Source organism: Zosterops lateralis, assembly GCF_965231275.1.
Source record: "Zosterops lateralis genome assembly, chromosome: 17".
Classification (NCBI taxonomy): domain Eukaryota; kingdom Metazoa; phylum Chordata; class Aves; order Passeriformes; family Zosteropidae; genus Zosterops; species Zosterops lateralis.
Window position 1 is genome coordinate 10,588,768 of NC_139777.1, and position 103,547 is coordinate 10,692,314.

General features: G+C 54.6%; 3 protein-coding genes across 7 annotated transcripts; all 3 read left to right on the forward strand.

Annotated features, from left to right (window-relative positions):
- Window positions 1–21,643: 21,643 nt before the first annotated feature.
- NOS1 (nitric oxide synthase 1) lies at window positions 21,644–63,982 on the forward strand (the record flags this gene model as incomplete). 5 transcript variants are annotated; one of them, XM_083874262.1, is made up of 28 exons in its annotated part: window positions 21,644–22,571; window positions 31,398–31,530; window positions 36,889–37,026; window positions 37,465–37,610; window positions 38,460–38,622; window positions 39,972–40,063; window positions 41,327–41,468; window positions 42,731–42,870; window positions 43,271–43,445; window positions 44,213–44,314; window positions 44,944–45,138; window positions 46,236–46,321; window positions 49,435–49,579; window positions 49,913–50,017; window positions 50,378–50,436; window positions 53,121–53,237; window positions 54,031–54,205; window positions 55,025–55,163; window positions 55,810–55,888; window positions 56,348–56,541; window positions 57,040–57,209; window positions 57,966–58,176; window positions 59,312–59,399; window positions 59,677–59,798; window positions 60,275–60,423; window positions 61,008–61,202; window positions 62,911–63,029; window positions 63,863–63,982. In XM_083874262.1, the coding sequence occupies exons 1-28, from the start codon at window positions 21,865–21,867 to the stop codon at window positions 63,876–63,878; spliced, it is 4,302 nt and encodes a 1,433-aa protein (XP_083730388.1). In that variant the 5' UTR covers window positions 21,644–21,864. The 5 variants fall into 5 exon arrangements, with proteins under 5 accessions (XP_083730388.1, XP_083730389.1, XP_083730392.1 ...); XM_083874263.1 differs by having other exon boundaries at window positions 31,404–31,530; XM_083874266.1 differs by having other exon boundaries at window positions 61,008–61,211; window positions 62,919–63,029; window positions 63,863–63,978.
- Window positions 63,983–73,195: 9,213 nt separating this feature from the next.
- On the forward strand, window positions 73,196–95,663 carry FBXO21 (F-box protein 21; the record flags this gene model as incomplete). The annotated part of the gene is made up of 13 exons (XM_083874267.1): window positions 73,196–73,410; window positions 75,863–75,998; window positions 78,114–78,208; window positions 79,891–80,012; window positions 81,667–81,813; window positions 82,308–82,441; window positions 82,709–82,845; window positions 83,609–83,785; window positions 84,490–84,622; window positions 86,957–87,147; window positions 88,063–88,220; window positions 91,274–94,002; window positions 94,086–95,663. The coding sequence occupies 12 exons, from the start codon at window positions 73,196–73,198 to the stop codon at window positions 91,450–91,452; spliced, it is 1,824 nt and encodes a 607-aa protein (XP_083730393.1). The 3' UTR covers window positions 91,453–94,002; window positions 94,086–95,663.
- Window positions 95,664–96,304: 641 nt separating this feature from the next.
- On the forward strand, window positions 96,305–102,935 carry TESC (tescalcin). The gene is made up of 8 exons (XM_083874169.1): window positions 96,305–96,389; window positions 100,394–100,463; window positions 101,451–101,531; window positions 101,754–101,893; window positions 101,976–102,037; window positions 102,107–102,214; window positions 102,605–102,652; window positions 102,749–102,935. Exons 1-8 carry the CDS (start codon window positions 96,332–96,334, stop codon window positions 102,824–102,826), a joined length of 645 nt encoding a protein of 214 aa, XP_083730295.1. The 5' UTR covers window positions 96,305–96,331; the 3' UTR covers window positions 102,827–102,935.
- Window positions 102,936–103,547: the final 612 nt, after the last annotated feature.

The window sequence follows — 103,547 nt, forward strand, 5'->3', positions numbered from 1 at the left end:
CCATGGGCAGAGTCCTCAGGGAGCTCCAGGGGGCCTGGCTGGGGTGGGCTCTGCCTGGGAAAATGAGGGAAAACCGGGCAATAAATTGACATTTTAGCAGAAGTTTTAATGGTACAGTAATTCCAGGGGGGATGGAGTTGCTGCTGCCTGGATGGAATGGGGCTGGCATCCCCAAATCCTATTCCATGCTGATTCCCTACACACACAACCTGCAGCCTGGAACACTCTGAGGAGGAGCAGAGGGGGGACACCAGGCCAGGCTCTGAAATCCCTGCAGGGAGGGGAATTTGCTGGGACCTTGGAGCTGAGAAACCTCAGAGCAGCTCTCACATGAGGGGTGAACTCTCCAGCGATGAATTTGGGTCAATTTGAACCTAATTATAATTAACACCATCCCAGAGTTACCCACCCTGAAAGTATGACCACCCTTTGCTGAGCACACACTTTATATCTTATTTATTATTATTATTAATTATTATCATTGCTGATCACACTCTGAAGGATTATCCCGAGGCAGATCTGGGGGATCAGATCCTGTTCAAAAATCACTTTGGATGCATTTTTTGCAGTCGCTGGCAATCCTTGAACACAGCCACAGTTTTTTCAAGTGATGTGTGTGTTAATGATGTTATTTGCATTAATGCATTAATGATGTTATTTCCTACCCTGAAATAGTGGGTATTATAGTGGTAGAAAACTGGTGGGTCCCTGCAGTGGGGAGAGCTTTGGGATCAGATGTGGATATTTGGGAAGGGTCTCTGTGTCCCTAAATGTGTCCCCTCCAGGGCAGAGGCTGCTCCATGGAGGGTCCCCACACAGGGAACTCCCAGAGCCGGTGACCCCACAGAGTTTGGCTTTCCTGGGGCACTGACAGACAGAGGGGGTGAGGAAATAATTCCTCATTTTCCAGGAGAACTGGTGTAGTCAGCAGAGGAGGATGAGGAGGGTTGTGATGAGAGGAAGGCAGTGATGAGAGCCCAGTCTTGGCCAACTTGGTCAAAAATTTTTCTTAATAAATAAATATATAAATAGAAAATAATTTTAAAAAATTTAAATTTCTTATTAATCAATTTTTAATAGGACTATTCCCATTCCTTCTGAGCCTTAAAACCTCTCCCTGCTCTGAGGGGAGTTAAATCCTGCTCCTGTTCTGAGCCCCTCCTTTCCCAGGGAGCACCTGGAGGCTGCTGCTGCTCAGACACTTCCAGCAGCTGTTGGAGGCAGAATATTTTCCCTGTTCCTGCTGCTGCCTCCCTGCCCAGAGCTGAGCACGGAGCCAGCTCCAGGCTGAGCTGGATGTGCCCCCTCAGCCTGCTGTCCCTGTGTCCCCTCCAGGTGTGCACATGGACCCCTGGGCATCCCCTGGGTTGGGCCCCACCAGCCTGGAGTGAAAACTGAGGGAAGAGAGGAGGGAGGGATGGTGCAGAGAGCAGGAAAATCCAGACATGGGGTGGTTTCATGCATTCTGCACCCAATCTATTGCTTTTAAATCTCCTTTTCCTGGTTCTAAGTGGAGACAGGGATGGGAAGAGCAGAGACATTTCAATCTGCTCTGGGATGTTCTGCTGACCCCACATAAATTTGGCTTTTTTCTTCACCTTCTCCTCTGGATTATATTTCCCCACCCTCTTAACAAGAGCAGATCCCGGGAATTGTGTTGGTGTTTCCAACCAAAAACCATGGAGGCTCCAAGGCTGATGCCAGGAGAAACTCCAGCAGCTTCCAGGAGCAGCTGGACCCTGGTTTGGGAATGCCAAGCAGGACTTGTGTAATCTGGGGCATTCCTGGTGTTTCCAACATTAATATCTCCAGTTCCCACCACTGGGGGAGAGTGGACAGGTTGGGAGAGGCCAAGACAGCAAAGAAAAGTGGGATTTGCAGCTGGAGAAGCTGGGATAACTCTTGGATAACTGTGGGATAATTAACCCTGGGATAACCAACCTTGGAATAACTCTGGGATAACCAGCCCTGTTCAAGCCTCTGCTGGCAGTGCCCACCTTCGCACCAACAAATTCTCCACCTGCAGCTCCCCTCAATCTTCCCTTCCCTTCCTCCACCTGAATCACAATTTTCTGTGGCTGTTTTGGGGTTTTTTTGGTTTTTCTGGGTTTTTTTGGGTTTTTTTGGGCAGGGAGATGCCTGCAGGGAGAGCGGGAGGTTCAGACACTGGCTAATCCTGTTAGGAAGGCAGTGGTTATTGCAGGGCTTCCAGTGGGACCTGCTAAATGAACCATAATTCTGTAATGAGATTTCCTTTTCCCGGCCAGACTAAATGTTCTTGGCCACTGGGAATAAGAGGTCGGGGAGAGGAGGGGTGGGGGGAAGAAGGAAAAATAAAGAGAGAAAGAAAGAGAGGAGGGGGAGCCGGGTCAGACTCTCCTCTCTCTCCCTCTCTCTGGGTTGCAGGGAAGGTTTGAAGAGCTCTGGTTCTCTGGTTCTCGTGGCTCATCCCAGCCCGGGGCCAGAGGCTGCCCCGGCCTCCCTGCAGGGCCTTGACAGGACCCTGAGAGCAAGAAAAACACCTCCGAGGTTGTGTTATCGCTCCGAACTCCGGAGGAGGCGGGACAGACTCCTTTAGGGAGCAGCGGGGTGCCGGGGAGGGAAAGGGAAGAGGGAAATGGGCTGTGCGGGGAAAACAGGCTCTGGAGAGGAGAGATTTCTGTGTGGGAGAGCGGAATTACACCGGGAGGGTCCGGAGTGAGGGTGGTTCTGGCCTGGGGCTGCAGCAGGGGGGGCGTGAGGAGAATCCTGGTGTGTGAGCATCACCCTGGGCTGGGCAGCTCCGGTCCTGTCCTGGCTCAGCCTGGGACACCTTTGGCACCAGAGGAGAGTGGGAACCCTGGCCTGGGCAAACTGTGGGGTTCTGTTGCTATAAGACATGAAATGAAGGACACACATGCAGTCAGTCGTCAGGGCAATAAAGAGGAGAGTTTATTTTTCAACCTCGATTTATATAGATTTTGGACAATGACCATGGATTGGACAAAGGAGGTTGATACTTCTCCAACTGCCCTGGTCCAATGGAAGTTAATCAATTGTCTCTCCTCAAGAGAGGAATGATAAGCAAGAATTGTTTAGAATAATATTACTTTTGTTTACATGAAAATCTGTAAGAAACTCTACTACAAAAGTTCAAACATCAGAAGGCTGAAAAAGATAAAGGTGAGGGGGTTCAGGTGAAAACTCCTGGCAGGGATTGGGGTCAGCTCAAAGATCATCAGGCCCCAAAATCCCACCCCTGTCCTGGCAGGGACACCTTCCCCTGTCCCAGGATGCTCCAAGCCCCAGTGTCCAGCCTGGCCTTGGGCACTGCCAGGGATCCAGGGGCAGCCACAGCTGCTCTGGGAATTCCATCCCAGCCCCTCCCCACCCTCCCAGGGAACAATTCCTGCCCAATATCCCATCCAGCCCTGCCCTCTGGCAGTGGGAAGCCATTCCCTGTGTCCTGTCCCTCCAGCCCTTGTCCCCAGTCCCTCTCCAGCTCTCCTGGAGCCCCTTTAGGCCCTGGAAGGGGCTCTGAGCTCTCCCTGGAGCCTTCTGTTCTCCAGGTGAGCACCCCCAGCTCTCCCAGCCTGGCTCCAGAGCAGAGGAGTCCAGCCCTGGGAGCACCTCTGTGGCCTCCTCTGGACTCTCTCCAGGTCCCTGTGCTGGGCTCCCAGTGGGTGCAGCTCTCCCACACTCCCAGTACAATCCCAGCACTGCACCAGTGCAATCCCAGTCTCTGCCATTCTCACATCCCTCCCTTCCTCCCCGTTCAGCCTTCAGCTGTCCCCACATTTCCCAAATTTTTCTCTTTCCACCCCAGATGAGAAGCCTCCCTGGGGAGCAGAGTGGGGTTGGGAATGCTCCAGGCAGCCCAAGCAGCAGGGAGAAATCCGGGGTTTTGTCACAGCTCTTTTCTTGCTTGATCCTGGTCCTGTTCAGGGTTTGTTTCTTTTCTTCCTGGTCTTTCTCACTCTGTTTTTTTCTGTCTCGGTGGCAAACAGGAGCCTTTGATTTGCCAGGCCCCAGGTGGGTCCCTCTGCCTGTGGCTGCTCCATTTGGGTGAGTTTTCCAGCTTTCCCCTGCTCCAGGAATTCCTGGAGGTCCTGTGAAACCCCTGGGCTCTGGCTCTCATTCTGCAGGCAGGTGAGGAAAAAAAAACCCAAAAGATAAAAGTACTTGGATATTTTTATTTTTCCCTTTGAAGTTTGGCCCCAGGGGTGCTGCAAACCTTGAGACTCACCCTGATCCTTTCTGTGCCTTTGTTTCCCATTTTTTTAGATGGGAACTGGGGAGGAATTGGTTATTTTCCAGCCTTTCATGGGGCAGTGCTTTGCTGGTCCAAGGCGGCCTGGTTCTCTGTGAGGTTGTTTTTCCTGTTTGCTGTGCTTTGAGCCTCCAATCCCTCCCCTGGGCTGCACGGATGGGCACCTCCCGCTCCCAACTCCCAGGTTTTTTCCAGCCCATCAGCTGCTCCTGCTGCAAAACATCCTGGGACGAGGAGGGGGAAAATAACATTGCTAAAAATAAAATAAAATAAAAAATAGTGTTTTGGATGCTGGCTCTCCTTGGTATCCTGAGCTCCTCCAGTTCCTGATTATCCCATAGTGGTGCAGAAAAGATTGTGGGGCTGGGTCTGTCCAGCCTGTGGGGCTCCATCCTCCTGCCCAGGCTCTTCCCCAGGATCCAGCCTGGAATGAGCCATTCCAAAGAGCTGGAGGGTGCTGAGGTGCAAGGAAAGCCTGGAAATCAAAACAGGTGCGGCCCCTGGCAGGTTTTCCTGGCATGGAGAGACAGGATATCCCAGGATTTCCCCTCCTGCTGCAAACTGGACAGGATCCAGCTGGGATCTGAGTGTGCCCAGTGTGGAATTGTGGAATGGTTTGGGGTGGGAGGGAGCTTGAAGCTCATCCCATCCCACCCTCCACCATCCCTGCTTGCTCCGCTCCCTGTCCAGGCTGGCCTTGGACACCTGCAGAGATCAGGAATCCTCTCCCGGTCTGGGATTTATCTGTGCCTGGAGGAAAATATCTTTTAGTTCCCCCCAAAAGCAGCTGAGATTTCTGGGCAGCAATTCCACCCTTGGTGCAGTTCCCATCACCCTATGGATGGATCCAGAGGGAGAAATCCTTTAGATTTTAAACACAAGGACAATTTCCCTTCTCCAGCAGCACCACAACTCTGGAAGGTCTAGGGGGTTGTTTTCCTTTTTGGGGATCCCTTTGGCCTCCCTTTCCTAAGGGATGATCCAGCTGGGCTTTATCCCTGTGCCTCATCCTGACCAATCCAGCAAAATTCACTGGGAGACCTCAGAAATGGGATGGGTTTGGGAGCTGTGGGAAAAGGGTGCCTGGAATGGCTGGGATAAAACAAGGGAGCTGAGGATTTGGGCTGAAACCCACCTGTGGGGCCTCACAAGGGGATGTCAGGAGCGTTTTTGGCTCCAGGCAAAAATCTCCATCAGCCTCCTGGGAGAGGGGTGGGCACTGGTGACCCCAGGGAGTGCTGAGCCCCAGTTCCCTCCCCTGACTGGGACCAGTCCTGCTCCCAGGAGCCTGAACTCGCAGGGGCTCCCATTTGGCTGTGGGAAACTTCTCCCAGGTGAATCCCTGTGCTGTGTCTGGAGGGAGCCAAAAAGCTCAATATTCACTTTTATATTTTATTTAGGGCCTGGCATGTCTAAATCTGCTTCTGGGGCTTCGTGCTCAGCTCTCCTGGCCAGGCTGGGGTTTGTTGGCTCAAAGCAAAGTGATTTTGGGGGCTGAGAAGGAGCTGTTAAATGCCTTCAAATTCCAGAAGTTTCAATATCCCATTAAAGCCGTGCCAGGAATAAATCCAAATTCCTGGCACAGCATCTGCAAACTTCTCCTCAGTCGGTGGGAAGGCTGAGCAGAGGCTTTTTGTGGGATTTGGGGGAGAAAAGGGGGGAAATCTGACAGATCTGTCCCTTGAGTTCTAGTTTGTCCCTCTTCTTTTTTGGGACTTGGGCTGGGGGAGATCCATGGCAGCTGTTTGGGATCAGCCAGACGGGGCTGAGTTAGAGGTGGACATCACTCAAGGCTTTTTTGTTGTTGTTGTTGTTGTTAATTAGTGTTTGGCTGGGCTGTGATTAATTTGGGAGCTGGGATTTGCCTTCCACATGGTCACCTTTCCTTGCTCCATGCAGGCTGGAAGGAGCCGGGATATGGAATAATGGAATGGTTTGGGTGGGAAGGGACATTAAAGTTCATCTCATTCCCATGGGCAGGGACACCTCCCACTGTCCCAGGCTGCTCCAAGTCCCATCCAGCCTGGCCTTGGGCACTGCCAGGGATCCAGGGGCAGCCACAGCCGCTCTGGAAATTCCATCCCAGCCCCTCCTCACCCTCCCAGGGAACAATTCCTCCCCAAAATCCCATCTAACCCTACTCTCCCTGCTCTCTCCTCCTCGTGGGAGGCCCCAATCCCCTGTCCATTGCAGTGTGTCTGGGGGCAGCAGGGATTGGAGCCTCCTCCCCGCAGGGCAGCACAGAGGGACTTTGCTGCTTCGCCCTGGATTATTTTTATCGTATTATTTTTTCCTCCTTGCTCCTCTTTAGAAATGAAGGACTCGGCAGCAGCTGTTTCTGTGCTCTTGGGTTTGCTTTGTGCCGGTTTTTTTGCAGTGAATGCTGTGCAGATTTGGCTTATCAGGCTCCTCAGGCTGCTCCAGCCCTGCCTCTCCTCCCCGGCCCTATTTACCCACGGCCCCGGTGACGCAGGGACCTTTCCTGTGTTTGTCACCACCCACCCCAAGGTGCTCCAGCGATAACTTTTCACTTCAGATTAAGGATTTGGGGCTTTTCAAAAAGAGCCTTTAACCTACAGCCCTCAGAAATGTGTCACTCCGTTGAAAAAAAAAAAAAATAAAACAAACCAATTTAAACCTCGAAATTTCCTGCTTAAGGTTGACACGAAGGTGATTTTCCTGGTTTGCAATTATTCCAAGAATTGATCTGAAGGTTCAAAGGTGCCGTTTGGGGAGGCGGGGGGCTGATCCCACTGGAAAGGAATGGGCTGGAAATAGGGACTCAGATGGCACGAAATCCTGGGAAGTGGCTGGTTTTAGCTGGCTTTAATGATCTCCATTCCGCTGATTCCACTGGAGTCGTGGAGCTCTGCTGCTGCTGCTGCTGCTGCGAAGCATCTGCCCCCAACCTCCAGCTGCTGGGGATGGCTCAGCTCAGACACTTGTGCTTCAAAACAGGGTTTGCATCTGAATAACCCAGGAGCGACTCGAGCCCCTTTGCAGGCTGCCGAGCGAGGGTTTAAAGCAGGGCTTTTTTCCCATCTAAATTACACCCCGGATTTGCAAGAAGTCCTTGAACTTTGAACGCGCCCTTAAAATGATAATGAGAGCAGTTTGGATTTTGACGGGAAGGTGGCAGGGCTCGGGGCTGGAGGAAATGTGACTTTTGAAGGGAGGGGGGTTCATATTTTGAAGCAGAATTTTAAAAGAAATGCAAGGGAAGACAGACAGGTCCTTCCATCCCCTGTAACAGCGATGAAACATGAATTCATCCCCCTGGAATTTCTTGTTTGTGTGTGCTCCCATAATCTCATTTCTTTGGTGTCTGTATGAAGCTCGAGATAGTTGAATGCCAGGAGCCAAATTCTCTCGGACTAATATCTTTTTATTAGATTTGCTGCGTGCGTGTGTGGCCACGTGTGAGAGAGAGAGATCACCCTTCATCACCCACCTGTGCCCCGGGAGGAGCAGGAGAGGAGCTCCCAGGGAACCTTTCCCAGGGAACCTTTCCCAGGGAGCCTTTCCAGCCGCCTTTCCCAGCTCTGACCCCCAGGGCGGTGCCATAAAAGCCACTTTTATGTCCCAGCTCAGAGGTTTGGGGCATAAATGGTGGGATTTCCAGGTGTCTTGTTGGATACTGGGGTTTGTGCTGGGATATTTCTCAGCCTGGACACTGAGGGCTGTGACAGCCTCTGGAAGTGCTGAGGGGCAAAGAGTTTTCCCCTAAAAGCCGTGGGGAGTGACGAGCCGGGGATGTTTTAAAAGCGAACTGCCCTGGCCGTGAACTCCCAGGTCTGAAGGATTTGATCAAAGCCCGGGTTTGAACGCCCAACCTTCGCCCCGTGCAGAGGGGACGGTGCCAGAGAACCCCCCAGCCCGCCAAGGTCCCGGAGGGGACAGCGGTGCCACCTGTGCCTGTGACGGTCACAGCCACCCTTCCCGAGCTCCGGGACTCCCCGGCCCGTGCCGGGGGCTGGGGAAAGGCAAGAGCGAAGGCTCACTGCCACCTCTAGGCAAAGCCCAGCATCGGCGCTCGCTCTAAACTGGAGCACGGGCAGAGACAATCCTGGGATTTGTCCCAAATCGCCGCAGTGGCAGTGGCAGAGCCCGCTCTCAGCTGGTGCGCCGTGTGTGTGTGCTGTGTGCGCGCCGTTCCGCGGCCCCCAAAGCTCCGGTATAAATATGTGCAGCCCTTCCTTTAGCCCGGCGGGCTCTAATCCCCCGCACGCCTGGAAATAGAGCAGCCCGGTAACTCCCGAGCCGCGGGGGATTGTGATCCCTGCCGAGGCCACGCGTTCCTGAGCACCGTGGGGACAGGCGAGCATCCTGAGCGGCACATTCCCGGCGGATCCCCGCGGGCAGGCAGCTCCGCCTGAGCCACCCGGCGCCAAGGCACGGTCCTCACGCAGAGGTGGGTGAGGGAGAGGGGCAGCAGCGGGATGGGCGGGATGGGAAGGAAATTGGCCGGGTTTATATCTGGTTTCTATCCCTAACCTCTGGCAGCATATGGCCGGGAGCGAGCGGCGCTGAGCCGCTTCCAGAGGAGCGGGGGAAGCGCTGCGAGGGGCGGGGAGGCGGCTCTGCCCTCCCCAGAGCAGTTCTGGGGGAGAACTTCCCGGGCAGCACCGCCTGGATCTGCTCCCGGCTGTGGGAAAAGGGGGAAACAACTTCCATGGACGAGGCTGGCTGGGAATGGGGATTCTCCAGAGCTGGGGCTGCCCGGGGAGGAGGAGGAGGCAGGACGACAGGGACACCTTCCCTGGGGACAAATCCTGTCCCCAGACGCTTTTTGGTGGAGGGAGGGAGGCGCGGCCCTTTGCTGGCACAGCCGGGAAGGGGCTCGGTGTGCTGGGGAGGGTCCCGCCCCACCTTCCCCATGCACAGCCCAACCTCTGCCTCCTCAGTTGTTTGTGAGCTCCGAGCCTTCCCTCCCTCCCCGGCTGACTCACGGCTCCCAGCCGGAGGGAAAGGCTACCTGGGGCTCCTCCCTGGCTCGGGGGGAGCACAGGACACGCTCAGGCCCGCGGGGACACTTTGCTGTTTGCTCACAGAGATTTCCGGGCAGCAGCAAAGCTCCAGGTGATCCCAAAATGAGCCTTGTCCCACCCAGTTTCCCGTGGGGGAAGGAAATGATCCTCACAGGGGCTGCCGTGCCCTGTCAGGATGTGTTTAACAAAAAAAAGATTGGTCGTGGCACTCGGTGCCTTGGTCTGGGTGAGGTGTTGGGGTTGGGTTGGACTCGATGGTCTTGAAGAGCTCTTCCAACTTGGTGATTCTGTGACTCTAAGCGTGATTCTGGGTGTGATTCTGTGATTCTCTGTGTGATTTTGTGTGTGATTCTAGGTGTGATTCTCTGTGTGATCCTGTGTGATTCTGTGATTCTGAGTGTGATTCTGGGTGAAATCTGTGTATGATTCTGTGTGTGATTCTCTGTGATTCTGGGTGTGATTCTGTGTGTGATTGTGTGTGATTATGCATGATCCTGTGATTCTCTGGGTCTCTGGTTGTGTGTGTGATTGTGTGTGTGATCCGGCCCATGGATGAGCAGAGCTCTGTTCCCTGAGGGATCCTGGCTCGGTTCCTGGGCTGGGATGTGCCGAGGGAGGTGGGTGCAGAGCTGGACTCCCCAAGCCGTGTCCTGGAGTGGCACAGGGAGCTCTGCTCCCCTGGGTCAGGGCTTTGCTCCCCCGATGGGTCTGCCTGCTGGCAGGAGGGGCAGGAGGTGCTGGTGCCGTGTGCTGGGCTGGCTTTGGCAATGTCACCCCTCAAACAGGTGACAGCAGAGCCACCGGCCCTGCCTGCACCCCTATCCAAGGAACCCTGCTGCAGCTTCCCTGGGGCCACCAGCCCTCAGAGCCCTGCAAGCCGTGAGCCCTGGAAGGAGAAGGGTTTGGGCTTTCCCCAGGCCGGGCTGAGCTGCCCATGGCCAGCCTGTGCCCGGGTCACTTGTCCTTTGTCACCGGGGTGTGCCCACTCCTCCCTGCGCTCCCTGCCCGGTGGATCAGAGCAGATGTCCTCGCCCTTAGATGAGTCCTGCTGGCTCTAAACGGGCAGAATCACGTTTTCATTAGCCCCAGACAGTGTCACAGCCTGATCTCTGCCAGGCGGGGCGGGACGGGGGAGGCAGCCCCGCTCCTGCTGCCGCATTTGCCCGTCCTCTCCACCTCTGCACGTCTCCCGGAGTGCGGGGCAGGAACAGGGCTGCTCCGCTCCCCCTGCGCCGTGGGAAGTTCTGTAATTGAATCTCCTGCTGCGCCCTGTGTTGTTCTGTTCGCCCGTCTCTGGTGAGGCGGTGGGGCAGGGCTGGGGCCGCCCGGGCACCCGCGGGCCGGGCACCTTCACCGGGCTCGGGACACTCTGTGTGCCCCGGTGGGAGCCGGGGAGCAGGGGAAGCTCCCAGCCCTGCCCGAGAGCCCGCTGGGTTTATATAATATTATATATCTATAATTGTGTGTTTGTTGTTGCCATGGGAATGAGCACAATCGCACAGGCTGGAGGCTGATGTCAAGCCTGGGGCTGCTCTGGGCCGCGCTGGGGGCACAGAAAGAGTCAGGAGGGGCACTGGGGTGAGGAGACCCTTGTTCCCTGCCCCTCGTGCAGCCGGGGGCAGCTCCGGCCGCTCAGGAGGCGCGGGGCCGTCCCAGCAGCGCCGGGATCGGGATCCGGGCTGGGAGCGCTGGAAGATCCCGAGGGAACGCTGGGCACCGAGCAGGCACGGGGGGCTTCCCCGGCAGGGAAACAGGGGGATGTGCAGCAGCACAACCAGCCTGGGAGCTGCGGCAGCGCCGGGAAGGGACCTGGGGAGCCCCTCGGTGTCCCCCCGGGGCGCACAGAGCCCCCCGCCCGCCCGGGCCAGGCTGAGTCAGGCCCGCGGGGGGCCAAGCGGCGCTTCCGAGCAACAAGTGGGGGCCGGGGGTGTCTCTGAGCTCTTTAATTGGTGGGGGAGTTCGGGGGGGTGTGCGACGGTCCCCGGCGAGGGGAGGGAGGGGGGAAGAAAAGGCGCGCTGGAAATGAGGTTATATAAAAGATGTATGATTTGGAGAGCGGAGTGTCTCCTAATGAGGGCTGCACCGGCTCGCTCCACACCCATAAAAACCCTGGTTGGACGTCAAAGCGGATTCGATTCGGTGATGCTGGGATAAAGGGGCGCAGCGAGCACTGCCTCCCCCCGCCAGCCCAGCCCAGCCCAGCCCAGCCGAGCCCAGCGCCGCGCCGGGCTCCGTCCCTGCCCAGCCGCGGGAGGGATGCGGGCCGGGCCGCGGGGCCGGGGCCGGGCACGGCTCCCCTCGGCCGCACGGTAGGTGCCCCCGGCCCCGCTCCGGGCGCCGCTTCTCCGGGAAACTTCGCCGGGGCCGCGGACCGTGCGCCCCGTCGGAAGCGCCGCCGCCGCCTCCGGGCACCGGGGCCGCGCCGCTGTCGCCGTGCCCGCGGCCGGGGGACGGGGAGGCGGCGGCGGGACCCCGGCGGGGCTGGCAGCGCCCGCTCCCGGGGCGGGGGACGCTCCGTGCCCGGGGAAAGCCGCCCCGCTGCTCCGGGAGGCCCCGCCGGACGCGGCTCCCACCGGCCCCGCAGCCCCAGGACACGCTGTGGGTGTCCCCCCTCCCCGTCCCTCCGCGCCCCGCAAAGTTCCCGCAGCGCCTCCGAGCCCCGGGAGCCCCGGGAGTCCCGCCGGGGCGGCTGCGGGAGCCGGAGTCTTCCTGCCCCGCGAGTGGGAGCAGCGAGTCGGGATGGGGCGGGGGGCGGCGCGGCGGGAGGACACACGGAGTGCCCGGGGCAGGGCACGGAGCGCGGGGGTGGCAGCGGGCACACAGCCCGGGACGGGCAGCGAGCGCGGCCGGGGCCGGGTCGGGCCGGAGAGCGGCCCTTCTCCCCGGCGGGGCAGCAGGGGCGGTGTGTGGGGAGGGCGCTTTGTGCAGAATGCCCCCGGCTGTCCCTGGGGCGCCGTTCCCGGGGAAGGCGGTGTCGGGGGCGGGGGGCGCTGTCCCGGGGCAGCGCCGTGTCCCGGGGGTGAGGCTGAGCCGCCCGCCCGCCGGAGCTGTCCCGGGTGCTGAACTCTGCCCAGCCCCCGGATCCCAACAGGACACTCGGGATTGCGGCAGAGCCGCCGAGCCCCGCGCTGGGGCGGGGAGGGCACAGCCAGGTCCTGCCCTCGCTCTTTGCCCTGTCCCTGGGGGGCCGGCGTGTCCCGGCTGTCCCCAGAGTGTCCTCGCTGTCACTGGGGTGGAAGCAGGACCCCCATTCTCCCCACGGAGGAGATCCCCAGTGCGGCTCCAGCCCTCGGGATGGGATGTCCTGCTGACGGCAGGCTGCTGTCCTGCGGGGAGAACGGGGGCTCAGCCCGGACCGTTCCCCTTCCCTCTGCCCACGCAGGAGCTCGCAGGTGCCCTGGACCAGCCGGGGGTGCCGGCGGGAGTTGTTCCCGCAGGGACGGGAGGGGATGGACCCCGCTTGCCCCGCTGCTGCCTCGGCTGGGCGTGCAGCCGAAAGATTGTGGTTCTTACTGGCAAAGCAGAGGGGAAGAAAGAGCTCTTTGTGCGGGCACATCTGGCACATCTGGCGGCGGGGTGGGTGGGCGGGTGTGTGTGCGCTGCCCCGTCCAGCCCCGCTCCCCGCTCAGCACCCACGGCCCAGGTGCAGACATTTTCTCCCGGCGCTTCCAAGTTATGACTGCCGGGAGGAAATCCTGGCAGGCGACTTGACAGTGATGTGCCGAGTCCCCGAGGAGCGGATCCGCCTCTCACTGAGATGGAGGGGAAGCGTCTCCTTCCTTCCTTCCTTCCCTCCTTCCCTCCCGGGGGAGCAGGGGCTGTCTGGCACGGGGGAGATCGCAGGGGCAGCTGCAGCAGCAGGGGGCTTGGCTGCTTTGAGCACCAGCTCCTCATCCTCACCCACATCCTCGAGTGCCGGCGGCTCTGGCAGACGGGAATCCACAGGGATGATCACACAGAAGCTGCAGGGAGGCTTTGGGAGCAGGGGGGAAATCACTCTCCCAGGAAATTCTACCTGCACCTTTTGTTGGTTATCATTTTCTTGTTCAAGGTCTCAGTGGGGAAGCCTCCTTTAAAGGGTTTAGGTTTGCATCAGCAATTTCCTCCTCCCTCTCTTTTCTCCCAGCTCGTATTTCCCAGAATATTTCCTTGAAGATGCCACCAACTCAGGCACAGACTCGGCAGTTTCAAATGTTTGCAAACAAACTCCGGGTGCGGAGTCTCTTCCCGCGCAGCCGGGGGCTGGAGGGGTAATTCCCTGCTCAGGTACCCGCTCTGGGAGAGGCATCACAGCCCTCTGGAGCCCGGGAAAGGGACAATTCCTCGTGCCCTTTGGATTGTGTTCATTCCCCCCTGCCAGCGCCACAATTGCGTGAGTGAGAGGCCATCTTTGGCAGAGGGGTTTGGGCTGAATCCTCCTTGGAATCCTCACTCGGAATTAGCGTTGTGTGGCTGCTCAGGGGGAGGGCTTGGTCCTCCCTCGCCCTCAGGGCCATTTTGGCCCTGTCAGATTTTTTTTTCTCCCCACGCTCCCTGCTTTGCTTGTGTATTTTGTCTTTTCCATTTCAGTGGTGTGTCTGTACAAAGGCTTAGGAAATCTGCCAGATTCCCTAAATCAGAGCCTGAAAACAACTATTTTTAGTAACCCATAAGTCACATGAGCTCGGCTCGCATAGATTAGCATTTACCTTTCCCGAGTAACAAGGATATTGTTTGATACTTGTTGATACCATCAATTTTCCCCTAAAGAAACCCAAGCCCGATAACGAGGGCCCGGGTTGGAGGGGCGGCTCCGAGCGCAGCTCAGATGCCTTTGTTCTGCTCCCGCTGCTCTGATCGTATCTGTGCGTTAAATCAAATCTATAGATGCAATCTGATCCCTCCAAAAATAAATGCATTGTGTCCCGAAGAGGCCTGTGAGCCGCAGTCTGGCTGAGGCTGGATAAATCATGCTCGTTGCAAATGAGCCCTGATGGGCTGTGTGTGATAAGGGACCCGGGGTTGTCACCATCCCTGCGGGATCTGGCTCGGGATGTGGCTGTGGGAATGTCACCCAGGTGTCACCAGGGTGGTGGCTCTGTATGTGGAGCGTGGAAACCTGGAGGTTCTGTGTGTATCCCTAGAAAAATGGGGTCAGTGATGCCAAGGAAACGCTTTCTGTGGCTTCTCCTCTCCGTAACAATCCCAAAATGCTTAACGAGATCTAGCAATGCCCTTCTAGGGGAGGCTTTTCTTAATCCCATTTTCCAGAGTTTCAGGCTTATGTTCCCAGACGTGCTGGAAACGTGCAGCTCCTCCTGGTTTTCAAAGGCCGGGGAGCTCAGTGTTCTCCCAGCAGGGATTATCCTTCATCCCAAAAGGCAGCAAAATGGAGCAGCATCACTGCCACATCTGGGACGAGGGCTCCGAGCTGGCCCTGGGGTGACAGCCTGCCCCAAATGCCAGCAGTGAGGAGCAGGGGCTTGGGGAGCCAAAATCCTCTCCTCTGGCACAGGGAAAATCTGTTTCAGGGCAGGGGCTGGGGCTGCCTCAGCTTCCATAGGGAAGGGAAAACCCCTGGAGTGGATGGGGTCCATTTCCATCCTCTCCCACACACACTCCTGGGTTTCCTGCCACATCCACAGTCAGGGATGCTGCAGGGGTGAGGATGATGAGGCTGCTGCTGCTTCCAAGGAACAGCCTCTCTCCCACCGGCAGCACCTTTAGCAAATCCAGGAGGCAGGAAATTCCACATCATCTCCCCAGCCGAATCCTGCCGGGATTAGAGTCAGAGCCCTTGTAGGACAAGGAATGGGTCCCAGGAGGCCCCTGGAGAAGTTTGCTGCTGTTGTTGGTACTATGGCAACAAGTGCTAATGGAGAGCATGGACAGAAACTCGGGGGAACAAATTATCCTCGATTTTCCCCTGGGATGTCCCTGAGGATGCCGAGGCAAAGAGGGCGAGAGCTCTGCTTCAGTTCTGTGTGTCAAATTCATCCGTGGGGAGGTGAGGAATCCTAACCCTGCACATTCCCGTGGTGGTGACAACACTCGGGAGATCCGAGAGGTGTCTCAGGGGCAGAATTTCACTGCGGTCTGGCTGGGGGCTCGGGGCTTGTGCCTCCAGGAGCCTGATCTTCTCCCCAGGGTTTTATACAGGGATATGAGTCACTCCTTAAAAAACCAGGGCCAGCAGGATTTATTGGAAAACTTAATGCTGCACAGGATTTTGGGGTGTCAGCAGCAAAGGAAGGAACGTGAGTGGCTGAGAAGGACCAGGAGTTTATTCCTGGATGGACTCAGAGCTGGGAGCTCCATCCCTGGCTTTATTGATGCTGGCTGGCAGCTCCGGGGCTATTACAGCTCCAGCCAACCTGCTGTGATTTTTGAATTTTCTTTTTCTTTTGTTTTTTTTCCCTAAATGGAGCCCCAGTTCCCCTCTCGTGCTGCGATTGGGTTGCCAGACCATCCATCAAGTGGCATTTTCTCATTTATTTCCTCCCTCCCTATTTTGTCTTCCAGGACAAAGTGGCGGTGTGTTAACACCGCTCCAATTTGTCACGCTGGAGTCACTGGTGTAATTCCAAGCCTCTCAGAAAATTGATGGTGGTGGAATTGAGGTTTTACGGATGGGCCAAGCCCTAATAAGAACATCAGTTTGAGATGGGGCGAGTGGCAGAATTGACGCTTTTATCTAAATTCTGTTGGAGCCACACACCGCAGGCACCCGGGAAAATATTGTAGGAAACAGCAAAAGAGGAATGGCAGGCGTGGTGCAGAAATCTGCTCAGTCCTGAACTCCAAATTACAACAAAACCCGGGTTCTGGCAGCCAAAGAAAAAGGGGGATTTTGTCAACACAGTTGTCTTGGCAACACTAAAATGCGTTTGGCGCGGTCTGCTTGGGTTGTGTTGGGTGGGAGGGAACGGGAGGGGCTCCCATAAATTGCAGGAAAGTTTTGGGGTGTCTCTGCCTCCTCCAGCACTGTTGTCCCATGATCAGGAGTGTGCAGGACCCTGGTCTGAATGGGATGGGATGGGATCAGATCAGAAAGATATTTATGATGGAAGAGATCTACGATGATAATTTTAGCTGCCTAGACACTCCCGTGGCTGCTGTGCCAGCAGGACCAGGCTTCCCATGGCTGTTTCATTCCCTGGAGAGGGGATGGACACCAAACCCAGTGCCAGGAGCTGGATAAATGTGCAGGTCCTGGGGCTTTGGGGCAGATCTATCCCAACATGAGCAAACAGTTGTGGTTTGTTTTCCAGGAAACAACCCCTGATTAGAGGCAGATGAACCCTCTTGGAGTCTGGCCATGGATTTATTTCTATCAGAAGCAAGGATTTATCTGCTTAGCTGCTCTTCCTGCAGGAACAGGAATGTTTTGGGTGCAGACAGGCACAGGGAGGTGAGGGGGTCTCCAGGGTGGAGCCCTTGGCATCCCATCCCTTTGGCAGTGTCCTTCCAGAGCCTGCTGGTGTCCAGCTCGGGTCAACAGGCACTGGCACCAAGGCATTGCACAGATGGCAAAGTGCCTCATTCCAGCCGCTCCTGGTGGAAATCAGCTTCACTGGGGGCAAAGGCAAAGTGCCAGCCCAGCTGGAATAATGATTTCCAAGCAGACGTGCTGGGAATGGGAAGGGAGAAGCAGAGCCATCATTTGGCTTTGAAGGGAAAAGGCCTCTCCCTTCCTGGGTGGATTTTGGGAAGGCTGAGGTGAGGTGTGTGATTGGAGCTGCAGGTGATGCCTTGGGAGGCAACATAGAACTGAGGCTAGATAGAGTTAAAAGAATTAAGAAGGAATTTATTAAAGGCTTCAAAGGATGCACCCTGGGCAATGCAAAGTTTCATAGAGGTTACACCCAAGGTGGTCTATGGTCCCGAGTTTCTCAGACAGAAATAAGTTTGGTCTCTCTGCAAATCAGAGGTTAATTGTCCAATTACAGCTTCAGGTAATGAAGTCATATTCACCCGGTTTCCTCCACCCCGATTCACTTTTGTCTGTACTTTATGGACCTGAGGGTGTGTTGATGACCTTGGTTCCCAGGCCTGGAAGGATTGTTTGGTCTGACCAAAATGTGAAGGGAGCTAACCAGCATTCTATACAGAGCTCAGAGTTTTATCTGAAAAATATAAAAGCTAAAACTTAAGGCATCAGAGGAACATTGTCTGGGTATTCCCAGGATTAAGAGGCCGTGGACAAGGAGACACTGGTCAGGGAATGGAGTGGGGAACTGCTGGCACTGGTGAGCTGCCTGCCAGGGAATCACTGGAACGCTCCATTCTCGGAGGCACAGGATGCAGGTTTACAGGAACTGTGCATATGTTGCATCCCAGCGCTCCTCATCCCATCCACCGATGCTCCGTGGGTCGTAAAAATTAAACGGGCAGAAATCCATCAGCGCCGGGGCTCTTCCTCGAGCGCTATAAATCCCACGAAAGCTAATTAAGGAGGACAATGGTGCCCATTTAAAGCTGGCACGGGCGTGCAGGAGCCATTATCGCCGGGAAAACAGGGCTCCAAATGGATTTGTGAGGCCGAGGGCAGCGCGGGGTGACCGCGCCGAGGGGCACCGCCGGCAGCTCCTGCCTGGCACAGTGAGGAGATTGTGTTAAAGCCCCCAAAGATTGATTTCTCCTCCGCTTTGCCTTGGAAATCAAATCATCCCATTTAACGTTTGTGCTGGGGTTTGTTCTTGGAATGTTATCTGGCAGCTCAAGGAGCTCCTCGCGGGGTTTGTTGTTGAGGGGAACTGGCTCTGCTGCTCTTCCCTCCAGAGGAGGGATGTTCCCAGGGATTGCTGTGGGATCGGCGTTAAGGCTTGCCCGGGGTGCTGCTCCTCTGCTTTGCTGCTCTCCTGTAGCTTGAGTTGGGTTTATGCTTTGGGAAGGGCGGGGAAACTGAGGCAGGAGTGGGATGGCACCATCCGTGGTTTATTCCAGCAGGGTGGCCCAACAGGGAGCTGAGCCCAGCTTTGCTGATGGATTTGCCACCTCCTGGCTCTCTTTTGGGGTGAAATAATTGTTCCCACCTTGGTGAAACCCCGTTCTGCTCTCGCTGTTTTAAGGAGGTAGATGTGACACCTCCAGTAACTTGTGAATGTCTGACCCGGCTCTGGGGTCCATAAATCAGAGTCCTCATGGTGCTGGGAGGGGAACACTGAGAATCTGTGGGCTCACAGAGCTCAGCACAGCTCAGCCACCCACAGGGCTGTTCCATGTGAAGCGTGTCCCCTCTGGAATCAGAGCTGGGACACCCTGGAGCTGGGACAGGAGAGGCCTCACCCTCCTGGGGGAGTTTTCTGAGCACCCCTGGTGTCTCCTGCCTCCCTGAACTTCTCTCTCTCCCTCCCCTCTCCAGTCTGAGTTCGTGCAAGGCTTTCCAGCTGGAAAATAATTGGGCTCAATGATCTTTAAGATTATTTTCCAACGTAAATGATTGCCACGATTCTGTGAAAATCCTTATCCAGCCATTCCCTAAAGGAGCAGGAGGCTGAGGGGCTTAGAGCCTCTCTGTCCTCCCTCTCCTTGCCTTCCCCTCTCCTTTCTGGCTCTTTTCTGATCTTCCTGACTCTGAGGAGCAGCAGAGAAAAAGGAGAAATCCCTGGATGGGTGTTGAGGTATCACTTAAAATCCACTTTTTTCCCTTCTCATCCCTTTTGTAAGGAATGCTGAGGTGTCAGCGGGTTTGGGGTCAGGGAACAATGAGCACCTCGATTTGCTGGTGGGATTGCAGGCTGGGGAATGAACACACACACAAGAAAATGACAAGCTTTTCCATGGAAATAGCTGGAAATTATCCTGGTGGGAGCAGAGCGAGGCATTAACCACTGGGGTTTCTTTCCAGCGAGCTCAGCAAGTCCCGCCGTAAGGTCGAGCGGGGCTGAAGGACGCGCACGGCGCCCTCCAGCTGTGCAACATCTGCCCGTGCCAGCGGCTGGGGACGGCCGGCAGTGACAGGGAGCCGTGCCAGGCCGTGCCCGGGGTGGCTTTGCCCTCTGAGACGGGCACGGTGCGGGCACAGAGCCCGCCCAGGGTGAGGGTGGGTGAGCCCCGGGCACACAGCGGGGCTGAGCCCGGCCTGGGAGCCGCTGCTCCTCCTCCCCCGGCACCCCGGCTGCTCCCAAAGCCTCCCCTGTCCCCTTTGGGATGGGTTTGGTGTGGCTCAGAGCCGTGCCGGGCACTGAGTGACGGTCACCTTGTGCGGGGTCAGGAGAATCACAGCCTGGCAGGGAGGGGGAAACTGCTCCTGTGGATCCCAAAGAGCCGCGGAAAGAGGGGAAAACCCCACTGCGAGAGCGGGGTGGGGCTGGGATGGTGGGAGGGAAGGAAAGGGACAGAACTGTCTGGTAGAAGCGAATTCCTGCTTTTCTCCGTCCTCCCCAAAACTGGAACCTCCCCAGCCCTGCTCCGCTGCCCGAGCCCCGCGAGGTGGCACAGCCCAGCCCGGGGTCCTGCTCCAGTGTCACTCGGCAATTAGGGCGTTAATTAGCCCTTGAGGGTGTGACCCGGTGGCATTTAACCCTTTGCAAGCTGCTGCTCTGCAGGGCCGGGGCACAGCAGGGGAAGGGCCACAGGGGTTAAACCCATCGCCTCGGGTTATGGTTCTCTGATTGTTTTATTCCTAATTCTCTGCTCAAGAGCCCAGCCTGGGCTCAGCAGCATTCCTGGCGTGAAGATTGCCGTGCCCGAGGGGCGCTGGTGGCACTGCCCCGCTCCTCAGATCCCTGTTGGTCCCATCTGGGACCCTCAGCCCGGGCAGAGCGGGGTGAGGGTGCAAATGCCGCCCCCGATATGGGGAGAGAGAAGATTGTTTTCCTTGGCATGTCAGTGCCTCCAGCAGAACGAGCTCCTTCTGTTCTCTGCCCAAAACTCAGCTTTTAAAAATGAAAAGAAGGTGCTGGCTCGATGCGAAGCGTCAGGGCACAGTCCTGGAGAGGAACGTTCTCCAGAGGATCTGAGGAAGGCGAGGGGGGCGCGGGGAGGCGGCGGGAGCAGGAGTGACGGCAGCCGAGCGGGGCGTGTGGGAGAGAGCAAGGGGCCCATCAGGACTCGATGGGATGTGACTCCCCGAGCCCCGCGGGGGCTGTTCGCAGCCGGGCCCGGCCCCAGGAGGTTCCCCGAGGGCACGACGAGCTCCGGGCGCGTTCTCCGGGCGGTGGTTTCCCTCCCGGAGCTGCTGCGGGAGAGGCTGGGAGCCGGGTGGCGGGGCTGGGCTGGGCCGGGCTGGGCTGGGCTGGGCCGGGCCGGGCTGGGCTGGGCTGGGCCGGGCTGGGCTGGGCTGGGCTGGGCTGGGCCGGGCCGGGCTGGGCTGGGCTGGGCTGGGCTGGGCTGGGCCGGGCCGGGCTGGGCTGGACTGGGCCGGGCTGGGCTGGGCTGGGCTGGGCTGGGCCGGGCCGGGCTGGGCTGGGCTGGGCTGGGCCGGGCTGGGCTGGGCTGGGCTGGGCCGGGCCGGGCCGGGCCGGGCTGGGCTGGGCTGGGCTGGGCTGGGCTGGGCTGGGCTGGGCCGGGCTGGGCTGGGCCGGGCTGGGCTGGGCTGGGCTGGGCTGGGCCGGGCTGGGCTGGGCCGGGCTGGGCTGGGCCGGGCCGGGCTGGGCTGGGCTGGGCTGGGCCGGGGGAGGGCGAGCGGCGCCTCCTTCTCCCCGTGCCAGGCTGGGAATGTGGGGAGAGGAGGAGCTGAGCCGTGCTCCCTGCAGCCAGCCTTAGGAGCAGCTGCCTTTGGAAGTGTTTTCCCAACTCGGGGGAAGGGGAGCCGGGCGGCCTCGTCTGTTCCCTCCTTGTGCCCGTGGCTGCTGCTCCCGAAGGCTCCTCGGAGTGACAGCACCTGCGGACACAGGTGTCCTCCCGGGCAGGGATGCCCGTCCCCCGGCTGGTTCCCACCCATCAGCTTGTTGGATGCTCTGGAAAGCCCATGGAGACGGGATGCCGAGCTGCAGGGATCCGTCCCCTGTGCGAGCGGTGTCCGAGCCCCCTGCCCGCACCGCCCGTGCCCGCCGGGCCCTGCCAGGGCTCCCCGCTCCCCCCGCGCCTCCGCGGCCCCCGCCGAACAGATGGTGCCGATTTTCGCAGGGGGAGGTGGAGGAAACAAAGCCCGGAGCGCTGCGAGGCTGCAGCCTGGCTCCCAAACGCAGCCCGGGGGGGAGTGACATCTGTGGGGACGGGGCGCCTGTGGCGTGCCCAGCCCCGTGCTGAGCAGGCACTTGCGCCTGCCCTGCCTCACTTATCTCCCTCCTTTGTTGGTTTTTCCCTCCTTTCCAGATAAAGAAGCCCGCGCACCGTCGGCGGGGATGCCGGTGAAGCGGGCGGGCCGCCTCCCCCTCCCTGCCCGGCGCAGGACCAGCGGCTGACTGGAGCTGGAATGTTTCCCACCGCACGCCATGCCCAGCCCTGCCCGCCCTGCCCCTAGCCTGCCTTCCCGGGGGTGACATTCCCGGCTTCCTCCCGGCCGGAGAGCAGCGCCACCGAGCATGCCGCACAACGCCCCTCTGCAGCCGAAGCCCAGGGGAGTTTTCCAGTGAGCGCAGCTCCTCAAAAGCCAGAGTTGCCCCTTCCCGCCCCGGCGTTGGGAAGCGCCTGGGACAGTGAGTTTCCCCGCGCCCAGCGGGTGTTGAGGTCCCGGAGGGTGGGCTGCAGGAGGGGGCTGCCATGGAAGAGAATGTGTTCAGCGTGCAGCAGATCCAGCCCAACGTCATCTCGGTGAGGCTCTTCAAGCGCAAGGTGGGCGGCCTCGGCTTCCTGGTGAAGGAGCGCGTCAGCAAACCGCCCGTCATCATCTCCGACCTGATCCGGGGCGGGGCTGCCGAGCAGAGTGGCCTCATCCAGGCTGGGGACATCATTCTGGCCGTCAATGGCAGGCCCCTGGTGGACATGAGCTATGAGACGGCGCTGGAGATCCTGAGGAGCATTGCCTCCGAGACCTACGTGGTCCTCATCCTGCGCGGCCCCGAGGGCTTCACCACCCACCTGGAGACCACCTTCACGGGCGACGGGACGCCCAAGACCGTCCGCGTCACCAGACCCCTGTGCCCGCCTGCCAAGGCCGTTGACTTGTCCAACCCAAGCGTTCCCAGCAAAGAGCAGCCAGCAGCCATGGGATCCCCGTGGAGCAGGGAGACGGGGAAGGAGCCCGTGGTCCACGTCAACGGCGTCGTTCCCGGCAGCAAAGGGCCGGACGCCGGGAAGGGCAGGGACGGGGCTGGCGCTCACTCCTGTCTCAACGGCGGCCTGGAGGACAATGAGCTGCTCAAAGAAATCGAGCCCGTCCTGGACCTGCTGAAGAGCAGCAGTAAGGACAGCGATGGAGATGCGCCCTCCAAGGTAGAGACACGGGATATAGAAGTCCAGGTGGACTGGTAGGTCCCTAAATACATTTTTTACCTTTGGTGGAACGTGCTGGTTTTGGCTCCCCGAGGTGTCGGTGAGCGTCTCTCCACAGCTGGCGCCTGCCTGGCACAGCAGGGTGGAGATGGAGAGGAAGGGATGGAAGAAAGGGGGAAATGGGCAGTGAGGGGAAGAGGAAAAACTAGGAGAAGGTTGTGGAAGAAAGACCTAAGTGTGGGAAATTGGGGAGATCGGGGATAACGTCTCATGGAAAGCTGAGCTCTGTGATGTGGTGGATCATGGGTTGGGCTGGGATAAACTTGTGCTCCGTGTTCTCAATTCCATTTGTTTTAAGTTGAAGCAAAATCCCGTGCCTCAGTTTCCCCACCTGCCAGATAAGGTCCGTGGTTCTCCTGTCCTTGTGGTCCTGCTTTAGAGCTGTCCGGCTGAAATCAGCTTTAACTGTGGGAGAGGAGGCAGGAAGGTGGGACCAGCAGGGCACGGTGCTTCCCAGGAGAAATGAGTTTCCAGATCTTTTGGGAGAGGGGAGGAGAGCCCCAGTTCAGCTCCATCTGAAGCCAAGACAGGGCAAGGGCAGTGGGACCAGCCTGGTGGGAAGGGGGAGATGTTTCCTATCGAGAGCTGGGAATGGCCAGTCCTTGTGGAAACGCCAGCGTGGATCTGCCCCTGCTCCTTCTGGAGCCAGATCACTATTTCAGGGCTTGTGTGCATGGGTGGGGGATGTGGTAAACGCTTGTCCCAGGTCCTGTTGAGGAGGGGGAAGTGGGGCAGCTCCCGATTTTCCTCAGCGTTTCCCTGAGCTGCAGCGCATCGCTCGGGAGCCGGAGCCGCTCCCCGGGGCCATTCCTGCTTTACAAAGCTGTTGTCTGTAGCCGGGTCTTTCCAGCGCCAACTCCCTCTCCTCCTGACCGTTCATTAACACTGATAGGTTGCCTTTTCCTGTTGCTTTTCCCCAAGTCCCCAAACACATTTTAGCAGTGTCAAATGCTGCAGCAGGTTGTGGCTGCCCTCACTTATTGACTGGCTGGAAAAGCCCCGAGGGTTTGCTGGAGCTGCAGGTCTGTGGCTCAGCCACGCAAAGATCTGTAATTTCAAGTTCTCTGTAATTTCAGGTTCTCTCGCTGCAGACGCTTCTTAGGAAAAAGGAAAACATTGTGTTGGTTTTTCTTTATCAGAAACAAGAGGGGAGAGCCACAGCGGGGTCCCCCCCGTGGGCTCCCAGCCAAGGCTGAGCTCCCGCTCGCTCCCATCCCAATCCCACCCACACCCCCTGTGTTTTCCACCTTCCTTGTTTTATTTTCAGTTGTTTTCATGCCGTTCCTGCTCTCCCAATTTATTCCTGTTTCCCGTGGAGGACACGGTGCTCTAAGCTTGTTAGGGTGCTCACACTGAGTCAGAGGGTAAAAAATATCAGCTGGGCTCGGTGCCGGTGTCTGTGTGTCCCTCCTGCCATCCCCTCCCCACCACAGGTACTCTCCAGGTCTTGTTCATTCGGGAATTGTTGGGATGTGGAAAATTTGGAAATCTGCTGTGCAATGGGAAGTGATTTAACCCCCCTGAGCTCGGGACACTCTCCCAGAACCTGTCTGGATGGTGCAGGCTTTAATCCAGCACCAGCCCATCCTGGGAGGGCCTGGTTTAAGAACTGAGACATGGAAAGGGTCACGACAGGATGTACAAAATGTGCAGGGAGGCTTCAAAATCCCCTCTGGGACCTGGTCGCAGCCCAGCAAAGCCCCCAGAGGACACAATCCCAAACATTGGGATCGTACAAGGCACAGCCTCACCTTTCAAACCCTGTCCCCAGTGGGCTGGCTGCAGGATCTCCAAGGAAATTCTGCTCCAGCCGTGAGGAGGGATGAAAAACGTGGTTTTGCTTCGTGGAGTCTCTTCTATTCAGAGATGAGACAGACCTGCTTTGATTTCACTTTGATTTATTGAAGGATTTTGAAGCAGCAAAGCGAGGATTTCACCAAAATATCTATTTTATTTTTTCAATATCCTAATAAAAAAAATAAATCTTTATAATCTCTATACCTTGGGGATGAAAATCCACAAATTCTCCTGCTTGATGAAAAGCTGCAGCCTGGCTCTTGTGGAAGGACTCGGTGTGAGGGAGAATACCCAGGCTGGAGCAGAGATGAGGGAAGGAGATTTACTGCAGGGAGAAGCTGTCAGGAGCTGCTGTTTGGGGCAAAGGGCATTTCTGTGGGATCAGGATGTGGATGATTCATCTCCTCGCCTCGGGCTCACACAGAGCCGGGGCATCCTGAAGGTCTCCTGCACTCCAAGTTTTCTTGGATGGCAGGAGAAGTGCAGAAAGGTCAGGGAATAATGGGGAGTGGATGACTGAGGAGAGTGTTGGTCCATGCCAAGGAAATGCCAAAAAAGCCCCAGCGAGCCTCATCAGATGGATGCAGCTCCCAGGCATCGGCTGTGACTTCTCCAGGCAGGAATAGCGCAGGAATTGAGCTCTACCCACACCCAGGAGGGAGCAAAACCTGCCTCAAGGTTGAGCTGGACACCTCCAGCCTGGACTGTTTGGCTGTTGATCCAGCTGGAGATGGTGGCGTTGGGATGAATCCTGCTCTGTCTCCTCTCTGCCTGGCGCTGCCCTTCCCAGCCTGTGGCGCTTTGCCGGAGCTGATCCAGCTCACGGAGCTGTGACGGTGTTCCCAGGGCAGGTGGGAATGGCACAAGGCTGAGCTTGTCCACAGGGAGCCAAAAACTTCTGGCTCAAGATGGGCTTTGGCAAAAACAATTCAAACTACACCTGATGCTTTGGGCTTCCAGCTCCTCTCTCCAGTGTCGCTTCCAAAGAAAACTGGAAGGGAGCCTACAAGAAAGATGGAGAGGGACATTATAGGAGCATGGAAGGACAGGATAAGGAGAATGGATTCAAACTGGCAGAGGGCAGGGTTAGATGGGAAATTGGGAAGGAATTGTTCCCTGGGAGGGTGGAGAGGGGCTGGGATGGAATTCCCAGAGCAGCTGTGGCTGCCCCTGGATCCCTGGCAGTGCCCAAGGCCAGGTGGGACAGGGCTTGGAGCAGCCTGGGATGGTGGAAGGTGTCCCTGCCCGTGGGACTGGATGTTCTTTAAGGTCCCTTCCAATCCATCCTGTGATTGATTGATCCCAAGTTTGCTTTGGGGACACAATGAGCTCCTCTCCATCCCCACACCCACGGTCTGCACTCCCCCAGGGAATTCTCTTTGCTGGCTTTCCCTCCCAGTGTGTGACCCCAGAGTGTGTCCATGGAGTGGCTGTGCTGCTCCTGGGCTCAGGCCATCTGCAATGGGAAAAGGGAGCACAGACATGGGGCTCAAGGTATGATGAGAGCTGGCATTTCTGCCATGAGGCTCACCGTGGGCTAGGAAGCAAAAATAGAGTTTGATTCACTCCCTGCCAGCCAACCCAGGTCTGTTTTTCCCTCAGAGCTCTGGGGAGATTGTCAGGTCCCATCTTCCCTCCTTTTCCCCACCCCCCTCCCCACTGGGTTGCCAGGGTTTATTTTCCTTCCCAGGTCTCTTCCATGACATGAGCAGCATGATGGAAACATGGCAGTTTCAGTCCAAACAGCAGCCCCAAGAGGGAGAAGAGTGCTGAGAGCAGGAATTCAGCTCAGGAAAGGTTTCAAGGTTTCAGGCTCCAGCTTGCCTTGGAACAAACCCCATAATTTTGCAGTTCAGAGAAAGTTCTCTTCCTCCCACCTTCCTCAGGACAGCCAAAATCTCTTTGTGTTGCTCAAAACATTTCATTTGCATTTCTGATCTGTCTTCATTCTTCTGCACTTGGACACAAAACTTTCAAACTTCAGAGAGGAGAAGGTTCCCTGGAATTGCCACACTTGTGCCATTCTGGAAATGGATGCAGGGAGCTCTGGCAGGGAACAACCTTCCCCTTCACCCTTGTCTGGGGCTTCTTCCTCACCACTCTACTCCATCACTGATCCAGAGAGGCATTTGGTGCCTGGAAAACACATTCCATCCAAATACATCCCATAGTCCATCCAGATATATCCAATATTCCCCTCAAACGGATCCCATATTCTGCCCAAATATATCCCATATTTCCCCCAAATACATCAGACCAGTCCCCAAATCACCCTTTTCCCACCCAGCCCTCTGTGCTGTCCCTTGCACTCCATGGGCCAGCCCTTCTCCTTGTGTGTGATCCCAGCAGACAATCCCATGGCCCAGGTGTGATCCCAAAGGAGATCCAGGTGTGATTCCCAGCACACCTGAGCTGCCCTTTCCCTCTAGAGGGGCTGGAATCCTCCAGGTGCTCATTGGGAGTGGCTGGGAAGGGGCAGCAGCAGCTGTTGCAGCTCGGTGCTGGTTGAATTTTGAGCTGTGCTGGTGGGACTTTGGGATTGTTTGGATCTGCTCCCAGGTCTTTATGTGTCAGTGCCTCCACAAAGGCATTTTCCAGCCTCATATTTCACAGACTCCCTGAGGCTGCAGCTTGCTCGGCTCATTAGTCCCTGATCCCAGCGCTGGGCTCATTCCTGACTTTCTGAGCCTGCAGAATCTTCTCCAGATCATTCCACAGGTTCTTCCCGAGGCTTTTGTGCTCTTCCTTCAGTCCTGACCCACATCCCCTCTCCCGTTTGCTCCTTGCTTGGATCCCCTGCAGTTCCCACCCTGGCACAGCGTCCCTGCTGCCTCCCCAGGGAGCACATCCCAGCTTTTGGGGTTATTCCTTCTTCCAAATTCCTGCTTCCTTCCTGAGCTCAGCTCCATCCCCTCTGCCCTGCAAATCCCTTCTCCTGCCGCATCCCTCTCCCTCTGCTGTTGTCCAGACCTTACTGAACCCTCCAGCCTGCAGCCAGCACATTTTCCAACTGCCCCAGGGAACTTCCATTTCCGAGGTTGCCATGCCCTCTGGAATGTGGTTTCCCCCTCTGGAATGTGGTTTTCCCCTCTGGAATGTGTGTTTCCATGTGGCAAAACAAAGATGAGGCAAGAGCTGCTTATCCCAGCCCCAAGCAGGGGAAGGAGCAGCACTGCAAGTGCAGCCATTCCCCAGGAAAAATCAGGGAATGAGGTAAGATGATGGAATTTCTCTCCCGAGCTTCACATCCAGCCCCAGGCTCAGGTTTTCCAGGAGAACGGCCTGGAAGGAAGAAGCCTGTCCCTGGTCACAGCACAGGGTGGTGCTGTCAGTGTCTCCAGAGCTGTCACCGGAGGTGTGGGCACTGCCATCCTTCCCATCCACCCAGACTGGGCTGGCAGCAGCCAGGGCTATCTCTGCTCCCTGCCTAGGAAGTCACAGGGATCCTTCTGCCAAGGAAATTCAAAGGAGCCGAGTGACAAACTGACAAACTTCCCTTTTGCTCTTTTTTGGTTTTTTTTTTTTGTTTTTTTTTTTTTTTTCTCCCTTTAATTTCTTTTTGGAAAAGCTTTGGAGAAATTTCTGAAAGGGCTGTCTCAGCAACTTCCCTTCTGCTTCATCACTCGGAGCACTGCAACATCATCAAATTAGTCAAAAGAAAACAGTGGTGCCTCTCATTTCTCCAAACAGCCAGATGCTCTTTCCAAGGGGAGGCAGCATCCCAGGCTCTGCCTGCCACCAGTGGGGGAGGGCAGGATTCCTCTTTCCTTTTTAAAGTCTCAAATTTGGCTTTCAGAACAGAAAAAAACCCCCTCAAACCGGGGTTTGGGTCTCTCTGGATCAAAGAGATCTGGCTAAGAGTGTGTAATGGATCTGGGAGTGGTCAGAGAGGGATTCCTGGATCTGGCTTTTGGGAGAGTTCATCCAATCAACGGCCTCTGTCTTCAGCACTGCTTCCAGTTCCTCAAAGACATTGAAGTGGGGATTAAAAAATCCAAATGGAATGGTTTGGGTTGGAAAAGACCTTAAAGCTCATCCTGTTCCATCCCTGCCATGGGCAGGGACACCTCCCACTATCCCAGGCTGCTCCAAGCCCCAGTGTCCAACCTGGCCTGGAGTTCTCCAAAGAAGAGGAGGCAGCTCCTCTCTCCCAAGGCACATCCCTGGGGATGTCCAGCCTGGCTCCCTGGAGGGAGCTGTGCCCTCTCCAGAGCCCGTGGAACAGCCCTGTGGGCTCTCCTGTTGATAAAATCCTTTTGGAAACCTTACCCAGGGGCTGAGCTCGGTGTTGTGGCTGTGAGTGACATCCTCACGGGGATGTGCCAGGTCACCCTGTGCCTCTGGGGGCTGGAGCAGCCACGGCAGGAGAGGAAAATAACTCACCCCAAAAACCCTGTTCCTGTCCCAGCTCGCAAACAAGGGCCTTACAAGCAAGGGGCAGGAAATATTTGTAAAATGAAGCAATTGATGGGGTTTTATTTTTATTCCCCCATCTGTGCTCGGGCTGGGGTGAGGCTCTGGCTGCTCTGAATGGCCTTTTCTCTCCCTGCCTCTCTCCAAAAAGACAGAGCCGGATCCTTGTGGGTGGGCAGCCTCATCCGGGGGAGGCTGTGCTGGCTCGGGGCAGCCCCTGGCCAGGCACAGCACCAGCAGCACCCCCAGGTCACTCTGGTGCCTTTGTCACAGCCACGCTTGGCTGGCCTTTTCCAGCAGAGCTTTTTCCAGCGGGGTCATTCCCTCACTGCTCGTGCAGCCATAAATCCATCGGGAGCAGCAGCCCTGCTCCTGCCACACCTGCAGACATGCAGGGCTGTGGAGAATCCAGGTAATCCCCACCTGGATATGCCTGTCCCTCAGCATGGGACACCTCACTGTCAGGTGATGCTCCAGGCTGAGGAATGGGAACGATTCCAGCAGGAGCTGTAAACCCCAAACCACCCAAATTAATGCCCAATTCAATCCAGCACCTGGGATTTCTGCAGCTGCCAACCTTTATGGCTTTGCTGCTGTGCACACAATGCAATCCCACATTTCCAAGGCCTCCAGCTGCTGCTGCTGATGGAAGGATCCCTCTCCAGGCTTCCCTCGTGCTAGCAGTGCCCCTGCAGACCCTTCTGTGGGAGCAGCAGGCACCAACATCCTTCTGGAGGTGCCTGTGGGATCTCTGCCTGATCCCAAACTGCTCCTGTGGTTTTCCAGAGGATTCCCTCTGCTAAGTCCCAACTTCCAGGAGAGCCAAGGGATGTCTTCAGTGCTTCTGTCTCGATTTTGGGCCCAAAGCTGAGACTGAGGAGCAGCTGGGGCTGGGCAGGTGCTGGAGGTGACTTCAGGAGCTCAGTGTCCCCGTGCTGACCTGGCTCCTTGTCCCCTGACACGGTGGGATCAGGGCAGGAGGGCAGGGATGTGCAGCCCTGGAAATGAGAGTTCTCTGGAGATTTAACAGCTGGGCCTGGCTGGGAGGGGAGAGCCAGACCGGCTGCAGCTCCATCCTGCTAATTCCCTGCCTTGCTGCTGGGGATTACTGGGATGGAACGAGGCTGGGCAGGAGGCCCGGAGCTTGCCCTTTGGGTTGGGCACAGTGGGGATGTGTCCCTGTCCCCAGGATCCCTGTGGATCCACATGGATTCTGGGATCTGTGTGGATCACCACCACCTGCAGCAGAGATTGGGATCTCTTGCCTTTGGCCGAAGTGCTCTGGGTGGGGTTCCTTGTGTTTTATCTGATTGAAACCCTTTCACATCCTCCCAGCAGCCAGGTCACCGGGGAGCAGCCTGGAGGGGCACAGAAATCCCAGGAAAAACTGTCCTTAGGCACCTGTGCCTCCTCACTTGCACCGAGGTGGCCACTTTCCAATGTTTGGAAGGTGGCCAGAGCCCAGGGAAATGTTTTGGCAGCTGAGCACGGCTCTGTAAAAGCAGAAAAATGACAGAAAATGCACAGGGAGGTGCTGCTTAAATGAAGTCTTTTCCTTAAGCTAAAGGAGTTCAAGGACTGTGAAACTGAATTTATTTGTATTTATTTGTCTGCCTGAAATTGAATCCAGAACATCCTGTTGCTGTGATTGATGCCTTGAGTGCAAGTGTCCTACTTTGGTCAGTGCCCAAACCCTGCCACCGCTAATGAGAACTCTCATTATCGATTCAGTGGCATCTGGAAGACTTTTAAGGACTGACAGCAGGAGCAAAACGATTCCAGAGGGCATTTCTTCAGTGCCTGTGCCCATCCTGACCCGTGGCCCTGCTCAGCCCAGCCCAGGGAGCCCCTTCCCTCTGCAGTGCTGGTGACACCTCAGGTGCCACCTCCTGCCTGCCTGAATGTCACATCTCTAAACCCTGTTTGTGTTCTCCTTGAGGAGGCTCACGTGGCAGAGCTCTTGCATTCAGCTGTTCAGGTGGCATTTCAGAGCCTCTCCCACACCCCAAGATGCGTGTAGTGCAGTGAGTTACACCTGAGTTACTCCTGAGTTACACCTGAGTTACTCCAGTGTAATGTGATGTCCTCAGCCCCCAGCCTTCCCCTCATCCCCAGCAGTTCCAGGGGCAATCCATCAGTTTGCTTGTCTGAAATCACTTCCACTCCCAGCATCTGGAAAGGTCAGGAAGAGGAGACAGAGCTCCTGGGAGCCTCCTGTTTCTTCTGGGTTGTTTTTTTCTTCCTCTTCCCTGCTCATAAACACCGAGCTGCTCTGCAAACTCCTTCTGCCACCAGCTTTTCCAGCCTCCTTTCCCCATCTCCCTGCTTGTTTTCCAGCTTGGCTTTTTGGGTTGGAGAGGCTCTGTTGCAGCGCCAGTGTGGGGCCAGGGTTTGGCGTGGCTCTGAGGTGCAGTTTCCATTGTGTTTGGGTTGTCCTCACCTCGCTGATTCATGGCCTTGGCCCAGGCTCAGCCTTTCCTTCCTTCCCATGGGGCGGCAGCCAAGTGTTGGCTCCTGTGGGAAGCAGCTGGAGCAGGAGCTGTGCCCGTGGCCCCAGAACCCAGGGACCCCAATGATCCTTAACCCTTCAGTTTCAGGGAAGGGGAGAACAGCCCCCAGAAAGCTCTGCCGGCTCGGATGGAGAACGATCGTGCCCCGGGGGACCTGTGGGGGAAGAGCAACGCCCCTGTGGTCCTGAACAACCCCCACTCCGAAGCAGAGCAGGTAAGAGACCGTGGCTGGGGCTGCTTTGGGTGGGAAAACCGAAACTCCCAGGGTTTGTGGGAATGTGACCCATCCTGGTGGGTTCTCACAGCGCAAAGAACCTGCAGGGACAAGGTGTGTTTGATCCCAAAAGCTGGAGGGGATGGATCCCAGAGCCTGTTTGGGCCGGGAGCTGAAGTCCCTGTGGTTCAGGCAGGGAATGGAGGTCACTGGAGAATGATGCTCTTCATCCAAGGGCTGACGTGGGATGGGAGCCCAGCCAGGGACCAGGACACTGAGGCTCCCTGGGGAATGTGATCCCTTCTGGTGGCACGAGGCCAGGCTGCATCATTAAAGTCCTTTGGATTCATCTGATGGTAATTCAATAGAGCACTTCAGATAATGCCTTCCACGGTGCCTTTTCATCTCCTCACACTTCACAGCCATAAATTCTCATGCTTCCTTGCCAAAAGGAGATTAACTCCACGTTTGTAGCAAAGCCAGAGACGTCAGGCAGACCCTGCCAGGCCACCAACATCACCTCGGGGAGAACATGACGTGTGTGAGCTCTGCCAGTGCTGAGGCAAAAGGGTCTCCCCTGATGGGACCATCCAGGGCAGGACCTGGGGGCCACACTGGAGATGACCCCCTGCCATGGCAGGGACACCCCCCACTGTCCCAGGCTGCTCCAAGCCCCAGTGTCCAGCCTGGCCTTGGGCACTGCCAGGGATCCAGGGGCAGCCACAGCTGCTCTGGGAATTCCATCCCAGCTCCTCCCCACCCTCCCAGGGAACAATTCCTGCCCAATATCCCATCCAGCCCTGCCCTCTGGCAGTGGGAAGCCATTCCCTGTCTCCTGTCCCTCCATCCCTTGTCCCCAGTCCCTCTCCAGCTCTCCTGGAGCCCCTTTAGGCCCTGGCAGGGGCTCTGAGCTCTCCCTGGAGCCTTCTGTTCTCCAGGTGAGCACCCCCAGCTCTCCCAGCCTGGCTCCAGAGCAGAGGGGCTCCAGCCCTTGGAGCATCTCTGTGGCCTCCTCTGGACTCTCTCCAACAGCTCCAGGTCCCTCCTGTGCTGAGCTCCAGGCCTGGCTGCATTTCTCCTGGGAATTCTGCATGGAATGATGTTCCCATTGCAGCCTCTCAGTGTCAGGGACCCACAGGGGGACCCACAGGCCCCTCAGTGCCCCACACAGGGCACTGGGATAGCCCTGCCCTGGCTGCAGAGCTGTCACCAGCCTGCCTGGGTGCTGAGGTGCAGCTGGGCTCCATTCCCACCCTCCCTGCCCCCAGGACACTGGCCAGGTGTCCCAGCAGCACCTCGGGGTGCTGCCACCCCAGACGGGCACAGGGCAGTGGCAGCACCCCTGGGTGGCCCTGGGCAGCCCATGGATAACATCCTGCACATGGATAAGGCTCTGTGGCAGGAATCCTGAGCCCAGGGACAGCCCAGTGCTGCTCTCCCTGTGCCCCAGCTCTGCAGAGGCCCCGGGTTCCTGCTCCCTTGCTAAGCCCCGTGCGTGTCCGTGTCTGTTACTATAAGCACTTTATAACCTTCTGTGTGCACAGCTTAATTTCTCCCTGTGCTGGGGCTGCCAAAACCTCCAGTCTTAAGCTGCTATTAAACTCTTTATAATTTTTTTTTTTCCACTGGATGCACAGCTTTCTTTTTATCCTTCTTATCCCCGAATCCTTACTCCTGCTTTTCTGGGAGCACTGTGGCTTTTCCCCCCGCCGCTCCCCGGGGCTGTGTGCTCTCAAGGCAGCTGAACTTCTTTCAAGCAGCAATAAATACTATTAACACAGGGGAAAGTCAAGCCAAGTGGGAACTTTCCCTGGTTTTTTTGAAGCAGGATTGGGTGGATTCACTTGGCCAGGTGGCGAATGCTCACTGAGGCTCGTAATAAGGTGCTGAAAGCCCCGCTGGGCATCGATCCCCATCCCTCTGTTATTTTTTTACAAAACCACGACGCGTTTTTTGCCTGTTTCCCAGGAGCCCAATCCCCCCGGCTCTAACCCTGAAGGTGCCGTGGCTGCGCCAGGTCCTGTTCCAGTCCCCAGGGACTGATTTGTGACAGCTGGAGGGCAACGGGGAGCTCTGCGCCCCTGCAGCTCCCGGGGGAACCACTCCGAGCAGCTTGTCAGGGTGATTTGCAGCTGTACGAAGGCAAAGGACACGCTCTGAGCCGAGCGGAGCTGATGCAGTCTGGAAGGAAATGTCAGCAGGGAAATAAATCCACGACCTGGCTGCTGCTGCCCTGGCACAGGCGATAGGGCCCAGCCATGGCAGGGGGAGCACCTGCAGGGCCCACAACGGGACATGTCCGCTGTCACTCTGTCCCCAGGGAGCCCCAGGGCCCGGCGTGCCCCTGCTGCAGGAGCAGACGGCTCCGGAGCCGCAAAGCGCCGGCACACCCGGTAAAAGCTGTTTGCATAACGCGTGTGCGCCCCGGCTGCCGCAGTTGTCTCCCGACTTGTCCCTCTCCTGAGTCACCGATATCCCAGCTGCCTAATTAAAACATGAAAAGATCTCACGCAGCCATCGCTGGCACAGCGGCGGGGAATATTTGGCTTCGGTTTCAGCGTGCAGGGAAGAGACACACACACACACACACACACACAAACTCACACACGGCTCCTTCCCCGGCTCCTCTGGCTCCTCTCTCTCTCTCCACAGCTGCTCCAGGATGTGGCTGTCAGAGCTGACACCTCTGCTCCAGCCTGGCTGGGATCCCGGGGCTGAGCATCCCTCTGGCCTCTCCCACAGGGGTTGTCAGGCACCGGGACAGATTAATGGGTTAATCCCTGGAACTGTCCAAGGAATGGCACTCAGTGCTCTGCCCGAGCTGACAGCTTGGTGCTGGCCAGGCTTGGAGCAACCTGGGATGGTGGAAAGTGTCCCTGCCCATGGAATGAGATGCTCTTTAAAAGTCTCAACCCAAACCAATCCATAATTCCATGATTCAAAGGCTGGGATCGACCATCCTGGGGATCTTTCCCAGCCTTTAATGACTCTGTGATTCCAAGATCCCAGCTTGCCTGTAGGGAGAAGACAAATGGGAGAGGAAGGAGGTTTGAGGGGGTTTGAGGCAGAACATCAGCAGGCAGATAAGCAGCCAACATCCCCAATGACGGGGACACTGCTCCATCTGCATTCCCAGCACGTTTTGGGGCCATACCTGCTCCAGCAAAGAGCATTTTAGCAGCACCCCTTGTCAGGAGATCAAAACTCCGATTAAAAAGTGCTGGATACAATCAACACTCCCTGCCTGGTGCTCCCGGGTTCTGTCTGGCAGGTGGAGCTGCAGGTGAGGATTGGTTTTGGTTGCATTTCTGAGCTGTTTTCAGCACGTTTTACCCATCTCAGAGATGCAATCAGGCTCAGGGGGAAGGTGGCAGATTGTCCCCTTTGGTCCTCAGAGTGGGTCAGGGAGCACAGGACCCTGTCAGTGACTAAAGAGGTGATTTCATTCTCTTGGAAGAGTAAAACAAGCAGGGGGGAAAATGACCAGGAGCTGCCACTGCCATGATTCAGTGGTGGGATTAGGATTCCTCAAAATTGAAAAAAATGAGCTTAAAAATAGTATTTTTTCCAGGAATACATCAAGGAGGTTCTTTTAATTTACTGGTGGGTTTGAGCTCTGCATGAAGCTGTTTGTTTGGTTCCTGCAGCATGCAAAGGGGGGGCTGAGATGTGCTGTATGGAGATTTGGCTTCAACGGATAGACTTTGACACACTCCTTGGGAAAATCATGGGATTTGTGACATGAGGGATGTCAGGGGTCCACGGCAGCACAGCCTGAGGGGGTGCAGGGAGCAGCTTTTGGAAACTGCCAGGACTAAAGAAGGTCCTGCTGAGGATTGAGGCTGTAAATCTCTGCCTTCCCCTCTAGCCTCTGTCCCTTGTTCCCAGAATATGTTTTCAGAGTGTGGCATTGCACTGCGAGCCTCAGGCTGCTTGCAGTCCCTGTTTTCCAGGGGAAAAACGTCTGGAGATTCTGGTAACAACAAGAACTAAGCAAGAAGTCTGGCCAGCAGTGCCAGCAGGGCAATGCAAAGGTGTCTGCCCAGCCCAGGCACCAGCCTTGCAATCAGCCAGGCACTGATCTCTCCGAGCTTTGGAAAAGCAGAGCAATCCTCTGGCAAAGCAGGGACGAGTCAGACCTGGAGCCTCAGCTGCTTTGTCATCCCTGTGGCTCCTGCTGCTTTCCTTCCTCAACCAGCAGCTTCTCCCAGCCTGGGTCTTGGCTTCAGGCTGAATCTGTGCTGCTGCTGCCCCTCTGCAATGGTGACACGAGCCCAGGACCCCCAGAAAGGAGGGTGGCACTCTGCTGAAGGCAGTGTCAGCTTCAGGAAAACCAGATTAATTCAAAAGGGACACCAGCCCCAGGGTTCTTGTAGGAAGGGGCAGATCCAGTCCAAGCCCAGCTCTGCTATGCAGAGCTTTGAAGTGGTGCCAAACCCCAGCAGCTTTGGGCAGGACGCTCTCAGATGTCCCCTGGAGAGCTGCAGCAACAGCGCCGTGGTTCCAGTGCTGGAATTACATCCCGGTGTGAGATCTGATTCCTAGGAGACAGAGCTCTGCTTCCCAGAGCCACTGCAGCTCCCCTGTGCCCACTGGAGACACTGATGGCTCATTAAGCTTTAAGTGCTCAGGGTAAGGGCCACAGCAGAAAATTGTGGTTTTATCTGTGAAAATGCTCAAAAAGAAGCACCTGGAACCAGTTCTGCTCCTCACAGGCTCTGTGCTGGCTGAGGCTCCCACTGTGCTGGCACAGAACTCAAGGAGAGCTGGATGAGCCCGGCTCATCCAGAGTGCAGAGGGCTCATCCAAGGCAGAGTGTCAGGGAGCAGAGGCTGGAGAAATCCAGTCCATGATTCAGCAGCCCCCCCACTTGGATAATTTATCCATCCTCATTCCTACAATGTTTCCAGCACTAATATCAAAGGAGCTGAGCCTTTGGCTTGCTCAGGTTGATGCTCAGCTCTTAGTTCTGTGTCACCAGTGAGGCAGAGCTTGGCACCAGCAGACACTGAGCAGGTGATGCTCCTTGGAAAGAGACATCCCACAGATTTTGGAGGAGAGTCTTCCTCTGGGAAACTTGAGGACAACATTCTTCAAGTCACTTCCACCTGTGTTTTTAACCCATTTTCCACAGGTTTGGCTGTCCCATAACCAGACACGATTTCTTCATTCCATTTCAAGTTGGCAGCTCCACTGTAGGATCCCAAATAATGCCGAATATTGGGATAATACACCTTGTCTGGCTGTGTCACCCCTGGAATTCAGGCACAGGCATCCACCCACACACAATCCTGTGTTGCTGGGGCCTTTTCCTGTGCTTTGCTGACGAGTTCTGACCTTGTGCCGGGTGTTTTCCAGCCGCCGCCGTCCGGGCGCCAGTCCCCGACCAAGAACACCCACAACGGGAGCCCTTCCAAATGCCCTCGTTTTGTCAAAATCAAGAACTGGGAGACGGGCTCTGTGCTCCATGACACCCTGCACCTCAAGACTGCCATGGTGAGTAGAGTTGGTAGGACTGGCCGAAATTCAGTGAGCATGGTTGAGTGGATGGCGCCGTTTCCAAGGTGGATTTACCCAGGAGTGCGCAAGTGGAGGAATTCAGTCTTGTCTCCAGTAGAGTTTGAATTTCACATCTGGTGCAATAGGCAGAGAGAGGGAAATCCATCTGGGATATACAAGGAAAGGCCTTTGACTTCCTGCCAGGCTGGGCTGTGGATCCCATCTCTCTGTCTGGGTCAGGAGGGACAAGAGGTGGCTGCGCATGGCCTGGCTGCCATCACACAGTGTCCCCAGTGTCCCCAGCCAGCTGGGACTGTCCCTGTGTGTCAGAACCCCCATGCTGTGCAGGTGATCACTGAGTGCCCCAGCCCAGCTCAGGTGACCAGAAGTGCCGTGGTGGCTCCAGAACATTCCTGTCCCCTGCTGTCCCCTCAGTCCACGGCGTGCACCGAGCAGATCTGCATGGGCTCTGTGATGACCCCCAGCCCCCACATCCGCAAGTCAGAGGACACCAGGACCAAGGAGGAGGTGCTGCTCCTGGCCAAGGACTTCATTGACCAGTACTACTCCTCCATCAAGAGGTGAGTGCTGCCTGCAGGAGGCCGCAGCCCCAGGCTGCTGCTGGTCCCAGATCACACATGAGTCACCTCCAGCCCTGGGGCCCAGCACGAGCAGGAGCTGGAGCTGCTGGATCCAGTCCAGAGGAGGCACCAGGATGAGCAGAGGGATGGAGCAGCTCTGCTGGGATGAAAGGATGAGAGAGTTGGGAATGTTCAGCCTGGAGAAGAGAAGCTTTGGGGTGACCTCATTGAGGCCTTCCAGAGAGTGAAGGAGGCAAAAAGAAACATGGAGAGAGATTTGAGGCAATGGCGTGGAGGGACAGGAGACAGGGAATGGCTTCCCACTGCCAGAGGGCAGGGCTGGATGGGATATTGGGAAGGAATTATTCCCTGGCAGGGTGGGCAGGCCCTGGCACAGGGTGCCCAGAGCAGCTGTGGCTGCCCCTGGATCCCTGGCAGTGTCCAAGGCCAGGTTGGATGGGGCTTGGAGCAGCCTGGGACAGTGGGAGGTGTCCCTGCCCCTGGCAGGGGGTGATGGGATGGGATGAGCTTTAAGGTCCTTTCAACCCAGGCCATTCCATGATTCCATGATCTTATTTCCCATATGTGGAAGTCACAGGACGGGGAGACTCCGGTGCTCCATCAGCAGCTGCTTCTTGAGTAGAAGTTTCATTCCTGGTGTTTGTTGTGTCTCTTTGCAAGTCACTGCCCTCTCCCCCTGGTCCTTGCTCACCTGTGATCCCACACCTGGGATAACCATCCACACAATCCCTGTGTGTGTGTGTAGGAACAAGGTATTCCAGGTGGAGAGCTGCAGCATTCCCTGCCCTCTGCCTGACCCTCCACCCCCTCTGCTCCCGACCTTCCCAGATCCGGCTCCAAGGCCCACATGGAGAGGCTGGAGGAGGTGACCAAGGAGATTGAGGCCACTGACACGTACCAGCTGCGGGACACGGAGCTGATCTACGGGGCCAAGCACGCCTGGAGGAACGCGGCGCGCTGCGTGGGCAGGATCCAGTGGTCCAAGCTGCAGGTGAGCACCAACCCCCCACAAACATCCAGGAGATTCTGGAGAGGCAAATCCTGCTCTCCAATACCTGGGGAGCACAGCACAGGCCCAGGGGCAGGTGCTCAGCACACACAGCTCCCCTCAGCAGCTTTGGGGTGTTGGCAGGAGCTGGACACACAAGTGTTTACCTGTCCCACACAACCTACAAGCTCTGTAATACCTGATAATGCATAACATGGAGATGAATTTAATACCCCATATATTTAATGATGGGGAAGGCAGAGATAAGGGTTTAAAAGATTCAAACAAATTTCAAGAACAGAGTTTCCAGCTCTGACCAGCTCTATTTCTTACTGGCCCACAAGCTGATTGTCATTTAAAAATACTTATAGACTCTACAAAAGTAATAGAGCTGAACACAGTTTACCTCCAACTCCAAAATCAGGACAGTTTCTAATTTGCTGGAATGACAGTAAAGATGGATGGAATAGCTTCACCAGTGTCTGTGGGATGGGAGATGTGTCTGAAATGGAAGCTGGTGCTCCAGGGGACATTTTCCAAAATCAGATCCTGCTCCATCTCTCCTTCTGCTCCCAAACCTGTTGCTCCACCTGGAGAGAGGCAGCAGGACGGGTTTGTCCTCAGCACTGAGATCCAGCAGGAGAGGATTTGGCTCGGTGCCCTTTTGGCAAGGGAAACACAGAACAGGATTGGGAAACAGTGATCCCTGGGGAATCCCTTGGTACAGAGATGTCCTCTCCTCCTGTGACCTGGAACAAATCCAGTGCTGCTGAGCAGTTCCTGTGGCTGCTTCACACAGGGAATGGGCACACCCACCTCTGTTGATCCCCCTTCCTGATTTCCCAGTGCTTTTGTGGCTGCCCCTGGATCCCTGGAAGTGTCCAAGGCCAGGCTGGATGGGACTTGGAGCAACCTGGGATAGTGGAAGGTGTCCCTGCCCGTGGCAGGGGGGTGGAATGAGATGCTCTTTTAAAGTCCCAACCCAAACCATTCCGTGATTCCCTGTCCCTCAGACCTGACTGACACCTGTCCATTTCCAGCTCTGAGTGCTGATCTACAGGAGAAGCAGAGTAGAATCTGCAATTGTTGGGGGATAAGGCAGGAACAGCAGCAGGTTGGGAGCACAGGAATGAGGAGGTTTTTGCCTGAGCAGCAGATGAGTCACCTCTCCAAAGCAAAAGGGGCAGCTGGATTACACATCCACGTGTTCCAAAGGCAGGGAACACATAATTACGGAGCTTTAGATCCCTGAGAAGTCACAGTGGTGCTTGGAGTTCTCCATGTGCTGTGTTTCCTCTGCCTGGCTCTGCCCTAGGAGCTGGAGCATCCCCACAACTGCTTCCCTGTTCCAGGTGTTCGATGCCCGGGACTGCACCACGGCCCACGGGATGTTCAATTACATCTGCAACCACATCAAGTACGCTACCAACAAGGGCAACCTCAGGTGAGCCACCAGGGAGCCACCAGGCTGTGAACCCAAGGGCCTCTGGATGAGTGGAGACCCAGCCCTGGGCCCTGCTGGAGCCACGGCACAGCCTGCAGCTCCTGGGGAGCGTTAGAGGGACCTGATCTGGGGTGGAGGAGTCCTGCTGCTCCAAGTCTCTTCTTGCTGCCTGCGGGACCTCAGAGGGAAGATTTTCCCATTATTTCCCCTTTCCTATATCCTGCATCCAACACAGAGCTCACACCGCTCTTCAGATCTCTCTGAAACCCCCCACTGGCAGCCGAGGGCTGGGAACACCCCCAGTTCCAGAGCTGTGACTTCCTCCAGTGTGAAAACTCTTTGGGAATTCACCCAGCGGTGGTAGCAGCACCTTTTCCAGCATTTCCCCACTCCCGCTGCTCCTGGCATTCATCAGCACTGCCTTTTGTGGGAAATGGATCTGTAGACTTAGAAATGCCATGGAATACGAGAGACATTGTTGAGAGAGAAATGGAACTGGAAACAAGTTTCAAAGGATGCCCTTGCAAATAAAACTGGAGAAATAGAAGCATGAAAGGTGCATTGTAATGTCACTGTTTTGGCTTCTTTTCTTTTCTTGCTAAGGTCAGGGTGAATAATACTCAGGAAACGAATATGTCAAGTTCAGACTTGGAATGTTTATTATATCTTATCTATTTACAGTATTTACAGGCTCATGAGCTGTGAGCTTAACTAGCAAGCCAGGGAAATGAGATAAAATGGAGTGCTTCTAACTCTTACTAAGGCTGTTTAAGCGATAATTACCCAATAACAAGGTGACACCTATATTATTTATACTTTTGACCCAATAATGACCACTCAAAGCCCACAGTGTGGACTTTCTTCAGCCAGTTAGAGAAAACCACCCAAATCCATGAGGAAGAAGAAAGAAGAAGGTGAAGAAGAAGGACTTAGACAACACCCATCTTGACTCACATGTATTACTATACACTAAACCCCTAAACTCTAAGTTTCTAGGATTCCAACATTGTGGTAGGTCCCATGAGGGGTAATTTTAGATTATTGGCTTTAAGGTATTAGCAGCAAAAGCTGATAGGCCAAGAAACGTTTATAATGTAATTAGGAAATAATTTGGCTTCTGATTGTGATGGCGTGAATTGTAACACCTGTACTGTCCCACCCTTCACATGAGACTGAAAATGGAACAAAAGCTTTTAAAAGGCCTCTCAGGACCCCATGTTTGAGTCAGCAGAGGGCATAACCCGGCCCCTTTCCCCCTTGCAGGTCTGCCATCACCATCTTCCCGCAGCGCACGGACAGCAAACATGATTTCCGCATCTGGAACGCGCAGCTGATCCGCTACGCCGGCTACAAACAGCCCGACGGCTCCGTGCTGGGCGACCCCGCCAATGTGGAGCTCACCGAGGTGACACCCCCACCCCTGCCCTGTGGGGACACACGGGAATTCTGAGAGCCCTCACAGGGAGTCTTGGTTTGGAAAAGGCTGGTGTCTGCTAGGGAGGGCAGGGCCTCCCTTGGAAGGGAGAATTCAACCCCCTTTCCCCCCTCTGAGTTGTTATAATTTCGAAAGTTAAAGGGGCTCTCAGGCAAAGATATAGGGATGGGAATAACAGTTCTTTACTGGTGTATGTAACAAGGCAAACAACCAACAACAACTACAGCATTAATAACAGAACCAGGGACCTCGAGGGGTTTTGTTTCACAAAGCCCAGGGCAGTCCAGTCTCTCGGGATTCCAAGAGCACCAGGCTGAACGGTGGAAAGTCCCGGGCTGGTGGATGAGATAAATCAGAAGCTCTGCAGTGGTAACTGACAATGTCCTGGCAGGGCAGGGCAGTGCTGGGCCACAGCTTAGCAAAAAAAAACAACTCAGAGCAGTGCTGAAGAAGCGGCAGCAGCAGGACAGGGCTGGAGGAAGCGAGCTCAGAATTCCTGGGCACACGAGCAGATGGTGGTAGATTTCCCAGGACAGGACTTGGTGGTGACAGTGAACTCCTCCTGCAGCAAGCAGCGGCCTGTCTGTCCTCTCTCCCAATGCTGAGAGCCAGAGACAGAGTAGCTGCCCCCAGCCCGTCCTTTACCTGCCCCCAAAACTCACTTTATCTTTCCCCTCCTGAGGGAAACTCCCCCAGACAAAAGAATTTAGCCCCCAATGCTATACTCCTCTCCTGACTTTTGGCCACCTCTCTGTTTTAGTCAGGCACCCACAAGTACCCAGCAGTTAGTCTCCTAACAACTTATGGGAAAAAATTCTATAAGTAAAAAACCAAACAAATCTAATCCCCAACACTAGTCAAACAGGTTGGGATTGTCCAGTGCAGCACTGCAGGGGGAGGTTTGGTTTGTGTCACCGTCCGATTCTTTCCCAGGAATAAAGGCTGGGTTTTGTCACTTTTCTGCTTTTCTCATCTGTTTTCTCCTTCACCATTACAGGCACAAGCCATGATCCCACTGGGGATCTATTCCAGGCTCATTTTTACCCCAAATTCCCCTGACTTGCCCAATGGTGGGTTGGGACAGGCCACCCTCTGTGGTATCTCCCTTTGCTCAACCATAAGGATAGAAATCCTGCCAGGAGCTGTGTCCAGGACCACACAATTCCCTGCCCACGGTGCCTGAAGAGCAGGTGACCTCTGGGCCATCAACCCAGCCTTTATTTTCCCTGCAGATCTGCATCCAGCAGGGGTGGAAGGCTCCGTATGGGCGTTTTGACATCCTTCCCCTGCTCCTCCAAGCCAACGGCAACGACCCCGAGCTCTTCGAAATCCCGCCGGAGCTGGTGCTGGAAGTGCCCATCCGGCACCCCAAGTGAGTCACAGGCAGCCCCAGAACTGCTCCGAGGGGATCAGCAGGACTCAGCTCCTCTGCTTCCACCCTTGCCGTGGCCTGGGGGCTTCACCCAAGACCCTCTCCCAGGTCTTCCCTCCAGTAAAGTTGGCAGACCTGGCAAGGCAGTTGTGTCCGTGTCTCAGGGCTTTCTCTCATATCCAGATTGATTTTCCTGGGAAGTTTCCTTTTCCTTGAAGTCTCCCAGGGCTTACACCACTCCATAATCACCTTGTCCCCATAAACAGCCCTAAAAGGTGCTGATGGAAATGTTCTGCTTCAAGACCTTCACCCTGGTGGCAAAGTGACCTCCCACACCCTCTGACTGCACTGGGCAGAGAATTCCTGCCTGGTTGCCTAATCCTGCCTTATTTCCCGGCAGGTTTGAGTGGTTTAAGGACCTGGGGCTGAAGTGGTATGGGCTGCCAGCCGTTTCCAACATGCTCCTGGAGATCGGGGGCCTGGAGTTCTCCGCCTGCCCCTTCAGTGGCTGGTACATGGGCACGGAGATCGGCGTCCGCGACTACTGCGACAACTCCCGCTACAACATCCTGGAGGTGATTCCTGCTGCTCCTGCTGCCTGGGGAGCCACTGGGGAGCAGCCAGGACACTGGGGAGTGTTCCTTGGGGCAGGAGAGGACAGGGTATCCCTTCTCCTGGAGCCACACGGCCGAGGGTGGCAAGGTCTCTGTGTCCTGGGGGCCAGCAAGTGTCTGATACAGCTGGTGTGATCCCTGTGGAGCTTCCCACAGGATTCCCAAAGGATCTTAGGGATCAGCAAGAACCTGGCCATGTGCTCAGTTGAGGCCAAGTGCTAAAATGTGAAAGGGGGCAGAGACACTTGGTGGCTCCCCAGGGATGTGTGTGCCCTTGGAGCCCATCCAGCTGGTCCCGGGGCTCAGGGACTGCCCACACTGGGAGAGACAAAGCCAAGCCATGGGGAGGTGCCCGTGCAGGGGATCTGGATCCATCAGAACCTTCCAAGGAATGTTGTGTTATTTAGAGGGGCTCCATCCCTCCCCAGTCTCCTGAAAACCAGAGGGGTGGGAGCAGTGTGAATGTCCAGCTGCTCCTGGTGGCCTTGTCAGCAGCATTTGGCCACCTGCCTCTGCTCAGGGAGGAGGAAAAGCCATGTGCTCCTGCCATGGAGAGGAAAAGGCAGGATTTCTTCCCAGGGGAAGGCACAACATCAGCCCTTCCCTGCCCTGTGGGTGCCTTGTGCCAGCTTGGGCCTCTCCTCTGGGTTCCTCTCCCCAAGCAGAGATCTCCAGTCCTTGTTTCTTTGGCCATTAAGTGCTTCCCTTCCTGCCGTGTGTTGTTACAGCAAGTGGCCAAGAAAATGAACCTGGATATGAGGAAAACATCCTCACTGTGGAAGGACCAGGCCCTGGTGGAGATCAACATTGCTGTGCTCTACAGCTTCCAGGTACCTCAGGACCCGCTTTGTCTGGGCCAGGCTGGAGGGACACAGGGACTGGGTGGGACAAGGGTGGAGACATCCACCCAAGGACAACAGCTGAAACTTGGCTGTGCCTCCTGAATTTGGGCTGCTGCAGTGAGATTTAATAATAACACCAGCAGCACCTGAGTCCTGCTGGTCCAGAAGGAATATCCCAACAGGGGGAAAACCCAGCCCTTCTGAGCTATCCATGAGGCAGAAACTGGCCCAGGCTCTCCTCAAGCCTGTCCTTAATGGTTGAGTAACAAAACCAGTCCTTGGCGACCCAGCTTCAAAGGGTGAGGGTCTTTCCCAGAGCTGTGTCAGAGCTGCCCCGTTGGAAGAGCTTCCCAAGGTTCTGAGCAGAGGCTGCTCCATCCCATCCATCCCATCTTTGCTTGGCCTAGGATAAGTAACAGGGAGAACAGAGCTCCCATAGCATATCTATTCTCAAAGCACTGGGGCAGCTTTAGAGCCTCCTTGGGAAGACCAGCCACCTTGGATCATCCCCAAAGACCATGGGGATATTTGGGACAGACAGCTCCAAAAAAAATATTTTGGCTTTTGCCCTCTGGGCTGCGTTGCCGACCGCTGGCTCTGCTCTCCTGTCCCCTCAGAGTGACAAGGTGACCATCGTGGATCACCACTCGGCCACCGAGTCCTTCATCAAGCACATGGAGAACGAGTACCGCTGCCGGGGGGGCTGTCCTGCCGACTGGGTCTGGATCGTGCCGCCCATGTCGGGCAGCATCACCCCCGTCTTCCACCAGGAGATGCTCAACTACCGCCTGACGCCCTCCTTCGAGTACCAGGTGCTGTGCCCACCACACCATCCAACTCCTTCACGGGCTGTCCAGTGGATATTTCAACCTAACATAATGTAATAATGGGAGTTTGGCTCTCTGTGGGAGTGTGAGACACCTGAGATCCCAGTTTTTAGTCACACAGAGCTACACCCCTTTGGGAGTGCCTGATGGGTGGGTGAGGAAATGGCCTGGAAGGCTCCTGTATCCCTCCAATTCCAGCCTGCAGGTTTGGGTGGGTGGTTCCTGGATCCCTCCAATTCCAGCCTGCAGGTTTGGGTGGATGGCTCCTGGATCCCATTCCAGCCTGCAGGTTTGGGTGGAAGGCTCCTGGATCCCATTCCAGCCTGCAGGTTTGGGTGGATGGCTCCTGTATCCTGGGGATCCAGCAGTGGGACAGGAGGCCCAGCAGGTCCAGCAGGGGATCAAACACTGCTGCTGGGGTGTTTAACACTCCAGACCATGAAGAAAAACCCCTAAGCAAACACTCCCTCGTTATCCAGCCATCCCTGCTCCGGTGCTTTCCACACAATGTGACCTTTAGTCAAGAGCCCTTAAGGAATAATCAGAGAGCAGGAGCAGTCTGTTCACTCCTGTAACCAACCCACCAGGCACCCCGATGCTTCCTGGCTCTGATTGCAGCCTGCAAGGGCACGGAATGAGCTTCTGTGTGCTTGCTCCTGGCTTCAGCTGCCTCCCCTTCCCAAAGGGCCTCTTAGGGAGAAAAAAACCCTGTGGCCAGAGGAGGGGAAAGGATCTGTTTCCATCACCTCTCCCCTTCTGGCGTTGCCTTCTTTTTGGCTGTGGCCTATTAACGCTCCTCTGGAGAGGTGACAGAGCAATTGGCCAGATGCTCTCACAAGCCAGGAGGGTTTATTAGATTGCAATTTTCCTGGGCATGTTCCATTGCTCAAAAAAAAAAAAAAAAAAAAAAGCCCCATGAGGATCCAAGGATCAGGGACATGGAGAGGAGAGGGAGAGCTGTGGAGCAGCAGCTATTTCTCTCCTTCCTGACTGAAAGAATTTAACTCTCAGTGCTGTGGATGCTGCATTTCTCCAAGCTCTGAGCACTCTCCACCACCTGATCCTGCTTTTCCCTCTCCTAGCCCGACCCCTGGAACACCCATGTCTGGAAAGGCGTCAATGGCACCCCCACCAAGAAGAGGGCCATTGGCTTTAAGAAGCTGGCAAAGTAAGTACCAGCAGGCTCTGGAAAGGCCTGGAATGTTTGGGGCTGCTCCTGGATTTGAGCACCCCATGGGTGTGTGCATCACCCTGCAGATGATGGGCTCTGAGCCTGGGCTTTGGGCCACTGAAGGCTTTACCTGCCATGAGGGACATTTGGGGACACAGGCAGTCCTTTGAACACCCCCTTAGGTGTGCTCACACACCAAAAGGGGTGTGACCAGGTGAATACCAGATCTTGGATATTGTCTGTTCTCCCGAGCTGCTCATTCTCCACTTAGGAGGTCTCAATGCTCAGGGATGGCTTTCCCACTTTTTGAGAGTGTTTTGCCTGGTTTTCCTTTCCTTGGGGCAGAAAGATTCCCCCTCCCTCTTCAGGGCTGTACTGGCACTAAGGAGATGAAACTCCTGTCCATACTCCTCCTTTTTCCATTGACTTCTTCCCCTACTTGAGGAGAACCTGCTCCAGTGTGTGCCCAACCCTCCAAACACCTGCTCTGGAAGGAAGGGGGGAGATGGGAGTGAGGAATCTCCCTGCAGAGAGCAGATGGATCAGGGCTGAGCTGAGATTTGCACTTCATGGTCAGTTGACCCCTGGCAAGGGGCCACCCCAGTCCCTCTTCCCTGCCAAGGCTCCTCAGCAGCAGGGATGCAGGAATGAAGCCCAGTTTGGACCCTCTGGCTGATTCTGGCCCAAATCCCTCCCCCGTGGGCCATTGGCAGAGAGGAGCTGCTGGTCCCGCGGCAGCAGAGCCCCGGGCCAAGGCAGGAGAGGGCTGGGTGTGCCCTGGTGACGGTGGCCAGGCTGCCAGGTGGCCCTGGCTCGTCACAGCATCTCCCCACGCTTCAGCTTCCCCGAATCCCTGCTATCAATTTGCTCCCACTCTTCAGCTGTCACCTCCTGCGAGCTGTTCCCCGTGGTGCATCCATAAACAGGATCAGCAGCTGAGGAATGTGCTCCTGCAGCTGACACTGGGGCTGGGCATAGAGCAGGCGGATTCATGGAGTTTGGAGGAAAAAATGCTTTCGTTGCTGTGTGCTCCCATTGAGGGATGGTTTTATAGAAATGTGAGCGTGGCAGGTAATTTAAAACAAAATCTCCATTGTTCCTGGTGTAGGGAGAGGAATTGTTTCTGTAATTCACCATTAATCCTGTCTGGATCTGGGCTTATCAGCTGTAGAAGAGGCAGCCGGAGCCCAGAGCCTTTAGCATGATTTTGTGCCTGTTCAGACTGAAAAATCTGGCCAAATCTGAGCCTGCAGACCTGCAGTCCCTGCCCTGCCTGCCCCTTCCCTGCCTTGGGGACAGGGGACAGTGCCACCACGGGGTAACCAAGGGGCAGAACTTCACTGAGGGGGGTGAAACAGCAGCAAACAGAAATTCTCCTCAGGGTGACTTTGCCATGGAGAGGAGCTGCCAGGGGCAGGCAGGATAAACCAGCCCAGAGGAATTTCTACCTCTTCTTTCCTCTTTTCTTTCCTCCCTAAATGATTCCCCCAAACCAGAGTGTTTCTGGGCAGGAGGGGCAGGGGCAGGCTGGGCTCCTCCAGCCCAGTGTGGCCATTGCAGCTGCAGCCTCCATTCCCCACAGCCCATCTGAAGGGGCTGCAGGAGCCCTGCTGAACTCAGAGACCTGGGGCAAGGGCTGTCAAAGTGAATCAAGCAGCCCTTCTTCTTGCAGAGGCCACAGACATGCTTTGTGCTCCCTCAGCCTCCCAAAAATTGCCTTTCCCTGTTGCAGCATCAGCCTAAATCCAGACCTGGTGGATTTCTGCCTTTCTGGTGGCTCCATTTAGAGGCTTGGTGGTCTAAGAAAAAAAGGTGTTTGGCATTTAGGAAAAACAGTGTTCATGTGATTATGAGGATCCCTAAAACAACAAACCCACCACCCCTGTCCCCCATCACGGTGCTCCCACTGATGCCACAGACCAGGCATCAGCATTCCTGGTGCTGCATCACCTCAGCCAGGACTGGGGAAAGGTTGGTGACCTCCCAGGGCCCCTCTGCCCTGAGCCAGGGGGAAAACTGGAGGAAAAGCACTTGGTCATGGCTGCAGGCACAGGAAACAGCCAGCTGGGCACAGCCTGGCAAGGCTGGGATAAATATGTGTCCTAGGGTGACTTTATGATGTTTGTACCCCTATTTTGGGAGATTTCCTCCTGAATTTGCCCTAAACCAGGACAATGTGCCACCCCCTGGCCTCTGGAGGGCTGCTCCTCCTGATGCCTTGGGAAGGCTGACCTGGAACAGAGACTGGACAGGGCTAGAGAATAAAGTAGATATTTATTGAAAGGCCTTTAGGATCCACCTTGGGCAGGACAGGACCTGACCAGGGCTACAAGGTGGACACAAAATGGTCACAAAATGGACAAACAGTCACCAGGTCTCACACTTCGATAACTTTTGGTCCATTTGCCTATTGGAGTTTAATTGTCCAGTTACAGCTTCAGGTTGTGATGTCCCATCCTTCTTGTTCCTCCCTTCAGCCAGCCTTGTTTGTGCTTTTGGGCTGAAAGTTGTCCTTGGTGTGCAGCAGGAAAAGGATTTGTTTTGTGTCCCTGTTCTGTGCAGAGCTGAGTGACACTGACTGTGAGCTCAGAGCTGCACCCCTGGGCAGCACAGAGTCTGAAATACATGAAAGATAAAACTTCAGGCATCACTCCCAGGGGTGTTCTTGGTGTCACCAGAGACAGCTCAGTGTGACCTTGGTGTCCCCAGGCTCTGTGGGGAGCAGGGCTGGCCAGAACCCCATTGGATTTAAGGGATACAGCAGCTGCTGTTCCTCCTGTAGCTCCAGCTCTGGTTGGTTCCAGCTTTTCCTTTGGCATTACCTGCCCCTGATTCTTCTCCTGCTTCTCTGCCCCTGCAGAAATACCACCCTCATGCCTGGTTTGGCATTTTCCTCCCTCAACCCATTCAGGTGTTTGGGCTCTCTTCAAGCTCCCCTATCTTCTCTTCCTCTCTGACAAGTTCTGAGCTCTTCCCTGTTTGCCATATAACAACCAAAAATTTGATGCTACAGCTTTGTAAGGCTGTTCATTTAACAAGAGATGAAAAGGTCTGGGCTAGAGGCACTGGTAAGGACCAAGCTCTGACTGGGGTTTATTTCTGCTTCCCAGGGCTGTGAAGTTCTCAGCCAAGCTGATGGGCCAAGCCATGGCCAAGAGGGTCAAGGCCACCATCCTGTACGCCACGGAGACGGGGAAGTCGCAGGTCTATGCAAAAACTCTGTGTGAGATCTTCAAACACGCCTTCGATGCCAAGGTACAAGGCCCCTGACCCGTGGGGGGTGTGAAATCCTGGGGGCTCCAAGGAAATACGTGGAAAACAGCTGCCCAGGCCCTTGAGGATGTGTCCCTGTGGGTCTGGGTTGGAGGCCGCACAGGGATTTTTCCAGCTGATTTCCTGCTGCCATTGCAGCACCTGTTTGCCTGTGGCCCCTCGGGTAGCAGCTCCAGGGCTCCCCATGTCCCTCCAGGCTCCTGTTCCTGTCCTCCCTGTGCTGAGATCTCAGCAGGGATGTGCTGTCCCCACCCCCAGGGGCACTGGAGCCAGCCCAGGAGCTCCCACCTCTCTGTAACCTCTCTGTGCTCCCAGGTGATGTCCATGGACGAGTATGACATTGTGCACCTGGAGCATGAGACCATGGTCCTGGTGGTCACCAGCACCTTTGGCAACGGGGACCCACCTGAGAATGGAGAGGTAGGACAGCAGGGAGGGGGGACAGCAGTGGGACAGGGCCAGGAGTGTCCTGTTTTGGCTCAGACTGAGCTGGAATGACCCAAACCATGTCCAGGTGCTGTAGCTGCCTCCAGCCTGCTCTGGAGCAGGGATATCCCCTGATTGCCTGACATGAGACAGCCACTGATCCATTGTTAAATTCCTCCTGTGTGACCACCACCAGTGTCACACAGAAGGTGACAGTCCCCTGGTCTGGGGACTGTGACCTGGACAGCTGGGAACAGCGAGCAAGGAGCAGAGCCACAGGCCAGGCTGTGCTCAGGGCTGGGTTTCCTGCAAAAACTGGCAAAACTGAGGCCCTATTTTATTCTTTTTCTGTAGAAATTTGGCTGTGCATTAATGGAGATGAAGAACCCCAACTCCAACCTGGAGGAGAGGAAGTAAGAGCACTCCAGCCCCTTCCCCTCCCAATCCAACCCTGGCATGCAGGACAGGTTCCCTGCCTTCATCCTCTCCCAAGGGGAAATCCTCAGGCAGATCTCACATTTGCAAATATCCGGGGATGGGACATGCCTGGAGACCCAGGGAATGGAGACAGTGGAGGTCCAGGAAGGACAAAAGAACAGTCAGGAGTGCCTGTGGATCACAGCTTGTAATTCCCTGAGATGGCACTTTAAAGCTTCTCTTTTCATCTTGAAGAGGCAGGAATCTATGAAAAAAAACCAGATAAAAGTAGTAATTTTCCCCAAATCATCGATTCTGAGAGCCAGGGCCTGTCCAGGAGGCACCAAAATAGTAAGAGTTGGAGGTAGAAGGGAGTTCCCAGCCTTGCAGATGTAGGTGGGGGAGGGCTTGAGAACCAGATTTAGCTGCATGCATGGTGTGAAAAGATTTCTAGGGAAAATAAGAGCTGTGATAATCCTGTGATGTTTGTAGCCGGTACCTTGGAGACAGAATCTGGGACTGTAGAAAATCCCCTTTCAAGGGAAGATGAGCTTTGAGCATCTCCATGCAGATCCCAGGGGCTGGGGAAAGCAGGGCAGTGAGAATACTCATTTGGGGTCTCCTCTTATTTTAGCTGCAAAGAATAAAATATTTCCCTGAACTGGGACAGCGCTCTGCCCTGGAAATGTCTCCTGAGCTAACAACTGGCACAGGGCTGCTCCTTAATTAATGATGGATCAGCCCTGGCCAGGGATCCAGGGCAGTTCCAGCGCCCTGACTCGGAGCAGTGTCACCGGGGCCGTGGAGCGGTGACAAACACGGCAGGGACCAATCTGTGGCTCTGCAGAGCTGGCCCTGCTGCAGGCCTCAAGTGCTCTCCTTGCTGTGCAGCCAGGTCAGCTGATGGATCCCTGCAGGGCTGCCCAGCTGAAAACCCATTAGGTTCCTAATGGCTTCATCCTTAATGGGGACAGCGGCAAAACGGGGCGTGCAGGCTGCCCTGGAGGGGTCGGGATGGGGAAGGAGCATTCCACAGTGGCCTTGGACACTTCCAGGGATCCAGGGGAATCCACACATGGTTCTCACCCCAAGGTTCTGCACCCCAAGGTGCAGAGGTGCAAATCTTCTCCTTGGGTGCAGAGGTGCTGCCCATGGCTGGTCAGGCAGATTTGAGGAGGTTAAAAGCCCCTGAGGTTGGTGCTTGCTGTCCCAGACACCTCCAAGTGTGATTTAAGGGCTGGTAGGGGTTTCTAAGAGCCAGGCAGTGACAATTTCCACTATCCCAGGCTGCTCCATCCAGCCTGGCTTTGGACCCTTCCAGGGATCCAGGGGAATTCACAGCTTCTTTGGGCAAACTGGCTTTGAGATTGCCCCAGTCAATATCCAAGACCTTGCTAATGTAAAGCATGCAAAAAAACCCTTTTGCAATGAGAAAAGGAGACCTGGAGGAGACTGCCAGGTGAAGAGGGGCAGTGCAGTGTCAGCCTGCTAAAAGAGAGCAGGAGAGAGCAGTTCTTGTCCATGCACCCCATGGACTCCCAGCTCCCCCAGGGAATGCTGAGACCCCTCAGGGCAGGGTGGCCTCTCCAAATCCCGGTGTCACAGGATCCTGTCAGGGCTCTGTGGCCACAGCCCTGAGGCTGTGCTGGGGTTAATATTTGGCTCCTCATGCCTTACAGCAAGGGTTTTTCCAAGAGTTTTCCAAAGCATTCCTAAGCCATTCCTATTCCAAGCCTGCTGTTCAAACACAGCCCATCCTTCAGCAGCCATCCCACACCACAAGGACCTTCCCATTCCAGCTGCTGTCCCAACCTGGGGAATTTGGGTTTTGTGTCCATCTAATCCAGAGGGTTGTGCTGCCCTGAACAGAGTCTGGGGTGGCAGAAAATCCCCCACACTGGAAGATGAGCTTTGGGCATCTCAGAGGCTGGGGGGGAAGGATAACCCAGGGTGAGGACGTGGCCAGGGCCAGCAGAGTGGGCTGCAGCAGGAGGAGAAGCAGAGAAGTGTGGAGGTCAGGGGACAGAGGGGAGGCTGAGGGCAGAGGTGGCTCTGGGGGCTCTGTGACCTGGCTGTCACTGGGCTCGGGGCTGTGCTCTCCTCGTGCCGTGCCGGCTGCAGGAGCCGTGCCGTGACTCATGCACACACCACTGCTCACTGCTCTGGCTGTAAATTTAGAAACTCTTGTGTGGAGCAATTTTGGGAGATGGTTCAATTCAGAAATACTTCTGCTGTTGTCAGATTTTTTTTTTCTCTGCTCCCCTTCCCCCTCCTCATCCCTTCTTCTGTCACTTAGTTTTTTTCAATTTCCCACTTCCTATGACTGAAACAACCCTCAGAATACCTCTTCAGACACACACCCGACCTTGTGTGCTGCCAGGGAAGGACAGGTAAAGCCAAAGGTCCTGGCAGCTCTGCGTCACTGGGGACAATGTGGTGGCCAGCACTGTGGGAGGTGACAAGGACCTGATGGAGCATTCCTGCTCCAGCTCGGGGATGCAGAGGGGTTGCCGTGGCTTTATTCCCATAGGGAGCACATTCCCACAGGGCCTGCTCATGGAATGGTGCCCCCTGAGCTCTGCTCTGGTGTCCTCCACGCTTGGGTCCCCTCTGGGCACAAAGCCAGGTGAGAGGCACACAGGTGACCCCGGTGTGACCCCGGTGCTGTGGCTGTTCACAGGAGCTACAAGGTCCGGTTCAACAGCGTCTCCTCCTACTCGGACGCGCGGAAATCCTCCACTGATGGCCCCGACTCCAGGGACAACTTTGAGAGCACGGGGCCCCTGGCAAACGTCAGGTAAAGGGGACAGGGAGGGAGGGGACACAGGTTTTGTGTTCGGACTCAAATGTTTATTAATTCTTATCTATAGCACAGTCTCACAAGTTGTGAGCTCTAGCTAACAAGGTAGAACATGGCTCTGTCTCCATCTCTTTCCAAGGTCTTTTAAGCACTAATTGTCCAATAACAAGATGACACCTAAATTATTTTTACTTCTAACCCAATAACCAACTACCCGTGGCCCACAGCGCAGAATTTTTCACCCCGTTACAAGCTACCACCCAAACCCATGAAGAGCAAGGTGAAAAAGAAGGACTTAGCCTATGCCCTAAATCCTCCATCTTGCTTTATATATATATATATTACTATATACTAATATATTACTATACACTATATATTACTATATACTATACATTACTAGATACTATATCTATATACTATATACTATAATCTTAAATTCTAAATTTTGCACCCAGTGACATCACACACTATTATTCAAACTCCACACCCACAATCCCAGTGCCATCACTCAGTTTTGGAAGGCTATCCCACAGCCTCAGGTCAGATGTAGTGTTTACTTGAGGGTCAGTGCCTGCCAGGACAGAAAGCCTGGAATTCTCAGCCGCCAGGGTTCCAACAGGAGGAACACAGCAGGGCAGACCTCGTCACTCCCACCTCACCCTGAGGTGTTTTGGTGATGTGCAGACCCCTCCAGGCTGCTGTGGGTGGTGGTGGGGCAGGAGGGGATGTGCCAGAGCCTGTGCCAGCGTCCCTCCAGCTGAGCAGCCACAGCTGAGCCATCTCTGCCCAGGTTCTCCGTGTTTGGGCTGGGCTCCCGGGCCTATCCCCACTTCTGCGCCTTCGCCCGTGCCGTGGACACGCTCCTGGAGGAGCTGGGGGGAGAGAGGATCCTCCGCATGGGAGAGGGGGATGAGCTCTGTGGCCAGGAGGAATCCTTCAGGACCTGGGCCAAGAAGGTCTTCAAGGTAACCTGGTGCTGCCCTGGTGCTGCAAGGGGGAGCAGGGGGGAGGAGGACAGAGGGTAGAGCTGGATCTGAGCCTGCCCTGCCCTGGGACACTCTGGTGCCACCCCAGCCCGTATCAGTGTGGCAGGATGGTGAAATGCTGCTCCCTTCTCGAGGTGTGTCCTCCAGAAACCACTCAGAGCAGGCCACAGGAGCAGCCATTTCAGGTCTATGCACACACACACCCCTCAGCAGAGGAAAGACAGGAAGGGTCTCCTGTATGATATGTCCCAGCAGGGTTTATTTCAGCATGCTGAAGGGATCAGGGACTGAAGACCCAAACCATGTGCTGTGCACAGGCTTAAGTGTGGGGTCAGGAGCTAATGGGGGACAGGGGTGTACAAAGGGAGGGCAAGGGGCAGCAAACCTATTGGGGGGATGAGGGATGAGCAATTGGAGTGGGCAGGGTCAGCTAGCAATCCAAGGTAAATGGACAGTAGTTCTGCAAGACACCATGAGGGAAGTCTCCTCTTTCAGTCTAGGCAGGAAAAACTCTACAGTAAATCTTTCCAGGGCAAAGCCTGGAAGTTTCCCTGAGAGGATTTTTAGGGTTCCCACCCCAGCTCACAACAAAGAGGGTGGAGCTGACACTCTGGTTCATGCTGACCACCAAAAAGTCACCGATGTGTTGAATTCCTGCGCCATCCCAAATATCTGGGAAGGAGAGCACCCCGAGGGCTGCCCTTGGCCCCTGATACTGCACTGCTGGGGGCTCTTTCTGCACGTGAGGTGGGCTAAGCCGGGGTCAGGGAGGTGCCTGAGGGCCTGGGTGTGCTGCAGGCAGCCTGTGACGTGTTCTGCGTGGGGGACGACGTCAACATCGAGAAGGCCAACAACTCCCTCATCAGCAACGACCGCAGCTGGAAGAGGAGCAAGTTCCGCCTGACCTACGTGGCCGAGGCCCCGGAGCTCACACAAGGTACAGACAGACTCACCCAGGGGGCTCTGACTGTGGGGCACATGGGGAAGGCACAGGGAAAAGGGGCCAACCCCGTTTTTTTTGTCTCCGTTAAACTCCCAGCATTTCAGCCCTGCCTTTCCCCCCATCCCATGCCCAAGGAACAGCCTGGGACAGTCCCAGGCCCCTCTGGCTGATCCCTGTCCATGTCTGTAACAGAGATGTTTGGACATGATCTGCCCTCCCCCCTCCTGACCCCATTTTTTGAAGCGAGGAGCTGGAAACTTGGGATCTTTCCAAGCTCATTTTGTCCAGCCCTGCTCCACCAAGCAAAGGCAGGCCCAGCCCACGGACACCTGGCCCCTCAGCACGGCTCCTGCAGCTCTGCACCGCTCAGCTCTTCCCAAATCCCGGCACTCTCCTGAAGCCAGGTGGCCCTGGCAGCGAGAGGAGCCTGTGGGCGAGGCCCTCAGTCTCATGGGGGTGGTTTTGGAGACCTCCTCTCACTGAATTAACCTGTTTCGTTCAGCCTTGGGCTGAGGAGGGAGGTCAAACCCCCCCTGTGGTCAGCTCTGGTCTGAGGGGTTGAACCCACAATGATCCTACAAAAGCCAGCAGCCTTGGCCATGCTCTGCTGAATCCCTTCCCTGGCTCTTTTCCTCCTCAGGACTTTACAGCATCCACAAAAAACGTGTCTATGCAGCCCGGCTCCTCACACGGCAGAACCTGCAGAGCCCCAAGTCCAGGTAGGAGATGTTCTGGGGGCTGAATGCACACCTGGGGCACCCAAAACTGCTACACACAGCCCCTGAGCCCTGGATGTCCATGGAATCCACCTTTGTGCAAACTATGAGTAAGGCTGGAGGCCAGTGGAGGGTGTTCCTGCCCTCCACACACCATGAAATTCCTGCTGGCATCTCCCTCAGCCCACAGGGCGGGGAGCTGGCTGGAGTGACAGCAAAGGAAGGACAAAAATGTTGAGTGAGAGGTTAAATTTTTTTTTCCCCTTTTAAAAAAACCCTGAGATTGAGTCAGGGTGTGCTGCAGTGTCCCTTCTCCCTGCTGTGACCTCGGTGACATGGCCACCACAGCTTGGATGTGCCACCACTGCTGCCCAGGGCTCAGACACTCCCTGAAGCATCCCCCAAAGATCCCTGAAGGATCCCCCCAAACACTTTTCCCTGCTTTTCCTCCTTCCCCCACAGCCGGCTGACGATTTTCCTGCGCCTGCACACCAACGGGCACCAGGAGCTCCAGTACCTGCCTGGGGACCACCTGGGGGTGTTCCCAGGGAACCACGAGGACCTGGTCAATGCCCTCATAGACAGGCTCGAGGATGCCCCTCCAACCAACCAGGTGGTGAAGGTGGAGCTGCTGGAGGAGAGGAGCACGGCTCTAGGTAACCAGGGAGTGCAGGTGGCCTCTCGGCCTCTTTCCCAAGCTCCTGAAGTTCTTGTAGCTCCTCAGGGAGGTGGGTGGCCCCAGGAAAATTATTTTCATCTCCCTGCTGTGTTTGCCTGGATTGGGAGTGCCTCCTTCATCCCTGCTCTGCTCAGAGCCATTGCTCATCTGCACTTGGAATGTGGAGCGAGGATTTGTTTGAAGGGCGAGCAGGGCTCTCGGGAAGATATTTCCTTATTCCATGGAAAAATTGAAGGTGTTTACATTCCCTTAGAGGGGGCAGTGTCTAGGACTGGGAAGAAGAGTTAAGGGATCTTGAGGGGCCATCCCAACACCGTATCTCAGGTTTAAGTCTGATTCCCTACTGCATGCATGGTGTAACTGGAGATGGAAAACCCTAATCCAGTGTCTCAGAGGGGAATAAAACCCAGGATTTGCCCCCCTTGGCTGCGCTGCTCAGCTGATCCCAGGCTTGTGCTGGATCCCCTCCTGGCAGGTGTCATCAGCAACTGGACAGACGAGAACCGTGTCCCACCCTGCACCATCTTCCAGGCCTTCAAGTACTACCTGGACATCACCACCCCTCCCACCCCACTGCTGCTGCAGCAGTTCGCTCTGCTGGCCACCAGTGACAAGGAGAAGAAACGTCTGCAGGTCCTTAGCAAGGTAAAGAGCCTGAGCCCCAGGTTCTGCTAGGCCCTGGGAGAATCACAGCCCAGCCAGGGCATTTTCATCCCACGCTGTGCCTAGGCTGAGTCTCTACCCTGAGCAGGGCTCAGGGTGCCCTCAGTGCCACCACTCCAGCTTTCCCACGTGTATTGGTGTTTTGCATAAATGGGACAGGACCACTGGGAGAGTTCCTTGAGCTTTATTGGAGGATAAATAACAGGTTGAGACAATTGAAAGATGGCAACAGCTCATATCTGCCAGCAGCAGCCAAAGATTTCTTTGTTACAGGGCATTTTAAAGGTTTTCCAGCCAATAGCACATTGCTAAAACTCACAGACAATTGTTCTACCAATCACTAAAAGCACAAACACACCTGCTTCAAACAATGCTTGCTTGGATGTTTTCCACTAACAATATACAATATTACATTATTAAGCTTAAAACCTTCTACTATCTTGCTAAGCATATTTTTCTGCAGTTGTAACATCTATCCTAGCCAAACCTAAAACTCAAACTATTGTTTCATGTCCTTGCTTGTTGTACTATTGTAACTTTTCCTACTGTCAAGCTTTTCAGCTGCAGCTAATTCCAAGTTCTTCTGCTCTCTCTGTTTCTGGGGCCTGCTCTCACAGCTTTCTGAAAGCCTTCCTACCTTTAGTATTTCCAACAGCTATGGACCTGCTGGGATATCACTTAAGGCACCTGGAAAAGTGGATCCTGCAGCTCTCTCCCCCCTCCCTCTCTCTTCCCCAGGGCTTGCAGGAGTACGAGGAGTGGAAGTGGTCCAAGAACCCCACGATCGTGGAGGTGCTGGAGGAGTTCCCCTCGGTGCAGATGCCCTCCACGCTGCTGCTCACCCAGCTGCCCCTCCTGCAGCCTCGCTACTACTCCATCAGCTCGTCCCCGGAGATGTACCCGGGGGAGGTGCACCTCACCGTGGCCGTGGTGTCCTACCGCACCCGAGGTACCGGGGCTGCCCTCGGGGGCTCTGGGGAAAGGCAGCAGCAGCAGCAGCAGCAGCACAGGGGCAGCCCCACCACATCTCTGGCAGGGACATGTTCCTTTAAAGCCTCTCTCCCTGCTGCCTTGGTGGTGGTGCCTTGGGGAGGCTGACCTGAAACAGACACTGGACAGAGCTAGAGAATAAAATAGGGATTCATTGAGAGGCCTTCAGGATACACCTTGGGCAGGACAAGAGCCTGGCCAGGGCTACACCAAAGGTGGACCCAAAACGGTCACAAAAAATGGCTGAGCAGTCACGAGGTCTCATGCTTTGATAAGTTCTGGTCCATTTGCATATTGGGGTTTAATAGTCCAATTCCAGCTTCAGGTTGTGAGGTCCCATCCTTCTTGTTCCTCCCTTCAGCCACCCTTGTCTGTGCTTTTGGACCTGAAATTTGTACTCATTGTCCTTGGTCCTTGGCAGGAAAAGGATTAGTTTTGTCTCCCTATTCTGTAACAGGAGCTTACCAGCACTTTATATGAGGCTCAGAACTGCACCCCTGGGCAGCACAGAATCTGAAATACATGAAAGCTGGAACTTAAGGCATCAGCAAGAGTAGGTTCCCCCAAAGCACAGCGCTGCTGTCCCATGCCATGGAGAGTGGCAGTGACACAGAGGTGACACTTCTGGGGCAGGTACATAGTCCAGGCTCCATGTAGGATTCTGTTTGCCCACCCCGAAATCCACATTCCCAGTAGCCAAACTTCTGTAGCAGTGCCAGCACTGATGTGTCCAAGCAGAGTCCTGGTGTAGATAGAGACAGCCCTGGAGCTCTGCAGGACACAGAGAGGACAGTGGAGCTGCCATGAAGGTTTGTGTCTGGGAGCATCACCATGCTGCTCCTGCCAAAAAGGTCTGAAGGAGAGCTGGGTGCTCCCTGAGGATTGTGGAGGTCCAGCTATGCCAGGTCTGGGTCCTGGGTAGCTCCAGAGAGGGATCCAAGGACCAAACTCTGCCAAGTCCATGGAGAATGGATGCTGAGGTGGGAAATGTTCCAGGGAGGTGTCCATGCAGGATGTAGCAGGAGGCATTTAGGAAGAAAACAGAGTCGTTAGGTGATGCACAAACCTCCTTCCCTCCCTCCCTCCCTTCCCAGATGGAGAGGGGCCAATCCACCACGGAGTCTGCTCCTCGTGGCTCAGTCGGATCCAGACGGATGAAGTGGTGCCCTGCTTTGTCCGAGGGTGAGTGACCCACACCAGGCCAGGCCTGAGGAAGAGGCAGTGAGACCCCTCACAGGATGAGCTCTCTGCCCTTGATTGTTGTCACAGTGGCAGAGAACAGGGCTGGGTTTGTGAGCAAATGGTTCCCCTTTGAGAGAAATTCTGCACAAAAATGTCACATCCTGGCATTTCACCTCGTTGTCTACCCGTCCCTCTCCGGGAGGTGTCTCAGCTGGCTGTGGGCACAGGGGAGGGGGAACACCCTGCTTGTTTGTAACGGGATCTCTGCTGTGTGCAGTGCCCCTGGGTTCCACCTGCCCCAGGACCCGCAGGTGCCCTGCATCCTCATCGGGCCCGGCACCGGCATCGCCCCCTTCCGCAGCTTCTGGCAGCAGCGGCTCTTCGACATCCAGCACAAAGGTGGGGCCGTTTTCTTCCTCACACCAAACAGATCTGGGGTGGGGCCGTCCTCTTCCTCACCTCGCACAGATCTGGGGCGGGGGCATCCCCTCCCTCGTCTTGAACGGATTTGGGGTGGGGCTGTCCTCTTCCTCACCTGGAACACATTTGGGGTGGGACTGTGCTCTTCCTCACCTTGAACAGAATTTGGGTGGGGCCGTCCTCTTCCTCACCTCGCACAGATTTGCTGTGGGGCTGTCCCATTCCTCACCTCGCACAGATTTGCTGTGGGGCTGTCCCATTCCTCACCTCGCACAGATTTGCGGTGGGGCTGTCCCGTTCCTCACCTCACAGAGCCATTGGGACCCCCGGGCTGAGGTGCAGGATGAGGGTCCCACCGTGGCAGGCTGTCCAGCAGATCCGCGGGCAGTCTGGAGGGGGGTGGCCCGTGGCAGGCGGTGGCCCGGGGCTGAGCGCTGTCCCCGGGCTGTCCCCAGGGCTGAAGCCGTGTCCCATGGTGCTGGTGTTCGGCTGCCGGCAGTCCAGGATCGATCACATCTACAAGGAGGAGACGCTCTTTGCCAAAGCCCAGGGGGTCTTCAGAGAGCTCTACACGGCCTATTCCCGGGAGCCCGACAAACCAAAGGTGGGACACGCCGGTTCCTTGGCCAGGGGTCACTCCTCCCTGGGGCACCCAAATGGGCGGGATTGTCCCTTCCCGGTGGCCACCGTTCCCAGGGCGTGTCCCCATCCCAGCGCCGGCTGGAATGTGTGCCCGGGCTGCTCCGGCAGACAGGCAGGTGGGAGAGGAAAGGGCAAGAAAGGAAAGGGCAGGAAAGAGAAAAGGAATGGAAAAATGAAAGGAAAAAGGAAAGGAAAAAGGAAAGGGGCAGGGCAGGAAAGGGAAAGGGAAAAGGAAAGGAAAGGGAAAAGGAAAGGAAAGGAAAAGGGTCACCCAGTGGGGTGGCCCAGAGCCAGTGCAATACCTGCTCCAAATTCCCACCGGGACCTGAAGAGGCCTGGCACTGACAGATGTGGTGCAGGTGTGCCCGTGCAAGAGCAGAACGATGCTTTGCTGCTGTCCCCGTCTGGTTTCTGTCACTGTGGGCGCTGCAAGGCACAGCTGTGACCCCCAAAGAGGAGGGGACACCCCTCATTGCCACCCCCAGGGCAGGACAGGGCTGAGAAACCAAAGCTAACCCCAACTCCCTCCTCCTCCTCGCCCCTCAGAAATACGTGCAGGACGTGTTACAGGAGCAGCTGGCCCAGACCGTGTTCAAAGCACTGAAGGAGCAGGGAGGCCACATCTACGTGTGCGGGGACGTCACCATGGCCGGGGACGTCCTGAAGGCCGTGCAGAGCATCGTGAGGCAGCAGGGCCGGCTGTCGGCAGAGGAGGCAGGAGCCTTCCTCAGCAAACTGCGGGTGAGTCGTGTCCACCTGTGCCACGGGGATGGGGGTTCACGGGAAGCCAGAAACGAAGCACTGAGATCTTCTTCTGGGATCTCAAAAAAAAAAAATACTTGAGGGTTAAGAATCAGCGGTGGGTCCTCTCGTATGGAAAGTGTAAGGATGAATTAAAAAGAGCTTAATTAGAGAAATGTACGGCGTAGCTAGAAAATAAAAATGAGGTCTCAAAATGGCTCAGAGGAAATCACACAAAAGTTGACAAAGCGTATAAAAAGCTGGCAGGGATTTAACAGACTATGTTTGAGATAAAAACGAGGTAGGACTCAGGCTTTTGTCCAGCTGATAAAGTCTCTCTCTCACGTGATCAGCCTTTTGATCTTTTTGCGGTTGCTCCTTTACCAGATTTTTAAGGGCACTCAGCTTTTTCTCTGATAACTCTTTATTGAGTTTAACAGCAGAGAATTACCATCGATGTCAAACTGAGGATGACAAAACCTCATAAAATGTTTCCCTTTCTGACATCAAGGGCGGATAGTGACTTAGTAGATGTTGTAGATGACTTAGTTTGTGTTGCTGTTGTAGCTTTCCACAGTTCAAACAAACCCCTTTTGGCAGAGTCCACCTGCTCAGCTGCAAGAGGTTTTTCAATGACTTTTGTTTGTGCCTCAAGGACCTTTCCAGGTTTCTCTCCCAGCTTTTCTCCCACCTGCGTGTGCCACCACGGCCACCTCCAGCCACGGGCACTGCACCTGCTGCCTCCACCACGGGGGCTGCACCCAGGGAGGCTCGGCAGAGTGACAGTCCCAAGGTTTCTGTGTGCAGGGAGGTCACTTGGCTCCTGGGAGGAGCATGCCCAGCACCAGTGCCAGCGCTTTTGGGCACCCCTGGCAGGGCTTGTTCTCCCTGCAATGCCCCTCCATCAAAAAATGAGTTTATCTGTCGCTAGACACACAAAGAACCACACTCATCCATCGAGTTGTGAGATGAGAAAGAAAGAGAAAGTTTATTATTGTTTGGGGTTTAAATAGGGTTTGGAATTTGATCAGGGACTGGGGGACGAGAGTAACACCTCTCTGACCCCAGTGGTCAACTGAGAAGTCCATCAATTTGTCCTTCCCCCTGAAAAGAATGTATTATTTACCAAACATCAGTCTTCGTTTTTCATACAATTCATAAGAAAGCTCCAGTCCAAAAATGAAAACATCAGAAGGCTGAAAAATCAGAGCATTTATCAGGGCATTTTGTGAGTCCCCACTCCAAATCCCCCTGTCTGTGTGCCCCATGCCAGGCACAGGTGATGCAGCTGGAGCTTAAATGAGCTCAGTTTGGGACACAGGCCCACAGATGGATGCTGGAACAGCTCTGCTTCTCCCCAGGAAGAAAACACAGCATGATTCCCATGGGATTTCTCTGTCTGAACCATGCCCTCACCTCCATCCCAAGGGAGCCCAGAGGCTGTGGTTGTCCACAGGCTGGCATTGGGCTGCTGTGCCCCTGCCAGCCAGGGATTCCCAGCAGCTGAGGGGGTCTAAAGGGTGGAACAGCTGCACTGTGCCTGGGGGTGTGACCTTGGGAAGGTCATTCCCTCCCCTCTGTCCCACTCCTGACAGACCTCAAATCCTCTCCTGTGCCTTTGGTGCCTCCCCACCACGCAGGGCCCTGCTGGGGCCGACACCAACCCTCTACAAACCCCATCTTTCCCCTCTGCCACCCTGTCTCCCAGGATGACAGCCGGTACCACGAGGATATTTTTGGAGTCACCCTGCGCACGTACGAGGTGACAAACCGCCTTAGATCCGAGTCCATCGCGTTCATCGAGGAGAGCAAAAAAGACACGGATGAGTGAGTCAACACAGTTATTTTAACCCCTGCAGCCACCTCCTGGGCTGGGGAAGGGTGGGGAAGGGATGGCAAAGGAAGCTTTGACTTTTGTGCACACCTCAGAGCAGAGGCTGAGGAAGGCACTGGATTTTTGCTCCGGAAGCCTGGCAGTGCCTCTGGAATAGCTGTCGCCTCTCTAGGATAAATCCCCCCAGCTTCCCAATTCATTGCAATGATGTGCTCATACCTGACAATCCCATCCAAAGGAAAATGGTCCTGCCTGCTGCCTGCTTCCAGGCTGGAAAAACCCACAGGAAGGGGTGACTCTTCCCAGCTGCAGGGGAGCCTGGCTGGCTCCAGGTGTTCAGCTCTCCATGCCCCTTCAGGAAAGATCCAGAGATTTTTCTCCCTGCTGTTTCAAAAACAACCAGGATTCAGGGAAAGAAAAAAAATCTTGACATTTGCTGTGTTTGTTTCTGCTTTACCAAGTCCTGCCATTTGCTCAGCCTGGTCGTGGTAGGATTTTCCCTGGCTGAGCAGAAGGATTATTTAGGATAAAGGCTGGGCAGCTGCATGGATCTTGCTCCTTGTAAGAGCTGGCCCTTGGTAGCTTGGGCTGAAACCCTTTCCCCGTGTAGTGCCTGGAGTGGGTTTCCCCACATTCCTGAGGTTTGGAAGGAACTTTTCTCCAAGGAATCACATACTCTGTCAGAGTGCCTCAGTTTCCCACCTTCCTGCCCACCTCACCCAGCTCTGTAAACTCCTGCCCACAACATGGCAAGTCCAGGTGGGGATGATCCCGGTGCTCCTCACTGCTCCCTCTAAGGCCAGTCTTTCTCCCCTTTCCCTTGCAGGGTTTTCTGCTCCTAACTGGACCCTTCGCCCCCAGGGGATGCCAAACCAGTCCCAGCACCTGCTGCCCCCTCCAGCTGGAGGGCACTGGGTTTTGTATTTCACGGACACGGTGGCTCCTTTTCCACGGGGAACTGCCCATGGAAAGCGCTCTATCTCTCGTCCTGTTGTTGTGTCCTGATGATGATGATGATGATGACTTTTATTTCCTTTTCTTCCCCTTTCTCTTGCTCTTGTCCTGTGGCCATTTCTTTTCACTTCCTTCCCTTTCCCTGGATTTCCCCACTGGAGTTCGATGGCTTTATAACCTGCAGTGGCTCTTTTCAGAATTCCACATTTCCCCTCCTTTCCCATGAGGGCATTTTGCAGCTGCATGAAATCACCACCTTTTGTGATCATTTTTGGGTGTTTCTGGGGGTGAGCAGAGGTAGCAGGGGCTGGGCAATAGTGAGGTCTTGTTGCTTGTCCAGAGCTGGGGGTTGTTCCTGCCAGGCTCCCTCTTTCCCCAGCTTGGGGCTTGGCTGAATCCTTGTGTTTTCATGGCTTTCCTTTGGATTGGGACAAACCTGGGCATATGCCTGAGGCTGGGGGCAGATGATGTGCAATTCCCTTGTGCCCACGGATTTTATTCATCCCCAAGCAGCCTGGGTACAGCTGTGTGGTTTTTGATCTGATTTATGTGTGATTTATTCCTGATTTATTCCTTCTAAATGGGCCCTGCACTTTCTCTTTTCCTGCTCTCTTTCCCTGCTCCCTGTGAGCCTCTCCTTTTGCTCCATCCCAGCTTTTGCTGGCATGGAAGTCCTCCTACAAGCTCTGAACACACAGGCTGATGTGCAGGCCAAGGAAAAGCTCCTGGCAGTGATGTTTCCAGAGGGTTTTACAGGGAATATCTGATCTGCAGCCACGATGCCAGCAGGACACACTGAGGGCCTGGCTGCACCCAGAGCTCTGCATGCTCTGATCCCTCTCCCAGGTGAGCCTGGAAAGGATGTGAGACAGAAGCAGTTCCCAGCTGCCAGAGGCACCAAAGGCAGCACTTGGAGGGGGATGGAGGCTCCAGGTCTTTGGGGAGGATGTGCCAACAGAGGAATTGTGAAATCCCAGAGCCACCAGCTCCTAGCACATCTCATGAGCACTCCTGGGACAGCAGACCCCAGCCCTGTCCACCTTTTAGGGAGCGGAAAGTGCCACCACGGAGCCACCTGCCTGCCAAGAGAGACACGTGTGGCATTTCGGGGGTGAGCCAGGGCCCTCAGTGCCACCTGCCCGTGGCATGAGCTGTCTCAGCCAGGACACCTCATGTGAGAAGGGAGGTGAGATCAGCTGCAAAGGTGCTGGGCTCTGACACACTCACACCTCAGCCCTGCTGCAAGAACCTGGCCCCAAAAGCAATTTGTTAACACAACCACAGAAAGGTTGGAGAAAACAGAAATTCTCTAACAGATAAAAGCTGTCTGCAAGGGAAAGCAAATGTGACCTTGTGTGTCCTTCCTTCTGCTGCACCCTGAAGAATCACAGAATATTCTGAATTGGAAAGGACCTACAAGGATCAACTCCTGAGTGAATGGCCCATCCAGGGATTGAACCTCAGTGTTTTCAGAACCAGGCTCTGCCCAACTGAGCCAGTCCCAGGTTGTCCTCCCTCACTGCCATCACAGGGACAGCAGGATGTGACTGCAGGGATACAGGGTTGGCATCTTGAGGTGGCAGCTGCTGATCCTCCCCTCCTGCCCTGCTCTGCCCAGCTGAGCACCAGAACTGGTGACAGGGATTGTCCAGGGGCTTTCACAGGGCTGAGATCACCTGCCCTGAGCTAAAGGCAGCACAGAAAGAGCTGCAGGAGGTTTGCTGCTCTCCCAGCCCACGGAACAAGCCCCACTGGCTTCCCTGGCTCAGGCTGTGCTGTTATTGCCACTCTCAGCCAGGATCCCCTGCCCTCTCCTGCCACGTTTCCATGGGCTGTGGCACCTTCTGCACCTTCGACTCCCCGAATCCCTGAAGCATCTCCAGCCCAAAATCCAGGAGCACAAGGGCTCCAGGCACCGGGAGAATTCGAGCTGCAGGTCTGCCGGTGCAGCTGAGCATCCAACACGGGATAAAACGAATAAATGCTGCCACAGTGTGGCCAGAGCTGAGCTGGGCTGGGCTGGCACACAGGGCCGGCTGTGTGGCACTGCCTCGGGACTCGGTGACCTGCAGGGGAAAGCTGCAGAGCACGGAGGAAAGGGCAGTCCACCCCTGTGGGCTGTGCCCCAATCCCAGGGCAGGCAGTGGGATGGAGGAGCTGGGACCCTTGGGCTTGGGATGTGTGAGTTTGGGAGAGGTCCTGTGTGGGAGGAAACTCCCTGGCTGCAGAGAGGGGAAACACACAGCAAGCTTGGCCTGAGCCCCACCCTGTGGCTGCAGAAACAAAGCTGAATTCAGAAAGAAAATCAGACTCATCCTCTTCTTCTGGGAAATTGTGGCCCCGGCTTTGTGCTCTGGTCCTCCTTTAGAAGAAGGGGTGATGCAACATGATGATGAGAAGGAGGTAATGCCCAAAAAAACATCTCTTAGTCCTCTTCCCAGCTCACACCATGGTGCTGGCAAGTTTTTCCCTCCTGTCCTGCTCCTGCCTGCTCTACTGTACCATCTCCCATCTGGAGCCCGTGCCTGAGTTGGATTATCTTGCTTTTCATGCATCCCAAAGCTTGTCACCTCTGTCCCCCCTCCCAGCTGAGCTGCAGCAGGGCAGCACAGCCCTGCCTGTGGGGTCTGGGCTGGGCAGGCACACAGAGCTCAGCAAACACCCTGTGCCTGAGCCCTGCCCAGCCCTGGGCAAGGGAAATGCTGGATTAAGGCTCCTTGCCTGGACCTGGAGCAGAAATCCCCTCCCTGCCATGATGATCCACGGAGTTAAAGACCCCCAGGACTCTGAGCTGCCTCTGCTCCCACAGCCTGGGTGGGACTGCTGGCTCCTCACTGAGAATTTGGATTCACTGTTTGCTGTTGAGTCAGCCTCAGACGTCTGAACTGCTCCCCTTCATCCCCTCCACCTGCAGGGGCTTCGCACTCCCCTCGAGCTTCATTTTCTCCCATAGCAACAGGGGAAGGACACTTGTGGATGTGCTTTATGATTCCTGAGATGTGGCTTTTCCAGCCTGGCCTCTGCTCATCTCACTGTGGCATTTCTGACGTGCAGGTGCAGCCACAAAATCTCTGCTATAGACACAGAGTGAGGTGGGCTCTGCCCCAGCCCTGGAGCTGCTCCAGGGGTCACACACAGAGGGGTCTCTGGGTCGCAAAACTGTCCCCTCTGTGTGCCTGCTGCCCACCCCTCTTGTGCTGCACCTGAGGGACACCCAGCCTGGCCAGTGTCCCAGTTGCTCTCCTGAGGATCTCCACCACCCCAATTTTGAGCAGCTCTGCTCCTTTTCACTCTCCAGGTGTTAAAGAGACTCTTCTCGGAACGGGAGGTTTGATTTTTCAAGATTTACAAAATGGGGTTTTTTTGCTAGGATTTTACTTTGTAGGTCTTTCAAGCATCTGCAGAGAGTCATTGTATGGATTTGAAAACCCAGGGGGAAAGGTTTGGGTGTTTTCCAACCTGCTGTGTCCAGCAGGAAAAATCAGTCAGTGCACGGGAAACCAGAGCTGTGTTGTTGGTGATTTCTGAGGTTTCATCTCCTGGGAAGGACTGCCTGGGAGTTTGATGTTCTGTTTATGAGAGACAATGGCAAAACAATGGGACAATGGCAAAACAACGGGACATCTGCCACCAGCAGTGGCCTCACAGAGCTGTCACCTCCACACCGTGGCCTGAGCTCCTTGCTGGAGAGGAACTGGGCCAGTCACACCCCAACTGGCCAGAGAATGGGACCTGACTCCGGGCTGTCCATGCTCCCTGTCCCCTCTGTGCCTGTGTGTCCCCAGGGGGGAGCAGGGATGTGACATGTCTGTGCGTGGCCAGCAGTGCTGCAGGTGTGTCCTGGGCCAGGAGCCAGCCCTGCAGGGGAGCCCGTGGGGACAGAGGGGACAATGAGCCCGTGCCCAGCCTGTGGCTGCTCCTTTCCCCTCACCCCATCCCGGGTGTTTCCCTCTGGAGATCCCGCCCTTCCCAGCCCTGCCCGGCTGGAGGAGCAGGTGCTGGGATGGGCAGGGGCTCACAGTGCCTTGTGCAGGGAGGGGAGCACAGCACTGCTCCTGCCCGCTGGCTCCGTTTCCTGGGGCTGGGGAAATTCCCCCTGGGATAACTGGGAGTGAGCTCAGCCCCATCTCCCCGGGGTGGGGTTCACAGGGGGATGGAGGTGGGGAGAGGTCACAGAGTGGGTACAAGCTGGGGCTGTGAACTCTCCCACGTCCTGGAGACCCCGTCCTGATTAAACTGCAGGGGAGGAGGGCGTGTTTGTGCTCAAAGCCTCAAGGACTTGCACCAAGCCCAAGCCAAAGCTACTGCCTCCTGACTTCTGATCACTGAAGCCATTCCATTGCCCTCTGAGGGTTCCCACCATTATTTTGGAAGGATAATTTTATGCTCCAAACTAAATTCTGTTCCTGCTTTCACCGGGGACTAGTTCTCAGCTTCAGAATTGCTCTGATAACTCTGCAATTGCTTTGATAGTTCCAGAGGGGAGCACAGTCCCTTCACAGAACAGATGGAGACACATTTTCAGGACCATTCAACTTTGCTGTAACTCCGTGTTTGTTATAACAATTCCTTCTGCCGTAACGGGGAGAGCAACATTTGGCCAGTGCTCTTGAAAACCTGTAATCCTGAACTTGGATAAAATGAGCCTGGAATCCAAGTCCTCCCAAGATCCAAAATGCCTTCCACACCTGCTGGCTTCAGTGGCACTGGGGATTTTGGCAGCTTGCACAGCAGCAGCAGCAGCAGCAAATTCAGAATATTTTTCCGTGTGTCGGTCCGCGCTTGCACGTGCCTGCAGTGCATGGCTCCAGCAATCCCTGGGAAATCTCCCCTTTCCCAGGAAGATCTCAGCTCCAGCTTCTTCCATGTGGCTGTGTGTGCTCAGCAGGGAGTCAGGGGAGAGGGAGAAAGCTGCTGTTTTAAAGCACTTGGTTCCAGAGGTGAAACAGAATTTAGGAGAGGTCAAAATCAGCTTGGGTCAGCACAGGGAAACCCGTGGGGTATCCAAGCATTGCCATGCAGACCCACCTTATTTTTTCCTGCTGGGAAAATGGAGCAGACTGGCAATTCCTGGCCTCCACCCCTGCAGATGTTTGGCTGTGATAGAAATGGGAACCCTGGAATCACAGGAGTGAAACCCCAGCAGGTTGTGGGCTCAGAGCTGAGCAGTGACAGCACCTCACTGCCAGGGCTGCTGCTCTCCTGCCTTACTCATCCACATCCCACCTGGCCAGATTTTGGGGATGGAGAAGGGAGGAAACTCCTCAAAGTGAACAAATCAAACCCGTGAGCCTGGCCCCCAGAGTTCCTGCTTTATCAGGAGCCTACGGGATGAAGTTTTGCAACCATTCCTCATTCCTGTGGTGAGGAATTGGGCAAGACTCTTGCACCCAAAGCTTTCAGAGCTCTTCTGGGGCTGTGGAAAAGCAGGAACACAGCACTGGGATGCAAAGCAGCTCCTGCCTGTCTCCCTGCAGGGCTGGTGCAGAAATCTGAGAGTGAAAAACACCAGGCAAAGCATTTTCCTTCCAGGGGCATCCTTAATACCTGGAAAATTGAAAGGCTAAATACTGGAAAAGTTGATCTAAGAGAGGAACTAATTCAGGGCTTCTTTTTGTTGCTTTGTTTTCATGTCTTGGCTTTAGGGTGGGGAAAGCAAACAGAGAGCAAACAGCCAGTGTATCAAATTGGGATTAAATCAAACTTTTTGTTCCTACAATAACTGCTAGCGGAGGTTTTTAAAATTTATCAAGGGCCACAAAACAGCCTTAATTAACTGAGACATTAATGCTCCTTGCTTCTGAGCCTGCTTTTTTGTTCTCCTCTCCGTGTGATCGTAGCATGGAATCCTGTCTTAACAAAAGCCACTTCCCAGTAGCCCCGAGGATGTCCAGGAAGAGGAGATGGGGTTGGAGAATCTCCCTGTGAGTGAGATTCAGTGCAAAATCCCTGCTTTGCTAAAATCCTACAATATAGGCAAATCCTCTCAATTCCCAAGGTTGAACTCCCATGCTCTGCTGCCTCGAATTGCCTTTGAAAACCCCGGGCTCTGTGTGCTTTGTGAGCAGTCTGCAGCTTTTCCAGAGTGCACACACAATTCCCCAGGCAGATGAGATGATGACTTTCACCCGGGACTCATCGCTTTCCTGATTGCACAGAGTTAAAAACACCACTCCTGCCAGCTGCCCGGGGATTTTGATATTCAGTGCCAATTAATTTCTGTAATAGGAGCAGGGATTTATCCCCTCGGCTCCCCCAGGCACCTTTAGTCTCAGACTCAAAGGTTGGCTTGGACTCTTTAATTTTCCCGTGGCCTTTTCCCGACGAGCGGCGGTGCCACGATGAGGATGGGGACTGGGCTGGGAAAGGTGGCAGCTTTGGGGCAGGGAACTCCCAAACCTTCCATTGTAAAACCTTCAGATGTGTGTAAATCCTGCTGGGCTGGGCTGGTTGGGGCTCCCAGCCCTGGCTGCTCCCTGCTCCTCGCTGCCCTCGCCTCGCTGTGCCTTCATTCACTGGAGGAAATGAAGAGCCTGGCACTCTCACTTTGCATCCCATCCCAGAGGTGTGTGTGGAGCAGGGGGAGCTCCTTTGGTAGCTGCTTTTTGGTGTGATCCCAGGGTAGCTTTGTGCTGAGGGTGCAGGGGTGGGGTGAGCCCGAGCAGTGTGTGATCCTACCAGTGCTTTAAGCAGCCAGAAACGTGGTTCTTCCCCTACCTCTGAGCTCTCAATGCTGCTAAAATCTCTGCCATTTGCCCCCCGTGCTCCAGCCCCTCTCTCAGACTGACTCTGGCTCTGTTTGCAAGATATCCACGTTGTTCTGAAGCATGCACCTCTCTCTGTATAGTCCCAATCTTCTGATTTTATGGAATACTTATGCCTGTTTGCATTACAGTCAAAATAAAAAAAAATTAAAAAAAGAGTGAACTAAAACCTGGCAATTCTTCTCTCCTCTCTGGGTTTTTAACACCAGAAGGCTGCTCGAGGTCTCTGCTGATGCCTTGGCCTCGCTCTGCTCTGCCACCTGTAATGCCGAGGTGCCAGAAATAGCAGTGACAATCAGCAGCACCTGTTTACCTGCCAGACACAGGCGCTGCCTTGTGAGGTGGCCTGAGTCACAGCATTGTCATTTATCCCCTGTCCTCGGGGGAAATGTCACAGCCCAGCAAGGAGGGCTGGCTGCGTGCAATCGAGATTTGGAGCCTTGGGAACACAGCAAAAGCAGCCCAGGCAGGAGCTGAGAGGCCTGGGAATGGCAGAAAGCAGCCAGGGGAATGAGGCAGGAATATGGATATGGCTTTTCCCACGGGAAAAGGGTTTTTCCCATATAAAGGGGATCCTTCCAGCACTCGAAGGGGGCTTCTTAAAAAAGAGGTTGAGTGATTTTTTAGATGGGTAAGGAATGGCTTCCCACTGCCAGAAGGGAGGGTTAGGTGGGATAGTGGGAAGGAATTGTTCCCTGGAAGGATGGGCAGGCCCTGGCACAGGGTGCCCCCTCTGGATATTGATACACATTGATCCACTTTATTATTAATTATTTTATTATTAATATTTCTACCTATTGATGAGGTGCCCTCTGTGCAGCCCCTCTTAGGTACTGATACACATCTGATAAGGTCCCCTTTGGCCTCCCCCTTTCAGATATTGATACACATTGATGAGATCCCCTTTTGGCACCTCTTGTTTTGATATTGATACACATTGATAGGTCTCCTCTGGGCAGCCCTTTAGGTATTGATACCATGGAGAGGTCCCCTCTGGGCACCCCATATTAGATATTGATACACATTGATGAGGTCCTCCTTTTGGCACCTCCTTTTTGATATTGATACATTTTGATAAGTCCCCTTTAGGCACCACCTCTCAGGTATTGATACACATTAGGTATTGATTAGATAAGGTCCCCTTTGGGCACCCCCTCTTCATTATTGATACACATTAATGAGGTCCCTTTTCAGCACCCCGTTTCCAATATTGGTACACATTCGATAAGTCCCCTTGGGGCTCCTTCTTTTCTATATTAATACTCATTGATAGATCCCCCTGTATACCTCATTTCCAATATTGATACACATTGATGAGGCCCCTTTATGACCCCCATTTCTGACATTGATACACATTGATAGATTCCCCTACATAATATTAATATATTATATAATATTTTCTGTATTAAATACCTTGATGAGGCCCCTTTTTGGCACTCTGTTTCCAATATTGATACACATCAACAGATCCTCCTGTGCACCCCATTTTCAATATTGATACATTATCACTGAAGCCCCTTTTTTGGCCCCCCCTCTTTTCAATATTGATCCATTTTGATAGATCCCCTTTGGACACCTCCTTTCCAATATTGATACACATTGATAGATCCCTTTGTGGCACTCTGTTTCCAATATTGATATGCATTGATGAGTCCTCTTTTTGCTCCCCCCCCCCCCTTTTTGGCTATTGATACACATTGATGACGCCCCTTTGGGCATGCCCTGTTTGATATTAATACACACTGATAGATCCTCTCTGTGAGGATTTCCGATATTGATCACATCGATGAGGTTCCTTTTTGTCACTCTGTTCCCAATATTGGTACACATTGATGAAGCCCTTTTTTGGCACTCTGTTTCCAATATTGATACACATTGGCGAGGTCTCTTTTAGGCCTCCATTTCCAGTATTGATACACATCAATGAGGTCCCTTATTGGCCCGTGTTTCCGATATTGATGGGCATCAGTGAGGCCCCTTTTTGGCACTCCGTTTCCAATATTGATACACATTGGTGAGGTGCCTTTTTGGCCCCCATTCCTATATCGATACACATCTATGGGGCCCCTTTTTGGGACGCTGTTTCCATTATCGATACCCATTGATGAGGTCCATTTTGGGGCCTTGTTTCCAATACTGACCACATTGACCAGGCCGCTTTCTCCAGCGGCCCCAACACTGTTCCCAACACTGACCCCACTGGCGAGGTCCTTTTTGGGCCCCTGTTCCCAAGACTGACCCCACTGGCGAGGTCCCTTTCGGTTCCCGGTACTGACGACCCCGCCGTGCCCGGTCCCGGTCCCTCCCGCGCTGCCCGTCACTTGTCAGACGCTCCCTTGGCGCGCTCTGCGCTGGGCGCCGCGGCCGCACTTTGCGGACGCTCCCCGGGCCGCCCCTCCCCGGAAGCGCCGGCGGCCCCGGAGCGCAGGTAAACAGCCAAGATGGCGGCGGAGGCCGCGGGCCCGGCGGGGCCCGGCAGCGGCGGCGGCAGTGGAGGGACGGGCCTGACGGACCTGCCGGGAGAGCTGCTGGAGCTCATCCTCTGCTGCGACGTGCTGGGCGCCGCCGACATCGGCCGCGTGTCCTGCACCTGCCGCCGGCTGCGCGAGGCGTGCCAGCCCCGCGGCAAGGTGTGGCGGGAGCGCTTCCGCCTCAGGTGGGCACCGCCGCTCGGCCCGGGGGGGAGCGGGCACCGCCGGCCTCCAGCGGCACCGGGGATGGCGGGACCGGCCCGGCCTGGCCTGGCCTGGGGGGTGGCGTGTGCCCGGGGCGGTGGGAGTGCCGCTGTCCCCGCCCGGTCCCCCCGTGCCTGCCCGGCGGCTCCTCACGGGCTGAGCCCGCGGTGCTCCGGACGGGTCCCGGGGCACGGAGCGCTCCGGGTGGGCAGGGAGCTGTAAGTGCCGCGGGCAGGGACACCCTGCTCCAGGTTTATCCAGCCTGGCCTGGAGCACTTCCAGGGATGGGGCAGCCGCAGCTCCTCCAGGCTGTCCCGCACTGCCCCGAGGATTTCTCCAAGGCTGTCTCTCCTCCCAGACCCCACGGGGAGGGCCGGGCTGAGCCTGCTGCTCGCAGGGGACCCCCTTGCCCAGAGAGCAGTTTTATAGCCGTGTCCACAGCGGGGCACGGGGATCCCCTGCATTCCCAGGCCCAGCCCGGGCTCTGGCAGGGGAACCAGGCACTGGGGTTGTGGACTGGCCTCCCTGAGCCCTCCAGGAGCTTCCAAAACAGCAGCCGAGACCCATCTGAGGAGTGATGCTGGACAGCAGAGAGGGGTTTATTCATGAGAATTTGGGGAGAGCTCCTCTCACAGATACCCAAATCCTTGGACTGGGGTTTTGCTGCTGTGTTGTTTGCCCCAGGGTGCTGTGCTCAGTGACACTGTTCACATTTTGGCTGGGGCTGAAGGGTGGGTGTGATGTTGGTGATGCTGTGCTGGTTCCAGCAGTCCTGGAGGCACCTCCCCTCATCCCCGAGGCTGTCCAGGGGAGCACCTGCTCGTCTCTTACCTGCTTTTGGCACAGGAAAAGCAGCAGAATTGCTTTCTCTGAGTGCCAGCTGGCTCCTGGAATTCAGCACGGCCCAAAAGTGGGGATTGTTCCCTTTTTATGGTGAGGGAAAAGCTGCTGAACAATTACAGCTTCCCCACTCCACCAAGACATGGCTCTGGGGTTGAATTTCACCAGTTCAGTGGCTGCAATTCTGCGGGTTTCAGCCTGGTTGGGATCCAGCAGCTGGAATGGGATGTGGTGGGTGATTGGCACACACTGCTCTCCTCCTCTCTCCCTGATAATGGAATTTTTGGCAGGAGGTTTCACCCTGACCTTGCCATTCTGGCTGGATTCCATCATGGCCAATGGCGCTTTCATCTTCCTAAAATTCCCACTGTTCTTCCAACCCATGAGATTCTCGTTTCTCATCCCAAAATAAAGGCCTGTGATGGTTATTGGGAGGTGGCTGCATTTCAGCAGTAGCTGAAGGGCCAGAGACTCATCAGGAGGGAGGTTGTTATGTAATGTGAGGTTATTTGACTTTATTTTGTGAAGGAAAATGGCAGGGGAGTTTTGTTATTAACCAGCAGTGAAATATCTTCCAGGTGTGGTTTGGACACTGGTAATGATTATTATACAGGAGGAGTGATTTCAGTATTTGGCAAATTAAATATATAAATAAATATATATAACCTGAAAAGAAACTAAGAAAACCTGTGGAGCTGAAGGAAGATATTTTGTCTAAACCAGTAATAATGAACAGCATTTCAAAATGTGGAATAAATCCCCCAGCGAATGAAAAGAAACCCCTTTTCTCTCAGCTTTCTTTCCAAAATATTTCCATCTGTGCTGATTCTTGTTCATGTTTCTCACACAAGTGATCCTGGTGTCTTCCCAGCAGCAGGGATTGCAGTGCTGGCACATATTTTATGGCACAAAGCTGTGTTGTGGCACCACACACCCACTTTATTCATAAAGGTGCTGCTCACAGCCCCCAAAACATGCCCTGAAGTTGGATTTTCAGCTGAACCTCAAAATTCTGAGTAAGCTGTGAAATGTCTCAGTGAAGGAGGGTTTTTTTACAAGAAAACTGGGAGACTTTGGGGTTTTTTCTTCAAACAATTATTTTTTGTCTCCAAACCAAACTGCAGAAGCGTTTAGCTGTCACAGTCTGACTTCAGGATTGTGTTTTCCTCCCGTGGCCGTTGCCACCAGCAAGGGCAGTGGAGGGGGCTGTGTTTTGTGCAGCCTTTTAATGAGCTCCCCGAGGTGGTAGGAAGAGCACAGGACAAAGAATTCCCCTCCTATTCAGTGCCAGGTTGGCTTCCACGTGACACTCCTTTGTGGTAAACTCTTTTAATTATAAAACTGGAGCACTTAGGATGTTTAGGTACTGAGATCCTGCCGTGGGAGCCTCGGAAGGTTTCAGGAGAACTTGCTTTTAAATAATCATTAACACACAGCTGCAATCGGGGAGTTGTGCTTTGATGTCTGAGGTAATTGAATGCAGTTTAAAGCTGGGCGGTGTCTGGGAGCTCCTCAGGTGGTTGTGGAGGTTCTCAGGGGTGTGAAATATTGATGATGCTGTTGTTCTGTGTGTGTGTGTGTGTGTGTGTGCAGGTGGCCGTCCCTGCTGAAGTACTACAGCCACAGCGACAGTGTCAGCTGGCTGGAGGAGTACAAGGCGCGGCACAACGCGGGGCTGGAGGCACAGAGGATTGTGGCTTCCTTCTCCAAAAGGTTCTTCTCAGAGCATGTGAGTCCTCCTCTCTTTGTGTGTGTGTGTGTGTGTGTGTGTGTGTGCAGCAGCCTGGCCACTTGTCTGATAGAATCATTAATAAAATTGTTAATGGAATCATTGAGGTTGGAAAACACTTCCAAGATCAAGTCCAGCCACTGAATTGTCCCTAAGCACATCTTCAGGTTTTCTGAGCCCTTTGAAGGATAGTGATTGTACCACTTCCCTAATCAGCTTCTTCCAGTGCTTGACAACCCTTTCAATTAATCAGTTTTTCCTAATTTCCAACCTAAACCTCCCCTGGAGCAGCTTGAGGCTGTTTCCTCAACACTGCCTGAGTATTCACATCACCAGGGTGTATTCTTGAAAAATTCTTAGATCTTTCAAAAGTTGTTTATTTCTTAGGAGGGTTTTGCCCTTTTAGAAAAGTGTTTATTTAGTGTTTATTATTATTTATATTAGGAAAAGGTTCTTTTTCCCCCAGAGGGTGCTGGCACTGCCCAGGCTCCCCAGGGAATGGGCACAGCCCAAGGATGCCAGAGCTCCAGGAGCCTTTGGACAGCACTGCCAGGGATGTTGTGGGATTTTTGGGATGTTTGTGCAGGGCCAGGAGTTGGACTGAATGATCCTTGTGGTAGCTCAGGATATTCCATGGTTCCATAATAAATCAATGATCAATACTTTTTATTAGTTTCTCTTGCCCCTCTCTCCACATCACCTCAGCTGTGCAGTCAGAGATTTTGTATTTCCTGATTTAGTGTGAAAATGCTGAAGCACAGCCAAAAGGGGAGAGAGTTCCAAATGCAGAGGTGTGTGGAGTGCAGCACACTCTGGGATTGCATTCAGCCCTAGAAGCTCTTTGCTTTTTGCTGGGAGTCCAGCCCTGGCTCTGGGGATTCTGGAGGCCACAGAGTTTGTTGACACAGAGCACAGCTGCTGTTTCTGGCTGCAGACCTTGTGCAAGGACGAGTTCTGAGAGCTGTCACAAGCCCTTTGAGTTCAGGAGTGAGGCACAACGGGGCCACTCAGTTGCAAAGTGTTGTTTTTGAAGTTCTCCAGCCAGCCATGACCCTGAGGTGCTTCTGTGTTCACTGGGGAAGAGGTGAAGCTGTGATGTCTCACACTGACGTGCCCATGGAACAGGAGTTACTTGGTTGTTTGCTTAGTAGATGCCTGTGGATTTTGGCAAGTGTACAGCTGGGTCAGTCTGGAATTCTGTCAAATAAGTATAAAAGCTGCCTGTAACTTTGGCTGAATTCAAAATTCCACACAGGAGCCACTGAACAGCCCCCTTTTATGGCTCCTGTGCAAAAGGAAGGCAGCAGGGCCAGGTGGGTGTTTGGTGTCCCCTGGCTGCTCTGTTCTGCAGCAGCCAGGCATTTGTCCCTGGAGAATTGTCAGAGCATTGACTGGGAGAAGCTGCTCCTGGATTCCTTCTGTTTTAATCATGTATGCAAAAACTATGGAGAGAGCATTAAGCAGTGCCCAAAGGCCTCATGATGAGAACCATCTCCTGTGGGGCCAGAAACTGCAGCTTGATTCCCTGCTCAGAACTGAGAGGAAGAGACTTTCAAACCCAGAGATGAGCCCATACCCTATGGTGAAAAGCTTGAAAGCCTTTTTTTTTTTTTTTTTTTTTTTTTTTTTTTACAGTTCAGCCAAAGTTTTATAAGTAATTCTGAATTCTGGAAGAAAATAGCTGTTCTGAATTTAGATGCAGAAGTGGTTGTTGCAAAAAATAAAGGCTCCTGCCTCTTCATTCTTTCACCCAGGATGAATCTCCTGCACAGGGGGGTGTATGGAGAGGTTCAGTCAACCACAAGCAGAAGTTGATTCCACCTTAAAATCACTTTCAGCTTGTGCCCACCATGCATAAATGTGATTCTGCTGGTCCTGAACTCAGCATCACAGCCCTAAATGCTGTAGAATTTGGCCGAAATTGCTGTAGGATGTTCCTGAGGCTCTCTGTGGAATAATAAATCCATGAGTACAGACTGTGAGTATTGGGGGAGCAGGACATTTTTAAGATCTTCTGTAAATTTTAAAAAACAGGACAGATTTGTTTTTGAGGCTGTTTCTGAAGCTGTGGGAGGATCTGTTGTGCTGTGCATAACTCCTTGTCTGCTTTGGCAGGTGCCCTGTGATGGGTTCAGTGACATTGAGACTCTGGGCTGCCCCAGCCATTTCTTTGAGGATGAGCTGATGTGTATCCTCAACATGGAAGGAAGGTAAGAGGGGGCTGAGAACTGGCAGGGATTTCCCTCTTTCACCAGTCCAAGGGGGAAAATGCCCTGGTTAATGTCTGACCTCAGCTTCTGCCCTTGGTCACTCATTAAACAACACCCCCAGGCTTGCTGAGGTCTGACTGGAGAACACATTTGGTATATCCAGAGGAAACCATGGAAACCTTGTCCCATAGGAAGAGGATCCTCTGGCTTTGTGTTGCTTTTTGTTGTTTATTTCCTTGCCAGCTCATGGCATCTCTTGGGACATATCCCATGCACCCTCATCTCTGCCTCAGCAGTTCCCATCCTCTTGTCCCTCTTTGATTTAAGCCTAGATCAGTTTGCTGAACTGATTTGCAGGATTAGGCCAGAGCACCAGAGGGAAGCAGGAATCCTTCAGGATTGCCACCATGAATCCCTGCACCATGAAATTCCAGCTTTTTCTTTCCTTTCCTGAGCTGGAGTAGGTTGGTCCAATTTTTGTCCCCAAAAAAAGCAACTGAATTAAATTCAGCCACTGCAAAATTTGCAGTTCTGTAAATTATTCAGACAGGTGGTAAATAAAATTCCTGGATTTTATCTGCCTGGGTAATCCCATCACCTTGATTAACACTGGGCAAGATGAGTAAGTTTATCTGAAGGTTTTATTTGCTTTATCTGAAGCTTTTTCTGCTGGTACCACCTACCCAGGCTGGGTTTGGTGTGATACAAAGCTGTGATAAATGTCCTTAATGGAGCCTAATAGCCTTGATTAGAGGGACTGTTAATAGAGCTTGAAAAAACCCAACTGGAATGGCAATCATCTCATTTTTGCCTTTTCCCATCCATTTTATTGCCTCCTCTGTTTGAGCTGGGCCTGAGCATCTCTCATTTGACAACTGGTTAAAAAGCTTTTGAGGCTTTGCAGTGGCCAAATGCCTCCTCATAAAGCAGAATTGATGCTAATTACACCCTGATTAAGCTGCAGTCATTGCCATTCAGGAGCATTAGGCTAAATCATTTCCCTGGAAGATATCCCAATAAAGCAGTTGTCCCTATTGTGGATCCCAGCTTATTGGAGCAAGATAAAATATTATGAGATTTGGTTGCCCTGCTGTCCAGGAGGATGGAGAGGCTTTAGAAAGTGGTGGGGCTTTACTGTAAAAAGTTTTGGAATTGTATAATATACAGAGCAACTGTTGATCTCCTCCTGCCTTTTCAGAGCTACAGAGTTGGTTTTCCCCTGGGGAATTTTGTTTTTCTTGTGCGTGCTGTTGGACTCACATTCGTGTCCCTCATCAATGTATTTTTAATGCTGAGAGGATCCTTTAGGAGTGGCTCTGGAGAGATGCAGTCAGACACAGAGTAATGTTTTATGAATAAAGTATAGGATTTTAATCAGATATTCCTGAGCTCCTTTAATTAGGATCTGTGTTGTTTCCCATGGCAGTGTATCTTCTCAAAATGATATATCAGTGATGGGATGAAAATTGGAGATGATAGGAGCAGTGTTTTGCAAGTTGTGTGGCTTTTTATGATAAATTCCTCTCAACATTCCCCTTTTGGGTTGACTTTCAGTGACAGTGCTCCTTGAGAAAAACAATAATCTAAACTCTAAACTTGTACTCACCAGAAAACTTAAACCAACTGTTTGCCCTTCAAATACCTATTTAAGAAATTGCTTCTTCTTGTGTTTAACTGTGCAGGAAAGGTCTCACCTGGAAGTACTATGCAAAGAAAATTCTCTATTTCCTACGGCAGCAGAACATACTGAAGAACCTGAAGGAGTATCTGCAGCGGCCCACGGAGCGACAGTCCTTTCTGGAGGGTGAGTCCTTGGCAGAAAGCCCAGCTAGAGCACCTGATGGCAGCTCTCCATCATGCTTTGACTTGCAAGGAGCCTGCCTGGCTCAGATTCCAGCAAGCCCTTGGCTAATGACTCAGAATTCAGGTTGGCTTTGGGATGTGCCTGGAATCCTTCCCGTCCCGCAGCAGCGTTGTCAAAATGCCAGGGTGGCAGCAGGTGCTGTCAGTGCTGTGTGCTTGGAGAATCACCCCTGGACAGCTGGGCTGAAGGCAGGAAATGGTAAAACACTGGAATCTTGAACAAGGTGCTGAGAAAATGAGCTGTAGCTCAACATCCTAATTACTGGCATTGCTGCTGTGGCCTCTGGGCTGCATTCAGCTGAGCTGATTCCCAGTCAGCTCCCTGCTTTCCCCTTTCCCAGGAGCTCCTCAGATGAGGGCAGGGAGCAAGCAGAGGGAATTGTGGCCTGAGCACTGGGAGTGTCTCAGGAGCTGAGTACTGGACTTTGATGGGAAACAAATCCAAGCCCAGTCACATGGTGGAAGGGCACTTACATCTGCTAAGAAAGAAAAAGCTCTTTCTTCTGCTTCTTCTGCTCTTCATGTCCTCAGTCTCCTGAGCATATGAAGGACATGTTCTCCTTCTCTTTTCTGAATGGCTCAGAAGCTGCCAGGGGCTGTAAAAGAGGCCCTTCTTCTTGGTACACACTCCAAAATGTCCCTGAAAGAGGACAAAAGAGGCTGTAACACTAAAGCTGGTTCTTGGTACCGTAATAGATTTTGAAAAAGGGGCTGTTAGAGCAAGAAGGGAAAGCAGAAAGTGGCCTTTTGTAGAAAAAAAAAAAACCAAAGTAATTATGAAAAATAGTCAAGTAGGTGATTTGTCTGCCATGAAGGTGCCTTTGGAGCACCAGCAGGAAGCTTTTTGGGCATTTTCACCTGGTCAGCACAGGGAACACTTTGGGAGGACAGAAAGGAGACAGGGCCCTGCTGAATTCCTCGATTTACAGGCCTGTCATGGATATGTTGACAAAGCCATGTAGGAGGCTGGAAGAGGTGTGGTCCATGCAAAATCCTTCCAGCTGATTCCAAGGTTTGAACAGAAGGAGGCTTTGGAAAGACCAGAGGTGCCAAGGAGAAGGTTCTGTGAAAAGGAAGTGTTTTCCTGCAGGGGCTTGGGCAGGAGCAACAGAAAAGAATCTGCTGTTCTGTGTTGTGTTAGGAAGATGGAGAGCAGGTGTGGAAGAGGAAGATGAATGTAGCAGACAAGGAAGTGATGAACAAGGATGATATGGAGGATGTGACAGGGAGAGGTCAGAGCTGAGGCAGTTTGAGTGAAGCTGGGATTGTTTCAGGCTCTGAATAAAAATCTCTGTACGTTGGGGAGGTGCCAGGGGCTGCAGTGTGAGTGCAGAGCTGGTCAGGCCTGATCCAGCAGCATTCCTCCTCAAGGCACAAATACCTTCCAGCATGGTGAGAGGGGAATACTGAGTTCAGCTGGTAATTTTTCATGTCAGCTCATTGTCTGCAGTTTGTGTGACAAATCCAGCAGGTTTCACACACAGAGCTCTGCTGTTCTGCTGCAACCACTCACTGCATGCCTGGAATGCAGAGCAGGCAAAACCAAGCAAAGAAAAAACTGAAGTCCTGTTTCTTATGTAGTTTGTTTTTTCCAGGTGCTGTGTTGATTGATCAGTACTGTAACCCCCTGTCAGACATCTGCCTCAAGAGTGTCCAGGCTCAGGTGGACGATATCACGGACAAGGTGCGCAAAGTGCTGCGGACCAAGAACCCCAGGCACCCCAGCTTGGCTTCCAAGGCAGGTACTGTACAGAAATGTGCTTTCCTGCAGAGCCTTGCTGCACCCCTGCATGGCTCAAACAGCTGTGGAGTTGTGGCAGCTTAAAGAGCTGTTGTTTTTATCCCCTGGCAAGCAGAATTCTGACATTTACTTAAGCTGTCATTCAAGAAACAGCTGTTCAATAGCCCAGGGTTCAGTCTCTCTGGTGCTAAAAGAATTGGGAGGGGAATTCCATTTTTTCCTATTTGTCCCTGAGATTTTATTAGTCCTGTTATCTATAGCTGAGCTGTGGGACTGGGAAACAACCTCTTTCCTGCCAATCTCAGAAAATGATCACTAGAAAGGTGCATGTTTATCATCTCCAAAGGTCAGGCAGCATCTTGTTTCTTGGTTTTATAAACACTGAATAATTTCTGGCTTTCAAGGCGAGACTGAGCCTGCCCATGTGATGATTTCATTGTATAAGGTTGAGTGCTCTTGTTTTCTCAGTCTTTATTTCACTGCATGTGTTTCCAGGAGAGGTTCTCGTTCCAGAAGTGGAACTTCAGAGGCAGGTGCTTGATGCCATGAACTGTGTCCTGTATGAGCAGCTGAAATACAAAGGGAATGAGCTGGATTACTACAACTCCCTGAATTCTTACATTCACCAGGTATGTGTGTGTTAGGCAAAAACTGGGAGGCTGCAAGGCTTGAGGCACTTTATTTGTCTGAATGTAGCCAGACAAATAATTCTCTGTGAAGAGCAACTCTTAAATAAATAAGAGCAGTTCTTAAATAAATAAGAGCAGCTCTTAAATAAATATATCATCCTTCAGTGCATATTCTGTCAAGTTGTATTTTGAGTTGTGAAATTGAAACCCTTGAAATTTGTTTTTCTTAAATCCCGCCTGTGTTTTTGTCACATTTTTCTCCCCCAGGTTTTGATCCGAAGGACAGGAATTCCCATCAGTTTGTCTGTGCTTTATTTAACAATTGCCAGGCAGCTGGGAGTCAAACTGGAGCCTGTCAACTTTCCCAGCCATTTCCTACTGCGATGGTGTCAAGGGAAAGAAGGGTGAGTGACATGCTGAACTATGAAATTGTGCCCACAGTGACAAAAACCAGAAAATATTTACAGCTCCAGACCTGTGTGAGAGTGTTTAATTATGTTCCATCTGCTTGTACAGAGGGAAAGATCAGGTCTTTAGGAAAGCTTTCCTAGAACTCAGTTACTGAGTAGTAACAGATTTCCTGCTTTAGAGCTAGAGGAGAATGTTTAATTATTTTCTATCTGGAATTATAACTATACAGAGGGAAAAATCAGATCTTTAGGAAAATTTTCCTAGAACTCAGTTCTGCTGCTGAATGGTAACAGATTTCCTGCTTTAGACCTAGAGGAGAATGTTTAATTATTTTCCATCTGGAATTATAATCTATATAGAGGGAAAAATCGGATCTTCAGGAAAGTTTTCCTAGAACTTAGCTGCTGCTGAATGGTAACAGATTGCCTGCTCTAGACCTAGAGGAGACTATTTAATTGTTTTCCATCTGGAATTACAACCTGTACAGAGGGAAAAAATCAGATCTTCAGGAAAGTTTTCCTAGAACTCATGCTCATGTTCATACTGTTGAATGGTAACAGATTTCCTGAAATAATAATATCCATGAGGTGATGTGAGAATTATGGAAAAGAGAGAAGGTACCAGATAGACTCTGTTTAAGAAGGAGCTGAGGGATGAAGGACACAGGTTGAAAGTGCTGAGGGAAGAGCAGAAACAGCAAATCCTGCTTTACCACAAGACCCTGAGCACAGTTTGGTCTCTTTGCTGCCTCTCCAGGAGCACAGACATTTTTGACTACACCTACATCGACGCCTTTGGGAAGGGGAAGCAGCTGACAGTGAAGGAGTGCGAGTACCTGATCGGGCACCACGTGACTGAGGAGTTCTATGGGGTGGTCACCTCCAAGGAGGTCCTGCAGCGCATGGTGGGGAACCTGCTGAACCTTGGCAAGAGGTGAGCTGGGGATCCAGACCCTGGGGAAAAGGACCCAGGGTGCTTTATCTGCATATCCAGTATTGGTGCTTCCAAAAGGTGTCACTCACCTCGTCAGAGCCTGGAAATTCTGTGTGCCACAAGGCGTTGGGTGGGTGCTTTCAATCACTTACATCTGAGTGGAAACAAAAATATTGAGTGAAACTAGTTCCTCTCAAGAAAATAAACAAGGTGTTTTATTTTCTCTGGGAAAAGCTGATGGGGACTGTCCACCTTATGAGCAGAGCCTTTTTCTGTCATGTGTTAAGCACAACCCCCATGTTCAAATGAGCATTTTCAGAGATACTGTTGGTGTGCAGAACATTAAGTTTTGTTTTCAAATCCTCCTGATAATCCCTTTCCCAAGCAGCCATAGGCAGACTCACAGGAGTGGAAGGATTGTTTTAGGTGTCAGGGGAACAAAAGGAAATGTCTTGGAGAGTGGATTCTCCATGTGGGATTATCTGACCAAGGAGAAGAGCAGTGGGTGGGAGGGCAGAGTTCAGTGATCAGTTGTGCAGTGCTTTTCCTTGTAGCAGGCTGATGTGGTGAGTGACAGTCCATGCTGCAGTCACTGTTGGGAGCCTGCTGTACCTGCAGCATTGTTTTGGGGGCTCCCCCTGTCCCTGGGAGCTCTGGGGACAGGGTTGCAGAGCCTCACAGCTGAGTTTCCTTTCTGCTGGCAGAGAGAGCACTGACCAGTCCTACCAGCTCCTGAGAGACTCCCTGGACCTGTACCTGGCCATGTACCCAGACAATGTGCAGCACCTCATGCTCCAGGCCAGGTTATACTTCCACCTGGGAATCTGGCCAGAAAAGGTACTGGGCACTCAGGGCAATGTTTTGGGGAAGGCTGAGCACTATTAACACTGGGTTATTGATTTTTGGGCTATCTCAGCCTGCATTACAGTCTGCCACAAGTTGTATCTGTAATGAATGCAGCTGGAGGAGTTCTCACATTGCAGGGAATCAATTTGAAGCAGGAAGAGTGGATGATTCTTGCCTGCTTGTCCCAGGGAAGACTTGGGAGCAGCCTTGAGTCATAATTTATGATTTACAGCTTGTCTTGCAACCAAGACTGTGGACTGTGAGTTATAAGAGCATCTTGTTTGTTCTGTGCTAAAACTCCTGCTGGGCTCCTGGAAAAGGCGCAATTACCTTATCAGAAAACTTTAGGAATTTATCTTCTATAAATAAAATCAAAGCTGTGCTCCCAACCTTGTCCACACAGTCTGTGGCTCTTGTGAAAAAGCAGCTTGATATTCCTGTCCTTGGAATTCCTTTTCCTTCAGGGTAACAACTCCAGTCCTTTTATCTTGGGAGTGTGGGAAAGAAGGTGCTGAGATTTACAGGTTGATCATCCAAGGCTTTCATTGGAGAATCAGAAGGCACAGGGAAGAGCCTGTAACTCAGAAAAATCTGATTTTTTTTTTTTTTAATGTGTCACTGCAGCACAGAGGTTTTCCCTACTCTAAATTACCTGTGCTGGTTCAGTGGAGCCTGTGCCAGTTCCACTTGTCAGGTTTGGGAAGGGAACAGGAGTATTGGCTGGACAGCTGGGCAGAAAGCAAAGCTCTTCCCACCAAATCAACTGGAACAGGATGGCTGGAGAAGCTGCCTCCTTCCCTTTGAAGAACAAACTGTGCTAAGCTTGGCCTTCCTTTTTTTATGGCAGCAAATTTTAGGGTCAGCACAGAAAAACCAGCACCAAAAAACTGTGTGGGAGAGACTCACTGAGCTGAAATGGCATCTGGACATAACTAGGGAACACTGAAAGATCTTCCTGCCCCTTCCTGGCACTCAGGGGCGTGTTTGGAGAGCACCAGACTTGGATTTGCAGCCCCTCAGAACACATCAGCCAACCCCAGGGCTGAGTTTTACTGAGTTCTCTGCACCAGATGAGATGGAAATGAGCAATTTGGATTTTCAGGATTGCATCCAGTCGTTCCAGGCTGTCAGGCAGGGCGGCAGCTAACCAGAGAGAATGCTGTATCTGACAGGACACGATGTACCAGCTTTGACAGGGCCTGCCAGATTTATAGATGGGTAGGAAATCTAAAAAGTCCTGCAGAGCTACACATAATGCTGCCCTAAACATTTGTAAATAACAGTAAATAAAATTCCCAAGAATCTCTGACAGCTGTGGTTACTTCCTTCCTTTAGGATTTTTCAGGATTTATTCTTAATGGAATTAAAGTGGCCAAGAAGCCTGGGCTGTGTTTCTTCTCATGAATTACTAACCTGTCCTTTATTTAAATTGATTTTCCTCGGTTTTTGGCTGCTGTTCATGCTGAACAGCCTGAGATTTCCATTCCTCTTCTGCTGCTGCTCTGAACTTAATGACCAAACCTATGCTCAAGGAGACAATCCTTTTGCCAGGTGCTGCAGTGTGGCAGATTTTGGGAGCTGAGGTGTTTGATGTTGAGACAGATACGTGTCTTTTCCCAGTATGTTTACACAACAGGTTGGGTTGTTTTGGTTTTTTTTCCTTTTCCTTTCCTTTCCTTGCTTTTACCAAAAAATTAAGATTTGCTTTGCCTGCCTCTTACAAACTCGGCAGCAGATGCTCTGATGTTGTGCCAGAGGGTGTTGGGAGGTTGGAATTCTGGATCTGCCGACCTTGCTGCTTTGTGTTCTTTAGTCATCCTGAGACAAGCAGCTTTTCTGTCTTGTTCCCTGTTCCATGATAGAGCATCATGGAGGTTATTTTCATTTCCTCCTGTGCTGCCCTATTTTAGCTCCTCACAGGCCTGCTGAGAAGCTCTTTTAAGTTAAAACATTAGTTCTCAAGAGCAGCAGAAGTCACCTGGAATCACTTCCTAGCGGCATTTTGGAACACTGGGAACTGCATTCTCATGACCAGAAACCTTCAGATGCTCTGTGGGCACTAAACAGGATGTGATGAACTCGTGGGGCTGAGTTTTAAGGAGCTGCTGTGCTCTCCAGTGCCTTTCCTTGGAAGCTGGGAGCTTTACAAAGAGAAAAGGAGTAAGGATGGTCTCTGTGCAGGCTGAACATGAAGCTGTAGCAGAGAACGGTGTGGAAGAGGTTGTGGCAGATCTCAGGGCATTTTATGCAATATATCTGTATGTGTTCATGAGCTGTGCTGCTGCAGGGACATGTCCTGAACATGTTTTTGCTGTGGTTTGGAAGGTCCTGGACATCCTGCAGCACATCCAGGCCCTGGACCCTTCCCAGCACGGGGCCGTGGGGTACCTGGTGCAGCACACCCTGGAGCACATCGAGCGGCGCAAGGAGGAGCTGGGCCCCGAGGTCAAGCACCGCTCAGATGAGAAGCACAAAGAGGTTTGCTTCTCCATTGGGCTCATCATGAAACACAAGAGGTGAGCTTGGAGCCTTCCCCACAGTCAGCAGAGCAGAAGGTTTGAGATGACAGCAGTGAGACGTGGTTTTAGTGCCAAGGTGGAGTGGGAAATGCCGGACACGTGTGTCTGTCCCGTGCAGGAGAATGGGGACAGCTCTGTGAGTGCCTGGAGACAGCAAATGTTTGCACTGCAGAGAGCCTGACTCGTGTGAGTCATCCCCTGTCACACAGGTAACATCCCCACAGCACAGAGCTCTCCAGGAAACAGGAGCAATCACTTAATGAGCAGCTATGCAACAGAGTCAACTTCAAAATCGATTCTGGTATTCCCAGGACAGTTTATGGATATTTCCCTGTTCCCTCTCATTCCCTGTTCCTGCCTGCACTGCTCTGCCAGAGAGCCAGGCCAGCACTGTGTTGCTTTGGCCACTCCTCTGACTCACCAAGACATCCACAGCATATCTGAGGTGCATCAGCAGTGACAATTCCAACACCTCACAATTAATCCCATAAATATTCTGTAAATAATGATGGGTTTGTTCTCAGTGTTGGGGTTGCCCCATCTGTGTGATGAGCACAGGAGTAGCTGCACAGCCCAGCAGGATGATTGATTTCCCCTTATTTCTTCCTTCCTCTTCTGGCTGCTGACTTCTAGGCTCTTCCCTATTCTCTTTTCTTGCTCACATTTGATTTTTCTTTGTCTTCAGCTGTTTAGTCCTGTCTGTTTATCCAGTCATTCATAGTCATTTCCCTCCACCTCAAAATACAAACACAAAGTCTTTCTAAATTGTTTTTTTTTTCTTCCCTCCTGTTCCTCTCCTCCTTGTGCCAGCTCTCAGGAGGTCCCTATCCTGTTTGTGCTCTGTTAATCTTGAGGAAAAAGAGCTGTCTCTGGAGTTTGCACAGCCTTTGTGAATGCAATTTCTTTAACCAGGTATGGCTACAACTGTGTGATTTATGGCTGGGACCCTGCCTGCATGATGGGCCATGAGTGGATCCGGAACATGAACGTGCACAGCCTCCCCCACGGCCCCCACCAGCCCTTCTACAACGTCCTGGTGGAGGATGGCTCCTGCAGATACGCTGCCCAAGGTGAGCAGGGGCTGCTGTGGGCACCCTCTACCCACACCAGGACGAAGGGATCCTTAATTGATAATTAAGTCTGGTTAACAAGAGTTATAAAGGTGGAAATTATCTGAGTTGTGGCCTGCTCTTGTTTGCTCCCCATGAAATCAGCACTGCTGGGATGGATATGAAGGCCCACTCTGGTGTCATCTCTTCTTGCCCCAGAAGTGTTTTGGACACTCTTGTGGTGTGAGCCTTGATTGCTGCTTTGAAAGAAATAATTCAGCTTCTGCTGAAGGCTGAAGGTCTGTCAGCAGCTCCTGACAGCTGTGACAGGACCTGGAAATGGGATTTAGTGAGGGGTTGCTGGTCAGGACATGGCTGTGGCCACTGTCACAGGATCCCAGGGAACACAGGTAACCTGGCTGTTAGTGCCACCTTTAACCAGAACAAAAATTAATGTCTCTTCACAAGTGCAGGAAAGTGTAGAAATCTCAATGTCACATGTGCCTTATGCAACAAACCATAAGAGGAAACTCTTGTCTGGTGGTCAGAGTGTGTGGTTGGGGTACATGAAGAACTGTTAAGCTGAGGTTCTGAAAAAAAATTGTAAAAGAAAAGCACATCTCTGAGTCTGTACATTGTAAAAATGTTCATTTGCCTCATGTTTGTGTTCCCCCTGTGACAGGGAGTCCCATCCAGGCAGGGCAGATATGGTGTGTTTGGCTAAGGGAAGATGTGGAAGCTGCTGAAGGGAAAATGCTGTCCAAAATGCCCTTCCCCACACCCTTCCCTCATATTCTGGTCCCCTGAGGGTCACAAGAGATGTGACAAGAGGTGGTTTTACAAGCAGGGACACTCTTCCCTCTGTAGATTTAAGATGCAGGTGTTTCCCACTGTCCTGAGAGTGGCTTTTTTATATTCAGAAGCCCAAAAAGATGAAGTTGCAAGGCCTGGTGGCTCAGATCAGTCAAGGCTTGGCCTCAGAGAATCTTAAAACTAAAAATTCTCATGTGCCATGGGTTGATATTAAAATATGCATCTTGGTAATTACCTAATCAGGTAATTGTCCTCAGTGCTGCTGGGGCTGAGTCATCACTTATCTTCAGTTTAATGATGTTTAAACAAACAGAGCCCTGTCTGGTCCCACAGTTGTTGCAGGGTAGGCTGACACTGTTATCTCTGTGTAGGAGACACTGTTATGACTGCATCTCTGTGGCCTCCAAGAGTTCTGCTATTGCTGGGGAAAAGTGAAGGGTTTGTTCTTGCTGCTATTGATAGCCCCTCTAAAACATCCTCAGATCATTTGGGGAGGATTATTTCATATCCTCCTGACCTGACTCTGGGGAGGGAGGGAGAGTTTTTTACTGAAAGAATCCTAAACAAATCCTCATGTGCAGTTTAATTTAACCAGCTCAGAAATAACTCCAAGCTTATTATAGATAAATGTACCTCAGTTTGAGGCCTTCCTGTAAATCTGTGGGTTGAGTGCAGCTAATTCCAGAACTCCTGTGTCATGCAGGGAGTTTGGTACCTGTCCACTCCTGGCTGTGTTTTGTTTGCTTTGTGACAACACAGGAGAGAGATCTGTGGCTCAGAACTGCTCGTCAGCACCTTTGGGAGGCTCCCACCTTGTGCTGAACTTGCCTGTGTCAGCCTGTTCCCCCTGCCAGCTGCAGCTGCATCCCTGCAGCTCCCCATCCTCCCTGCAGCTCCCTGAGCACAGCTCCCCATCCCTGCAGCTCCCTGAGCACAGCTCCCCATCCCTGCAGCTCCCTGAGCACAGCTCCCCATCCCTGCAGCTCCCTGAGCACAGCTCCCCATCCCTGCAGCTCCCTGAGCACAGCTCCCCATCCCTGCAGCTCCCTCAGCACAGCTCCCCATCCCTGCAGCTCCCTCAGCACAGCTCCCCATCCCTGCAGCTCCCTGAGCACAGCTCCCCATCCCTGCAGCTCCCTGAGCACAGCTCCCAGCTCAGCCATGCTGCTGCAGAGCATTCAGCATTCAGCAGTGCAAACTGTTTTCCGCAGTGGTGCAGTATCCAAAAAGGTCCTTTGCAAGCCTCTAGGACTGCAGCAGGCTGCTGAGGCATGGAAAGCTCTGGTGCTGCTGGCTGCACACCCTGACGTGCTGCAGCTTCAAAGAGCCTGCATGGATTAATAGGAATTCTCTGCTCCCAGTAATGAACTGGATTTCAGAGACAGATTATTCCTGAATGACATTCTCTGCACCCCAGCTCATTCCTGCCCTGCCCAAAGTCAGCCTTTGATCCTGATGCAGCTTTTTTTTTTTTTTCCTAGCTAATACTACCTGTTTTATCTGGCACTGTGCTGGAAAAAATGACATCATTTGGGGAGTGCTGCAGGGCTCCAGCCTGTGGGATTTACTCCCAGTCCCTGCTCTGTGCAGACACTGCAGAGCAGCCCTTGGCCAGGGTCACCTTTGGGGTTCAGTGTTGTTTAACTCTTGTGCCTTATCAGCTTATCTGGAGGTTATCAGGTTATTCTGGGAAAGAATCAACGTGTCCTTCTTAGGGACTTTCACTTGGCTTGGGGAAGTTTGGAGTATGGGAAGTTTATTTTGCTGGAGGCAGATGCTGGGCCTTGGCATGGTGGAAACACAGGCTGAGGGAGGAAGCTCTTGGCTCCTCTGCCAGGACAGCCTTGTGCAGGTGGGCTCACCTTGGAGCATTTGAGGGGGATTTCTCCTAAAGCTGATCCCCCAAGGGCTGTGAGGGATTAGAGGAGCAGAGCTCAGTGCAGCAACTTCTCCCTGTGCTTACAACCGAGTCTTGTGACCAGCAGAGTGGGAGCAGCATCCTGCTCCTCCAGCCTAATGCCAGGCGATCCCAGGCATAAAACAGTTCCCATGTCCCTGCTCAGTGGGGACATCAGGTGAGGCTCTGTGAGCAATCACACTGACTTGCTCTGCCCATTTTCCTCCATTGGGGTATTTTTTTCCTTTCAAGCACCAGATTTGGTGTTTCTAGAAACACAAGCAAGGCCTGAGAGAGGCCCAGGGCTCACTGCCTTGCAGCAGCTGTTGCTGTGGTGGTAACTGCTGCTTCCCTTCCCTCACAGAGAACCTGGAGTACAACTCTGAGCCTCGGGAGATCCCTCACCCCGACATCGGCCGCTATTTCTCCGAGTTCACCGGCCTTCACTACCTGGCAAACACCGAGCTGGAAATTCGGTACCCGGAGGATTTGGAGCTCACCCGAGCCACAGTGCAGAAGATTTACAGCTCAGGCAAGGAGTGAGTGCCAAAGGCAGCCTGGGGACAGAAGCAGCTGGAGTGTAGCTTTACCCTCTCTGCAGAACTTGCGTGGGAAGCAAGTTTGGTGACAATCCTTTGGCTTAATGCATTGAAAACTGCATTGAACTTGGAAACTGGTGCTACAGCATCTTCCCGTTGTCTGCCTGCCCATCCTGGCCCAAAGGCACAGGGACACTTTGGTACTTGAGGCCCAGCAGGAGGATCTTGCAGGGACAGCTGAGCCAGGAGCATTGTCCTTGGGAGAGATCTGCACATTCTACTCCTCCTGTGGTGGCCTTAGAAGGTCAACACAGTGAGATCCTAGTGTGGAGTATGGAGGAACCCCTCTCTTCCAGAGAAGGAAGTTGCTTGTCCTGGCACTATTTTTGTTTGGCTGTGTCTGGTTTGAGTGTCTCTATCCCGTGCAGGCGATAGTTTTTAAAGTCTCTCATGTTTCTGTTGTCTTCTCCAAGTCTGAATTTTTGGGTCAGGCATTGCTTCACCTCTGTAGTCTGATTGTTCCTAGAGCTACTGTTCCAGTCCTGAATATCCTTCTGGGCCTGGCAATACCCCTCTGGGCCTGGAAAAGAGCTCCAGGCACAAAACCAGCAGCAGTGAGGCTCGTGGGATGGCGAGCAGTGCTGACCCTGGGGCCCGGTGGCCACACCTCACTGATGGCAGAGACTCTGAAAGCAGAGGAGGAGCTCCTGGCCCTTTTCCATGCCTGCTGAGCACACCCAGCCCATGTCCTGACCTTGTTTTTCGGTCTGTCCGTGGTGTGTGTCCAAGGTGGGATCTGTGGCACAGCCGTGAGTGTTCCCAGGAGGATTTGGAACCTCGAGGGGATGTTTGGTGGGACCTGGAGGGCAGTGCCGGAGTGACTTTGATGGACACGGAGCTGCCAGCTCCAATTCTTTTCTCCAATAGGTATTTATGCAATACAGTGGGATGATGACTGGAACCTGGCCATCCCTGGAGTCAGCCAAACCATTATGGAGGCAAGATGTTAATTCCTGCAGCTTGAGGCCTTCTTCCTTGTTGCCAAAAGAAAATGGATTCTGGGGGGGCAGAGACTTGGCTGCCTGCAAGGGAAGAAAGAGCTTTAGCAGCTCGAGGCACACGACTTTTAACCTTGACTTCAAGGCCCAGACAGAACCACTGCAGAAGAGGTTTTCCTCTGGGCTCAGGGGCTGTGGGGTGCAGAGTGACACAGTGTTTGTGCATATCTTTGTGGTTTCTGAAGCAGTGTGTGTAGAGTAGCTGCAGCTCGTGTCTCCTGTCACTGTCCACTTGCAACACAGTAATTCTTCTCTCCGAGCTGACAATTAGGGCCCTGTAGAGGTAGGTGGATGCTCTTTAGTCTCTTATGCACTACAGGTATCTCCACATGGAATCACAGCCCTCCTCTCCAGCAATGCCTGCCCTGCATGTCACCTCCTGCAACCCTGAGCACTGGTTTGGTGTGGAAATAAATGCTGAGAGCCCAGCTCTTTGGTGGTGGTGGTCTGCAGGGATCTGGGGCTCCAGGAGGAGCAGCCTGTGGGGACAGTGTGAGGAATGCTGAGGGGGCTCTGCCCCAAGCAGAGCTCTGGCTTTAGAGTCAGAATCCCTGAATGATTTGGGCTGGAAAGGACCTTAAAGTTCCTGTTGTTCCATGGGCAGGGACACCTTCACTATCCCAGGTCTGTACTGATATGAACTTGGAGGGAGGGAGGAGTTTCCATTGAGGAGCAGGGTAGAGAATCCTTGGGCAAAATTCAAAAAATCCATTTCATGTTCTTGAGGGTTGGAGCAGACCCCAGCCCTCCAACCTGTTTTGAAAAGGATCCCAAAAGATTCCTGGCAGGGATTCAAGGCTGGGAATGGGGGTGGTGAGTCCCAGGGTAGCTGAGAACGGGCAGAGCAGGGCTTGGGTTCCCCATTTCCAGCAAGATTCCTGGGATTTTGTGCTCCCTCCTGTTGCCATCTGGGCCTCTGTGCAGTGCATGCAGGGAATTACAGAGCTCAGGGGAGCACGAGGAGCTGCCTGAGGTACAGCCCTGCCATAAAAGAGCCACAGGAGCCAACAGAAGGCACCCAGAGTTTCCCTGGGAACTGGCCAGTGCTTCCCAACCCACCTGGAAAGCTGCTGGGAGCTTCAGGGCTCCCAGAGCAGCCAGCAGGGCCCTTCCTGTCCCTCCTTTGGGGCCACTCTCTGCTCATGCCCTGAGAAGGGTATGGAGGAAGTGTGCAAGCTCTTGCTCACCACAGCCTGGTGTGGCCTGGGGTGCAGAGGAGACAGCCTTGGGTACTCAGGGCAGCCATGGAACTGAATCCTCATCCCTCTGGTAAGAGTTTTTGGAGGAACTGTGGCCTCAGACAGCTCTGCCTGCTCTTGGTGCTGCCCACATCCATACCCGGGCTGTGGGTGTTGGAGTCACCCAAAGCACCAACACACTCTTGGAGGTGCCAAATTTGGAAAACATGGGGCTGTTCCAATGTGTTTTCCACACAACCTCAGCCCAGGAGCCAAGTCAGATTTTGGGATTTGAGACAAACCCAAAGGGAATGGTGAGTTCCCTTGGTTTCCCATTTGGGAAGGGTGTCCCCACTGCCTCCAGTGCTGTTTGCCCTGGGTGAAGTCTTTGTCTTGGTGAGGAGAAACTCACCTGTGAGCACCTGCTGCTGTGGGAGGCCTCAGCCTGGCATCCAGGGTGGCCAGGGGAGGCTGGAAACCCCCAGGATCTATCCAGGGTGGCCAGGGAGAGCTGGAAACCCCCAGGGTACCTCTGTGTCCATGCTGGAAGAGCCTCTTGGAATGCTCCTGGGTTCCCACAGGCTGCACATCCACATTCCAGCGCTGTGGGAACACCTCTGTGGGGTGGTGGGGTGACATTTGGGGTTTGCCTGTGCCCCTTCAGCTCCTGGCAGCACAGGCACAGTCACCTTTTCCCAAGCAGACAGCAGTGGATCCCAAAAGCTCCCTGTGTCTGTGAGTGACGTCTGGATCTGTGGTGTCCGTGTTCATGGTGGTGCTGATCCCTGGGGATTTGTCCTGTCCTGTCTGTGTGGAGCTCTCCCAGGAAGGTTTGTGTGGCTTTCTGGGGAAGGTGGAATTGCCTCCCTTCTCTCCCACCAGGTGCAAAGCCTGGCCAGGTCACTCCTGTGCAGTGCCAAAGTCCTCGGGAGCAGGGAGTGAATTCCCTGCAGTTCCTGCCATGTTCTCCCTTCCCTTTCCATGTCACCTGTCCTGGGGACAGAACAGCCACGGTTAACAGCTGTCGCGTTAAAATCCAGAGGGTGAAAGAAAAAATACAGAATGGGGGAAGAGGAGTCTGGGAAGGGGCAGGAAGCGAGGAGTGCTCACTGTCTGGGTGGTAAGGAAAAGCCAGGGCTGGTTCTGAGCTTTGCCACTGGATGTTGGCACTCAGTGATGTTCCAGGCACTGCCATTCCCAGCCCATGGGCAGCAGCATCCCTGGGAGGTTTGTCCACCCTTGGAGCCTTGGTCTCCGTGTGCTGCTGCTCCAGGCCAGGCCCAGGAGCTGCTGGTGCCCTCCAGCAGCCAAGGGGCAGGGAGGGACAGCGCCTGGATCCTCTTGGGAAGGGTTTCCAATCCCTTTGGAGCCATCCTGGTACGCAGGGACACACCGAGAGCACCGTGACACAGCCAAGGGCCGGGAGTGAGGCTGCTGACAAACCATGCAAGTTTGTCTCCAATCCTTGCAAGAAAACCAAGCCTCAGGACCCTCCAGCCCTGCCTGGGGCCAGGGAGAGCTGCGTCCTCTGGGGCAGGAGGATGAGGAGGAAAGGGCTGCTCTCGGCTGGAGAAGGGTCCCTGGGATCTCCTGCTCCCTTCTAGGCCACCTCCACCTGCACATGAGCTGGCTCCAGGTGCTGTCCTGGCCCATTCTGGGATATCCAGGGATCTCCCAGCCCTGTGGGCCCTGCCTGCCTCCCTGCTGGCCATTCCCCCATGGGGGACAAGGGGCTGTGTCAGCAGGGACAGAGTGCTGCATGTATTTCCCCCCTCTTGCCCTCCTCCTACTCCCACCTGGAATTGCCTGGGCTGGGCAAAATTCCACATTGGATTGAAAACTGCTGGCCCAGGAATGGAGGGTGAGGAGCCCTGAGCCCCAGGGCCCCTGACACTGGTGGCTGAGGTTGCAAGATGGGGACGTCTCTCCTTTCCCCGTTTTTATTTATAAACAGGTATTTTCCTGGACAGCTGGAGGCTGGAAATGATTTCATCCCTTTCCTGTTTATATTTGGCTTTAAACAAATAAACACCACTGACTTGCTACCTACTGCCGCGGTGTGCTGTGCTCTTCGAGCTGCTCCCAAACCTCTGCCTTCACCCCTGGAAGGGCTTTGCTCTTCCCTGTGTCCATGGGGGAGTGACGTGCCCCTGCCAGTGCCAGAGGGAGATGGTGACAGAATCCCCCGCTCTGCCCCGGCTCTGCCCCCGCTGCCTCCTGGGGAATCCCCCCGTTATGGGGCTCCTGGGTCACCTCTGCGCGTCCCCTTTGTCCCTCCCCGCCCGGGGGGGCACAGCCGGGCAGTGCGGGGCCTGGGGCAGCGGGGGGGTTCAGGTGGGAGCTGCTGCAGGGTCTCCGTGGGGAGACCCCGGCCCCCCTTCCCGCACTGGGGTAGGCGGGGGCAGCTCCGTGCCCTTCCCCGGCCCCGCTCCGGAGCCGCCGCCGGGAGTGCCGGTGCCGCCCGCCGCTGCCGGGGCTGTCCCCGCTCCCGGAGGGTCCCACCCCCGCGGTCCCTGCGCTGCCTCTGGGCGGGGGCTCGCAGGGCCCGGGGCCGCCGCGCCGCCGCCGCCTCCCCGCCGCGCCCGCCCTTAAAAGCGGCGGCGGCTCCGGTGCGGCGCCCGCGGCGGCGCTCCCGGCACGGCCCGGGATGGGCTCCGCGCACTCCGTGCCCGCCGAGATGCGGGAGCTGGCCGACAGGACGGGCTGTGAGTACCGGGGACGTGCGGGGACCCGGCCGGGCGCTGTCACCCCCAGCTCACCCCGCCCGCAGCCCCGGCCCCGCCGCCGGAGGGGACACACCGCCCGCGGGCTGCGGGAGCTGTCACCCGGGGAGGGAGGGGGGACACAGGAAATGTCACCTGGCTGGGCGGGGGGCTGCAGGAGGTGACGCTGGAGCAGGGAGGGGGATGCAGGACGCGCCGTGTCACCGCGGGGAGGATGCAGGAAATGTCACTCGGGGAGGGGGCCGAGGTGTCACCCGGGCTGGGGGAGAGCAGAGGTGACACCCGGGGGATGGAGCGGGGGAAGGGGCCGGGGGTGAGAGAGGATAAGAGGGGAGGGTGTAGGGCTGTCACCAGAGGGTGCCAGCATGTCACCTGGGCGTGCAGCCGTGTCCCCGGTGCCACCGATGCCACCAGCCGGGGCGTCGAGCGGCCACACGTGCGAGCCCCGGGCGGGCTGTGCCACCGCGCCGGGCATTGTCCCCACCCGGCTGCTCTGCCCCGGGGCCACCGCGCCGTGACACCCCCGGGGCTGCCCCGGCGCTCAGCTTTGGGATGGAGGGAGCAGCAGGGAAAGGGGCCGGGACACGGCCCGGGGCTCCCGCAGGTCGTGCCCGTGCTGGGAATGTCAGCGAGCTCCGGGCATGGGCACCGGGCTGTGCCCACCCGGATCCCCCGTGCGGAGCTGCCGGGATGGAGGCGGGGCTGAGGGGCGGCTCTGCCCACGGCCAAGGGCTCTGTGGGGGCCCAGAGGCTCCAGGGACTGTCCCCAGAGCTGCTGCAGCTCCTGGGGTCACATCTCCCTTCATTCCCTCTCCTCCTCCCCGAGGGAGGGCTGAGCCCCCGCACCCCACTGAGCACCCCGGGGTGCACTCGGGAGCCTGGGGAGCCCGCGGGGTGCCAGCCTGGCAGCCCGGGGGGGGAGGAGGTTTTTGGGGAACCCCCTGGCCCGGGGACCCCGCAGCAGCATCCCCAGCACAGGCGGCCCCTGCCCGTGGAGGTGCCCCGTGAATCAACCCCAGGGAAGAGTTTGCAAGGGCAACACCCAAAAATCTCATCGAAACCAGAGGAGGGAGGGCAGGGGGAGCCCATAACTCCTAGCCATGACTGGGGTGCACATCCTGAGCTCACCCTGGTGTTCACAGTCCCACTGTGCTGTGGCTGCTGCCAAAATCTCTGGGAATTCTGGGGGTTTACGGACTCGCTGCTGCGGTCCGGCCTCATGCAGGACACTGCAGCCACGCTGGGTCCGGTGGGAGGAGCAGGGACGGGGCAGAACCACCTGGAGGTGCCCGTGGCTTGTTCCTTTGCTTTCTCCCCCCTGGAGGGGCACCCCGAGGGGCTGCTCAGGGCCGATTCCCCTCCCTCCCTCCGTGTGCTCCATCCCAAAGCTGCAGCAGCCTGTCTGGGGTGAAGTGGCTCTTCCCAGGATGTTGTGACCATTCCCTGCAGCCAGGCCGGTCCCACATGGGGGGGGCTGAGCCCCCACAGTGCCCCTTCCCCTTTGCTCAAGCAGCACAAACCACGCGAGGCTGGGAGCAGCCAGCCCAGCTCCCTCTGGTTTAAATCCCATTTTTCCCCCATTAGCAGAGGCTGCCGTGCTTGGACACGGGCCTGCAGCATCAGGATGCTTCTCAGGGATACGAGCAGCCTCTGCTGCCCTTGAGCCAGCCCTTCTTCCAGCAAAGCTTTTGCCTTTTCTGCAGATTTTCCCCTCTTTTTTCTGGAAAACAGCCGAGCGCTGCCGCCTTTACAGGACAGAGCGATGCTGGGAGCTCTGCCCTGAGAGGAAAACCTGGGACTGGGGAGAGAGGGAGCAAAATCCTCATCCAGCCTTCCAGGGCTGGCCCAACCATGAGCATCCAGCCCCTGAGCTCAGCTCTTTGCCCTCCTGGTGCCTGGGACATTTTTCTGAGAGATCAAAGCTTTCTGTGCTCACCCGAGTCCCAGATGCTGAAGGCTTGGTGGCCCAGCTGCTCCCATGGTGACGGGGACGTCGTCAGGGCACAGGGGGAAAGGTCACTCCTCCATGGCCAAAATTGGAAAGCAAAGTCCGGGGAAAGTTTCCATGGGTGAGTGTAGAGCAGCAGAGCAGCAGAGCAGCAGCCAGGAGGGGCTAGGGGAGGAAACATCCAAGGGATGGATCGGTGGGGCCTGAGCATCATCACCTGGGAGCCAGTGGGGTCAGTTGGGGTGAATAAAGGGGGTTTGAATCCCATCCTGCAAAGGTGCTGGTGAGATCCCAGCCCAGGGCTCAGCCCCATCCTGATGGGATTCCAGGCTGTGAACAGAGGGCTGTGAAGGCTCAGCCCCGCTGATCAATAGGGTTGCTATTTCCAGGCTGTGAAGCAGCAGTCGGGAAAGCAAAGAACATTATTTAAACATCATAAAAGGGAGCGAGGGAGGCAGCTCAGCCCAGCTCTGACCCTGCTGGCTTGCTGCAATTAACCCTTTGCAACCCCTCAGCGATACTTTATTGTGGTTTTGTGTGTCCCCACGATGCCAGGAGTGGATTTCCTGCTGCTGGGGCAGCCCTGCCCCGTGCCCGGCCCCAGCGAGGGTTGGAGGAGCCTGTGGGTCCAGACAGACACCCCCAGCCCACAGAGACACAGCTCCAAAGCCCTTCCCTGGCTCCTGGGAATGGTTCCTGTCAGTATTTGCATGAGAGTCAGGCTCTGGGGAGTTACAACCCCTGGAGAGCAGCTGGGGAAGATAAACTCCCCTGTGCTGGGGGATCAGGGCAGTGGGAGGGGCTGCTGAGCCTCAGGCTGGAACCCCAGCCCTTGTGGGGCTCAGAGGGAGCTGCTGGTCCCCCCTTCCAGCCCTGCCCCTGATGGGGTCGGTGCATCCCCGATGCTTTGGGGTTCACCCTGAGCAGTGGCAGCAATTTCAAAGCCAAGCTTTGATTTTGGGGTGCTGCTGTGCCCCTTCCTGGCAAGGGGAAGGTGGCTGCTGTCAAGATTTCTGATCCCAGAGTTACTCCCTGCAGCAGCCACGGCTGTGGACACAGAGGAACCTCCTGGAGCTGTCCTGGGGCAAGGGAGAGGAGCTCCCTGGGCACTGCTCTGCCCACAGTCCCAAAACCCCAAAGGAAATGCCAAGAAATGTTCCAATGGCCTGGAACGGGAGATCCTGACCTGGGCTGGGATCCCACTGTGCCATTCCATGCCCTGCTGGGCCAGGGAATCTCCTGCAGACCAGGACAGGGGATCCAGCAGCCCTGCAGCAACCTGGGAGCCAGCACAGGGACACAGGACACAGGGGACAGGGACACAGGACACAGGGACACAGGGACACAGGGCACAGGACACAGGGACACAGGACACAGGGCCCAGGACACAGGGACACAGGGCCCAGGACACAGGACACAGGGACACAGGGCACAGGACACAGGGACACAGGGCACAGGGACACAGGACACAGGGACACAGGGGCACAGGGCACAAGGACATGGGGACACGGGGACACAGGGCACAGGGGCACAGGACACAGGGACACAGGGCACAGGGACACAGGGACATGGGACACAGGGACACAGGGACACAGGGCACAGGGACACAGGGGGCACAGGGACACAGGGGGCACAGGGACACAGGGACATAGGGACACAGGGCACAGGGACATGGGGACACAGGGACACAGGGCACAGAGACACAGGACACAAGGCACAGGGACACAGGGCACAAGGACATGGGGACACGGGGACACGGGGACACAGGGCACAGGGGCACAGGACACAGGGCCACAGGGCACAGGGACACAGGACACAGAGCACAGGGACACAGGGCACAGGGGCACAGGGAGACAGGGACACAGATGGACCCTGCAGGGCTGCACGGAGCCACCAAAGGGAAGTGAGAATGGCTCAGCTGTGCCCGGGAGCCCCCATGGCCCTGCCCCCCTGCCGGGGGTGTGGGGACAGGCACAGATGGGTGTCCCAAGGGTCCCCCAGGGCTCAGCCCCTGTCACCTCTCTCCTTTCCCTGGCAGTCACCTCTGAGCAGATCGAGCACCTGCACCGGCGCTTCAAGCAGCTGAGCCAGGACCAGCTGACCATCCGGTATGGAAATTCCAGCCCCATTGGAATTCCCATGGCAATTCCAGTCCCATTGTAATTCCAGCCCCACTGCAATTCCAGCCCATGACAATTCCAACCCATGACAATTCCAGCCCCACTGTAATTCCAGCCCATGACAATTCCAGCCCATGACAATTCCAACCCATGACAATTCCAGCCCCATTGTAATTCCCATGGCAATTCCAGTCCTATTGGAATTCTCATGGCAATTCCAGTCCCATGACAATTCCAGCCCATAGAAATTCCAGCCCCACAGCCACCCCCAGCATCTCCCCCTCCCTGGGCTGCCCAGGGGTGCCAGTCCAGGGCTGGGATTCCGGGTGTCCTTCCCAGCCATCCCCAGCCGTGCTGAGGCAGCTCCTGCAGCCTGGCCTTGTGAATATTCCCAGGAAAACCACACAGTGACTCAGTGGCCTCGGAGCAGGGGCACTCCTGATGAGCATCTCATCATCCCCCGGCTTTAAAATCCGTTTTAGGGAGGGAAGGGGGGTTGCAGTTGCTCTGGTCCCTCTCCTCGGTGGCTGCACAGAGCTCCAAGCCCCGCTGCTCCCTCCTCCCGGGGGTTATTCCTTGGCTCCTTTGCTTTATAAATCGTGGAGAGGAAATGCCCAGCACGGGCTCAGCACAAAGCTGAGGGGAGGGTGGACAGCAGGATCTCCCTCCTGTGCCTTGTTGAGCTCTGTTTGAGGCCTTTATCCTGGGAAAACTAAAATCCACGGCAGGTGGAGCCGTGCAAAGGGCCCCAGTGTCATCCCAAGAGCTTCCCAAGGACCCGTTTAGTGGGACAAAACCCCTGAGCACAGACTTGCTCTCAGTCTGAACGGAAGGAAAAAAAGGGGTTTTTATCCAAAACCTCTTTGTTTTTCCATGATTGCTCTGGAGGGAAGGGGTTGGTCCCTCAGTGGCTCTCAGGGTTCTCCCTCCTCTCCATCTCCCTCACACTCGGGGCTGTCTCTGTCCCCTCTGCAGCAAGGAGAACTTTGACAGCATTCCCGACCTGGAGTTCAACCCAATCCGGGGGAAAATCGTCCACGCCTTCTTTGACAAGAGGTGAGAACCCCCCAGCAGGCAGGGAGGGAAGGTTTATCCTCTGGAAATGGGATGGGGCTGGGCAAGGGTCTTCTCCCTCAAGTCTGGGATGGGACCAGGTGGAAAACGAGACATTTATGCTGAATCTTAGGGACAAAGCAGCCCTAAAGCCGTGCTGGGGGTGTGATGGGCTTGGCAGGGGTGTCTGGGGCTCCCCCTCACCCCGGGCTCGGGCTCCCCCAGGAACCTGCGGCAGGAGTCGGACGGGCTGGCGGAGGAGATCAACTTCGAGGACTTCCTGACCATCATGTCCTACTTCAGACCCATCGAGATGAACATGGACGAGGAGCAGCTCGACCGCTTCCGCAAGGAGAAACTGAAATGTGAGGCTGTCCCGGGCTGGGTTTGGGCTGGTGGGGAGGGAAGGGCTGCCCTGACCCTGCCCTCTCCCCCTGTCCCTCCCAGTCCTGTTCCACATGTACGACTCGGACCACGACGGGAAGATCACGCTGCAGGAGTACAGAAATGTAACGTGGGCTCCCCGCTGCCCCATTCCCCCCGAATCCCCGGCCTGGAGCTCACCCTGTGCCTTGCAGGTGGTGGAGGAGCTGCTGTCAGGGAACCCCCACCTGGAGAAGGAGTCAGCTCGCTCCATCGCCGACGGGGCCATGATGGAGGCCGCCAGCATCTGTGTGGGACAAATGGTGGGAGCCTGTGCTGGGGGCTGGCCCCGGCACTGAGGGGCTGTGCTGGCATCAGAAACGGGGCTGGAAGGTGTCCCTGCTCCCCAGGGCATGTCCCTGTCCCAGGGCTGCTTTGGCTGGAGATGTTTCTGCAGGCAGCAGCTTCCAGGGGGATGTTTTCCCGTAAGAAGAGCCCAGGGGGGATCAGTGAACACCATCCCATAAACCCCTGTCCTTACTGCTCATGGAAAAGCTTCTCCTTGCAGCCGTGGGGGTTTGGGAGCCAGCTTTGGGCTGCCCGGGGGGTACAGGGCAGGGAACCCATGGCAGACGTGTCCCTCAGCCCCAGGGGACATCCCTGGGCCACCCTTTCCCATCCCCCTGGGGCAGCTGCCATGTTTCCTCTCTCAGGGCCCGGACCAGGTGTACGAGGGCATCACCTTCGAGGATTTCCTGAAGGTGGGTGACATCCCTGCCGTGTCCCCAGAGGAGGGGCCGGGGCGGGCACAGGGGAGGGGTGTGGCCCCGGCCCCGCTCAGCCCCGGCCCCCGGCAGATGTGGCAGGGCATCGACATCGAGACCAAGATGCACGTCCGGTTCCTCAACGTGGACACCATCGCCCACTGCTACTGAGGGCGGGCAGCTGCAGGAGGAGGAGGAGGACGAGGACCCAGCAGCAGCTCCATGTCCTGGCACCTGGCTCCCAGCTCTGTGGCTCTGCCCAACCCGTGTGTCATGCTGGGGCTGCCCTCTGCTCTCTAGAAACAAAAGAGGCTTTTATCTGTAATAAAAGATATTTCTCTTTTTAGCCCTTGTGAGAAATACTCCATCCATCCATCCATCCCTCCATCCATCCATCCCTCCATCCATCCATCCATCCATCCATCCATCCATCCATCCATCCATCCATCCATCCATCCATCCCTCCATGGTGGATTGTTTCCCTCCACAAACCCTGGTTGCCCCATAAATCTGGATTTTTAGCCTCCCCCACGTGCTGCTGCAGGGAAGGAGGTGCCCAGCTGGGGCTGAGCCCGGGCTGTGGGGAGAGGCAGGATGAGGACTCTGAGGGGCAGGAGGTGAAGGCAGCACCCTCAGCACCTGCAGGGACAAACACATCCCACTCTGCACCCTGCAGTGAAGGTGGTGGCAGTGTCAGGAAAATGAATCCACAAACGCCAGAGGTTTATGTCCAAAAAGGAGAGAGAGGAGACCTTTTACTTTATTTGAATAAAGGGAGAAGCCACGGGACATTTCCCCTGGGGTCTCTCCAATTTTGGAGGACACAGCCTCCGATTTATCCCAATTTCCCAGCCACATTTCCCTCTCTCTTTCCCCACTGGCTGAGGTACTC

Coding starts and splice junctions, on each gene's coding strand:
- TESC (XM_083874169.1), top strand. CDS start 96,332: ATGGGCTCCGCGCACTCCGTGCCCGCCGAGATGCGGGAGCTGGCCGAC. Junction 100,464..101,450: donor CAGGACCAGCTGACCATCCG/GTATGGAAATTC, acceptor TCCCCTCTGCAG/CAAGGAGAACTTTGACAGCA. Junction 101,532..101,753: donor CACGCCTTCTTTGACAAGAG/GTGAGAACCCCC, acceptor GGGCTCCCCCAG/GAACCTGCGGCAGGAGTCGG.